Below are 138654 nucleotides of genomic sequence, written 5' to 3'. Positions count from 1 at the left end.
AAACTCAGACATGAGCTGGAAACAGGACATTATTTTAAGAAAATATAGTATAGGAATATACTCTTGGCTGTAAGAAAGGGGGGAATTGATGAACAGAATATTCTCATTAACAGAATAACAGAGTAGATAAGAATTTTCCTCTTTAGCTGAAATACTGGAATGAAGGGAGGGGGAGAGGAGTTGGCAGACAGCCTCTGCATAGATAAGGAATAGGAGGATTTTTCAGTGACTTACTTCTGTTAGTCCTAGACAAGATGGTTTTTGTATTAGATAATGGACACCTGGATGATATGTATACTTCTGCTATTCTTAGATAGATAATCTTTGTATAGATAGGAAGCATCTGGACTTTTCTGCAAAATATTGACATACCTCTGTCATGACAGACAGATAACTTTTTGTATAAAGGTTTGCCCCAAACTGTCTGAAGGTACACAGGTCTTTTGAAATGATTCTGCCTGTGTCCGGCGCTGAAATAGAAGCATAACACAAGAAACTTGCTGAGTCTCTTGTGTACCTTTCTCTAAGGCACTGCAGCAGGCTGCCCAGGGGCACTGGGGAGCTCTCCCTCTCTGCAGACACTCAAGGCCCCCCTGGAAGTGCTGCTGTGTGACCTGCCCCGGGGGACGCTGCTCTGGCAGAGGGGTCGGGCTGGGTGGTCTCCCAGGGTCCCTCCCCGTCCCCAGCCTCCTGTGATTCCTTTTCCCTCCCGGGGGGCATGAGAGCAGAGCCTGTTGTCCCAGAGCTGCCCTCCCCACCCCGAGCACAGCACCCAGGCCAAGAGGTAAGCAGGCACAGATGTTTATTGTGGCATACAGCAAGGTTACACAGTCTCTGTGGGAGCACAGGGGCTATTTCCTGCTGGCAAGTGTGGAACTGAGACACGCAGGAGGTCAAGACAACACAAGAAGATTGTAACCCCTCCAGCCCAGCCCTGCCGGCTTTCTCCCCGCCAGCTACAAGGTGTTTGCCTTCCTCTCTCGGTTGCAGACTGAACACAGCTCTCTCCGGCTCCAAGAAAGGCAAACCTGCCCCTGCAGCAGCCAAGGGGTCCCTGCCCAGGGCAGGGAGCTTTAAGGCTTGGACCAGCAATAGTGTGGCCAGCAGCAGTGGGGCAGGAACATCAAACCCTGGGTTTTGGGGCCTTGCTACCAAACAGACATTGAGGGGCTGAAGTATGCCCAGAGAGAGGCAAGCAAGCTGGGGAGGGTCTGGAGAGCAGGGCTGGGGAAGCAGCTGAGGGAGCTGGGGGTGTCCAGGCTGCAGAAGAGGCGGCTGAGGGAGACCTCACTGCTCTCTGCAGCTCCCTGAAGGGAGGTTGGAGCCAGGAGGGCACAGCCTCTGCTCCTTGGTGGCAAGGGACAGGAGCAGAGGCAATGGTTCCAAGCTGTGCCAGGGGAGGTTCAGGCTGGATGCTAGGAAAGATTTCTTCACTGAGAGGCTTCTCCAACACTGGAATGGTCTGCCCAGGGCAGTGGGGGAGTCCCCATCCCTGGGGGGGTTCAAGCAGCCTGTGGAGCTGGTGCTTAGGGCCAAGGTTTGATGTTGAGCCTGCAGTGCTGGGTGGAAGGTTGGACTGGATGAGCTTGGAGGTTCCTTCCAGCCAGATAGATTCTGTGACTCAGGAGAGCCAAAATGTCAAGCACACAGGGACCATGGCACAGCCATGGGGGCAAGATCTGAACAGCCTCTCCTGTGCTGAGGCACAGCCTGCCAGGCACACTCACTTACCCACTCTGTGTTCTGTGGTGCAGTGTGGGCTGATGTGATAACCACCAACTGCAGGCAGGCATCTGAGTAAGAAAGCAATGAGCTTCCAGGGGGAAAAGTGGCCAGCAGGTCAGGGAGGGGATGCTCCCCCTCTGCTCCACTCTGCTGAGACCACAGCTAGAGCTCTGGGTCCAGTTTTGGAGCCTCTGTGCCAGGCAGGATCTGGAGGTGCTGGAAGGTGTCCAGGGAAGGGCCAGGAGGAGGAGCAGAGGGCTGGAGCTGCTCTGCTGTGAACATAGATTGAAAGAGTTGGAGTTGTGCAGCCTGGAGAAGAGAAAGCTCCAAGACTTATCAGCATATTATCAGCTAATTTCAAGTGACTGCAACAAGCCCTGATCAGCACATGAGATCAAAGCCTATTAGTGGGCATGATGACAAGGAAGGCTTTAGTAGAATCACAGAGCTGTCAGGGCTGGAAGGAAGCTCAAGGCTCAGCCAGTCCCAACCCCCTGCCATGGGCAGGGACACCTCACACTGCAGCAGGTTGCTCACAGCCACCTCCAGCCTGGCTGCAAACACCTCCAGGCAGGAGGCTTCCACCACTTCCCTGGGCAACAACTTCTTCCTCACATCCAATCTCAACCTCCCCATTTCTAGTTTTGCTCCATCCCCCCCAGGCCTATCCCTCCCTGACACCCTCAGAAGTCCCTCCCCAGCTTTCTTGGAGCCCTCTTCAGGCACTGGAAGGCTGCAGTTAGGTCTCCTATCATTACCTGACACCCTCATGAGCCCCTTCATAAAGCCCCATCCTCCAGGCTGAAGAGCTGCCCAGCTCCTTCCTAACACCCAGGCTGAACCCACACACTGCTGGTTCTTCCCCTGGAGGTGTTCCAGCACTGTGTGGCCATGGTGCTGCTGGGCTGACTGCTGAACTCAGTGTTCCCTGGGAGAGCTTTCCCAGCCTCTGGGACTCTGTGATTGCCCCAGGCTTGGGGGGAAGCTGAGAGCTTGTGGAGGGTCAGTAGTGGTGAGCTGTGCCTGCCCTGGCTGTGCTGTACCTCCCTTGCACCACATACCTCCTCCTGAAGGGTCCAATGCCAGCCTCAGCAGAGCCTGGGGGAGCTCACTTACCTTTGGTGCCTGAGCCAGAGCCCAGGTCGGCTCTGGCCAGGTGGAGGCTGCTCTTCCTCAGGCCCTTGGCTCTCTGCTCCATCCTGCAGCCTGCTCAGCACGTTCTCAGCTAACTGGAAGTGCCTGCAGCAGCCCTTGGGATTTCCAAGGGGATCAGTGGGCATGATGAGAAGGAAGGCTTCTGTGAGCCTCTTCACAGAGCCCCATCCTCAGCAGCCAAGAGAGCACTCAGAGCAGCTCAGCCCCAGCAAGGAGCCCCAGCCAGCACCCGTGGAGGGGAGTGGGGGAGTCAGCAATGTTGGCCCTAACAACCGGGGGGCCAGCAGGCCCCCCGGCCTTTTGTCACCACCACCATCACCCAGGGTGCAGCAAAGGCACTCACCAGAGATGAGAGGAGGATCCTCAGCCCCGAGGGGCTCAGCTTAGGGCTGCTGCCCTGCCCGGGAGGCATTAAATAGGGGAGAGGGTGGGGAGGGCAAAGTGGCCGCCCCTGGGGTGGGAGGAGACTGAAACAGAGCCCAGGTCCCCTGGGTTGGAGAGGAACAAGGGGGAAATTGGGGTGGGAGGAGACTCAGCAGAGCCCAGGTGCCCTGGGTTGGAGGGGAACAAGGGGGAAATTGGGGTGGGAGGAGACTCAGCAGAGCCCAGGTGCCCTGGGTTGGAGGGGAACAAGGGGGAAATTGGGGTGGGAGGAGACTCAGCAGAGCCCAGGTGCCCTGGGTTGGAGGGGAACAAGGGGGAAATTGGGGTGGGAGGGGGGGCAAAGGGGCAGGGGGTGAAACCAGTGCTCTTGAGACAGAGTGGAGATTGAAATGACATTCAGGAGTGGATTGTTGCCGTGCAGTGATTGCTGGGTGCTTCATGTGGCTGCTCCCAGGCTGCTCCACTCCTCTTGGAGAGCAGAGAATTCATTGACAGCCCCAACAGGATCTTGAGAGGCCAATGATGAGTTCCATAACCAAACCCCACACAGCTTCTGCTCAGGAGGTGATTGGGTACAGCAGGATGAGGAAGGCTTCTTTGTACCAACTGCCTGCACGCTCTCAGGGCTGAGCCCTGCAGCCTGCCTTGTACAGAAGGTCTTCCCCTGGAGCAGACTGGACCTAAGCACCACAGACTTGGTGAACTGGAGTTTTGCTAGTGAATGTGTTTATTCTGAGTCCTACTGCCCTTCAGACAAGCCTTCTGGGAAGAGGCTTCTGGGTGCCAGCTGCTCTGAGTGCAGAGTGTGACAGCATGGAGCAGAGCAGCTGAGCTGTTGGGGTCACCTACTTCATGCTGATGTGCCCCACTGCTGAGGGCACCCATTGTGGTGCTGCTCAGAGGCTTGAGTGTGGAGAGAAGCTGCCCCTGCCTTGAGTGCCTGCTCTGGAACCTCACAGAGGAGATCTCAGTTCTATAGATGCTCAGCCCATGGTAGAGGGCAGAGTCTCTGTGCCTGTGGGGAAACAGGGATGGGAACTCTGCGCCCTCTTCCCTAGCCATGGCTTGGAGGGGTGACTTGCAAGCATTCAAACCATCTCCTGAAGTGAGCCCAAGTTGATCTGGCCAAGGAATGAACTGGGCCTCCAGGTTTTTATTGTGGCTGGAGGCTGTGGTCTCCATAGCAGAGCAGCTCCAGCCCTCTGCTCCTCCTCGTGGCCCTTCTCTGGGCACCTTCTAGTACCTCCAGATCCTTCCTGTGGTAGGGGCTCCAGAACTGGACATAGGAGCTTGCACAGGCAGTCTTCCCTCTGGCTCTCTGTGACTAGGTGCTTAATCTCCTCCAGAGCTCAGTGCTGGGGTCAGTTCTCTTTAATATCTTTATCAATGATAAAAAGTATTGAGGACATCCTCAGTGAGTTTGCAGGTGACACTAAACTGGGTGGGTGCTGATCTGGTTGAGGGTAGGAAGGCTCTGCAAAGGGATCTGGACAAGCTGGATCAATGGGCTGAGGTTAAGGAGATGAGGTTTAACAAGGCCAAGGGCTGGGTCCTGCACTTGGCTCACACTAACCCCATGCATCACTACAGCCTTGGGGCAGAGTGGCTGGAAACTGCCCAGCAGAGAAAGCCCTGGGGATGTTGACTAACAGCTGGTTGAACATGAGCCATCATGTGGCCAGCTGGCCAAGAAGGCCACCAGCATCCTGGCCTGGATCAGCAATGGTGTGGCCAGCAGGACCAGGGCGCTGAGCATGTCCCTGTGCTCAGCACTGGTGAGGCCACAACTCAAATACTGGGTTCAGTTTTGGGGCCCTTGCTGCAAGAAAGACATTGAGGGGATGGAGAGTGTCCAGAGAAGGGCAATGAAGCTGGTGAAGGGTCTGGAGCACCTGGGCTATGAGGAGCAGCTGAGGGAGCTGGGGTGGTTTAGTCTGGAGAAGAGGAGGCTGAGGGAGACCTCCTTGCTCTCCACAGCTCCCTGAAAAGAGGCTGCAGTGAGGTTGGGGTTGGTCTCTTCCCCCTAGTAATAAGTGAAAGATAGCAGGAGAGGAAATGGCCTGAAACTGTGGCAGGAGAGGTTCAGGTTGGATATTAGAGGAAAAGTCTTCCCTGAAGGGGCTCTCAAAGACTGGCACAGGCTGCCCAGGGAGGTGTTTGAATCCTCATCTCTGGAGATGTTTCAAAGAGGCAGAGATGTGCTGCTGAAGGCCATGGTTTAGCACCAGCCTTAATAGAGTTAGCTAAGGGCTGGACTGGATGATCTTAAAGGCACTTTCTGACTGAAATGATTCTCTGACTCTATAAATATCCTTTGGGAGTGCATCTGAGCTTCAGGAGTGAGGTGAGCTGTGGATAAGAACATAAACACCAGCAAAAGGCAAAGCTGAGGTAGGTGCTTTCCACTGCATCAAAGCCTTGTGCAGCAGCAGAAGCACATTTAGGAGATAAAGCCTGGAGCATAGAAGTGTTCCCAGTCAGGAGGCATTAAAAGCAGGGCAGGCTGTGTCTAAGCAGTGTCATTGGCATGTTGGTTTGAGGAGGAAACTGCCAGAAGCAGCCAGCCAGCTGTGCTCATGCTGGTTTGCTGCAGATTCTCTATCCACTGTCTGTTACCAGCATCCTGCTGTGCTGTCACTGCAGCCACAGAGTTCACACAGGATCCCAGGATGTCAGGGGCTGGAAGGGACCTCTGGAGATCTTCCAGTCCAACCCCCTGCCAGAGCAGGACCATAGAATCCAGCACAGGGCACACAGGAACACATCCAGATGGGGCTGGAAAGGCTCCAGAGAAGGAGACTCCACAACCTCTCTGGGCAGCCTGCTCCAGGGCTCTGGGACCCTCCCAGGGCAGAAGTTCCTCCTCCTGCTGAGCTGGAACCTCCTGTGCTGGAGTTTCCATCCATTGCCCCTTGGCCTATGCCAGGGTACAAGTGAGCAGAGCCTGTCCCCTCCCTCCTGACCCCCAGCCCTCAGCTATTGATAGACATTGATCAGATCCCTCTCAGGCTTCTCCTCTGCAGACTCAGCAGCCCCAGGGCTCTCAGCCTCTCCTCACAGGGCAGTGCTGCAGTCCCTTCAGCATCCTGGCAGCTCTCTGTTGGACTCTCTGCAGCAGATCCCTGTCCCTCTTGAGCTGGGCAGCCCAGAGCTGGATGCAGTATTCCAGGTGAGGTCTCAGCAGGGCAGAGCAGAGGGGGAGGAGAACCTCCCTGGCTCTGCTGGGCACACTCCTCTGAATGCAGCCCAGGATGCCCTTGGCCTTCTTGGCCCCCAGGGCACATTGCTGTCCCATGGAGGATTTGTTCTCCCCCAGCACTCCCAGGTCCTTCTCCTTGGGGCTGCTCTCCAGCAGATCACCTCCTAACCTGTCCTGCTGCAGTTTCTTCTGCCTGCCCAGGAGCAGGGCTCTGCAATTCTCCATGAGGCTCCTCTCTGCCCAGCTCTCAGCCTGCCCAGCTCTCACTGAATGGCCTCACAGCCTTCAGGCTGTCAGCCAAGCTTCCCAGTTTGGTATCATCAGCAAACCTGCTGAGCAGACTCTGTCTGTCCCCTCATCCATGTCATTGATGAAGATGTTGAGCAGGACTGGACCCAGCACCGATCTGCCAAGCAGAGCAGGTCAGAAGCCCAGGGACATCCAGGCCCTCCTGCGGGGCTCCCATAGAGGCCCTACTCGTGGCTCTGGCACGGTGCAGGTGTCCTCTGACAGCTGTTGTGCCTCTTGTTCCCTTTGGTGGCTTGCAGCTGAAGATGACAGCAGGAACTAAATGAGCCTGATTTAATTTGCACTCAGCTCAGTGGGGGATGTTATCAACACTGATTTACGGCATGCAGGAGCAGCACTGGAGGAACCCAGAAGGTTGATTGAGGGAGCGCAGGTCTTGCTTTTTTTCAGTGCTCTCTGAAAAACAGAGTCCCTGGCAGCCACAGGGATAGCCAGAGGAGCTGTGCCAGAGCAGAGCATCCTCAGCACAGCTATGCAGTGCATGAGAAGCTGAACATCAGCCAGCAATGGGCACTTGCACTCCAGAAAGCCAGTGGCAGCCTGGGCTGCATCACAAGAAGTGTGGCCAGAGATGGAAAGAGGGAATTCTGCCCCTCTGCCCTGCTCTGGTGAGACCTCATCTGGAGTGTGGGACCCCAACGCAAGAGGGACATGGAGCCGCTGGAGTGGGTCTAGAGGAGGGCCACAAAGATGATCAGAGGGCTGGAGCACATCTCCTGTGAAGACAGGGGAAAGAATGGGGGCTGTTCAGCCTAGAGAAGAGAAGGCTGTGAGCAGACCTTAGATCTGTGTTTAAATATCTGAAGGAGACCTAGAGGCAGGCTGGGGAGGGACTGTTCAGAAGGGGCTGTGGGGATAGGACCAGGGGCAATGGTTTGAATGTGGAGCAGTGCAGATTTAGGCTGGACACAGGAGGAAGTTCTGCACAACGAGAGTGGTGGAACACTGGAACAGGTTGCCCAGGGATGTGCTTGAGGCCCTGTCCCTGGAAGCATTCAAGATCAGACTGGATGTGGCCCTGGGCAGCCTGATCTAGTTAGAGATGTCCCTGCTGAGTGCAGGGGGGAGTTGGGCAAGATGACCTTTGAGGGTCCCTTCCAACCTGGTGCAGTCTGTGACAAGCTGTCAGTCGCAGCTGGGTTTGTGGCAGTGTGCAATCAGCTCAGCAAGAGCTGCTGGAGACTGAGGGTCTGCTGAATGTGGCTCTGGCACAGGCTGTGTGCCCCAACCTCAGCTCATTCCCATGTTGCAGGCGTTGCTCCTTAGCTCAGCTTCTGGACTTATTTACTTCACAGCTCCTTAATACAGAGCAATGTAATTGCAGGGAGATTATTTTGCTATTGATTACTGGATGCAGGAAGGAAGCAGAATCCATCCCTGCCATGAATCACTAAAGCATTTTGCAGCAATAAACTTTGTTGAGCCATGTGACTTGCTGTTACACAAGTGTAAAGAATGCTTTCCTGGAATGATTGTACCAAGCCCCCTACAATTCACATTTATCTGGCTCACAATAAAATGTGGGGGGTTTGGGGGGGATGGGGGGCAAGGGCACCTGCTCAGACACTGTGAGGCTTTCATATTGCTAGCAGAAGAACATTTCCTGGGCAGTTCTGAAGATGGATGACTCCTCATTTACAATCTGCATTGTGGGGGAAAAAAGGTCTACAAGGCTGCTGAAGGATGCATTGTTTGTAACTACACAGGTTCCAGAGATGCTGAGCTTTGCAGTGCTGCCCTGGCAGGGGAGCTGCACTGTGCCCTTGTGGCCAAGAAGGCCAATGGTATCCCAGAGTGGTTTAGAAGGACTATGGTGAGTAGGTCCAGAGAGGCTCTGCTCCCCCTCTGCTCTGCCCTGCTGAGGCCACATCTGGAATATTGTGTCCAGTTCTGGGCCCCTCAGTTCAAGAAGGACCTCAGGGAACTGCTTGAAAGAGTCCAGCACAGAGCCACAAAGATGCTGAAGGCAGTGGAACATCTCCCTGCTGAAGACAGGCTGAGGGAGCTGGGGCTCTACAGCTTGAAGCAGAGGAGCCTGAGGGGTGACCTCATTCATGTTGGTAAAGATGTGCAGGGCAGTGTCAGGAGGATGGAGCCAGGCTCTGCTCAGTGATGTCCAGTGACAGGACAAGGGGCAGTGGGTGCAAGCTGGAGCAGAGGAGGCTCCACAGGAACAGAAAGGAGCCTGGAGCAGGCTGCCCGGAGAGGTTGTGGAGTCTCCTTCTCTGGAGACATCCAAACCGTGCTTGGACATGTTCCTGTGTGCCCTGTGCTGGGTGACCTGCTCTGGCAGGGGGCTGGACTGGATGAGCTTTGGAGGTCCCTCCCAACCCCAAACATTCTGTGATTCTGTAAAAGGGAAGTGGAGCTCCAGCTGGAGATGTGTTGTTAATAAAGGTCCTCTTTGGAAAAGGCAGGTGCAGATAACAGGAGCATCAAATATTGGCTGGAGTGCAAAGAGGAGCTGGATGATGAGGTGTAGTGTGCCAGGTAGACTGAGATGAAATTGAAAGGAAGCAATCAACCTTTTGCAAACAAAATACTGAGCTGTAGCTTATTATAGAATCAGAGAATCCAGAGCAGGATCACCTAGGGCACGATCACCTAGGGCACGATCACCTAGGGCACAATCACCTAGGGCAGGTCATGGTGGGTTTTGTTGGTTTGTTTTCAATGTGGTTTTCCTTTCTTGCCCCTCCCTTCTCAAGGAGCAGCTCTCTGCAGCACAAAATGCTAAGGAGTGCCTCTTGCCTTTCCTTCCTGCTGTGTCTTACCCTGGATTAAGCCTGAGGAGCAGTATCACCAAGCCTGAAGTTCAATTTATCAGTGCGGTCAGGAGTGATTTGTTACACTGCCTGTTCTGGGGAAAGGAATGTCTCCATCGTGCTCCCTTCCAGTGCAGGCAGCCCTTTGTTTTGCTCAGATCAGCTATGTAATGTAGGAAGCTGACACTCCACAGATAAAAGGGGGAGAAAAAAAACAACCCTACAAAATCCTGACTAATTCTATCCAGCCTGCTGGCAGTGTCGGAGACTGATGCCGCTTGCAAAGCACCCACCTGGTGTTCTGGTGGCTGCAGATGCCAGGCAAGAGAAGTGCTCTCTGCCTGGGCTTATCCCTACTTGCTTTTTTGTTCACAGGATCACAGGATGTCAGGGGTTGGAAGGGACCCAAAGAGATCATCAAGTCCAACCCTTCTGCCAGAGCAGGACCACAGAATCCAGCACAGGGCACACAGGAACACATCCAGATGGGGCTGGAAAGGCTCCAGAGAAAGAGACTCCACAACCTCTCTGGGCAGCCTGCTCCAGGGCTCTGGGACCCTCCCAGTGCAGAAGTTCCTCCTCCTGCTGAGCTGGAACCTCCTGTGCTGGAGTTTCCATCCAGTGCCCCTTGGCCTATGCCAGGGTGCAAGTGAGCAGAGCCTGTCCCCTCCCTCCTGACCCCCAGCCCTCAGCTGGGTTGTTGTTGAAGTGGTAAAAGGTGGCATGGGAAATAACCCTTGGGTGACTCACACATCCCCTTTATCATCATTAATGTTGTAGCTGGGTGGCCAGGTTGGTCCTTGGAGCTCCAATTCACAGGAAGAGTCAGGCTGCAAGGAAAGTTATTGTATAAAATTTTCAGCTGTTTTGTGAGCCAGTGGGAGTGCACTCAGATACTGCTGCTGGGCAGGAAAGCTTCCATTCACTAGCAGAGGGAATGTCTGCTGAGAAAGCATGAGATTCAAAACCCAGCTTTCTCCTGAAGCACATTGTGACACAAGTTCTTTACCCTGAGGGTGGTGGACCACTGGAACTGGTTGCCCAGGGAGGCAGTTGAGGTCCCATCCCTGGAGATATCCAAGGTCAGGCTCAGCAAGGCTCTAAGCAACCTGATGGTGGAGGATGTCCCTGCTGACTGCAGAGGGTGTTCACAGAATCACAGAACTGTCGACTTTGGAAGAGACCTCAAGGCTCAGCCAGTCCCAACCCCCCTGCCATGGGCAGGGACACTTCACACTGCAGCAGCTCACAGCCACCTCCAGCCTGGCTGCAAACACCTCCAGGGATGAGGCTTCCACCACCTCCCTGGGCAACCTGTGCCAGGCTCTCACCACCCTCATGATAATGACCTTCGGAGGTCCCTTCCAACCCAAACCATTCCATGATTCTATAAAGGTGGGATCAGGTTTCCAGCTTCTCCAGGAGCAGATGTTTGTGTGCTGCTATGGAGAATCATATTTTTGTCAAGCCCCATTCATTATTAGTATTTGTTTCTAATAATCTTGTGTTACTCTCCTGTGGAGGGAAGGGTTAAGAGCTGGACACCCTGTGGAAACACGTGGAGCTCCCCCTGCTCCTGCAAACGTGGCTAGGAGGAGGATGTCGATAGCTGCTGCTCATTAAGTGAGACCAAGTGAAAGAGGTAGTTGCTCTGAAGCAGCTTTGTGGTTTTTTTCCTCAGGTAAAAGCAGGATTTCTTTCTCATAAACATGCTGCAGCTCGACATAAACCACTTACAGCTTGAGAGCAGCTCTGTGCTGCTGAGGAGCCAGAGCTCAGGAGTGAGAAATGGAGCTGTAAGCAATCCTGACCAGGGTGCTTTCAGCCTGGCTGCTGCTGGTGGCTGGGCTGCAGGAGCTTCCTGTCTCTGCAGCTCACACACAGTGCATCAGGTTGGATGGGACCCTTAAAGGTCAGGATGATCCCCCTGTGGTGAGCAGCAACACCTCCAACTAGATCAGGCTGCTCAGGGTCACATCCTTTTTGACCTTGAATGTCTTCAGGGACAGGGTCTCAGCTCAGCACTGAGCTTCCAGAGGAGTGGGGCTCCAGGGAGACTTAGTAATGGACTGCCAGTACCTGAGGGGGGCCTGCAAGACAGCCATGAACAGACCTCTACAAGAGCTTGTAGTGCCAGGATGAGAGGGAATGGATTGAAGCCTGAGGAGGGCAGATTGAGACTGGAGATGAGGAAGAAATTCTTTCCAGTGAGGGTGGGGAGAGACTGGCACAGGCTGCCCAGGGAGGTTGTGGATGCAGGAACACCTGGAGGTGTTCAAGACCATGTTGAATAACCTTGAGCAACCTGGGTTGGTGGGAGGTGTCCCTGCCCATGGTAGGGGCTTGGAACTGGATGATCTTTAAGGTCCTTTCCAACCTTCTATGATTCTGTGAATCCTTATGGCCAGCTCCTACCTGCACTGCACTCCCTGCCTTCTGCCAGGCAGAAATGTTAGCCTGATCACAGAATCACAGAAGATGAGAGGTTGGAAGGCACCTCCAGAGGTGATCCAGCCCAAACCCCAGCCAAAGCAGGATCACTTAGGGCAGTCTGCACAGGAATGCAGCCTGGCAGGGGTTGGGTCCCTGGGGCCTGTAGACAACTATGACTCCTGGCCTCTCACTGTTCATCAGGTAGATATGGACAGCAGGAATCACCTTGGACACCTCCAGAGTAGATTGATCTGAAGGAGCCACGACTTTGGAACAGCTGGGACAATCCTCACTGGCAGCTCAGTTTCCCCTGCAGCCCTGCACACGCTGTCACCTACGCAGAGCTCAGGAGCAAGGCTTGGATGTTCCACAGCTTCCAGCACCTGGATGGATAGTTTGCAGTATGCACAAGTTTCCAAGGGTTGAAACCACTGCTCTCTGGTTGCTCTTCTGGCAGAAATGTAATTGGATCACATGCAAAGAAAAGAAAAGGCAGAAAGAAGAAAGGGATACTCTGACAAACCAGCCCAGAGCTAAGCTGACAACCCACCAAGGGGGGTGAAGGAACAGGAAATCATTCATATGCTGCAAGAGAAATTGCTGAGGCCAAACTGGGAGGCTTGGCTGAGACAGATGAAGGCTGTGAGGCCATTCAGTGAGAGCTGGGCAGGCTGAGAGCTGGGCAGAGAGGAGCCTCATGGAGAAGTGCAGAGCCCTGCCCCTGGGCAGGCAGAAGAAACTGCAGCAGGACAGGTTAGGAGGTGATCTGCTGGAGAGCAGCCCCAAGGAGAAGGACCTGGGAGTGCTGGGGGAGAACAAATCCTCCATGGGACAGCAATGTGCCCTGGGGGCCAAGAAGGCCAAGGGCATCCTGGGCTGCATTCAGAGGAGTGTGCCCAGCAGAGCCAGGGAGGTTCTCCTCCCCCTCTGCTCTGCCCTGCTGAGACCTCACCTGGAATACTGCATCCAGCTCTGGGCTGCCCAGCTCAAGAGGGACAGGGATCTGCTGCAGAGAGTCCAACAGAGAGCTGCCAGGATGCTGAAGGGACTGCAGCACTGCCCTGTGAGGAGAGGCTGAGAGCCCTGGGGCTGCTGAGTCTGCAGAGGAGAAGGCTGAGAGGGGATCTGATCAATGTCTATCAATAGCTGAGGGCTGGGGGTCAGGAGGGAGGGGACAGGCTCTGCTCACTTGCACCCTGGCATAGGCCAAGGGGCAATGGATGGAAACTCCAGCACAGGAGGTTTCAGCTCAGCATGAGGAGGAACTTTTGCACTGGGAGGGTCCCAGAGCCCTGGAGCAGGCTGCCCAGAGAGGTTGTGGAGTCTCCTTCTCTGGAGCCTTTCCATCCCCATCTGGATGTGTTTCTGTGTGCCCTGTGCTGGAGTCTCTGCTCCTGCTCTGGCAGGGGATTGGACTGGAAGAGCTCCAGAGGTCCCTTCCAGCCCCTGACATCCTGGGATCCAGTCAAAGGAACTCCTTATTTCTGGTTCTAGTTTTGCTCTGGTTGGTTTGTTTTTTTGTGTGTTTGGGTTTTTTTGGGTTGGTTGGTTGGGGTTTTTGCTGTGGGGTTTTTTTCTCCCCATAATAATGGTGCACAAATACTTGTAAAGACAGAAAATCATAGGAGGAATTTGGTGGGAAGGTCATGCAGGGGCTGCAATTCCTCACCACTGCTCTTTAGATGACCTAAGCTGTTGCACCAAGTTTGAAGGGCACCAAAGAACTTCTATCAGCTCCTACCACCTGGAGCAGCTGAAGGGAGCTGGGGAACTCCACATCACTGCTGAATTAAGGTGCCAAAACCCTGAGCTGCAAACACAGCTGTCACTGGAGAGCTTACTGTGACAGGAAATCAAGGCCCTTTCCATTGTGGGGTTGGACATTCATCCTGTCTCAAGTTATTTAAAGCATCTTAGAGGCAACAGACCCTCAGGTGGCCCTCATTGTTGCATGCACATCACAGGTAGGAGCAGCTGAGAGTGACTTGGCATATAGGATCATGGAATGCTTTTGTGCTGGAAGTGACATTTAAAGGTCATCCAGTCCAACCTCTCCACAGCAAGCAGAGGCAACTTCCACTAGAACAGGCAGCTCAGAGCTCCCTCCAAGCAGATCTTGAGTATTTCCAGGGATGGGGCTTCCACCACCTCTCTGTGCCAGTGTTTCATCACCCTCTTTGCTTAAAATGCCTTCCTTGTAGCCAGTCTCAATGTCCCTCTTCCAGTTCCAAACTGTTACCTCCTCCTGCCACAGTACAGCACACTGAAAAGTCTATCCCCGTATCCCTTATAGCCCCCCTCAAGTACTTGAAAAGCCACAGTAAGGTCTGCCTAGAGCCTTCCCCAGGCTGAACAGCCCCAACTCTCTCAGCCTTTCCTTGTAGGAGAGGTGTTTCAGCCCTCTGATCATCAATGTGAGCTGGCAATGCTGCTGGCAGCCCAGCAAGTATGCTGGGCTGCATCAAAAGCAGTGTGGCCAGCAGGATGAGGGAGGGGTTCCTGCTCTGGTGAGAACCCACCCTGCAGTGTTGTGTCCAGCTCTGGGGCCCACAACACAAGAGGGATGTGGACCTTCTGGAAAAGTTCCAGAGGAGGCCACAAAGGTGATCAGAGGGCTGGCACAGCTCCCCTATAGGGACAGGTTGAGAGAGTTGGGGTTGTTCAGCCTGGAGAAGAGAAGACTCTGGGGAGACCTTACAGCAGCCTTCCAGTGCCTGAAGGAGGTGGCAGGAAAGCTGGGGAAGGACTTTTGACAAGGGCTAGGAGTGACAGGATGAGAGGGAGAGGATTTAATCTTGAAGAGGGCAGATTGAGACTGGAGTGGTGAGACACTGGCACAGGCTGCCCAGGGAGGCTGGGGATGCTCCCTCCCTGGGGGTGTTCAAGGCCAGACTGGATGTGGTTGTGAGCAACCTGGGCTGGTGTGAGGTGTCCCTGCCCATGGCAGGGGGCTGGAACTGGATGATCTTTAATGTCCCTTCCAACCTAAACCATTTTATGAGTCTATGGTCTTTGTGGCCCTTCTCTGGACCTGCTCCAACAGGTCCTTGTCCTTCTCATGTTTGCATCCCCAGGGTGGGATCTTACCAGAGTGGAGTAGAAGGGGTGAACCACCTCCCCCAGCCTGCTGGCCACACTGCTTTTGGGCAGCCCAGGATGTGATTAGCAATATAGAAAGAGCTGCCTCTAGTTAGCAGTCTCTGGAGGGTAAAGCCTAGTGAGAAGGTCTCCTGCTGGTTGGTAAAGCTGCTTGTCTAAGGGGCTGTGCTGGGTGCTTGTGCAGGAGCAGGGTCCAGGAGCTGAGCTGGCTCTTTTGCAGGGGTGAGTGGCAGGGTGAAGGTCCTGCTGTGTCAGCTAAGGCTGCCTTGCTGCTTTTTCTGTCAAGTCAGTGCTTCTCCCTTGCTGAATAACCCTGGGCTTGGGCTTGCTGCAGTGATGTTTGAGGCTGTCCTGATGTTAGGAGGTGGTTGCAAGGGAATCATAGAATCAGAGAGTGGTTTGGGTTGGAAAGGACCTTTAAAGGTCATCTAGTCCAACCCCCCTGCAGCCAGCAGGGACATTTTTCAGCCAGCTCAGGTTGCTCAGAGCCCCATGCAACCTAAACTGGAATGATTCCAGGGCTGAGGTTTCTACCACCTCTCTGAGCAACCTGTGCCAGTGTTTCACCACCCCCATTGTAAAACATGGAGCAACCTCTTCTGCACTGCTCAGCTACCAGTGGAAGTACTCCAAGGGTGAGCATGCCATGGGGTGATACAAAGGGTAGGAGGTAGGCATGCAGTATCTCCATCAGTAGCTTGGCTCTAGGGGGCTGCTGGGCTATGATAGCCTGCCCTGACATACCTCCATAATTGAGGGTACTCAAGCTGCTGCTGGACTGTGCAGGATGGAGCCAGCCTGGGATCTGAGCGCCTGCAAAGCAGGCTGGTGAGAAAAGCACAGCTACTCCTGCAAAGTTAAATGGGATAAAGCTGGGCAGGACACAGCGAGGGCAGGAGATCCACAGCTTGCTTGGGTTGGAAGGGACCCTCACAGGGCATCTTGCCCAACCCCCTGCACTCAGCAGGGACACCTCCAACTAAATCAGGCTGCCCAGGGTCACATCCAGTCTGATCTTGAGTGTCTCCAGGGACAGGGCCTCAAGCACAGTCCTGGGCAACCCATTCAGTATTTCACCACTCTCACTGTGCAGAACTTCTCCTGATGTCCAACCTAAATCTGCCCTGGTGGAGTGTTAGCTTTCATGTCTAGCTGAGTCCTAGGCCTTTAGACAAGACTTAATCTTTTCTGTAAACAAATAACACCCTCATTTACATGAATAATCTGCATTTCTTATGCAAATCACTTCCCTGCTGCTGTTTCTACCAAGAATAATATTCAGTGTAATTACCTCGTTTATTCAGTGGATCTATTTACACAGGGTAGCTCCCTGTCCATGAATGCTCTTCACCAGAGAGGCCCAAAGACCCACAGGGGAGCCCCAGCTGCCAGCCATGTGCTGCCCACTCAGAGCATTTGGGGACCTCTCAAGATGTCTTGGCAGGAGCAGAAGGATGTCAGGATCCTGGGCCAGAGCAATCCTCGCTATCAATACAGACCAGGGGATGAGCTGATAGAAAGCAGCCCTGAGGAAAAGGACTTGGGGGTGCTGGTGGATGAGAAGCTGGTCAGGAGCAGACAAGTGTGAGCCTGCAGCACAGAAGGCAATTCCCATCCTGGGCTGCATCCAAAGCAGCATTGCCAGCAGAGAGGTGATGCTGCCACTCTGCTCTGGGGAGCCCTCACCTGGAGCACTGTGCGCAGGTCGGGAGCCCTCAATACAGGAAGGACAGGGACCTGATGGAGCAGGTCCAGAGCAGGGCCACAAAGATGATCAGGGGGTTGGAGCACCTCTGCTATGAGGACAGGCTGAGGGAGCTGGGGGTGTTCAGCCTGGAGAAGAGAAAGCTCTGGGGAGACCTAATAGCAGCCTTCCAGTACCTGAAGGGGGCTACAGGAAGGATGGAGAGAGACTGTTTGCAAAGGCCTGCAGGGACAGGACAAGGGGCAATGGCTTCAAGGAAGAGGAGAGGAGAGGAGAGGAGAGGAGAGGAGAGGAGAGGAGAGGAGAGGAGAGGAGAGGAGAGGAGAGGAGAGGAGAGGAGAGGAGAGGAGAGGAGAGGAGAGGAGAGGAGAGGAGAGGAGAGGAGAGGAGAGGAGAGGAGAGGAGAGGAGAGGAGAGGAGAGGAGAGGAGAGGAGAGGAGAGGAGAGGAGAGGAGAGGAGAGGAGAGGAGAGGAGAGGAGAGGAGAGGAGAGGAGAGGAGAGGAGAGGAGAGGAGAGGAGAGGAGAGGAGAGGAGAGGAGAGGAGAGGAGAGGAGAGGAGAGGAGAGGAGAGGAGAGGAGAGGAGAGGAGAGGAGAGGAGAGGAGAGGAGAGGAGAGGAGAGGAGAGGAGAGGAGAGGAGAGGAGAGGAGAGGAGAGGAGAGGAGAGGAGAGGAGAGGAGAGGAGAGGAGAGGAGAGGAGAGGAGAGGAGAGGAGAGGAGAGGAGAGGAGAGGAGAGGAGAGGAGAGGAGAGGAGAGGAGAGGAGAGGAGAGGAGAGGAGAGGAGAGGAGAGGAGAGGAGAGGAGAGGAGAGGAGAGGAGAGGAGAGGAGAGGAGAGGAGAGGAGAGGAGAGGAGAGGAGAGGAGAGGAGAGGAGAGGAGAGGAGAGGAGAGGAGAGGAGAGGAGAGGAGAGGAGAGGAGAGGAGAGGAGAGGAGAGGAGAGGAGAGGAGAGGAGAGGAGAGGAGAGGAGAGGAGAGGAGAGGAGAGGAGAGGAGAGGAGAGGAGAGGAGAGGAGAGGAGAGGAGAGGAGAGGAGAGGAGAGGAGAGGAGAGGAGAGGAGAGGAGAGGAGAGGAGAGGAGAGGAGAGGAGAGGAGAGGAGAGGAGAGGAGAGGAGAGGAGAGGAGAGGAGAGGAGAGGAGAGGAGAGGAGCAGATTTAGCTTGGATATCAGGAAGAAGTTCTTCACTGTGAGGGTGGTGGAACACTGGAACAGGTTGCCCAGGGAGGTGGTTGGGGCTCCATCCCTGGAGATATTCCAGGTGAGGCTCAGTGAGGCCCTGGGCAACCTGATCCAGTTGGGGATGTCCTCCTGAGTGTGGGGAGGTTGGACTGGGCGACCTTTGGAAGTCTCTTCTGGCCTGGACCATTCTGTGATTCATTCCATTCTATCACCCTGCCTCCATGCAGGAGAGCAGCTGCTGCTGTTGGAAGGCAGCTCTGTCCTGCCTGCTAACAGCTTGCTGCTGGAGCCTAACCATAATGATGCAAGGCACTTGCAGTAGCAGCTTCCCTCTGGGTATAAGGCTATCTCAATGTTTTTTGTCTGTGTATGTGTGTTTAAGTTGGTAATTGCCATAGAGTTTGAAAATCTTCCAGGTTTTACCACTCTTAATTATGTTCTCATGAATATGCATTCTCTGCTCGTGTGCTCATTACTGCAAGGAGATCACAGCCCCAGGCACTGCCACAGCTCTTGCCTGCAATTATCTCCCCTGTGCAGAGTTGGGTGTGAAAGACATTGCCTGGGTGGGACAGCACAGGCTCCTGCACCCAGGTCAGGGCAGTCCTCACTATCAGTACAGGCTGAGGCATGATGAGATTGAGAGCTGCCCTGCAGAAGAGGATTTATAAGTACTGGTGGGTGAGAAGCTGTGCATGAGCCAGCAATGGGCACCGGCAGCCCAGAAGGCCAGTGGCAGCCTGGGCTGCATCAAAAACAGTGTGGCCAGAGATGGAGAGAGGAGATCCTGCCCCTCTGCTCTGGTGAGACCTAATCTGGAGTGCTGTGCCCAGCTCTGGGGCCCCCACACAAGAGGGACATGGACCTGTGGAGTGGATCTAGAGGACAGCCACCAAAATGATCAGAGCTCTGCAGCACCTCTCCTGTGGAGACAGGCTGAAAGAATTTGGGCCATCCAGCCTGGAGAAGAGGAGGCTCTGGGGAGACCTTAGAGCTACACTTCAATATCCAAAGACCTACGGGAAGGCTGGGGAGGGACTGTTCAGAAGGGCTTGTGGGGATATGATGAGGGGCAATGGTTTGAAACTGGAGCAGGGGACAGTTTGGTTGGACACCAGGAGGAAGTTCTGCACGGTGAGAACAGGCTGCCCAGGTCGAGGTTGAGGCTCTGTCCCTGCAGACATTTAAGTTCAGAATGGCCCTGGGTTGGGCAAGGTGACTTTTGAGGGTCCCTTCCAAGCTGATGACATGTGTGACTCTGTGGAGCACATCTTGGTGTCTGGAGCATACCTTGCTCTAAGATTAAATCAGATGCATTTCTTCCCTCACCTCTCACGCCCAGGTTGCTCCCACCTGGGACGTCCCCTGGCTTGCAGCACCAGCTCTGGAAATGTTTGTTCAGGGGAAGTTATTGCTGTGTCCTACTGGAAAACACTTCAGCTTTCTAGGACCCTGATTGCCTCTTTACCTGCTCTGTTTGCATCTATTGATCGCTCTGGTTCAACAAGGGCCTCTGGGACTAACAAATCCTATCAGGTTTGAATGCATTAATGAGGTGTTATGCAGGGAAGGGAAAAATACTGCTGCTGGGCTTCTCACTTGTTCTTGCTCAGTAGCAGCAAAACAAATGTGTGCAATTAAACATTACTTTGTTGTGGTGGTTTTTCTAAACAGCAGCCTTGAAATTTGGTCCTGCTAGTGGGGAACTCGAGCTGCTGCTTGGTGTTCTAAGCAGCAGCAATGGTTTGGTGAGGGGAAATCACAGGATCACAGGATGCCAGGGGTTGGAAGGGACCCAAAAATGAGATGTCAGGGAGCACAGTCAGGGTGGAATATCGTCCCCTTGCAGGCAGGCAGGGTTTGGAGCACCATGGGAGCTCACAGTGAATGCCATGAAAAGATTGCTGTGGAATGCAGAAACCTAGAATGGCTTAAGTTGGAAGGGACCTCAGAGATCATCTGCTCCAACCTCCCTGCCATGGCCAGGGACACCTCTCAACTAGACTCGGCTATCCAAGGCCTCATCCATCCTGGTCTTGAACACCTCCATGGAGGAGACATCCACAGCCTCCCTGGGCAACCTACTCCAGAGTCTCAGCTCCCTCCTGCTGAAGAACTTCTTCCTAAGATCCAGTCTAGCCCTGCTCTGCTTCATCTTCAAACCATTGCCCCCTGTCCTGTCTCCAGACACCCTCAGGAAAAGTCCTTCTGCAGCCTTCCTGCAGGATCCTTTCAGCTATTGCAAGGCAGCTCCAAGGTCCCCCTGGAGCCTTCTCCCCTCCAGGCTGCACACCCCCAGCTCCCTCAGCCTGTGCTCCCAGCAGAGCTGCTGCAACCCTTGGATCATCTCTGTGGCCTCCTCTGGACTCCCTCCAGCAGCTCTGTGTCCTTTTCATGCTGGGGACACCAGCCCTGGATGCAGTATTGGGGGTGGGATCTCATCAGAGCAGAATCAAGGGGCAGAATGGCCTCTCCCAGCCTGCTGACCTCACTGTTGGGAGCTCTTTTTGCACTCCCTGCACGCTTTCAGCTGCTTTTCCAGGAGAGGTGTGGTTAGCTGTTGGCCCCTCAGAGCTGCTGTGTGAGAGCAGGAGGATTGCCCTGCTCAGCTATAAATCACTTCAACCTTATGCTGGGAGAAGTACAGGGAAGAAATATCTGCTGCTAGACACTTCACCTAAATAATGGGATTGGAGGCTTAGCAGCGTAGGTGGCTTGTGGCTCACTCCCTTCAGGCTCTGGATCCCTCAGGAGAGGGGAGGGATCAACAGCCAAGAATCCTTTGCTGTGAAACATTTTTTTTTCCAGGGGAAAACTTCTCACCCAGCTGTGAAAAGGCTGCCTCCCACCAAAGGCCTGGTGCCACATTACATGTTGCCAGCTGTGCTAATAGCTGCCTGAGTCCCAGCTGGCATCAGGCCACGCTTTACATATCCATGAAGAACAGATCTGGCTCTGGAGGCCACTTAACACCTGCACACAAAGAGAGAGAGGCAGTCAAGGTGCTTGAAGGATGAGGCTTTACGTTGGGTGATGTGCTCTCTCACCCAGCACCTGGCTGCTTCTTTATCCCGTAGCCAGGTGGGGGTTGGTCTCTTCTCCCAGGCAGTCTGTGACAGAACAAGAGGACACAGTCTCAAGCTGTGCCAGGGGAGGTTTAGGTTGGGTGTTAGGAAGAAATTCTTCCCAGCAAGAGAGCTTGGCCATTGGGATGTGCTGCCCAGGGAGGTGGTGGAGTCCCCATCCCTGGAGGTGTTCAAAAAGAGCCTGGGTGAGGCCCTTGGTGCCATGGTTGAATTGATCAGATGGTGCTGGGTGACAGGTTGGGCTGGATGATCTCTGAGGTCTTTTCCAGCCTGGTTGATTCTGCATTGTGTCTACACTGATGTCTGCATTGAAGAGGGTGAGTGTTTGGGGGGTGGTCACAGAATCACAGAATGATAGGGGCTGGAAGGGACCTTGAAATACCATCCAGTCCAGCCCCCCTGCCAGAGCAGCATCAGCTAGAGCAGGCCACACAGGAACGCATCCAGGTGGGTCTTGAGTATCTCCAGAGAGGGAGACTCCACAGCCCCCTGGGCAGCCTGCTTCAGTGTCGTTCTGGAACTCTGGTCTCTGTCCAAACTGCAGCTATGGGCCTGAGGGTGTCTAAGGACAGAGTGCTGCAGCTGGCTGAAAGGGCTGACCTAGCACCTCCAGAGTAACAAAGGGGTTTATCCTGAATTCTGGCAGGGTTCTCTGCCTGCTTAAAGAGGCTTAGGGGGTGAGGGGGTGCACATGCATGCAGGACACAGGGATGCACTCCTGGGGAGGCAGCTGAGCATCTCTGCTTCTCCCTGTGGAGTTACAGCAGCACTGGGGTCCCCCAGGAGTGTGGGTGCAGGCTAGAGCTGTGCTGAGGACTGCAGGGTGTCCAGCACCTTACAGACTTAAGTGCTGCTGGTAAAGATTCAGCTGCCCTGTGCTATGTTTGCTGTGACTTGGCCCCCAAAGCCATCCACTGCCTTGTGTCTCAAATGCTCTTTTGTGGCTGTTAGCAGTGGCTCTGTTGGTTGCTGATGCAGTGACCTGGAGGTAGACAGCTTCTCCCTGGCCAAAACACTGGAAAAACGAGCTGTGGGATCCCTTATCCATGGGCTTCAGATACTAGAAGGCCACAATTAGGTCTCCTCAGAGCCTTCTCCTCCCTCAGTCTGTCTCCACAGCAGAGCAGCTCCAGCCCTCTGCTCCTCCTCGTGGCCCTTCTCTGAACACCTTCCAGCACCTCCAGATCCTTCCTGGCACAGGGGCTCCTATTCAAGACAATTAAACACAAGCTCCAGTGGGTGGCTATTTGATAGCAGTGGCTAAAGATGCCTGCTTTGTGGCAGGCAGGAATTCCCACCACCTTCCACCAGTGTGACAGTTTTAGGCTGATGCCTAGGAAATGTTCCACAGATCTTGAATAGAAGGTGATAGAATATCAACCAATTGCCACTGGATGGAAAGGGAAAAGAATGCTAAGGTCTAAATAATCCCACTGGCCTGCTGACTGACATAAAGCTCGCTGTATAAACTAACTTCTGCTCTTTTCTTGGCCCTTCACTCTAGCTGACACCAGCTGGTAGCTTCTGCTTGGCTGCTGCTGACCTTGGCTGCATTCTTCTTGTGCTTAAGTACTAAAAAGCTACTCTCTGCTCTTCTCTCTTGTCCCTGCTACAGAGGAAAAAGAGGTTGAGAGGGAGAAACTCTTGGGAATCCCCTGGTTTTGTCCAGGGGGGGTTCTTGTGTTGTTGATCAACTCCATGTAAACATGGAATGGTTTGTACATAGTCATTGCCTCCCATGCTTCTAGTTTGCAGTTGTGCTTGTAAGTACAGCTGCATTTGCTTCCAGCTGAGCTGCTCTGGCAGTTTTTATCCTGGGGGGTCATTTCAACCCACCACATCCAGGCTTGCTATGGAGATGTCTCTGTGTTTGACCCAGTGTGGAGGGAGCTCAGCACCCTCTCATCCATCCACTCCCTCACCAGCTAGGCTGAAGGTGGGAGCCTGACTTGTAGGACCTGCATCTGAATGCCTGGCTGTGTGCTGGTGCCTATCTACTCAGAGAACAGCTGCACAGGATCACAGGGTCACAGCATGTGAGGGGTTGGAAGGGCCCTCCAAAGGTCACTGAGTCCAACCCTCCTGCCAGAGCAGGACCATCTGGTCCCACAGAGGAGGGCGGCTTGAGCAGTGGTTTCTGTTTTCTGTTTCCACATCCATCACTAAATGCAGCAGCAGAAGGGAGCAATGGATTCCACCTCCCCTCCTGCAACAGCAGAGCTCTGGACAACCCAGACAGATGAGATTCCAGGGTGGGATTTCACCAGCAAAGCATGACACACGTTTCCTCTCCTCTCCCTCCCTGGACCTACACAGCCATCAGGAGTTGCCCTGCTACTGAACTCTGCCTTTTTGTTCCTGACAGCTTTGCCACTTCAAGCTCTTAATTGTGGAGATGGGAAATGTTTTTTGCAGGATACACAGTCCACAGCCTCCCAGGATGTCAGGGGGTGGAAGGGACCTCTGGAGACCATCAAGTCCAACCCCCTGCCAGAGCAGGACCATAGGATCCAGCACAGGTCACACAGGAACACATCCAGATGGGGCTGGAAAGGCTCCAGAGAAGGAGACTCCACAATCTCTCTGGGCAGCCTGCTCCAGGGCTCTGGGACCCTCCCAGGGCAGAAGTTCCTCCTTATGCTGAGCTGGAACCTCCTGTGCTGGAGTTTCCATCCATTGCCCCTTGTCCTATCCCAGGGAGCAAGTGAGCAGAGCCTGTCCCCTCCCTCTGCTCATCAAATCAGCTCCGTGCTCCTGCAGCTGATTTGATGAGAGCTTCAATTACCAAATGCTATCAAAGGAGCTCTCCTCTTCTTTTTTTTTTTTTTTCATTATTTCCCCCCTTTTTTATGCACAGCATTTCCTGACAGCTCAACCCTTTAATTAACTGGAGATGCCATGGTGGAAAGTTTCTGCTAGAGAAGAATGCTTATGGTTGAATTAAAAAGGAGCAAAAGCCCATCAGCTAAAGCACCACCAACCCTTTAGAGGTACTGACAGGAAAAAGATCTGCTGGCAGCTCCTCCATGTCCCTTTCTGACTGCAGCAGTAGCTGAGGAGGTGCAGAGTGATGCCATCAGCCATGTGGAAGGGGTGAGTGCTTCACAGCTTCATGTTTGACCCCCTGGTTTAGGCTGCAGATGTAGGACAAGCTACACTTCTGTTATCTCAGTGAGGGAAAGGAGGCAGCCAACGAGAAAGCTTTTACCTTTCCCAACACCTTGCCTCCTTTACCTTACAATTCTTCTGGTTATTAGGCCAGAGCTGTCTCTTAGCATCTGGGGTCTTCTCTGAGGGCACACAGGGAGAATGTTGATCAGCACAAGCCTGTGAACACAAGGAAAAACCTTTTCACTGTGAGGGTGGCAGAGCCCTGGAGCAGGCTGCCCAGAGAAGCTGTGGAGTCTCCTTCTCTGCAGACATTCCAACCCCACCTGGATGTGCTCCTGTGTGACCTGCCCTGGGTGATGCTGCTCTGGCAGGGGGTTGGACTGGATGAGCTTTTGAGATCCCTCCTAATCCCAGACACTGTGATTCTGTGACATTTTCATGTGTTTTTAAACTCCCATTACTGCTCAAAAACTAAGGCAGAGCTCATCTGCCACAGAAGTGTGGGATAATGTTCACAGTACCTTCAGCAGCCTTCATGGAAGCTGCTTTCTGAGATGGTGCTGGGAGGTGTCCAGAGAAGGGCCAGGAGGAGGAGCAGAAGGCTGGAGCTGCTCTGCTGTGAGCACAGACTGAGGGAGTTGGGGTTGTGCAGGCTGGAGAGAAGGCTCCCAGGAGACCTCATTGTGGCCTTCCAGGATCTGAAGGGGGCTCCAAGAAAGCTGGAGAGGGACTTTTGAGGGTGTCAGGGAGGGATAGGACTGGGGGGGATGGAACAAAACTAGAAGTGGGGAGATTCAGATTGGCTGTGAGGAAGAAGTTGTTCCCCATGAGGGTGGTGAGAGCCTGGCGCAGGTTGCCCAGGGAGGTGGTAGAAGCCTCCTGCCTGGAGGTGTTTGCAGCCAGGCTGGATGTGGCTGTGAGCAACCTGCTGCAGTGTGAGGTGTCCCTGCCCATGGCAGGGGGTTGGAGCTGGCTGAGCCTTGAGGTCACTTCCAAGCCTGGCAGTTCTATCATTCTATGGTAGGCTGCTGCCTGAGGTGGCAGAGAGTGCTCCCTGCGGCTCACAACACAGGGAGCTGTGTGGGATGGTAGCTGTGGCTGGGAACCACCAGCTCAGTACACTCTTGCATCCTTGCAGCAGCATGCCACAGGGCCAAGGCATGGTGGTGACAAGTGCCACAGAGCTGCTGGACCCCCATGACACAGCAACAACCTCTCCTTGGGCAAGCAACTTGCTGGCTTCTCCCCTCCTGCCCACACTGACTGGGTTAGGAATAGAGAATGGGACCTGGAGGCTTTTTGAGCAGCTGCAGCTCCAAAAAAGGGAATTTTTGTTCCATTATCACATAGAAACCTGGCAGAGTCACTGACATGACTGCATTCAGAGCACAGCTCCAGCCCTCGACAAGCAGTGAATGGTTTCTGAGTCAACCCTGGGGAGCAAGTGAGGGCTGTCAGAGTGGTGCCAGGGCCAGGGGCATGTGCTGGCTTGCTCCCCTGGAGGGCCTACAGCCAGCCTGGCACCTCGGCTGCTGGGTGGCAAGGGACAGCTGGGCTTCCTGCAAAACATGCCAATGCTCAGCACTTGCCAAGACAGCTATTTGGGAGCAGCTTGATGTGCTCTGCCTCCTCTCCTGGCCGTTCTCAGCGTGGTTAAATTCAGTGAGCGCAGCCCACCCTCTTCCAGGGCTGGGAGAGAGACTTCTCCATTAGCTTCTTTCCCCGAGCCTGGAGCAGGGCCCACGAGGGTACTGTTGAGCACTGAATGAAGTCCATCTCCCATGCTGAGCCTCTCAAGCCCTGATCTCTTCATCTTTGCCAGCAGGTTCTTTCTGATCTGTCTGCTACTGCAAGCAGCACCTCTTCATGGGGGAGCTGCACTGCCACAGACAGCAGCGAGCTGGGCTGCTCCAAACCCCTGTCTGTGTGCCAGATCCTCCTCTGCCAGGGGGGCTCTGTGTCCCACAAACCCTATTGCAGCCAGAACTTGGTGTTGGCGTTGCTCCACCCTGCAATTACCTGTGATGTTCAACTGAGACTCAAGCCTAGGAGCAGCCCTAGCAAAGACTGCACTTGTGCCTAGCTGGTTTGTAGACCTGCTGAGCTGAAATTCCCTTGAAATGTGCTTTAGAGATGCCCCTGAAAGAGTGAGGACATCTACTTTCCCCTAAGCTTCTGTGCTTAAAGGCAGGACCCTGAAGGGCCAGGACCTGAAGCTGCAGTTACAGAGTCCCATTTCCACCCAGAAATGCTGTCCTATTCTTGCTCTCATGAAACAATTGCTTCCCTCAGCTTTGCAAGCCCTGTGCCAGCAGATGCTAAATATCTGTTTCCTAGTCTGGTTTTCTGCCTCTGGCTGCACTGCTGCCTTTACACTTTGCTCCCTTGGAAACAGGTAGGATGTTATGGACCTCACTTGCCAAGCATCTGAGATTGGCAGGTGGAAAATTAGAAAAATGGGGAAGGTAAAGGTATCAATATCACAAGAGAGGATTGCTGCTCTTGCCATGGGTTTAGTGGAATTGCCAGTAGGATTTGTGCACAGATCTCTGGGAGTCTGTGGCTGCAAATAACTCTGAGCCTGCAGATTTGTGCTCTTGCTTTACTCTTGTGTGAAGAGCTGCTACCAGCACCTGCTTGATGCACCATCTTCAGCCTGGAGAAGAGGAGGATGTGGGGAGACCTTAGAGCCACAGATCTGCAGGGGACCTACAGGAAGGCTGGGGAGGGACTGTTCAGAAGGGTCTGTGGTGATAGGACAAGGGCCAATGGTTTGAAACTGGAGCAGGGGAGATTTAGTTTGGACATCAGGAGGAAGGTCTGCACAATGAGAATGGGGAAATACTGGAACAGGTTGCCCAGGGCTGTGCTTGAGGCCCTGTCCCTGCAGACATTCGAGATCAGACTGGATGTGTCCCTGGGCAACCTGATCTAGTTGGAGGGGTCCCTGCTGAGTGCAGGGGGCTTGGACAAGATGACTTCTGAAGGTCCCCTCCAACCCGATGCAACCCGTGAATCTGTCCCAGCATATGCACACACAGGCAGGAGGAACAGACTTCCTTGGAGATCATCTGTGTTGCCAGAGCTCCTCGAATCCCCTTTCTCACCACGGGACCCCCGCGCAGAGCAGCAGCGGGGCAAGGGCAGTGGCAGCAGGGAAGGGCCAGGCTGTGCGCCGCGGACTGCTGGTCAGGGCGCTGAGCGCTGCCAGTAGAGCTTTCCCTCAGCAGAGGGAGTCGTTTCTCAAGGTAAGGAGCGAGATAGCATCATCCCATCGCGGTTTTGTCAGCTCCCTCCTATTTATTACCCTGCCTGCAACCTCATTTGTGACGTATTTCCCTGGTATTTCTGTTTCCTCCTCTACGTTTTCTAACAACTCTGTGCCGAATGTCTGCCCTACAAACCCCACCAGGTTTTTAATCCAGCTCTGAATGGTAACACCACCCCCTCGGTGCCTTCATCCGGAAGAGCTCTTCCAGCCCAGCAGGGAAAGATCAGCACCCTTTGCAAACGTGTCAGGGGAGCGCCGCAGAGCCACAGCCAAGGTCACTTCGTCCCAGCCACGAAAGCACCAGCAGATATTTTCTGCTTTGTGGCAAGTTGATCTTCTTGGCCAGAAAGCATTTCTGCTCCACAGAGAGAGGAACAACCAGCCTGTGCCAGTCGCTAGGGGTGGGTGCAAGGGAAGAGCACAGCTGTAAGCCATGTGAAAGCCACCACTGCCGAAGGCTGCTCAGGGACTTGAGGAGAAAGCATAAAGCAACAGTGTGGGAAAGAGCAGCAACTGCAGGTCCTCTCTGAGTTGGGCAGAGACACATCACGGTGGCAAACCCAGTGCGTGGTGGCTTGACTGCCCCAAGCGAGGGGTTGAGGAAGGTTCTTGGCTTGAGCAACAATGCACAGCAGGGGAAGAGATGTTTCGGGGCTGACATGGGCTCTCCGTGTGATGCTGGGCTGCTGGTCCACCAGCGCACGAAGGGTTTTTAACTATCTTCCCACAGAGTTCTGCTCCCACAGTTGCAAAACCAAGTTCAACCTGAGCCTGCCTGCCGGACTTGGATTCCATCTTCCTTGCAAGGTGCTTCCAAGTCAGGTGGCTGTACAATAAAGAAGGGGAAATGTCCTTTTTTCTTTTTCTGTGGATGTTAATGACATTTTCACCAGGGCATCATTCCGTGAGCTGTGGGCCTGAGAAGTAGGGGTGGTGTTTAGGGGAGGAGGGCTTGCTGAGCCCCAGAGATAAATCAGAGGACGACAGAGGATGGAGATCACAAATGACAAATTAGGAAGCGACAGGAAACAACTGCAGGGAATAATGAAGCCAGGAGGAGCGTGTGGGAAATGCAATAGGAGAGGTTGTTTACAACATGCACATCGGGCTCCCCAGCATTTGACATCTTATCTCCAGTTCATTCCAGATGTCACTGGGATTCATGTTTTTATGGAGTTCTATAGTTTCAGCACTAACACGAATGACTCACATCTGCTCCAGCACTCCGCTTGCGCTCCAGCGTTTTCTGCAAGGGTTTGCTCAGCTGATGCAGCACTCATCAGGGGCAGGATCAGAAGGCAGGAGAGCAGGGATGGTCGGCTGAGGAAGCTGCTTTCTGGAGTCCGACCCTTGCTGAGTTTTATCTCCTTAGCCACGTCTGCAGTTCCCAGATGGGCTGCCTTGTGTGGGGCCAGCAGGGAACATCCCCCCAGGACGGGGCTGGCGGCGGAGCTGCTGACGGTAATGATGTGCCCAAAGCTGATGGTAATGATTTTATTTCCTAAGTGCTCCTGACAGCTCTGGAGACTTCGATCTTCTCTTCCAAATCCCGTAATTAAATTCCACCTACCTGAATTCCCCCCGCTGTTCCAATTGGATGAATTAATCTTCCCGTCATGTCTGAGCCTCCTCTTGCGCTCGGCGGAACGGTGGCCTCCCCTCGCCCCGGAGCCGGACGGGGAACGGGACCGTCCCGGGGTCCTCTTCGCCCGGTTCGGGGACCCCCGGGAAGCGTCTGGCCCCACGCACGGTGCGTGGGAGGGGACACGATGGGCTGCACCACGGGCTACACCCTCCCATCCCGGCCGATACGCTCGGAGCCCCTGTTCCCAGGGGGCCGCAGCGCCGGGGGCGCGGTGCGGTGCCCGGCGGAGCGGGCAGGGCAGCGGCACGGCCCCGAGGTGCCAGCCCGGCTGCCTGCGCCCAGCGCCTTCTCGCAGCTCCGGCTCCAGCCCCGCTCCGCCCGGCGCCTCCGCCTCCTCCTCCCCTCCCCTGCAGAGCACGCACAGCCCGGGACTCGCTCCGCCGGCTGCCAGGCGGGCGGGCCAGACCCCGCTGCCCGCCCAGCCCCGCTCCGCTCCTCCGGCCCGGGGGCGCTCGGCGCCCTCCCTGCCCCCTCCGGGGCGCTTCCTCCCCCCCCAGCCGCACTTTTCCCACCCTCCCGAGGATGAGGCCGCCGCGGCGGCTGGCGTTGCCGCTGCTGGGGCTGCTGTGGCTCGCCGCCCTCCTCCTCTTCTTCTTCTTCGGGGCTCGGAGGAAGTTGGAGGCGGTGGGGACCGAGGTGCGCCCGTCGGAGGTAAGAAGGGGTCGCGAGGGCGCCGGGGCCGCCCCGGCGGGAGGCGCGCAGGGCAGGTGTTACCGGCGCCGGTTACCGGGACGGCCGCTCCACCACGCTGCCCTTCAAGTTTCGCACCGGCTCCGTCCCCGTGGCTGGGGGACGGACCCTTCCTCACACCTCACTCTCCAGGTCGCGGTACCTCCGCTGGCACAGACAATCCCAGTAGTCGTGTGTCCCCACCCCCTCCCACCTTCCCCCTCGCCCCGGTTCACCGGGGGGCTGCAGCCGCCGTTGCTCCCCGAACCGCGGGTGCCGGCGCGGCTGTCAGGAGCCGGCGGTCAGCGCTCTGTCCCGCAGCCAGCCTGGAATGTCCCCAGCTTAGGGCGCTGGATCCCCGGGGATGGCGGGGGTCAGTGCTCTGTCCCGCAGCCAGCCTGGAACGTCCCCGAGGATGGCAGGGGCCAATGCTGTCCCGTTGACAGCCTGGAACGTCGCCGGGGATGGCAGGGGCCAGCGCTCTGTCCCTGGTTTAGGGCGTTGTGTCTCCGGAGCCACACCGGTGTACCCCGTGCCAGCCCAGAGCTTGTTTGCTGTCATGCCTGGGGACAGGCGGCCTGGCCCGGTGGCTCCTTTTGCCCGCGGGGGTCAGGCGGCGTTCCCGAGCTTTGTCGAACGAGAAGGGCTCGCTCCTGTCTCCCTGTTAAAACGGGAGGGGAACAGAAGGGGAGGGTGTTCGGGCGGCCCGTGGTTGGCGTCCGTGGGCCGGCAGAGCTGCAGGTTCATCAGCCGGTGTAGGTCGCTGGGCTTTTAGTTCCTGCTGGAGTATGAGGGCAAGGTGTGGGTCAGGCTGCTCAGCCTGGCTGGAAGAAGGAGAGCGTTTGCACCCGTGGTGTTTCTGTGTCGAGTTTGGCTCCCTGGAGTGTGTGGGAGCAACGAGAAGAGCATCCCCTGTGGCTCAGGGAGTAAGACCAAGAAGCTTCACTGCCCCATCGAAAAGCAGGGGAGCTGCAATCAGCTTCCTTTGAAGAAGGGTCTGGGTCCTCTCCAGGAGCTGAGAGTGGCCAGAGCTCAGCCAGGGGTTTAACTTCCCAGAGGAGACGAAGGAGGTGGTGCGCTGAGCCACGCTGTTGTGAGCCTGGAATAAATGACTTGGGACTACAGCCTGGGTCTGGAAGAACCTGCTGAGATCAAGGCTTACTGGGGGAGTGCTTGGCCCCTGGTTTGGCAGCAGTGGTGCCCAAGTGAGCGGCCCATGACGCATGCCCGTTGTACGTGTCGGCCAGGTCTGTGTCGAGGCTGATGTCTGTGTCACCTCTGCAGCTGAATTAATGACCTGACTGGGGGGAAAAAACCCAAAGTCAGAACTCATCAAACTGACTTTGATTTATCTTTTTTAACAGTCTCCTGAGGAGTTATTGGCTTTCCATGTGTTGTTTTTTGTTAAATAAAAATGAGTGAGTAGCTTTTTCTTCCCAGGCTTTCAGGAAGCTTTCAGTCCTAGCACAGAGGTAATGAATCTGTGCAATTCCAGGCCCCTGAAAAGAGCAATTAAATCTACATTTATTTATTCACTGAGGAGGACAATAATTCACTGAAAAAAGAGAGTTGAGAAGACAAGTGCTGCTTGCTAGCTTTTTGTTTTTGAGCCACAAGCACACTCCTGGTGTCAGGAGGTTTCTGTTGGAGCTGTTGCTCTTAACAACTGCCATGTTAAGACCTCCCCTCTTTGACATGAGCCCTGATGTTCTTGCAGTGAGCCTCTCCTCTCTTGTAGCTCTGGCTGCAGCCCAGTTTGCTGACATTTTGCAGCCCATCTTTTACTCCTGTTCAAGGCCCTGAGGTGCAGCTTTGCTGCTGCTGCTGCTGCTGCTTTTAGGGGCCAGGCTGGCTGAAGCCAGCTTCTCCTGTTGCAGAGAGATCAGGCCCTGAGTTCCGAGGCTGCAAGTGCCAAGTTGCCAGAACTCCAAGCACTTTGACTGCTAAAATTGCCTCTCCTGCATTGCCTCAGAATTTTCCATCAAAACAGTCTCATCCCCTCGAGGTCCACACAGTGCAGGCTCTTGTCTTTTTTTTTTAGTGCATTACCTTTTTTTGCCTCTGGAAGCCACTTTTGAGCAGTGTGAATGACAAGGCAGTTGTGAGCACAGGGACACGGTGTCACTTCAGTTAACCCATCTGAAAAGCTGCAGGGCTGAGGTGGGTATTAGAGGCAGGGATGCTGCTGGGCAGGGAGGAGCCTGGCAGTGTGTCCTGTCAATTCCCCTGCCAGTTAGAGCTCTCCTCTCAACTTCCTCAAGAAGCAAGGGGGAGGTTGCTAACAGCAGTGCAAACCCTGTTGCACAGCTACAGTGGAGAAGGGGAGCACACCCACATCGACCTCCTGGCAGCTCTTTCCAATGCCTTTTCTTAGAATCATAGAATTGTTAGGGCTGGAAGGGACCTCAAGGTTCAGCCAGCTCCAACCCCCTGCCATGGGCAGGGACACCTCGCACTGCAGCAGGTTGCTCACAGCCACATCCAGCCTGGCTGCAAACACCTCCAGGCATGAGGCTTCCACCACCTCCCTGGGCAACCTGTGCCAGTCTCTCACCACCCTCATGGGGAACAACTTCTTCCTAACATTCTTCTTTTAATCCAACCCTTCCTTCCCTCCCCTTCTGCTTTGCTCTGCCAAGCTGCATTTCCATGGCCATATGCACACCATATATCATGCCTCATATGGGTTTAACCTTGAGACCCTTCTAGTTAGGCTCCAGCTGGTAATGCCTCCTCCTGACCATGCTTGTCTCCTGGCAGGGCTCTCAGCATACATCTGATGCTGGAAGGCCACAGTGCCCGAGCTTGCTGGCTGGCTGTGACATGTTGGTGGCTTGCCAAGGGCCAGTGGCAGAGCTCCTGGAGCTGCTGCCTGTGGCTGCATGGAGGCAGGGCTTGCCTGGCCATTGCCTTTATTTTGGTCTGCATCCATCCTCGCTCTTTACTCCCAATCCTGTGCCAGATTCAGTACTCAGCTTCCCAAAGGAAGGCTTCTGATGTTTTGCCTGTAGCTGGAGAACCCTCTGTTGGGGTCATCAAGGTCTCCAAGGAGCAGGTGCTTGGCATGTAGGCTCTGCTGTGGTCTCTGAGTCCTGCTTGCTCCCAAAACATGCTGCTGGCTTGGCCTCCTGTGGCCCTGGCAGAGGCAGGTGTGTGGGGCAGGTCTGAGCCTCCCTGAGCTGCCTGTGCCCAAAGAGGTGGGGGCAGCCCTCTGTTGTGATTGACTTGGCTTCACCTCCTCTTTTTTTCCCTCCTGTTTTTTCTCTCTGATTCCACCTCTGTGGATCTCTCGCTGCTGCCTGGTGGCAGGCAAGCTTAGCAGGCCGTCTCTTGCCAGCTCTCCTCAATCCCTGTCACCTTCCCCTCCTCCTCCTCCTCATCCCTGCTGTTTGCAGCCCCTGGCAGTACATGCCAGGGCGGCCAGAGCAGGCTGAGGCTGGATTTTAGGGTGTGAGTCTCCCTCCTGGCTCTGGTGTGTAGAAACCTTGCAGGGCTGGCAGGGTGTGGAAGAGACTAACTTGCCCCATTCGGGACTATGGTGCTGTTCCTGGGATGACTTCCCCGCTCCCTCTGGTGCTGTTATTACTGCTGTCACTTTGGGTTTGGGTTTTCCCCCCTCCTTTCCAAAGGGCAGATCAAGCCCCATCAGTGCAGTGAGCAAGATTTGCCTTTCCTGGATTCCTGTAGCTGGGCTGAGGCGAGCAGCCCTGGTAGTGCTGGGGGCTCTGGCAGGGCATAGGACCTGTGGGACCGGCTGCCTGCCTGCTTAGCAGCCCTGGGTCAAGCCCACGGGAGAGTGAAGCCTGATGGATGAGGGTGTGTGGGGGTTATGGGTCAGCTGGGATTGCTCCCTGCCTCCTGCCTTCCCTGCCTTTGGGCAGAGGGTGTCGAAACACTTTGCAAGCGTTAATTAGCCGGAGCCTGTCTCCCTGCCCCGGCAGTTTTCTGGCTGGGTAAACTGGGACCTGGGGAGGTTAATTGAACTCTGTATCCTTCTGGCTCTGGCCGGCTCCAGAGGAATTGGAGTCGCTCAACCCTCTTGGAAGAAATCAGGTTGCCAACGATCCACCTGAAGTAAGGCAGGGAGGCGGCGCCGGGGCTTGGCATGCGCTGCTCACGGCCTCCTGCTGCTGCTGCCCGGCGACTCCCCTGCCTCCCTCTGCTTTGGGAAGGGAGACAACGTACAAATTAATAACTTAATTAGATTAAGAAATAATGAGAGGGACTGATACGCAGGATTAATTACAAGCAAGTTCCCAAACTGATCTGTGAGGAGTGTGTGTGGCCAGGGCTGCGGCGACGCTTGGCTGCCACGCCAGCTCCCTCGGCGCCACACCTGTGCCCTGCGCCAGGCTGCAGCTGTGTGGCCCTGAGAGGAAGCAAGAGAATAGACAACAGCCTCTTGGTTCACTGTGCCACCTCCACCTGGTGAAAAACTTTTTTGTTTTGAGGCTCCTGAAAACAATCTTTGCTTTGAACTGAAAAGGTCCTGCTCTGGCAGGGGGGTTGGCCTCAATGATCAGAGGTCCCTTCCAACCCCTAACATCCTGTGAGCCTGTGAGGCTCCTGGAAAAACCTTCTTTGCTGAGAGGCTGCTGAAAAACCTTCCTTGTTGCTTTGAGGCTCCTGTAAAACCTTCTTTGTTGCTTTTAGGCTCCTGTAAAACCTTCTTTGTTGCTTTGAGGGTCCTGGGGCACTGGAGCAGGCTGCCCAGAAAGGTGGTGGACTGGGACTTTCAAACCCCACCTGGAGGTGTTCCTGTGCAGCCTGCTCTAGCAGTGGGGCTGGACTAGATATTCTCTGGAGGTACCTTCCAAGCCTTTCCCATTCTATGATTCTGTGACCTGTGTTAGGCCAAAGTGAGAAGCTGGCTGTGTAGCAGAGCCCTGCAAGAGTGAGGGGCTGGCAGGAGAGGGATGCTGGGGACCAGCAGTGCGAGCATGAAGGTGCTGTATTGGGTTTGGGGGTGTTCTACATCCCTTCATCCCTTCCTGCACGCTGGCTTGCTCCTCCTGATGAATGTCTGAAGCAGGGCTGACAGCTCTGGAGGGAAAGCATGTCCGTCACAGGCTGGCTCGTGGGAGAAAAGCCAGAGAGGAAAAGTTCCTTTGAATAAAAACAGTGACCTGATCTACTTGACTTGTGCTGGAGCTGGCAGTGCAGCAGCTCCTCCCTGAGAAAGCTGAAATGCAGCTTGAGGGATGGCTCCTGGGAGATGATGTGAGAGGCTCAGTGACCTTGCTGCTTGGGTGTGTTGCACCAACCTGAGCTTCCTTCTGCATCATTGCCATCCAGAAAGCCTCAGCACCTGGAGCTCAGCTGACACTCTCCAGATATTACATTCCTGTTGGTTTTATAGCAGCAGAGCCACCTAACAGATTAAAATAACTGTCTGGAGAGGAGAAGACTGAGAGGGGATTGAATCAATGTCTGTCAATAGCTGAGGGATGGAGGTCAGGAGGGAGGGGACAGGCTCTGCTCACTTGCACCCTGGCATAGGCCAAGGGGCAATGGATGGAAACTCCAGCACAGGAGGTTCCAGGTCAGCATGAGGAGGAACTTCTGCCCTGTGAGGGTCCCAGAGCCCTGGAGCAGGCTGCCCAGAGAGGTTGTGGAGTCTCCTTCTCTGGAGCCTTTCCAGCCCCATCTGGATGTGTTCCTGTGTGACCTGTGCTGGATCCTATGGTCCTGCTCTGGCAGGGGGTTGGACTTGATGATCTCCAGAGGTCCCTTCCACCCCCTGACATCCTGGGAGGCTGTGGACTGTGTATCCTGCAAAAAACATTTCCCATCTCCACAATTAAGAGCTTGAAGTGGCAAAGCTGTCAGGAACAAAAAGGCAGAGTTCAGTAGCAGGGCAGCTCCTGATGGCTGTGTAGGTCCAGGGAGGGAGAGGAGAGGAAACATGTGTCATGCTTTGCTGGTGAAATCCCACCCTGGAATCTCATCTGTCTAGCTTGTCCAGAGCTTTGCTGGTGCAGGAGGTAGGGTGGAATCCAGCACCAGAACAAGAGGACACAGTCTCAAGCTGTGCCAGGGGATGTTTAAGCTGGAGGGGAGGAGAAAGTTCTTCCCAGAAAGAATAGTTGGCCATTGGGATGTGCTGCCCAGGGAGGTGATGGAGTCACCATCCCTGGAGGTGTTCAACAAAGGCTTGGATGTAGCACTTGAAGCCATGGTTTGGTTGTCAGGAGGGGTTAGGGATTAGGTGGCAGGTTGGACTTGATGATCTCTGAGGTCTGTTCCAGCCTGCTTGATTCTGTGATTCTATGCTCACTGCTCCTGGTGTGTTTAGTGGTGGATGTGGAAGTAGAGAACAGAAACCCATGCTCAAGCTGCCTTTGTCTGTGGGACCAGATGGGATGGGGCTGGTGCATCAGTGTTTCTCAGACACTCCCTTTCCTTCTGTGGGCTTGGGAAAGAGGTTTTCTCAGCATGGCCACCTCCTTGTACCTGCATCCTTGTGGAGCAGGAGTGAGGTGAGACGTCCTGCCCAAGTGAGTACCCAGCCACCTCTGCTACTGAAGCAAATGATGATCAGCTTGCCTTCTACAGCTCATTTAATTAATCTGCCTGCTGCATGTCCAGGCACTTGCTGAGATACCTGTGGAAGATAAAAAGTCAATGAAACCCCTGCTAATTTCTCACTGGTAATTGCAGTGAGTGAGTTTCCCCCCCATTACATTCTGGTAGAGCTCCCTGTTGCAGCTGTGATTGATGGGGGCATAAATATTGATTGAACAAGACCTGTTTGCTTTGTAAAGTGGTGAGCATCAGGGTGTCCAGATGCCTTTTCCTGGGGCTTTTAAAACAAGAGAAATGGCAGGGAAGAAAGGGGAGGATGCAAGGACCTTGCTGCTGTGCTGCTAACTTGCTAAGTCCATTTTTATGCAGCTGGTACTTGTCTTGTTGGCAGGAGGTGTTGAGCAGCAGGAGAATCAAAATACTTTTTAGTCTGGAGAGAAGACTGAGAGGGGATTTAATCAATGTCTATCAATAGCTGAGGGCTGGGGGTCAGGAGGGAGGGGACAGGCTCTGATCAGTTGCACCCTGGGATAGGACAAGGGGCAATGGATGGAAACTCCAGCACAGGAGATTCCACCTCACCATGGGGAGGAACTTCTGCCCTGGGAGGGTCCCAGAGCCCTGGAGCAAGCTGCCCAGAGAGGTTGTGGAGTCTCCTTCTCTGGAGCCTTTCCAGCCCCATCTGGATGTGTTCCTGTGTGCCCTGTGCTGGAGTCTCTGCTCCTGCTTTGGCAGGGGGTTGGACTTGATGATCTCCGGAGGTCCCTTCCACCCCCTGACATCCTGGGAGGCTGTGGTTATGCTTTGGAAGGACAGAAAGAGCAGGGAAAGGTCTTGCTGCTTTGCTCTGAAGGGGTGTTGAAGATGCTGATGCCTCTGGGTTGAGCTGAGCACAGGAGTGTCACAGTCTCTTGTAATCTACTTCTGGAAGGGTCCCTGTGGAGCATGCTGCCAGTGGGACTGAACTGGGCTGCAGTGTCCCTCAGCAGCTGATGTGGTGTGGTGGAATCCCCATGGTAGGTGACAAAGAGGGGCTGGAGCCTTTGCCTCTGCAGCTGGGGTTTTAGGAAGTTTCAGCTCTGGCTTGTGGCCTGGGCCCTTGGTGACCCTTTGGGGGTCCTACTTTTGAGCAGTGAGCTCTCTGAAATCAGCTCTGTGTCTGGACACCGAGGCATCCTAGGTACAGCATGTATGTTGTGAAGGGTTTCCATGCTTGAGAAAGGTGCTGAGTGTCTGGGGACAGGATGTTCTTTCCTGATCATCCTTCTGCACCTCAGTATCTGTGCAGAGAGCGAGTCGTTACTCAGAAGGCCAGGCTGTTCTGTCCTCTCTGCTCTTTCTTTCCATGGTAAGAGAACATAATCCTGATTGATTTTGATGTGCTTATGGCCCAGGGCCTGGCTTGGCTAGGTTTGCTTCCTCTTGCTCTGCCTGGGTATCTCTTGACCCTGGCTGTGCAATGTGATCTGTGCCTGCCCATGGGCAGGGGAACTAAACACTGGGTGGCTGCAGGGTAGGAACTATAAATGGCTGTGCCTAGGGGAAGATCTATGGAACATGTTGTGGTCTGGGACTACAGTCATATGAGGACAGACTGAGAGAGTTGGAGCTGTTCAGTCTGGAGAAGAGAAGGCTCCAAGGTGACCTAATTGTGGCCTTCCAGGATCTGAAGGGGGCTCCAAGAAAGCTGGGGAGGGACTTTTGAGGGTGTCAGGGAGGGATAGGACTGGGGGAGCAAAACTAGAAATGGGGAGATTAAGATTTGATCTTAGGAAGAAGTTGTTCCCCATGAGGGTGGTGAGAGCCTGGCACAGGCTGCCCAGGGAGGTGGTGGAAGCCTCCTGCCTGGAGGTGTTTGCAGCCAGGCTGGATGTGGCTGTGAGCAACCTGCTGTAGTGTGAGGTGTCCCTGCCCATGGCAGGGGGTTGGCACTGGCTGAGCCTTGAGGTCCCTTCCAGCAATGACAATTCTATGAGTCTTTCCCTCCTGAAGCTGAGAGGTTGGTTGTAGACAGAGAGATTGAGGCAGAGCATGGGTGCATGGTCTGCTGAGCTGCTGTGGTTTAGCAGGTGCCAGCTGGGTGAGCACAGGCACTGGAAGGACAGTGCTGGGGGAGGCAGATAACACCCCTGTGTAAACCCATAAGAACACAGGTGTAGCATTACTGAACTGGGGTGGGCAACCTCCAGATAGCTGAATCTGGAGTTTGAGCAGAGGTGGTGTGGGCTAAGTGCTTTTTTCTTAGCTCTGTGGACATGCATGAGCAGTGTGTGCAGCCTGTGGGATGCCAGTTTGGATCTTGTGGGTGCTCTGGGCTCCTCACTGGTGGAATCACAGAATCACAGAAATGTTCAGGTTGGAAAGACCCTCAGGATCACCAAGTCCAACCCACAGCCCTACTCTGCAAGGCTCACCCCTGAGCCATAGCCCCAAGCACCACATCCAAACCACCTTCAAACACAGCCAGGCTTGGGGACTCCACCACCTCCCTGGGCAGCACATTCCAGTCCCTGACCACTCTGGCTGGGAAAAACCTTTTCCTAATGTCCAGTCTAAAATGATGCAAGGGCTGGAGCACCTCTGCTATGAGGGCAGGCTGAGGGAGCTGGGGGTATTCAGCCTGGAGAAGAGAAGGCTCTGGGGAGACCTAATAGCAGCCTGCCAGTACCTGAAGCAGGCTACAGGAAGGATGGAGAGGGACTGTTTGCAAAGGCCTGCGGAGACAGGAGGAGAGGCAATGACTTCAAACTCCATTTAGACTGGATGTTAGGAACAAGTTCTTTACTTTGAGGGTGGTGGATCACTGGAACAGGTTGCCCAGGGAGGCAGCTGAGGCTCCATCCCTGGAGATATTCAAGGTGAGGCTGGAGAGGAAAAAGCAAGCTGTGGAGGAGCCATGGCAAAGCAAAAGCAACGTCCTGCAGCTGGGAGAGAGAAAGGCAGCTGGAACTGCTCCCTTTCCAGGAGGGCAGCCTAGCATTTGGTGCAGTAAAACCAATTATGGGGAATGTGTCTGCAGAGGAAGCAGAAGCAGGATCTGTTTAAGAAAGTCGTTTGTGTGAAGGAGTAATTATGTGGAGCCTAATGACAAAGGGTGCAGTGGATTGACTATTAATTGGGGCTGGGGACTGCTGGTGTTTCTTGCTGGCTTCCTCCTGTTTCAAGAAGGAAGGGGTGAAGAGGAGCAGATGATACGGGGTGTGGGGGGAGGGGAGAAGTTGCTCTCCATCCGTGTTTCCCCCATGCAATGTAAAAGCCTTTTTCCCACCCTTTCTCTCGCAGCGAAACCTTCAGATCTTGCCAGCAATGCTTAGCACAGTTGCTTACTAAGCTGCAATTAAATTGATTTCCCCCTCCCTCTTTCCCCTTTTTGCTTCCAAAATCGCAGCAGGAGTTGGTGTTAGGGGAAGAGCAAGCCAAGGAGGAGGTCGTGGGGCCCCATCTGAGTCAGTATTGCTCCCCTCTTCCTATGTATATTTCCGTAGGAGCAAGCAGGGTGCCTGGAGGGAGGTTTTCCCCCTATAGCTGCTGCTCTGGTGGGGGAGGGCAGCCCTAGATCTGGCTGGATCAGTCCAGAGAGTACCCAGAAAGGTGCCCACTGTGGGGTGGGTGTCCCAGGGGGGCTGGGGCTGTGGGGTGGCACAGGGGTGCTGGCAGAAGGCTGCAGCTGATTTCTGCTTGCCTGTGGGGAATGTTCAGTGGTGACAGGTTCAGCAGGAGTTCACTGCTTGCTTTGTGGAGGTGGAGTTAGCAGTATTAATAGTTTGTCTTCCATCTCTGCTGTTTGGAGACTCCTTTTGAGCCTTACTTAACCCTTGCTGCAGCCCCGAGGCGGCAGCAGCAGCAGCAGAGGTGTGGTTGACCCTCTGTGTGCCACAGAGAAGCGTTTTGGGAAGGGATACTCATGGAATCACAGAACTGTCAGGGCTGGAAGGGACCCCAAGGATCAGCCAGCTCCAACCCCTGCCATGGGCAGGGACACCTCATACTGCAGCAGGTTGCTCACAGCCACCTCCAGCCTGGCTGCAAACACCTCCAGGCAGGAGGCTTCCACCACCTCCCTGGGCAACCTGTGCCAGGCTCTCACCACCCTCATGGGGAAGAACTTCTTCCTAAGATCCAATCTCAGTCTCCCCACTTCTAGTTTTGCTCCATTCCCCCCAGTCCTATCCCTCCCTGACACTCTCAAAAGCTTTCTTGGAGCCCCCTTCAGATCCTGGAAGGCCACAATTAGGTCCTCGGATGATGTTCACTTCTCCACGGGGGGCAGTGGGCATGGAGCCTAACCCTAGCCAGAAGCCATACAGAGGCACTGGTGGTGGCCCCCTCGTGTGCCCCCTCCAGCCCCTGCTCGTCGAGATCAGTGATGATTCCCCGCGGAGCCGCTTGAGCTCCGGCGTCGGGAGGAGCAGGGGAGCTAATGGTTGCATCTCGTCCCGGGAAGGGCTGTGCCAGGGGAGAGCTGATCAGAAGCAAGAGAGCTTCGTGTTCAGGCCAGGCTGAAAGGCAAGGGGAAGACAGAGGATTATTAATACGATCTTGGAATAAAATTATTTTCCTCTCCCCCCCCCCCCCCCCCCCCCCCCCCCCCCGCCCCGTCCCTGTCTGGAGTGCGAGAGATGATTTGAGCTTTGTTTCCCGGCGGGGATGCCGCACAATGAAGCCTGATTGGGAAGCGATAGGAGGGAGAGCAGGGCGCAAAACCAGCCCCGCTCTGAGCTCACCTTCCCCTCTCTGAGCAATGTGCACACAGCCGAGGAGAGCCAGACGGACTCTGCCTTTGTTGCCCTTTCGCTTTTTGTTTTTCGTGGGGTTCTGCTGCTGCTTTGGGCTTGTTTCGTCCTGTGGGTTTTTTTTTTCTGTGGTTTTTTTTTGTGTGTGTGATTTTTTGGGTAGTTTTGGGTTTTTTTGTGGGTTTATTTTGTGTGTGTTTTTTTTGTGGTGGTTTTTTTTTTTGGTGTTTGTTGGGTTTTGGTAGGTTTTTTGTGGGTTTTTTTGGTGTGTTTGTTGGGTTTTGGTAGTTTTTTTGCGGGTTTTTTTTTGTGGTGTTTTATTTTTGGTGTGTGGTTATTTTTGTGTGTGGTGTTTTTGACTTTTTTTTTTCCCCTTGAGTGCTTTTATTTTTGTGGGGTTTTTTGGCGTGGATTTTTTTTAGGGTGTGTTTTTTTTTGTGGGGGTTTTACTTTTGTGGAGGTTTTTTTGTGGTTTTTTTTTTGTGTGTGAGTGTGTGTTTTTGTATGTGTGTGTGGTTATTTGTGTGTGGTTTTTTTTTAGTGTGTTTTTTTGTGGTTTTTTTTGGTGGGGGGTTTATTTTTGTGGGTTTTTTATGAGGTGGGTTTTTTTTTTTGGTGTGATTATGTGGGGTTTTTGGTTTTTTTTTTGGTGTTTTTCTTGCAGTTTTATTTTGGGGGGGTTATGGGTTTGGGGTTTTTTTTTGGTGTGTTTGTCTGTGGTGGTTTTTTTTGGTCCTTTTTTGGCATGGTGTTTTCTTTTTTTGTCTGATTTTCTTCCATGTTTTTCTTTTGTGTGATGTTTTAGTTGGGTTTTCAGTCTGGGCTTTTTTTGTGTGGGTTTTTTTTCCCCCCGATGTGTTTTTTTGTGTGTGGTTTTTTTTTTTTTTGATGTGTTTTTTTTCCTGGGTCTTTTTTGGGTGTTTTTTTTGTCATGATTTTTTTTTTGGGGGGGGTATTTTTTTGTGTTTGGTTTATTTTTTTATTTTTTTATTTTAATTTTGTGGGGTTATTTTGGGGTTTTTTTGTGGTTTTTTTTTTGTCTGTGGGGGGGTTTGTGTGGATTTTGCAGGGTTTTGGTGGTTTTATTTTGTGGGGTTTTTGTGATTTTTTTTTGGTGTGTGTTTTTTGTGGGGTTTGTCTGTTTTGGGGGGTTTTGGCGTTTTTATGTTGTGGGCTTTTTTGTGGGGGTTTTGTGAGGTTTTTTGGTGGTGTTTGTTGAGGTTTTTGGTGTGAGTTTTTTGGTGTGGGTTTTTTGGTGTGTGGGGGTGGTGGTTTTGGGGTTTTTTTGGTGTTTTTCTCAGTGGGTTTTGTGGCTTTCATTTTGTTGGGTTTTTTTTGGGGGGTGGTGTGGGTTTTGTTGTTGTTGTGCGGGTTTTTTGGAAGCCACTGAAGGCATAAGCCCAAAGGATGTCATTCTGGCCCAAGCCAGGAGAGCAAGCCTGCTTTGGCTTGGCTTTCTAAACAGCTTTGCCTGCACTTAGACACAGACCATTTCCTCCTCAAGGAGCACTGTGGCTGCCTGCCGCTTACAAGCACACCTCATAACCCATGATGGCTCAGACCCCCTCAGCCTGGCCTCAGCAGCCCCAGGCCGCAGGGAGCCCCTGCACACCTTGCCTGCCTGTGCACGGCGTTTTGAGTGGCTTGTCCTTAGGTGAGGTGGGGAAAAGCTGGGAGGGAGGAGATGCAGGTGTGAGCAGGCTCAGTTGCACCACCTTGGGTCAGTTCTTTTTACTAAACGTTGGGGTTTCTTTTTTTGGTCAATTTATTTTTCTTTAAAGAGGTTTTTTGTTGGTTTGGTTTGGTTCTGTTGTGTTCTGTTCTGTTTGCTTTGCTTTGGTTCTGTTCTGTTTTGTTTGCTTTGCTTTGCTTTGCTTTGCTTTGCTTTGGTTCTGTTCTGTTGTGTTGTGTTCTCCTCTGTTTGGTTTGCTTTGCTTTGGTTTGCTTTGGTTCTGTTCTGTTGTGTTCTGTTCTGTTTGGTTTGCTTTGCTTTGCTTTGGTTCTGTTCTGTTTTGTTTTGGTGTTCCCCCTCAAGTGAGGGTAATTTGCTCTACCCAATAGGCTGACCTGGGGCCTGCAGGATGGAATAATATCACAGAATGCCAGCTTGGAAGGGACCCCCCAAGAATCATCCAGTCCAACCTAAGTGATGGTGCAGTTGAAATGAGCTGTACCAGCAGCCTGTCAAGCTGAGTCTGAAAGCTGCCCAGTCTAGGGGAACCCACTGCTTCCCTTGGGAGATGATTCCAGTGTCCAACTGTTCTCCTGGGGAAACATTTCCTTCTGGAGTCCAATGGGAGCCTCCCCATCTCCCCTTGTCTTTCCTTGGGACTGCTTGTAAAAAGGGAGTCTCCATCCTCCTGGTAGTTTCCTCTCATCTCCTTTGAGACCTGCTTCAAGGGGTGTTTAGGATGCAGCCCCTTTGCACTGTGCCCTTGCCCAACTGAAATGCAAAGCTTGGGGTCTGGTTGGGGAAGGTGGCTGGCTTTGGGCAGGCAGGAGGGTGGCTTTGGGCAGTAAGGTGGGTGGGTGGCTTTGGGCAGGCAGAAGAGTGGCTGGCTTTGGGAAGAAGGGTTGGTGGCTTTGGGCAGGAGAGTGGATGGCTTTGGGAAGGGGGCTGGCTGGCTTTGGGCAGCAAGGAGGGTGGGTGTCTTTGGGGAGGTGGGTGTCTTTGGGAAGGCAGGAGGGTGGCTGGCTTTGGGCAGGCAGGAGGGTGGCTTTCCTAAGAGTGAGTAGTGGGAAGCCATGGGGGACTGCTGGAGCTGATGCTTGAGAGCCAAGCAGGGAGGGAAGCTGTGGTGTTACAGGTTCCTGCCTTCCAGCAAGAGCTGACGTGGACTGGGGGGCGGTGGTGGAGGGGGAGAATAGAGGGAAGAACCATGGCATTTAGAATGCCCATTGCATTTCCCTGGCACGATAACACACTGTAATTTGGAGAGAGAGAGACTCAAACATACATTAAGCAGCCATCTGCTCCTGTGGCTGGCATCAAAGTGGATGAGTATCTATGTAATGCTCAGAGTGAGGCTGGCTGCAGCGGGCAGGCTGCACACAGACAGAGTGCTGCTCCTGCTGTGAAAGAGCACTTCCAGCCTGCCCCCATCCTGGAGCACTGTGTCCAGCTCTGGAGCCCCTATCACAAGAAGAACCTGGAGGTGCTGGAAGGTGTCCAGAGAAGGGCCACAAGGATGAGCAGAGGGCTGGAGCTGCTCTGCTGTGAGCACAGACTGAGGGAGTTGGGGTTGTGCAGGCTGGAGAGGAGAAGGCTCCCAGGAGACCTAACTGTGGCCTTCCAGGATCTGCAGGGGGTCCAAGAAAGCTGGGGAGGGACTTTTGAGGGTGTCAGGGAGGGATAGGACTGGGGGGGATGGAGCACAACTAGAAGTGGGGAGATTGAGATTGGCTGTGAGGAAGAAGTTGTTCCCCATGAGGGTGGTGAGAGCCTGGCACAGGCTGCCCAGGGAGGTGGTGGAAGCCTCCTGCCTGGAGGTGTTTGCAGCCAGGCTGGAGGTGGCTGTGAGCAACCTGCTGCAGTGTGAGGTGTCCCTGCCCATGGCAGGGGGTTAGGATTGGATGATCCTTGGGGTCCCTTCCAGCCCTAACAGTTCTATGATCTCTACCTTAGGAGAGTTCTTTCTCCTAAGAGGAGGAAGAATCCCAACCACCCTGCATCCCTTGGCAGAGGGATGGCATGTGTCTAGGGAAGCTGTTAGCAGCAGTTCTGCTGTGAGGTTGAGATTCGAGAGAGCAGGAAGGAAAATCAATTTGCCCTTTTGGTAAGAGCTGAATGTAGTTATTTATTTAACCATCTAATTAAATACCCACAGAAATCCTGCTCTGGCTCTTTGAAGACCAGGGCTGAGGTTTTAAAGTGGAGTATGCTGTGGTCCCCATCACCACTTTAGCTCCTGTTAAGAGGGTGTAGCTTGAGTTCTGCCTGCTGCAGTGATGTGCAAGAGTATTTGCAGAGCTTGCTGGATGGCCTCTGCTGCCTTTTCAAGCAGCTATTTTTGGTCTCTTTTCTTACTGCTCCCTGCTGACCCAAAGCCCATAGATGGAAGGCAACACACTTCCATGGAAACCTTTCTGTTTTGCTGGACACAGGCAGCCAAGGGCTTCATGACCTGTTCAAGGCCAGGGTGGATGAGGCCTTGAGCAACCTGGGCTGGTGGGAGGTGTCCCTGCTGGGCTGGAACTAGGTGGTCTTCAGGGTCCTTTCCAACCTAAGCCATTCTATGCATCTGCAATAATTGTATTTGCACAGCTCTTGGATAAAAAAGGATGCACATCCCCCAGCCCTGCAGAGGTGATACATGAAGGATTTGGGTTAGGACTAGAATATGATGAGAAGATGAAGCCACCAAATAGCCTGAAATAAGCTGAGACTTCAGGTCTGCAGTCTTAGGAAGTGTCAGGTGTTGGTGCAAAATCAGCCTTTGCAAAGGCTTCTCACTTTGCCTGGTTTGGTGACATTCCCAGGGACACCTCACACTGCAGCAGGTTGCTCACAGCCACAACCAGCCTGGCTGCAAACACCTCCAGGCATGAGGCTTCCACCACCTCCCTGGGCAACCTGTGCCAGTCTCTCACCACCCTCATGGGGAAGAGTGAGACTCCAGGTGTGGTCTCAGCAGAGTGGAGTAGAGAGGGAACATGTTGGTGCTTGAGCTCAGTGGCTGCTGGGAGGTAAGTGTGGTCAGTCCTCCCCAACAGGCATAAGTGAAGTTGTGTGACACAGGATGGCTTTGCTCTTGGTGCTTGTATGCATCCTCCAGAGATCAGGCACTGCTGCTGGCCAAGTGCTGGCACTGGATGCATCCCAGAAGTGCAGAACACCTCTGCTTGCCCTTTAAGCAAACCCTTGTACAACTGCTGTTTAACCAGGCTGTGCTTGGACTGCAGGTCCAGAGCTGGGGCAGAAGCTGGTGTAGAGCCTGTTGCTGTAACTGGGCCAGCAGATGCAGGTCCAGCACAGGGGGTTTGTCCTGTCCTGTAGCTGGGAATGAGCTCATTAAACAAAAGTGTGCACCTTCTAATCTCAGTGATGCCTGCACAGGTGGGCACCTGTATTTGAGAGAAAAGCTTATTCTGCTTCAATTAATTTAGTGTCAACAGAAGCTGAATAATTCAAGGTGTGAATAAAAGGCCAGGTAGTTATTTCCCTTCCCTCTGGTGCAGAGGCTGCTCTGAGATAACCTGGGGGGGTGGGAGCACCTAGCAATCACAGAATTGTCAGGGCTGGAAGGGACCTCAAGGCTCAGCCAGTTCCAACCCCCTGCCATGGCCAGGGACACCTCACACTACAGCAGGTTGCTCACAGCCACATCCAGCCTGGCTGCAAACACCTCCAGGCAGGAGGCTTCTACCACCTCCCTGGGCAACCTGTGCCAGGCTCTCACCACCCTCATGGGCAACAACTTCTTCCTAAGGTCAAATCTTAATCTCCCCATTTCTAGTTTTGCTCCATCCCCCCCAGTCCTATCTCTCCCTGACACCCTCAAAAGTCCCTCCCCAGCTTTCTTGGAGCCCCCTGCAGATCCTGGAAGGCCACAATGAGGTCTCCTGGGAGCCTTCCCCTCTCCAGCCTGCACAACCCCAACTCCCTCAGTCTGTCCTCACAGCAGAGCAGCTCCAGCCCTCTGCTCATCCTTGTGGCCCTGCTCTGGACACCTTCCAGCACCTCCAGATCTTTGCTGGAACAGAGGCTCCAGAACTGGCCACAGAGCCCCAGCTGTGGTCTCAGCAGAGCAGAGCAGAGGGGAAGAATCCCCTCCCTGGCCTGCTGGCTCTGCTTCTCTTGGTGCAGCCCAGGATTGCCTTTCTGGACTGCAAGTGCAAGACATCAAAACCTCTGGCAAATTCCTCTCCTGCACCTGTGTCTGAGGCACTGGGAAAGGATTATCAGGGGAGGAAAAGAAATCCTGAGCTTGGCATGAGCATAGCTGTGCCTCAGAGCTAAAGAAGGATCATCCTTTTCAGGTCAGGCTTCAGTCCCTTCTCAAAGGAATATGATCCCAAGGCTTCTACACTTCAAAAGCTTGGAGTCATTTATTGGGTGAACATCCCTCTGAAAAGTTCCCTGTGACTGTGATGTAGAAAGGGCCAGTGACCTGCTGCAGCTGCTGTGCCTGTGACATGCAGCCACTGCTGGCCCACAGACCTGAAGCACTTTCTGGAAATAGGGGAGGGGGAGAAAAAAATGTAAGAATTGCTCTGCTTTATCTCTTGGATACAGTGATGATTGCTAGCTGTGCCTGCAGCCAGGGAGAGCAGCTTGAGCCTCGAGCTTGCATTCAGAGAGAGAGATGCTGGCTTCAGCCACACAGCTGAGGGGTTGACTTGAGGATCTTGAAGGTCTCTTCCAACCTGGTTAATTCTGTATTCTGCTGCTGCCCAAACTCCTGCTCATTCCAGGAGATCTGCAGGGGAAGAATTAATTGGTCTCAGTTGATATGTACCTGTAGAAACTCAAAATTGTTTGCCTACAGGATGGAGCAGGCAGGTTTCACCTGGGCTAACACTCACATTGGGCAGGGACTGGCTGGAGAGCAGCCCTGAAGAAAAGGATTCCGGGGTGCTGGGGATGAGAAGCTCAACAGGAGCCAGCAGTGAGCACTTGCAGCCCAGAGAGCAAATCTGCCCATCCTGGGCTGCAGCAAGTGAAGCAGAGCCAGCAGGTCAGGGAGGGGATTCTCCCCCTCTGCTCCACTCTGCTGAGATCACAGCTGGAGCTCTGGGTCCAGTTCTGGAGCCTCTGTGCCAGGCAGGATCTGGAGGTGCTGGAAGGTGCCCAGAGAAGGGCCACAAGGAGGAGCAGAGGGCTGGAGCTGCTCTGCTGTGAGGACAGACTGAGGGAGTTGGGGTTGTGCAGGCTGGAGAGGAGAAGGCTCTGAGGAGACCTCATTGTGGCCTTCCAGGATCTGCAGGGGGCTCCAAGAAAGCTGGGGAGGGACTTTTGAGGGTGTCAGGGAGGGATAGGACTGGGGGGGATGGAGCACAACTAGAAGTGGGGAGATTGAGATTGGATGTGAGGAAGAAGTTGTTCCCCATGAGGGTGGTGAGAGCCTGGCACAGGTTGCCCAGGGGGGTGGTGGAAGCCTCTTCCCTGGAGGTGTTTAATGCCAGGATGGCTGTGAGTAATCTGAGGTGTCCCTGCCCACAGCAGGGGGGTTGGAACTGGATGATCTTTGAGGTCCCTTCCAGCCCTGACATTTCCATGATTCAAAGCTCTCATCACTCCTCCCTTTCACTGTGCTGGAGAGCAGTAACAGGATGATAATTTAATATTGCTAACACAGCCCTTGCTGGGTTGATTGTGTGCTTCTTATTGAGGCAGCAAATAAGCTGTAACATGGATCCAAGCTAGAGGAGGGGAGATTGAAACTGGAGATGAGGAAGAAATTCTTTCCAGTGAGGGTGGTGAGAGCCTGGCACAGGCTGCCCAGGGAAGTGGTGGAAGCCTCCTGCCTGGAGGTGTTTGCAGCCAGGCTGGATGTGGTTGTGAGCAGCCTGCTGTAGTGTGAGGTGTCCCTGCCCATGCAGGGGGTTGGGACTGGCTGAGCCGTGAGGTCCCTTCCAGCCCTGACAGTTCTATGGTTCTATGCTTGCCTGCTTTTGCAGGACCTCGAATTCCCTACGGGGCCAGCCCTGACTGAAGGAGGCTTTAAAGCCACTGGGTTTGGCAGGCACCTGAGGCACACAGCTTTTGCTGCACGGGACTGGGTTTGCAGAGGGTTAGTGGGGATCCTGCCCTCGCTGTTCTGTAAGTGGTGCTGATTTGGGATGCTGCGAGGAGCGCAGCGGCGTTTTGACAGCCCAGCAGCGCGGCTCAGTGCCTTCCCCGCTGCCGCCTGCCTGCGCTCCTCGCAAGGAGCTCCAGCCTGCTGTCAGGGGCTGTTAAATGCCCTTAATGTGCCCGCTGCTGGAGCCAGCGCTGCTCCTCCTCAGGCTCTGCTGTCTGCTGTTGTTTGAACAGCACCACGCCGAGCGGCAAACCGCCCGTGCCGCGCTCAGCAGCCTGTGCAGCCCCTCCGGCCAGGGCATGCCGAGGCAGTGGTGATGCCTCCTGTTTGCCCACCTCCTTTGCTCCAGCTCTTTAAGCAATGACTTTGGGATTTTTTCCAAAGCAAAGAGAACACAAAGGGAAAGGTTCCAGAGCTGTGCAATGAGCCAGGGAAACAGATTCTTCCAGAGAGGTCGAGAGAACACAGGGCACAGGAGCTGTCTGCTCCTCAGTATCAGTCCAGGCTGGGGGATGGGGAGATGGAGAGGCAGCTCTGCAGGAAGGGACTTGGTGGGGGAGAAGCTGTGCATGAGGCAGCAATGGCACTGGCAGCCCAGAAGGCCAATGGCAGCCAAAAGCAGTGTGGCCAGAGATGGAGAGAAAGGATTCTGCCCCTCTGCTGTGGTGAGACCTCACCTGGAGTGCTGTGTCCAGCTTTGCCCCCCAAAATTAAGAGGGACATGGAGCTGCTGGAGCAGGTCCAGAGGAAGGTTACAAGGATGATCAGAGGGCTGGAGCACCTCTGCTGTGGAGACAGGCTGAAAGAATTGGGGCTGTTCAGCCTGGAGAAGAGAAGGCCCTGGGGAGACCTTAGAGCTACATTTCAGTATCTGAAGGGGAGCTACAGGCAGGCTGGGGAGAGACTGTTTAGGAGGGCTTGGGGTGGTGATGTGTGGAGGCTTATGGAGCAGAAGCCAGGAGCTGCTTACTATGAAGGAGCTGCAGCCTACCCCTGGGTGCTGGGGGCAAACTGCTCCTTAGGTGGTTCTCTGTGGATCAGTTTGGTGTTTGGGGAGTGTTTGTTTCCTACCATGCCTGGGTTTCCTTGGCTGCTTCCCTGTCAAAGCTTCATCCCTTGCATGCAGCCTCAGCCTCTGCAGTGGCCCCTTCAGCCTGTCAGGTATTTTAGGGAAAAGAGCCAAAAGCAGTTTCCTGGTGCCCTTGCTTCTCTGGTTTGGCTGCTTTCAGTCCCCCAAGGCTATGTCCTTTCTCCCCTGGCTGCTTCCCAGCTCATCCACAGGTATCACGAGTGGATGGCTTGGCTCAGAGTCATCCCAGTGCTGCTCATTTGACTCAGGAGGCCATGAAGCCTTGCATTTAGCTTGTGGGGCTGGGGGCTGTGGAAGGCCCACGTGGAGCTGGGAGAGGGATGCTAAGCCAAACATCTGTGTCTCTGGGGAGATCATAGAAGCACAGAATGGTCCAGGCCAGAAGGGACCTCCAGAGGTGATCCAGTCCAACTTCCCTGCACTCAGCAGGCACATCCCCAATGGGATCAGGCTGCCCAGGGCCTCGCTGAGCCTCACCTTGAATATCTCCAGGGAAGGAGCCTCAACCACCTCCCTGGGCAAGCTGTTGCAGTGTTCCACCACCCTCCCAGTGAAGAGCTTCTTCCTGACCTCCAATCTGAATCTGCTCTGCTGTGGCCGGAAGCTTTCCCAAGGCTGATTCCTGGAGGCAGCGCGGTGGCCTCAGCATCCCTCTCCTCTGCACCGGCGCTGCCAGGGGGAAGGCTGGCACCTGCCCAGCACAGCTCACTGCCCTGGCTTGCTTCCATGGGGTCTGGGTGAGAAGAGCCCTGACAGGGTGGCCATTAAGAAGCCTGTTGGGTAGTGGCTGCCCTGTCAGTTTCACTTAGGGAGAGCAGGGCAGCAGGGACGCCTGGCTGGGCACCAGCAGCAGCCTGGGCTTGGGCTTCCCTCAGCCTCCATTGATTGTTGTTTGTTGGAGCATTTCACACTGTTCATTAGGAGAAGGAGAGAGAGAGAGAGAAATGCTCCCAGAAATGCTCCTGCTGCAGCAGGTTTCTCCCCTGCCTGGTTAGGGAGAGGAGAAAAAGAAGAGATGGAGTTTGGGTCAAATCTATCTGGATGTTAGGAAGGTCTTTGTCATGAGGGTGGTGGAACACTGGAACAGGTTGCCCATGGAGGCCCTGTCCTTGGAGACACTCAAGGAGAGGCTTGATGGGGCTCTGAGCAGCCGGGTCTGGTTGAGGGTGTCCTTCCTTACTGTAGGGGAGGTGGGCTGGGAGTCTTAGAATGGCTCAGGGTGGAAGGGACCTCAGGGATCATCTGCTCCAACCTCCTCCCCATGAGCAGGGACACCTCTCAACTAGACTCAGCTGCTCAAGGCCTCATCCAGCCTGGCCTGAAACACCCCCAGGGAGGAGGCATCCACAGCCTATTCCAAAGTCTCCCCACCCTCATACTGAAGAGCTTCTTCCTCAGCTCCAGTCTAACCCTGCTCTGCCTCAGCTTCAAATCCTTCTTGCTCTCTCTGTAGACACCCTGATGAAAAGCCTTCTGCAGCCTTCCTGTGGGGTCTCTTCAGGTATTTGAAGGCAGCTTCTAAGGTCCCCCCAGAGAGGGAGTCCTCACATTCATGGAGCTGCTGAAATTAAGAGGTGCTGGTTTCATGATAGCTCCCAAAGGTCCCTTCCAGTGCCATGCATTCAATGATTCTCTGCTCCTAGGGGATTCAGCCTCTAACCTCCTGCCTTCCAGGAGCGACTGGCAGGACATCCGTCCACCTGCTCTGCCATCAGCCCATCCTTGCAGGCTTGCCACAATGAGGGAAGAGTGAAGAAAGTCTTGCTGGTGGTGCTCTTGGTTTGTGAGGTGATTTTCTGCCCTGTCCTTCCCTCTTGTCCTGCCAGATTCCCGTGGCCAGGTCTCTGTGCCTGGTGCTCTTGATGTTTTCATGCAGCTCATGCTGGATCCAGGCAGTAAATCAGCTTGGCAGTGCTGTGGAGATGAATGATGGCTGTGATGTGAACTGAGGGGAAGCAGATAAAAACAAACAAAAAACCACCAAAAACCCCAGCCCAGGGGAAAAAAGTACTAAAAAAGCTGGGAATCAACCAGCATGGCCAGCAAGAGATGGGCTGTGGAGGGGGATACCGACCTCACCCAGAGCCCCACTGCAATGTGGTGCCATCCCTGACTGCAGGTGCTGCCATGGGACCTGTTGGGGTAGGAAGAGGGGGTGGCCATGTGTGTAGAGCTGCCCTGGCACCCCACCTGCCCTGCCTCTTGCTCACCAACAGAGCAGCTAATGGATGGTGGAGATAAGGAAGAAAGTCAGGATCCATGGCATGGGCCTGATGAGAGGGCACCAAACCATAGAGGGGTGGAAGGGACCTCTAGAGATCATAGTACCCGATCTCCTGCCAGGGCAGCATCACCCAGGGCAGGTCACACAGGAACACATCCAGGTGCGTCTGGAAAGTCTCCAGAGGAGGCTCCACAGCCTCTCTGGGCAGCCTGCTCCAGGGCTCCAGCACCCTCACCTTTCTCCTCACGTTGAGGTGGCACCTCCTGTGTTCCAGCTTGCCCCTGATGTTCCTTGTCCTGTCATTGGGCACCCCCAAAAAGAGCCTGGCACCTTGCTCTTGACAGCCACCCCTCAGATACTTGCAGGCACTGCTCAGATCCCCCTCAGCTTTCTCTTATCAAGATTACACAGCCCCAGGCCTCTGTCTTTCTCCACAGGAGAGATGTTCAAGTCCCCCAGTCATCCTCACAGCTCTCTGTGGGACTCTCTCCAGCAGATGCCTGTCTCTCATGAGTGGAGCTGACCCACAAAGCAGCTTGCAGTCTTGCTGTCTACAGCTGTAGGGATGGTCTGAGCTGAGCTGCTGCTGTTCCAATGTCTCTGCAGCTCTTAAGGTTGCAACCTCTCCATTAGCTGCCTGCCTTAGCTAGGTTTCTTTTCTTTCCCTTCTGATTTTCAAGTTCTTTCCTGCTAGTGAGAAGCTGAAAGGCTGAAGTCTGGAGTGGTTTTTAGGGCCCTGGGCTGTGCTTTGGGGATGGAGCAGGGTATTGGAAGCATCTCCACTGGTGGGGAATTATCCACCCTGAGCTGAAAAGAGTCCCCCAGCAGCTTGTGGGGCACAACCCAGGTGTGGGGTGGCAGTGATTGACAGCCTCTGTCCCCTGGAGACAAGCTGCTGAGAGCAATGCTCTTGCTGTGGATGGAGATTTTGAGCCATGGGAGGATTTGATGGGGGTGGGGGGAGATGCTTTGGGAAATCAGCTGTTTAGCTAAGTGTAGTTACAGCCCCCCAAAGGAACTAAAACTTGCAGGAAACAAATCTGTCCTGTGGTCAGGCACTGGCACAGGCTGCCCAGGGAGGTGGTGGAGTCCCCATCCCTGCAGGTGTTCAAGGAACCTGTGGCCATGGCGCTTGGGGCCAGGGTTTAATGGCCATGGTGGTGCTGGGTCTGTGGTTGGAACTAGAGGGCTTCTTTAACCAGAACAGTTCTCTGAGTCTATTTTCTAAGCTGTCACAGCAGATGACAGTTCAGGAGCACATCCACTCCTTGAGCATGCTGCTGATTTGGCAGCATCTTGCTGGCACGAGTCCTGGGTTGGAAGAGATTAAGGGTGGATGATGGGCAGTGACCTGCAGGGTGGGAGAGAGGGATTTCACTGCTAGACCCTCCTCCTGCTGTCAGGCTGCTTCAGGCTCAAGCACATGATGGTTAGTACCAGGGGTCTGGAGCACAGCCCTGTGAGGAGAGGCTGAGGGAGCTGGGGTTGCTTAGCCTGGAGAAGAGGAGGCTCAGGGGAGACCTTCTTGCTCTCTCCACCTCCCTGAAGGGAGGTTGTAGCCAGGTGGGGGTTGGTCTCTTCTCCCAGGCACCCAGCACCAGAACAAGAGGACACAGTCTCAAGCTGTGCCAGGGGAAGTTTAGGCTGGAGGTGAGGAGAAAGTTCTTCCCAGAGAGAGCAACTGGCCACTGGGATGTGCTGGCCAGGGAGGTGGTGGAGTCCCCATCCCTGGAGGTGTTTCAGAAAAGCCTGGATGTGGCACTCACTGCCAAGGTCTGGTTGATTAGTTAGGGTTGGGTGATCAGTTGGACTTGATGATCTTGGAGGTCTCTTCCAGCCTGGTTGGTTGATTCTGTGATTTGACAGCTGTGTGGCCATCCTCAGGCACAGCTTTTATAAGAGGAGGGAGGAGAGATGGCTAAAAGAGAGTGTTAGGATTCAGGATGGTCTCTCCCTGGCCAAAGCCTGGGGAAAAGCCTCACTCCTGAGGCAGCTGTGTGTAGCCAGCCAGTGAGGGGAGGTTTCCATCTTCCTGGCAGTGTTGGAGGCAAGGTGTCTGGTTGGGCAGCTCAGGAATGATTTGTTGTCTGAGGCTGGCCACGGAGGAAGTACAATTGCTGTTGCAGCCCCATGCCCTTGAAAGTGAAATGTGAGGAAGGAGAGATGAAGAAAAGCCTCTGTGGCTGAAGGAGGAGGTGAGAGAGAGCAAGAGGGAATTCAATGCTGTGAGCCTGGCTGTCAGCCAGGATCTTCTGCCCTGTGCCTCGGGGTCTGTCATGACCAGGAGCACTTAGGAGCGACGATTCCTACAGCAGAGCTGCATCTTCCAGGAGATGCTGAGCTGCCACAGGCAAGATGAATTGTTGCAGATGTACAGAGGGCTTGGATGCTTCATCCCAGCTGATGTTCAGGCTAGTTGTAAGCCCTGTGGAGAGCATAGAGGATCTGCTGATGTGCTGGTGGCTTTCTGCCTCTGGGCTTTTCCTGGAGGGAGTCCCCTGACACCCTCCAATGTCCCTCCCCAGCTTTCTTGTAGCCCCCTGCAGATCCTGGAAGGCCACAATTAGGTCTCCTCAGAGCCTTCTTTTCTCCAGACTGCACAACCCCAATTCCCTCAGTCTGTCCTCATAGCAGAGCAGTTCCATCCCTCTGCCCATCCTCGTGGCCCTGCTCTGGACACCTTCCAGCACCTCCAGAGCCTTCCTGGCACAGAGGCTCCAGAACTGGACCCAGAGCTCCAGCTGTGGTCTCAGCAGAGTGGAGCAGAGGGGCAGAATCACCTCCCTGACCTGCTGGCTGTGCTTCTCTGATGCAGCCCAGGATGGGATTGGCTTTTTGGGCTGCAAGTGCACATTTGATAACTCCTTCCTCACTTCCATCCTTGGTTTCCCTGCTCTGAGATTGCATCAGGAGCATGGTGTGGCCAGCTTGCTCTCAGAGGTGAGAGTTGCTCTTTCAGGAGCCCCTGGGGTGAGGCACTTTCTTTTGAAGTGGACAAAACCACACCTTGCATCTAATGAAGGCTTAGAAAACTTGTTCCTGCAATCTTTATGCCAGCATAGAGATGCTCCTAAAAGAGCCCTCCTGTGAATGGGGGAGGGAGGAAGCCATTCATTTCAGTGTCTCTGCATTCAGGGATTGATTTTTACAGACTCCTATTAGTCTTGCAGCTAGTAAATGGCACAAAGGCTCTATTGCAAACCAGACAGTCTGGAGGTGGAGGGGTGGCCATCAAATACCATCCTACCTGTTGCTGCTCAGCTCTCCTTCCTCCTTGTTTCTGAGCACAGCCCAGGAATGCCAAGTGGATCTCTTTCCCCAGCTCTTTAGCCTGGAGAAGAGGAGGCTCAGGGGAGACCTCATTGCTCTCTACAACTACCTGAAAGGAGGTTGTAGCCAGGTGGGCAAACTTCTTGCTTCAGTCTGAATATAGGATCATAGAATTGTCAGTGCTGGAAGGGACCTCAAGGCTCAGCCAGCTCTGCCATGGGCAGAGACACCTCACACTGCAGCAGGTTGCTCACAGCCACCTCCAGCCTGGCTGCAAACACCTCCAGACAGGAGGCTTCCACCACCTTCCTGGGCAGCCTGTGCCAGACTCTCACCACCCTCCTGGGGAACAACTTCTTCCTCACAGCCAATCTCAATCTCCCCACTTCTAGTTCTGCTCCATCCCCCCCAGTCCTATCCCTCCCTGACACCCTCAAAAGTCCCTCCCCAGCTTTCTTGGAGCCCCCTTCATATACTGGAAGACCAAAATTCAGTCTCCTGGGAGCCTTCTCCAGACTGAACCACCTCAACTCTCAGCCTGTCCTCATAGCAGAGGATTCCAGCCCTCTGATCACCCTCATGGCTCTTCTCTGGCCAGGTGCCTGGGGTCCAAGATGAAGAGGGGCATGGCACAGTGAGCAGGGAACTCTGCTCAGGCATGGGCTTGTCAGTCTCCTGCTTGAGGAAAGTGAATCTGTGGTGCCTTACTGGACCATGTAGAAAAAACCCAACCACAATAACAGGAATGATGCACAGATATTTCTGTTCTCCTATATATAGGCTTGCTGTAGCTGAGAGGGAGCAGTTGTTGCCAAGATCAGTGCTGTAGCCTCAGATGCTGTGTGTTATTTAGGGAACTGATGCTGCTGGTTGTCAGCTTCCTGATCACAGGCACAGATATGTCTTAAAGTCATTTCTCCTCTTTCCTTCCCTGTGGGCTTGTGCAGGTCACCTCTGCACCCTGAGGCTGTCACTCCACAAGCAGAAAAGGACTTTTTTATTGGGGGGGTGGAGGGAGTGGAAGAAAGGAGGAAAATGTTATTAGAATCACAGAATTGTCAGGGCTGGAAGGGATCTCAAGGATCATCCACTCCCAACCCCCTGCCATGGGCAGGGACACCTCACACTGCAGCAGGTTGCTCACAGTCACCTCCAGCCTGGCTGCAAACACCTCCAGGCAGGAGGCTTCCACCACCTCCCTGGGCAACCTGTGCCAGGCTCTCACCACCCTCATGGGGAACAACTTCTTCCTCACATCCAATCTCAATCTCCCCACTTCTACTTTTGCTCCATCCCCCCCAGTTCTATCCCTCCCTGACACTCGGAAATGCCCCAGGAGAGCTTGGCTCTGAGTGTATCCTCTGCTTGGCTCTTGCCCTCCTGCTCACCTCCTTCACCTGCTGCATCTTGCAGGCTGTGGAAGGGAGAGAGCTGTTGTGGTGGTCAGAGATGCCACCCCAGGGCCCTGTGGCTCCCCAGCCCTGACAGGCACCTCCCAGCACAGCCCTGCCAGGAGGTTTTCCTGCTTTAATACTGGGGGAGTGGTTTGGGAGATGGAGGAGCACAGGGCTGTGTTAACGCCTGGGCAGCCTCAGGCTTCCCCACCACTCTGGGCAAGGAGCTCCCTGGCTCTGCTGGGGCCCCAGGGGAGTCTTGGTAAGCCAGGCCAGTGCTGAGCTCTGCAGTGGGGCAGGTGCTCTGAGCTTGCCCCGCTGCTCTGTGTCATTCAGGATGTGGTGGAGCAATGTTTAGGATGGGTTAGTGCCAGGGCACCTTTAAATTGAAGGGCTTGGCTCCTGGCAATTACAGGAGCTGTCTGGAAGGTCTGTAGCCTAAATTTCAGCCTGTCCCAAGAGGTTAGACTCTAGCCAAAGCTGGGATTATATTGATTTATTCATTTCAAGTTTGGATTGTGACATACCTAAAGAGCTGGGTAGAACTGGTAGCCTGGAGCAGAGGAGGCTGAGGGGAGAGCTTCTTGCTCTCTACAGCTCCATGAAGGGAGGCTGTAGCCAGGTGGGGGTTGGCCCCTTCTCCCAGGCACCCAGCACCAGCACCAGAGGACACAGTCTCAAGCTGTGCCGGGGGAGGTTTAGGCTGGAGGGGAAGAGAAAGTTCTTCCCAGCAAGAGAAATTGGCCACTGGGATGTGCTGCCCAGGGAGGTGGTGGAGTCCCCATCCCTGGAGGTGTTCAACAAAGGCTTGGATGTGGCACTTGGAGCCAGGGTTTGGTTGTCAGGAGGTGTGGGGGATTAGGTCACAGGTTGGACTTGTTGATCTCTGAGGTCTTTTCCAAGCTGCTTGATTCTGTGATTCTAACTGTTCCCATGCACCACAGCTCTGGGTTTGCCCAGTGTCTGGGCTGTAACAGCTTTATAGCTCATGCCCAGTGTATTGGCATCCCATGGAGACTTCCTGGGCTGCTGCAGGCAGCAGCAGTCTGGAGCCCTCAATAGAGGAGGGACATGGAGCTGATGGATTGGGTCCAGAGGAGGACCATGAACACGATCCAGGGGGTTGGAACAACCCTGCTACAAGGACAGGCTGAGGGAGCTGGGGGTGTTCAGCCTGGAGAAGAGAAGGCTCTGGGGACACCTAATAGCTGCCTGCCAGTACTGAAAGGGGCTCCAGGAAGGATGGAGAGAGACTGTTTGCAAAGGGTTGTGGTGATAGGACCAGGGGCAATGGCTTCAAACTAGAGCAGAGCAGATTGAGAGTGGATGTTAGGAACAGGGCTGTGGAACACTGGAACAGGTTGCCCAGGGAGGTGGCTGAGGCCCCATCCCTGGTGATACTCAAGGTGAGGCTCGACAGGGCTCTGGGCAACCTGATCTGGCTGAGGATGTCCCTGCTGACTGCAGAGGGGCTTGGACTGGATGAGTTTTGGAGGCCCCTTCCAACCCAGAGCACTCTGTGATCCTCTCCCTGCACTTCAGCTGCCCCATGAGCGTGAGGAGCAGTGATGGAGAGCCCTGGGTGAAGCTGTGCTGTGCCCTGGGGGCAGTGGCTAAGGGCAGCTCCCTTGCAGCAGCTGTGGGAGAAGCCTGTCCCAGGAGCATGGCCAAAGCTGCCTGGCCGCCTGCTTCCCGCGCTCTGGGCAAGGGCTGACAGCAGCTCGGTAGCTGCCAGGGGGAGGCTCTTCAGGGCAGGGCTGAAGCCCCACTCCTCTTGCCCTGTCATTCTTTCACTGAGGGTCTGTATTTAATGTCCTTGCTCTTCATGACTCAGCAGTGCATTCTTTTCCTGTTGGGAATATCTTTCCTCCCCTGCCCCTCAAATCTTTGTCTGTGGTGGCGGAGGGAAGGTTTTCAAGTGAGCCTCTCAGAGCCTGCCCAGAGAGGTCCTCATCTTTCTTCTGCCTTCTCCTCTGCCTGAGCTGGAGAGCTTGGTTGCTTGCTTCCCACTGCCCACCTGGGTTTGGGGTTCTTTTCCCCTTGCTGCTTCCAACACAGTGAAAAGGTTAAGTGCTCTAAATGCACATTGGGAAGGGAGGGAGGGGATAAAGAGCTTTAATTTCACAGACCCACAGAACATGAGGGGTTGGAAGGGATCCCCAGAGATCATCCAGTCCACCCCCCCTGCCAGAGCAGCAGCACCTACAGCAGGCTACAGAGGAACAGATCCAGGTGGGTTTGAGATGTCTCCAGAGACTCCACAAGCTCTCTGGGCAGCCTCTTCCAGTGTTTTGGGCACTGTCACAGTGGAAAGGTTTCTTTTGTTCCCTCCTTTGTGTTCACCTCTTTTTTGTCTCAGGCAGTAAGGGGCTGGTGGACTTAGCCTGGTGCTGAGCATTCCCATTTGGCATCTCTGGTGCTGGGCAGGGGGTGAGGGATGAGAGCAAGTGAGCCTGCTGGAGCTCAGCTGTGGAGCTGGAAGCAGCAGAAGCTCTGTCAAAGCCTCCTGGGGTTGCTTCCCATGTCAGCATGGAAGAGCATCTTGACCCCAGTGCTCTTCAGCAGCCTGCACTTGCACTTGAGAATGCTGAGGCATTGCTGCTGGTCTTTTTGCACTCACACTGAAGCAGTGAGACAGAGGACAGGACTGTTGAGCAGCCTCTCCTGGCTGGCTTGTGCTTGGCTTTTCCCATGCTGCTGGTGGACTGAGTGATGCTCAGGCAGCACAGCTGGCTGGGGCATGCTGGGCAGGTTGGTTGCACTGCCAATGAATAACAGAATGTTAGGGGCTGGAAGGGACCTCAAGGATCATCCAGTCCCAACCTTTTGCCATGGGCAGGGACACCTCACACTGCAGCAGATTGCTCACAGCCACCTCCAGCCTGGCAGCAAACACCTCCAGGCAGGAGGCTTCCACCACCTCCCTGGGCAACCTGTGCCAGGCTCTCACCACCCTCATGGGGAACAACTTCTTCCTCACATCCAATCCCAATCTCCCCACTTCTAGTTTTGCTCCATCCCCCCCAGTCCTATACATCCCTGACACCCTCAGCAGTCCCTCCCCGGCTTCCTTGTGGTGTTTTGCTTTGCTGTGCTTGGGAGTGGGCATTGTTTGTTTAGGTACTTATGGCTTCTAGAGACATGCAGAAATATTGACCAGATGCTGCCAGTGTGTTAGGGAGAAGGGGGCGGAGGGAAGGGAAGGCTGTGCTGTGTCTCTGGGCTGTGGCTTGGCAATGCTTTTGCAGCCAGCATCCTCCTGGCTGTGAGAGCTCCAGTGCTGGGTCCCTGGGTGGTGACAGGAGCTGAGGCCTCCAAAGCACAGATGCTGTGTGCTCCAGGTCCAGTCACACCTTTGATGGTTTGGTTTGTTTCCTTTCTCCCCCCACTGCCCCTCCCTTCTGTTTCCCTTTGGCATCTCTAAGCTCCCTGGCAAGCTGGAGGGGGTGATGGTGTTCTGCATCCCCACGCTGCTTTGCCTCCTCTCTCTGGGAAGGATAAAGCTGTCCCATAGAGGAAGCAGGGAGCTTTTCACAGAGCCACAGGAACATTCAGCTTGGAAAAGAGCCTCAGGACCACCCAGTCCAGCCCAGAGCCCTACTCTGCAAGGCTCTCCCCTGAACCAGAGCCCCAAGCACCACATCCAAAGCACCTTTAAGCACATCCAGGCTTGGGGACTCCACCACCTCCCTGGATGTGAGTGAAGGTGGTTTGGATGTGGTGCTTGGGGATATGGTTTAGGGTGACCCTTGTAGAGTAGGGCTGTGGGCTGGACTTGGTGGTCCTGAGGGTCTTTTCCAGCCTCAATGTTGATTCTGTGGTTCTGACCCACAGCCCTTCCTCCACAGACTTCTCTCTGTTCCAGCTCCCCACACCTTGCTGTGGTGCAGTTCCCACTAGCCAGGGCTGAGGGTTTTTATTGCTGCTACTGAGCTGAGATAGGAGAAGGCTGGGCTGACACACAGGCTCTGAATCATGCTGCTGTATCTCTGGTGCTGTCAGTCATGGTGCTTTCCAGGCCTGAGATCTCAGAAATGCATCCAGCAGCAGGTACCTGAGGATCAAAGGTTTAGATCAGTTCTTGCTGTCACAAATGTTCTGTATCTAATTCCTCCTTGAGCAGAGCTGGGGGAAGGATGGGCTGGCAGCTGGGGAGTACCTGCAATGCACCCTGGAGCACAGCTGCTTTAACCTGAGCTGCTTCTCCTTCTGCTTGCATCTTTAGGACCAGCTCCAGGTCATAGAACTTAGAATTAGAATTAACCAGATGGGAAGAGATCTTTGAGATCATCGAGTCCAACCTATCACCCAACACCATCTAATCAACTAAACCATGGCACCAAGCACCCCATCCAGGCTCTTCCTAAACACCTCCAGTGATGGTGATTCCACCACCTCCCTTTTGATGGTGATTGACCATCACAGAACCACAGAGCTGTCAGGGCTGGAAGGGACCTCAAGGCTCAGCCAGCTCCAACCCCCTGCCACGGGCAGGGACACCTCACACTACAGCAGGTTGCTCACAGCCACATCCAGCCTGGCTGCAAACACCTCCAGGCAGGAGGCTTCCACCACCTCCCTGGGCAACCTGTGCCAGGCTCTCACCAGTGTCTCCAGAGGTCAATTCCAACCCCTGTGATTCTGAGAGTGTTGTGTGCAGGTACCAGAGCAAGGGGAAGGGGAGCTTCACAGCCCTTAAATAAAGAAACTGGAGCTAAAATCCTCGTGGAGCAGAGCTGTGATTGAGGGCAGGTGGGAGCTGGGGCCTCTGTGTTTTGTGATGCATGGTTGGTGTCAGCACAAAGCTGGGGAAGGCAGCAGTAAGGTGGTGAAGCACTTTAAGCAAGTCCTTGAGGTGTTGGAACAGGGATTTCTGTGAGCTCTTCTGAAATACCTGGAGCCACTTCAGTTTGTCCTTAAAGGCTTGGGGGCTGTGCAGTTTGGGGCAGGAGGAGGGATGATAGAAAGGAGGTGTGGGATGTGACCCTTCCAGGATCTGTGCTGGTTTGCTGCTGAGGGATACCTGATGCACTGCAGAATGTGCTGCAAGATGGGGCTGGGGCCTCTGCTCCAGACACCCACAGCAAAGAGTGTGGTCGTGGTGCTCTGTTTGTCTTCCTCCTCTGTCTTGAGGATGAGGCCTTCAGGATGCAAAGCACTGTGTGCATGGGGTGAAGCCAAGCTGCTGGCATCTGGCACACTGTGTCCATTTCTGGAGCCCCTATTACAGGAAGGATCTGGAGGTGCTGGAAGGTGTCCAGAGAAGGGCCATGAGGATGAGCAGAGGGCTGGAGCTGCTCTGCTGTGAGGACAGATTGAGGGAGTTGGGGCTGTTCAGTCTGGAGAGGAGAAGGCTCCCAGGAGACCTCATTGTGGCCTTCCAGTGCCTGCAGAGGGCTCCAAGAAAGCTGGGGAGGGACTTTTGAGGGTGTCAGGGAGGGATGGAGTAAAACTAGAAATGGGTAGATTCAGATTGGATGTGAGGAAGAAGTTGTTCCCCATGAGGGTGGTGAGAGCCTGGCACAGGTTGCCCAGGGAGGTGATGGAAGCCTCCTGCCTGGAGGTGTTTGCAGCCAGGCTGGAGGTGGCTGTGAGCAACCTGCTGTGGTGTGAGGTGTCCCTGCCCATGGCAGGGGGTTGGGACTGGCTGATCCTTGGGGTCCCTTCCAACCCTGACACTTCTGTTATCAGGAGACCTACACCAAAGCACAGTGGAAGAATCTTTTACCTCGATGCTCCACCTGGGCTGCTTAGGGAGATGGAGAAGAGGATGGAAGCAGTGTGATGCTGCCCTGCTTCTTTCTCACCTGGGGCTGCTGACCCTCTTAGTGTAGGCACTGATGCCTGGGGCCAAGGAGGGCTGAACTCTGTCCTGTTTGAAGTGTCTAATCCTTTCAGCCGGCATTAGTGCCTCAGCCGGGAGCAGCTCTATAATTGAACCTCCTGCTTCGTAAATCTCATTTGTGTAATGCCTCGCTGCAGTTCCTCCCGAAGGAGCTCCCGCAGGGCTCCTGGGGCGTGCTGGACAGCACTCACACAGGCTCCAATCATCTCCAGCCACGGCAGGCAGAGTGCTGACCGAGGGTGGCTGGGCAGCAGCGTGCTGCACGGCATCTGACTGTCTGGAGTGCTCACTTGGAGGGGATGAGAGTCACCCCGGGAAGCTTTTGCTAGGCTAATGTGTTTCTTTATTATTATTTGTCCTCTTTCTTTCTTAATGCCTGAGTCCCAGGGAAGGCAGGAGCGAGCCTCAGCTGTGAGTGCTGGGTCAGGGATTACTTTGGAATGAGATTTTCCAGGGAGAGCTGGGCGTGGGGAGGGCCACGGTACAGAGGCTGCTGCCAGACCTCTTTGGGGTCACCACTGATACAGATACAGAATACAGAATCAACCAGGCTGGAAAAGACCTTGGAGATCATCCAGTGCAACCTGTCACCCAACACCATCTGATCAACTCAACCATGGCTCCAAGTGCCACATCCAAGCCTTTCTTGAACACCTCCAGGGATGGGGATTCCAACACCTCCCTGGGCAGCACATCCCCATGGCCAATCTCTCTTGCTGGGAAGAACTTTCTCCTCCCCTCCAGCCTAAACCTCCCCTGGCACAGCTTGAGACTGTGTCCTCTTGTTCTGGTGCTGGGTGCCTGGGAGAAGAGACCAACCCCCACCTGGCTACAACCTCCCTTCAGGGAGTTGTAGAGAGCAAGAAGGTCTCCCCTGAGCCTCCTCTTCTGCAGGCTAAGCAACCCCAGCTCCCTCAGCCTCTCCTTGTAGGGCACCTGCACAGCAAAACCTCTTCACCTGGGCAAAGCTTGGGGCTGCTCAGCAAACACCAAGAGCTCTGTTTTCAGAGTTGACTTAGGCTGGCAGTCAGGAGGAAGTTCTTTACCATAAGGGTGGTGGAACCCTGGAACAGGTTGCCCAGGGAAGTGGCTGTGGCTCCATCCTTGGAGATATTCAAGGTGAGGCTGGAGAGGGCTGTGAGCAGCCTGGTCTAATGCAGGGTGTCCCTGCTCTCTGCAGGAGAGTTGGCCTACATGACTTTGAGAGGTCTCCTCCAAACCAAACCATTCCATGGTTCTGCTGGCTATCAGGCTTGGGTTCGCTGTCTTCTGAAGGGGTGCCTCCGGTGCCAGCTGCAGGCAGTGCTCAGCAGCCCCGGAGGGAAACTGGCTTTGGGCTTTGGCAAAGGCTCAAGCGCTCTCCTTTAGAAGTGTCACGAGAGACAGGGAGCCAATCAGTCCACGTCTGACTCCTGCCACCCACTCCTTCTCTTCCTGGGCACCAGCGCAGGGCCTGCCCATGCCCGATCCCCCCGGCCCTGCTTGGCCCGGGCTTCTCACTGGAAATGCCCTGCCCCTGCCCAGCCACCTCACTGTGCCAAGGTCCCGGCTCAGTGCCCAGCCTGCTCCGTCCTCCCGTGCTGGGGCGGCGCAGGGGCTGCCTGTGGGTGCAGGCGGGAGGGGGCAGAGCGTCGCCGGAGCCGCCCCGGGTCGCTCCTTGCTCCTGCCGCTGCGGCGCTCCCTGCTGCGCCGTAAGCACACGATGATTATGCCATTAAAATGTCATCTGGCCAGAAATCCACATCAACGAGCATTAGCACTTGCCAGAAGATTGTGGGTTTTGCTGCTAATGACCCACTCTCCCTCTTCTTTTTGCTTTATTTCCCCTTTTTTTCCTTTTCCCTTTTTCTTTTTTCCCTTTTTTTCTGTTTTCTTATTTGTTTTTCCTTTTTACCCTCTATTTTTTTTCTTTTTTTCCTTTTCTGTTTTTTTTTCTTTTTCCTTCTTTTCCTTTTTCTTCCCCCCCCCTCCCTTCTGTTTTTAATATTATTGTTTCCCTTATTTTCCCTTTTATTTTGTTTCTGAGCCATGATTGAAGGGGCAGAAGATGAACAGGCTGCTAGAGCTGGGCCCAGGACAACCTCATGAGGTTCAATGGGGCCTCAATCACCTCCCTGGGCAACCTGTGCCAGGCTCTCACCACCCTCATGGGGAACAACTTCTTTCTCACAGCCAATCTCAATCTCCCCACTTCTAGTTGTGCTCCATCCCCCCCAGTCCTATCCCTCCCTGACACCCTCAAGAGTCCCTCCCCAGCTTTCTTGGAGCCCCCTGCAGATCCTGGAAGGCCACAATTAGGTCTCCTGGGAGCCTTCTCCTCTCCAGACTGAACAATCATGGTGCAGAACCTGTTCCTAACATCCAACCTAAATCTGCTCTTCTCCAGTTTTAAGCCATTGCCCTTTGTCCTGTGTGAGCTTCTCTCCACAGTGAGCTTTGTCTGTGTCTTTTTGCCTGGGGGGGACCCTCTGGCTGAACCCTCTGGGGCCCCCTCTCAATTTTGTGCTGGCAGGGGTTGCCCTTCCTTGCTCTGAGCAGTCAGCCACCCCTTGGATATCTTTTCTCCCCTCTCATTCTCTGGACTTGTTGAGCCTCTCCCATTCTGTTAAGCACTGGCTGTGTTTTCCATAATTAATCCCCATCATCAAACTGCAATGTTGAATGAGAAATTGCCTAATTCCAAGGGAAAAAATGAAAATTTATGACTAGTACATGAAAGAAAATGAATATGAAACCAGGGCAGATGAGCCCTGAAAAAGATAAATAGAAAGGCAAGTGGAGTATTGACTTGATCCCCTTTCCAGTGCAGGGTAATTTGGCTTCTGAAGTGAGTTAGATCATAATAAATTAAATCTGGATTCCTGCACATCAGTTATTAAGCTCCCCAGACAGGGCTCCTGGGTGAGGAAGAGCTGATAATACATAGTGGAAATACGACAATGAAGGCCTTACCTAGTAACCTGTGACTGATGTGCTGTCCCTGGGTGAGCAGAGGGATTGCTTCTTACTCTTTCATAGAATCACAGAATGTTAGGGGCTGGAAGGGACCTCAAGGATCAGCCAGTGCCAACCCCCCTGCCATGGGCAGGGACACCTCACACTGCAGCAGGTTGCTCACAGCCACCTCCAGCCTGGCTGCAAACACCTCCAGGCAGGAGGCTTCCACCACCTCTCTGGGCAACCTGTGCCAGGCTCTCACCACCCTCATGGGGAAGAACCAGGCGAGGAAAAATCCAGCCCTGTTCCTGCAGGCACCCCTGGGCTCTGTTGGCTTTTGGGGGCTGCTTGTGTCACTGGGACATCATGTGGCTGGAGATGTCCACCTTGGTCTTGCTACTGGTTCTGGACTGGACATTAGGAAGAAGTTTTCCCCAGCAAGAGTGGTCAGGCATTGGAATGTGCTGCCCAGGGAGGTGGTGGAGTCCCCAAGCCTGGGTGTGTTTAAAGGAGGTTTGGATGTGGTGCTTGGGGATATGGTTTAGGGGTGACCCTTGCAGAGTAGGGTTGTGGGCTGGACTTAGTGATCCGGAGGGTCTTTTCCAACCTGAATGATTCTGTGGTTCTCCCTCCCCCCTCTCCTCTGAACATGCCCTGCTGGGAGTGAGCAAAATCAATTATGGGATAACAAAAATCCCCTGTCTCAAAAGCTTCATCTTGCTCTATTAGCAGGCAAAATCGGCTCTGAGGTGGGGTGAACTGAGGAGGGGGGGGGGGGAGACAAAAAAAAGAAGAGAAGAAGAAGAAAAGATCAATGATGGGATGAGATCACAATTTCCTCCGGGCCGAGGTAGCCGCTGGCATCTCTCCATGCAGGCTGCGCTGCCCCAACGCCCAGATCCCATCGGCACCCTGCTGCTCAGGCCTCTCAAGCCCTCCGATGGCACCACGCTGCCAAAGGCGTGCTGGCACCCCTCTGGTGCCTGTTGGAGCTGCTGGGTTACCCCAAAATGCAGCTCCTCCATCCTTCCGTGGGCACATGCTTGCCCACTCCTTTCTCTGCAGTAGGGCTGGTTGGGATTTCGAGGTCTCTTCCAGCTGAGAGAGTTGGGGAAGCTCAGGCTGGAGGAGAGAAGGCTCCAGGGAGACCTTAGAGCAGCATTTCAGCATCCAAAGAGGACCTAGAGGAAGGCTGGGAGGGATTGTCTGGAATGGCTTGTAGCAGTAGGACAAAGAGGAATGGTTTGAAAGTAGAGGAGGGTAGGTTTAGTTTGGCCATCAGGAGGAGGCTCTGCACAGTGAGAGTGGTGAGATACTGGAACAGGGATGTGGTTGACATGAAGGCCAAACATGCTGTGGCCTTGAGCAGCCTGATCTAGGAGGTGTCCCTGCTGAGTACAGGGTGGGTTGGAGAAGAAGTCCTTTGAGGGTTCCTTCCAAGCCCATGCATTCTATGACTCTGTGGGTCTGTGAAGTCCTCGATGGGGGACCTGGCTGCAGCAAAGATGGAACACAATGCACTGGGAGGATTGCAGCCCCTTTCCCACACAATCCCATGGCTGGAGCTGGGCCTGGGACCAGAGTGGAAACATGGGACTGTGATTGTGCTGCTGCTCTCTGATGGCCCTTCCCTACCTGAAGGGTTGCAGGGGTGGTGGGATGTGGTGGAAAAAGACCGCTGGGTTTTGTCTGGAGAGAAATGAAGCTCCTAACAAGACCTCTATGCTTTTGTATGTCTGGAGGGTCTGCTGTTTGAGAGTGCGACCCACCAGAGACCTGAATTCCATAGGATCACAGAATGGTCTGGGTTGGAAGGGACCTCCAAAGGTCATCCAGCCCAACCCCCTCTGCAGCAGCAGGGACACCATCCACTGGATCAGGTTGTCCAGAGCCCCCTTGAGCCTCACTTTGAATGTCTCCATGGATGAGGCCCCAGCCACCTCCCTGGGTGTTCTAGTGTTCCACCACCCTCATAACAAACAGTTTGATCTCAAGCTGCTCATTTTAAGCTCAGACTGGCAGCCTTTCTTTGCCTTGCCAATTCAAGACCTCATAGAAACCCAGACCTTGAAGCTCCGACGAGGCTCCTTGTTAGGCTGCTCTTGCCACACTCAGTCCGTGCTGTGGAGCCCAACTGACCTCCAGGGGGGCTGGGGAGGACCTGCGGAGCGAGGCCAAACGTCCTCCGGTCTCTGTCGCTGCTAACAGGGCTGACTTTGTGTGCGCAGGGCTTGGAGCCGGCCTGGGAGGAGCTGTGGGACGAGTTTGAGGAGCGGCGGTACCTGAGCGCCCGGCGCTGGAGGGGCGGCGAGGACCCGTACCGGCTGCACGCCTTCAACCAGCGGGAGAGCGAGCGGACCCCCAGCGACCGCGCCCTGCGCGACACTCGACACCGCAGGTCGGCCTGCCCCGGGCTCCCTGGCCCTCCCCACCAGCTGCGCTGGCACGGAGGCACACCGACAGCGCTCGGGCTGGAGCAGAGCCTCACATCACCGAGGCCAACCGGCAGCCCTGCTCTGCAAGGCTCACCCCTGAGCCAGAGCCCCAAGCACCACATCCAGACCACCTTCACACACAGCCAGGCTTGGGGACTCCACCACCCCCCTGGGCAGCACATTCCAGTCCCTGACTTCTCTTGCTGGGAAAATGTTTCCTGATGTCCATCCTAAGCCTACCCAGTGGCAGCTTGAGGCTGTTCATTATGTGGGTGGATACTGTCACACAGAATCACAGAATCAAGCAGGCTGGAAAAGACCTCAGAGACCATCAAGTCCAACCTGTTACCTAACCCCTAACCCCTCCTGACGACAAAACCATGGCTCCAAGTGCCACATCCAAGCCTTTGTTGAACACTTCCAGGGACAGTGACTCCTCTACCTCCCTGGGCAGCACATCCCAGTGGCCAAATCCTCTTTCTGGGCAGAACTTCCTCCTCCCCTCCAGCCTAAACCTCCCCTGGCACAGCTTGAGACTGTGTCCTCTTGTTCTGGTGCTGGGTGCCAGGGAGAAGAGACCAACCCCCACCTGGCTACAACCTCCCTTCACGGAGTTGTAGAGAGCAAGAAGGTCTCCCCTGAGCCTCCTCTTCTGCAGGCTAAGCAACCCCAGCTCCCTCAGCCTCTTCTCACAGGGCTGTGCTCCAGACCTCTCACCTTCCTCTTCAGGGCTGTGGGTTTGGGATGCTAGGTGGGTCTGAGCCTGGGATTGTTCCTGCCTGAGTTGTGTTTTTAGGATTGAATCAAGTGCAATGTGCCCTGTGGCCAAGAATGCCAATGGGATCCTGGGGTGCATTAATAGGAGTGTGTCCAGCAGAGCCAGGGAGGTTCTCCACCCTCTCTACTCTGCCCTAATGAGACCTCACCTGGAATACTGCATCCAGCTCTGGGCTGCCCAGCTCAAGAGGGACAGGGATCTGCTGCAGAGAGTCCAACAGAGAGCTGCCAGGATGCTGAAGGGACTGCAGCACTGCCCTGTGAGGAGAGGCTGAGAGCCCTGGAGCTGCTTAGGCTGGAGAGGAGAAGGCAGTTTTCTTCCTTGTCCTTCTAGGACACAGTGTTTGCCTGGCCCCTGCCTGCACTCCCACACCCACAGCTGGTGCAAGCCTTTCCCAGGGAGCTGTACCTGGCATTCCATCCCAGCCCTATGGCAGCAGCTGGCCTCTACTTCCTGCTCCAGGCAGCCTTTTTGGGGGGATGTTGTCCTCTGATGAGAGCCCTCTGTGACAGGCCCCAGCCACAGTGCTTTGCTGCCCAGGCTTTACCTTGCTCCCAGGTCCAAGTAATTCAAAATTCCTGGCCTCTGACCTGCCTGAGTTACCCTTGCCACAGCCCCAAGAGCTGCACTTGGGCTGAAGTGCTGAGACAGCAGCAGCATCTCTCCAGCCCCACAGCAAGCAATGTGCTTATTTATTGATTTATTCTTCTAGCTCCTTTTCACAGCAAGGACCAGATGCTCCTTTCTCTGGAGAGAGGAGCTGCCAGCCCTGACAGAGGCCTGCTAGAGCGGAGCTGAGAGCGAGTTGCTATTCCTGGAGAGGCTGAGTGCCAGGGATGGGAACCATCTGCCCCTGTTGAAAGGGAAGAGCCACTCGCTGCCTCCCCCTCGCCATACCCCCTGCTGCCTGCTGGCAGCCACCTTGCTCCTGGGCAGGTGGGCAGGGCGCTGCGTGCTGCTGCCCAGGAGCAGTTGTCACTAGGGAGGAAGTGAGGGCAGGGCAGGGGGGAGGGGCTGGGGCTAAGTGCCTTTGCTTCTCCTTTCCTTGACGGGACTCTGATTGACCGAATGTGTCCGAGCAGGGCTGGGGGGAGGCACCATCAGCTGAGCAGGACTGTGGGCAGGGAGGAAATGGGGCTGCTGGGAGCTCTAGGGGAGGCAGGGGCTGATAGGGGAGGCTGGAGAAGAGAGAAGGGTCCAGGCATGGTGGTCTGCAGAGAGAGGAAGGCACAGAGTCTGCAGAACCCTTTCTGGAAGGAAATCCTTGCTGATGTTGCAGGTGTCCAGGGTGAAGAGTCCAGTTCTGGAGCCCCTATTGCAGGAAGGAGGTGCTGGAAGGTGTCCAGAGAAGGGCCACGAGGAGGAGCAGAGGGCTGGAGCTGCTCTGCTCTGAGGACAGACTGAGGGAGTTGGGGTTGTGCAGGCTGGAGAGGAGAAGACTCTGAGGAGACCTTATTGTGGCCTTCCAGGATCTGAAGGGGGGGTCCAGGAAATCTGGGGAGGGACTTTTGAGGGTGTCAGGGAGTGATAGGACTTGGGGGGGATGGAGCAAAACTAGAAATGGGGAGACCGAAATTGGATGTTAGGAAAAAGTTGTTCCCCATGAGGGTGGTGAGAGCCTGGCACAGGTTGCCCAGGGAGGTGGTGGAAGCCTCTTGCCTGGAGGTGTTTGCAGCCAGGCTGGAGGTGGCTGTGAGCAACCTGCTGCAGTGTGAGGTGTCCCTGCCCATGGCAGGATGCTCACCAGTACCTCCTAGTCCTAACCCTGGTGCCCATCAGGAGAATAGAATAGAATAGAATAGAATAGAATAGAATAGAATAGAATAGAATAGAATAGAATAGAATAGAATAGAATAGAATAGAATAGAATAGAATAAGCCAGGTTGGAAAAGACCTTGGAGATCCTCCAGTCCAACCTATCCCCCAACACCATCTAATCAATAAACCATGGCACCAAGAGCCTCATCCAGGCTCTTCCTAAACACCTCCACCACCTCCCTGGGCAGCACATCCCAGTGGCCAGTCTCTGTTGCTGTGTGAAATTTCTTCCTACCCTCCAGTACCTCCTAGAACTGCCCCTGGTGCCCACCAGTACCTCCTAATCCTCGCCCTGGCACCCAGGACTGTCACTCCTTGTAGCCTCTCTGAGTGGTGTTTGTTCACCAGGAGGGTTGCAGAATATTTCCTGGAGTTGCCTTTGCTGGTGCAGCCGAGCCTCTGGACTTGCCAACACCAGCTCAATGTGCAAAGCCTGGCAAAGGCTTGAGCAGCAAGCAGCTGCTTGCCAGAAGGCATGGAGAGGGCAGATGCTTTTGGTGAGACGTGGTGCTGACAGCCAGTTGCTTAGCAATGTTTGCTGGATTGGGTCTTGGTTTTAAATTGCAGCCAGTGGAATAGTTTCAGATGGAGAGGAATGGTGGTGCCCTGAGGAACTTGTCTGCAGCCCCTGCAGGGCTGTCAGCCTTGTGCTTGGCTTTAAGGTAGATTACAGCTGTGGAAATGCCACAGCTTCCATGGGCCAGAGCATGTCCCTCAGCCTGGAAGAGCTCACAGCTGGATTGTTGCTCCTGGTGACCTGCTGTTAACTGTGTAGCTGGTCATAAACTAAGCTCTTGGACCTATGGAGACAGACTGAGAGAGCTGGGGCTGTTCAGTCTGGAGAGGAGACGGCTCTGAGGAGACCTAATTGTGGCCTTCTGGTATCTGAAGGGGGCTCCAAGAAAGCTGGGGAGGGACTTTTGAGGGTGTCAGGGAGGGACAGGACTGGGGGGAATGGAGTGAAACTAGAAGTGGGGAGATTGAGATTGGCTGTGAGGAAGAAGTTATTCCCCAGGAGGGTGGTGAGAGCCTGGCACAGGTTGCCCAGGGAGGTGGTGGAAGCCTCCTGCCTGGAGGTGTTTGCAGCCAGGCTGGAGGTGGCTGTGAGCAACCTGCTGCAGTGTGAGGTGTCCCTGCCCATGGCAGGGGGTTGGAGCTGGATGATCTCATCTTCTACAGCTTCTACAACTCCCACTGGGAAACCACAGGAGCAGCATGGCAGGGAGTGAGTCAGTGCCAGGCATGTACAGACAGTGGGATTGGACTTGGTGTTTCCAGTATTGCTCAGTGGCTTGGAAAGCCGACAGGGAGGATGTGTCAGCCCCAGCCAGGAGGCTCTGTGGTGCTGGTGGTGGCTCCTGGATTGCTCCCAGCTGCAGCAGACAGCTGCACCAGAGGCCAGGGTTTGCCAGGTGATTGCTCCATGTGCTGCTTGGGCGATCTCTGGTGCTCCTTGGGCTGCAGTAGATGTTGCAGAGGCTGTGGTGGTGGCTGAGCTGGGACCACGAGCCATGGCCACCACCACCTGGAGCTGAGGGCTGTGATCACTGACAGCAGTGAAGCAGAGGAGGATTCTGATATGATTTCTTCCTTTAAGAGCAGAGGGACATCCAGGCAGGCAGCTTGCAAGAAAGTTTGTGCCCCTGTGTGGTAGTTGGGTTCTGGTTGGACTCAATGACCTTTCAGGTCTTTACCAACCCTGAAGATTCTTTGATTCTATGGCCTGCCCTAAGTGGTCCTGCATTGCAGGGGTGTTGGACCTGATGATCTCTGGAGGTCCCTTCCAGCCCTTAGCATTCTGTGCTTCTGTGCCTCCTGCAGGGTCTGAGTGGCTCTGTGCTCAGCTGAGTTAGTGATTGCATCCCAGGGGTGGCAAGCAGTCAAGTGCACCGAGAGTACTGTAATATCTTCTTGGAAGTGAGGAGTTGGAGAGCAGAACAGCAGATTCTGACAGCATTGCCTTTGGCTGTGCTTGTTATGATCCCCCTTGGACTTCTCACTTTGCCTTCCCATCCTTCAACTGGCTTGCCTGCTAGATGAAAGCCATTTTTGAGATTAATAGAGGTGAACGCCGAGTCTCAACAGCTGGGGATGGATTTTGCACCCTGTATACAGATTTATCTGGCTTCTTGAGAGGCCCCAGAGGAGGAACTTTGTGTCTGGAGAATGATGTGTGGAAAAGCCCACCTTGTTCCACAGGCAGGACTGAGGGTGGGCTCGGCTCTGCTCCACCATCCTCAGCAGTTCCTGAGCATTAGGCTTGCAGGAACTGGTGGGTACCCAGCAGGTGGCTTGAGTTCCAGGGAAGGTTTGCAGGCTGCCCAGAGAGGTTGTGGAGTCTCCTTCTCTGGAGGCATTTGAAGCCCACCTGGCTGTGTTCCTGTGTGCCCTGCCCTGGGTGATGCTGCTCTGGCAGGGGGGTTGGACCGGATGATGTCTGGAGGTCCTTTCCAACCCCTGACGTTCTGTGATGATGTTACCCAGGTGGAGCTCGAAGAGCTGAGAGCAGACCCAAACCTGGAGGCTTTTGTGGTGCTGCTGCCTTTCCCTTTGCTGACTCCATGTGTTTCTCAGCGTGGGCTCTGGATGGGAGCTCAGCTAGTCCCCTGCCAGGCGCAGCCCAGGCTGGCTCCTGGGGGATCCTGGTATTTTTAACAGTTGCTTACTCAGCCACTGTCTTCAGAGCTGCTGACTCTGGATGTGCTGTGCTGGAGACCAGGGCACGAACTGGGGCTGGGGGTGGGGTGTGCAGACGTGGTGTGCACTGGGGCAGAAGAGGGGTGGGACAGCAGTAAGTGGGGCATTTCTGAGCAGAGGTGCCCTGAGTGCTGTGGGGATGGGAATGGATGGAGCTGTGCACTCTGAGATGTGAAGGGGGGAGGCATAGAATCATAGAATTGTCAGGGTCCTTAAGGACCTCAAGGCTCAGCCAGTTCCAAGCCCCTGCCATGGGCAGGGGCACCTCACACTGCAGCAGGTTGATCACAGCCACCTCCAGCCTGGCTGCAAACACCTCCAGGCAGGAGGCTGCCACCACCTCCCTGGGCAACCTGTGCCAGGCTCTCACCACCCTCATGGGGAAGGATGAGGGCAGCTCTTGGGAAGGACCTGGAGAGGGAGCTGGAGTGTGTGAGGAGCTGATGGCACCATCCAGGCAGGAGGTTTGAATGCAGGAGGTTGTGTCACTGAGTGCCTGTTTCACTCATACTCTTCTTCCTTTTCCTGGAGGGCAAAGCTGGTTCTTGCCTGAAAGAGCTGTGCTAGGAGCCCGAGTTATGGCCCCTGTCTGCACAGCCAGCAGAAGCCATTCCTGAGCTTGAGTGTTCCTGGCTGAAAGGGGGCTGCAGGGCAAAAGGGACCTGTAGTGGACCCCACAGGAGCCTGGCTGCAGGCAGTGAGGTTAACTGTGGACTATTCCAGCAAGCACCGTGGTGCAACGTTAGATTTTTCTGCTACTGTGTTTCTCTTAGAGCCTTTGAATCATTTGTTAGTGCTGGGAGGGGAGAACCTCCCTTGACCTGCTGGACACACTCTTCTTAATGCACCCCAGGATGCCACTGACAACCTTGGCCTTTCAGCAGGACAGCCACTCCCCAGTCCTCCTGCAGAGGGTTGTTCCTTCCTAGAGGAGGGAGAAGAAGGAGAAGGAGAAAGAAGGAGAAGGAGAAGGAGAAAGAAGGAGAAGGAGAAGGAGGGGAAGGGGAAGGGGAAGGGGAAGGGGAAGGGGAAGGGGAAGGGGAAGGGGAAGGGGAAGGGGAAGGGGAAGGGGAAGGGGAAGGGGAAGGGGAAGGAGAAGGAGAAGGAGAAGGAGAAGGAGAAGGAGAAGGAGAAGGAGAAGGAGAAGGAGAAGGAGAAGGAGAAGGAGAAGGAGAAGGAGAAGGAGAAGGAGAAGGAGAAGGAGAAGGAGAAGGAGAAGGAGAAGGAGAAGGAGAAGGAGGAACCACTGGTTGACTGCACTGATAGCCCAGAGCTGAGATGCTGTCTGTCCATCACTGCCACCTCTCTCTCTCTCTCTCTCTCCACAGCCTTCAGTCTCTCTCTCAGACCTTTGGGGAGGGACAGAGCTGGTACTGCCAGGGCTAATGATTCCTGAGGACAGAAGATGTGATGAAATATTAACCTCTTCCAAAACCAGAGACCCACTCAATTAGCTGCACTCTGGTGACACATTCACCCAGAGAGACCAGACTGTTCCCCAGATACCTCTGTGAGCTGGTGATCTCTCTGCATGTCCCTGTCACCATGGGGGCTGGGGAGGGAGGGAGAGGTAGGAATTCAGTTACAGGCAGTGACCTGAAGACAGCCCTCTCCCTTTCAAGGTGAGCCCTGTCTGGGCACAAGCACTGCTGCTGTTCCAGCAGCCCAGAAGGCAACCATGTGCTGGACTGCATCAACAGAAGTGTGACCAGCAGGACAAGGGAGGTGATTCTGCCCCTCTGCTCTGCTTTGCTGAGACCCTGCCTGGAGTGCTGCATCCTGTTTTGGTGCCTCCAGCACAAGAAGGACACAGAGCTGTTGGAGCAGGTCCAGAGGAGGGCCATGAAGATGATCAGAGGGCTGGAGCATGTTCTGTGTGGGGACATGAGACAGCCTTTGGTGCTGCAGGGGGCTGGAAGAGATGGGCAGGCAGCTGAGGCTTTCCTCCCCTCACCTGGGGCTGTTCAGCCTGGAGAAGAGAAGGCTCCAGGGAGACCTTAGAGCAGCCCTCCAGTGCCTGAAGGGGACCTACGAGTAAGCTGGGGAGGGACTTTTTGCAGGGGCTTGTGGTGCTAGGATGATAATGTTGCCCACCTGACCCATACCAGAGGGCCTGCTGGAGACTTCCTGATGGCCATCACTTCATCACTAAGTGCTTCAGCAATTCCAAGGTGCCATTGATCACTCTATGCCAGAGCCATCCTCTGCCCGTGACTGCTCTAACATATTGATCCCTTGGTTTATAGCTGTTACCTGCCATTGATTACTTTGATAACTTGCTCCAAGTAATTCGGACTGAATGAAGCTGTTTGTTTAACTCCCCTGCCTGTCTCACTGCTCCTATTGACCCAGGATCTTAGTGTGGGCTGAAATCGAAGCCAGCTATTGGGAAGTGATGGAAGTAATTCTCTGAGGCTTGCTGCTATTGGTAATTAAGGGCCATGAGACAGTCCCTTCCATCAAGCTCTCGTTTGGCTGTGTTCAGCTGCCCTGTGCCTCACAGGTCTGTGCCATCAGCTGCAGCCAAAGGGTGACCACAGGCAGCCATGGAACCACAGAGCTGTCAGGGCTGGAAGGGACCTCAAGGCTCAGCCAGTCCCAACCCCCTGCCATGGGCAGGGACACCTCACACTGCAGCAGGCTGCTCACAGCCACCTCCAGCCTGGCTGCAAACACCTCCAGGCAGGAGGCTTCCACCACCTCCCTGGGCAGCCTGTGCCAGGCTCTCACCACCCTCACTGGAAAAAATTTCTTCCTCATCTCCAGTCTCAATCTGCCCTCCTGTCACTACAAGCCCTTGTCAAAAGTCCCTCCCCAGCTCTCTTACAGCCCCCTTCAGGCACTGGAGGGCTGCTCTAAGGACCCCCTGGAGCCTTCTCTTCTCCAGGCTGAGCAGCCCTAATTCTCTCAGATGTGGGAGGTGCTCCAGCCCTCTACACACCTTCATGGCCCTCCTCTGGACTCATTCTCCAGCTCTTATGCTGGGGCACCAGGACTGGACACAGAACTCCTGCTGAAAGCACTACAGATCCCTGCATGCTGAAAGTCTTTTTGAGCTCTCACAGCATGGGGCAGGGCTTGTGCTTCTGCAGTTAGGACTGAGGAGGTGGTGTGGGGAATGGGGACTGTTTCTCTGCTTTGATTTGCCACCCAGAGCCAGGGAGCTCTGGTCAGCAAGCATTCTCCTTAGTGAAGCTTTACATCTGTGGTTCTGACCATAAGAAGTGCAATTTTGGGTTTTCCTGGCACCTAAAGATCTTTAATAAAGGACTGGTGGCTTTTTTTAGGTGCTGAAGTGTGTCCAAAGAGAGCAACCAAGGTAGTGAAGGGCCTGGAAGATCTTGTGAGGAACCACTGAAAGAACTGGGGTTATTTAGTCTTCAGAAGAGGAGTCTGAGGGGAGACCTCATTGCTCTCTACAGCTACCTCAGAGGGTAGAATGAGGTGGGGGTTGGTCTCACATGCAGCAAGTGAGAGGATAAGAGGAAACAGCCTCTATTTGTGCCATGGAAGGGTCAGGTTGGAGATTAGGAACAGTTTCTTCACAGAAAAGCTTCTTAGATGTGGGAAGAGGCTGCCCGGGGGAGGTGGTGGAGTCCCCATCCCTGGAGGTGTTTAAGAGACCTAAGGATATGGTGCTGAGAAGGGAGGTTGTATCCAGGTGGGGGTTGGCCTCTTCTCCCAGGCACCCAGCACCAGAACAAGAAGACACAGTCTCAAGCTGTGCCAGGGGAGGTTTAGGCTGGAGGGGAGAAGAAAGTTCTTCCCAGCAAGAGAGATTGGCCATGGGGATGTGCTGCCCAGGGGGGTGGTGGAGTCACCATCCCTGGAGGTGTTTAGGAAGAGCCTGGATGAGGCACTTGGAGCCATGGATTAGTTGTCAGGAGGTGTTGGGTATTAGGTCATAGGTTGGACTTGATGACCTCTGAGGTCTTTTCCAGCCTGGTCAATTCTGTATTCTGAGGAAAATAGTTTAGTAATAGTGGCTTAGTGGTAGTGTTGGGGTTGCAAGCTCTAGAGGAGGGGTTGGACCTGATGTCTCAGAGGTCTCTTCCAAGCTCCCCAGCTGCATGACGCCAGGGAGGTGCAAGGTGCCAGCTTTGCTTGTCCTGTCAGCAGCTGAAAGCCTCTGCTGTCACCTCTGCTGTTCTGGCAAACCTGGCATCAGAAACGTGGCCACACTGTCACGTTCTGCTGAGCACACAGAGGGTTCTGGGCTTCCTCCCCTGGAGTTTTCCTACTTTTTTCCATTTCTGTTGGCTTCTTTTTGCTTCAGTTGTGAAGAAGGAGGTCCAGAAAGGAGGCAGCCCCTGAGTCTGTGTGCAGGGCCCTGGAAGCCTGAATGATTCATGAGCTGCTTTGAAGATCAAGACACACAATCTGCTGTGACTGGGTTTAAATGCAGCCATGCTATTCTCTCTTTGCTTTCCAGGAGCTTCTCTTCTCTTTTTCTTTTTTAATTCTCCTCTTCTTCTCCAAAGACAAAAAAACCAAACCAAAAATCCAAGGAATTTTTAATGAACTCTAACTGCATCCTCTCATCAGTTTGGAGCCTTGCAGGCAGCAGCACATCATGTGCACAGCAGATTATTTTTGCCTCCTTGCATTTCCCCCTTCCTTCAAATGTGGCTGTTTGATTAATTTTTTAGATATCTATCTTGCAGGGGAAAAAAGACAGAAAGAAAGAAAGGAGGAGAGAGACCTAAGAAGGCAGTGAGTTAGAGGAAATACTGATTGTGGAGCAGCCAAATATAGCACTGCTTCACCTGCCAGAAGGGTCCTTTCTGGTCAGCCCAAGCAGCCCTGTGAGGAGAGGCTGAGGGAGCTGGGGTTGCTTAGCCTGCAGAAGAGGAGGCTCAAGGGAGACCTTCTTGTTCTCTGCAACTCCCTGCAGGGAGTTTGTAGCCAGCTGGGGGTTGGTCTCTTCTCCCAGGCACCCAGCACCAGAACAAGAGGACACAGTCTCAAGCTGTGCCAGGGGAGGTTTAGGCTGGAGAGGAGGAGAAAATTCTTCCTAGAGAGAGCAATTGGCCACTGGGATGTGCTGCCCAGGGAGGTGGTGGAGTCCCCATCCCTGGAGGTGTTCCAAAAAGGCTTGGATGTGGCACTTGGAGCCAGCTTTGGTTGTCAGGAGGGGTTAGGGATTAGGAGATACGTTGGACTTGATGATCAGGCTAGATGTTAGGAAGAAGTTCTATACAGAGAGAGTGATTGCCCATTGGAATGGGCTGCCTGGGGAGGTGGTGGAGTCACCATCACTGGAGGTGTTCAGGAGAAGACTTGATGGGGTGCTTGGTGCCGTGGGTTAGTTGTTTGGGTGGTGTTGGATTGGTTGATGGGTTGGATGCGATGATCTTGAAGGTCTCTTCCAACCTGGTTTATTCTATGTATTCTATGTATCTCTGAGGTCTGTTCCAGCCTGGTTGATTCTGTGATTCTGTGGGAAAAAAACCCAAACCACCAACCAACCAACTAATGAAAAGCCCAAACCAAACACACAAACCCCCAAAGCAAACAAAACCCCAAAGAAAAACCCAACCCAACCCAAACCAAACCCCACAAGGAAACAAACAAACAAAAACCCCAACAGGAAACCCCCAGCAACCCTCAGCCTGCCTTTGGTTTCCTGACAGGGTGGTGGGTGCTGTTTTGGGGTTCCTTTCCTCCTGCTGGCAGCAGTGTGCCCTGCAGCATGCCCTCAGCAGCACAGCAGGAGCAGGCAGTGCCAGCCTGTGGGCTGATTCCTCTCCCCTTGCGCCGTGCTCGGGCTGCGTGCTGCAGCTGGCTCTCACCAGCAGGTACTGAACTGGGGTGACCCAGATGTAACTGTCGCACAGGATCGTTCTGGACATGCTGGGCTGAAGGCTTTTCCAGGCTGTGGCTTTCATTACCCCAGCCTAAGTGCCAAGTGCACTCCACTTGCAGTGAATGACTTTGCATGGAAATCTGCCTCCTGGGGAGCGGAGAGGTTTAGCTGCAGGCTGCGCTGGGGGAAGGCAGCAAAGGAAAGGCAGCAACTAGGGAAGCTCTGGGAGGGCTGCTCAAAAAGCATCCAGGGGTGAGGCTCTTGGCAAGGGCAGTCAGGATTTCACAGGGACCCCCAGAGGAGCCCTGGCAGATGCAGCAGCTCAGCCTAACCCTTTCCAGGCTGGTTTGGGGGGAGGTTTGTTTAGCCTGGTCACAGAGGTGAACTGAGGCTGGGGGTGCTGGGGAGGGTCCTCACTAACTCCATAGCATCAGCACAGGCATCCATAGAATGGTTTGGCTTGGAAGGGACCTCAAAGGTCATCTAGTTCCAAACCATGGGCAGAGACACCTCCCAGTAGACCAAGCTGCCTTAGTCATTTATCCCATCTTTGGGATGTGATGAGCCTCATAGGATCCCAGGATGTTAGGGGCTGGAAGGGACCTCTGGAGGTCATCCAGTCCAACCCCCTGCCAGAGCAGGAGCAGAGACTCCAGCACAGGGCACACAGGAACACATCCAGATGGGGCTGGAAAGGCTCCAGAGAAGGAGACTCTACAACCTCTCTGGGCAGCCTGCTCCAGGGCTCTGGGAGCCTCCCAGGGCAGAAGTTCCTCCTCCTGCTGAGCTGGAACCTCTTGTGCTGGAGTTTCCATCCATAGCCCCTTGGCCTATGCCAGGGTGCAAGTGAGCAGAGCCTGTCCCCTCCCTCCTGACCCCCAGCCCTCAGCTATTGATAGACATTGATCAGATCCCCTCTCAGGCTTCTCTTCTACAGACTAAGCAGCCCCAGAGCTCTCAGCCTCTCCTCACAGGGCAGTGCTGCAGTCCCTTCAGCATCCTGGTAGCTCTCTGTTGGACTCTCTGCAGCAGATCCCTGTCCCTCTTGAGCTGGGCAGCCAGAGCTGGATGCAAGATTCCAGGTGAGGTCTCATCAGGGCAGAGCAGAGGGGGAGGAGAACCTCCCTGGCTCTGCTGGGCACACTCCTCTGAATGCAGCCCAGGATCCCCTTGGCCTTCTTGGCCCCCAGGGCACATTGCTGTCCCATGGATGATTTGTTCTCCACTGTTGTTGAGAAGAACAGCAGTGAAATGGAAATCACTATTGGGTGTAAAAAGGAGGAGCCCTGGAGCAGGCTGCCCGGAGAGGTTGTGGAGTCTCCTTCTCTGGAGCCTTTCCAGCCCCATCTGGATGTGTTCCTGTGTGCCCTGTGCTGGAGTCTCTGCTCCTGCTCTGGCAGGGGGTTTGGACTTGAGGATCTTTGAAGCTGCCTTCCAGCTCCTAACATCCTGTGATCTCCTATGACCCCCCGAGGCTGCAGTTTCCACCAGCTGGCTGAGAGGTGAGCCAGCTCCTGGTGCTGAACTGTTTCCTTTTTCATTCTGCCTTACTGGCATCATCTGACTGCAGGGAGGAGTGGGATTTAACCCTCTCCAGCCAGCCTGCAGGAAGTGAAAGCCACAACAGTAACCACAGTCCCTGCCTGCTTCCTTCCCAGGAGGAAATGTTGCAGACTCTGTAATTACTCTGACCTTTAGCTGATGGCATTTGTGGCTCTGTAGAGCGATGCCAACATATTCCTGGCTCAGGAAAGCCAGACACACCTCTCACACCTCCGTGCTGCTCGTTCCAGGTCCCTCTCAGTCTCTGTGGTGGCTTAAGAGGACACAGCAGGGCCGGAGGGCACTTCCTGCCCAGCCTGAGCAGCTCTGCATCACAGCCACCGTGTCCCTTCCCAGCCACATGCCCCTCTGGTGTCCCTGCCCAGATGCTACTCTTCACATTCTCAAATGAAGCAAGGAGGAGGACTGAACAAACAAGCCATCTTTCAACCAACCATTAGTTTGCTTTCCCAAAGTTCTGGACCACTCCAGGTAAAACAAACGAGGGCAGGGATGGGGAGGAAGAAGCAAGGCAGAGTAGCCAAATGTTGCTGGTTTAGGCTAGCAGCACAGCGGGCAGCCCAAGTGCCTGGGGTTAATGCCTGCTTTTTAACGAAGTTTTCCAGCCTTGCTTCTTGGAATAGCATTTCTGGTCCCTTACAAAGTGACCTACATGAAAGACAAAAGGTTGCACAAGAGGCGAAACGATTCCAAAGACAAAGGACAAAGCCCTGCAGCTTGAGAGAGCTCACAGTGAATCAGTAGCTGCTGCCTCTCACCAAAACCCTTCCCAAATCCTGCCTCAACTTGACCACAGCAGATTTCTCACCACTACCCTGCTCTTCCAGCACTCTCACCAACACCCAAAATTCATCATTCAACTGTTTCTAATGCTAGGTCCCTCCTCAAAGCACACAAGAGTTGCACAGCCACCTCACATGCAGCACAAGACTCAGTGGCATTGCCCTGTGCACCACCACCCTCGTTCAGCAAAGCTCCACCTCAGGGCCTCCAAAGACAGAGGGGTTCTGAATTACCAAAGAGCCCTGGGGCATGCCCTGGGCTGCTCATCCAGGTCTCTGTGTCCCCCTGCATCATTCAGGAAGCAACTTTAGCTGAGCTTTCCTAAGCTGGTGTGAGGAGCAAGAGGCTGCTGCTGGGTACCTGTTTTCATAGGATCCCAGGATGTCAGGGGCTGGAAGGGACCTCTGAATGTCTTCCAGTCCAACCCCCTGCCAGAGCAGGAGCAGAGACTCCAGCACAGGGCACACAGGAACACATCCAGGTGGGGATGGAAAGGCTCCAGAGAAGGAGACTCCACAACCTCTCTGGGCAGCCTGCTCCAGGGCTCTGGGACCCTCCCAGGGCAGAAGTTCCTCCTCCTGCTGAGCTGGAACCTCCTGTGCTGGAGTTTCCATCCATTGCCCCTTGTCCTATCCCAGGGTGCAAGTGAGCAGAGCCTGTCCCCTCCCTCCTGACCCCCAGCCCCCAGCTATTGATAGACATTGATCAGATCCCCTCTCAGGCTTCTCCTCTGCAGACTCAGCAGCCCCAGGGCTTTCAGCCTCTCCTCACAGGGCAGTGCTGCAGTCCCTTCAGCATCCTGGTAGCCTCTGTTGGACTCTCCAGCAGGTCCCTGTCCCTCTTGAGCTGGGCAGCCCAGAGCTGGATGCAAGGTTCCAGGTGAGGTCTCAGCAGGGCAGAGCAGAGGGGGAGGAGAACCTCCCTGGCTCTGCTGGGCACACTCCTGTGTGGGAGTGGGGGAGAGGTGGCTTGGAATTGGCACTGCAGTGATGCTCTTAGCTCTGCCAGTGCCACCAGCCAGGTGGGTGTGACAGCATCTGGGCCCTTGCCTCAGCCCAAGAAAGGGACAAAACCTTCATCATGATAACCCAGTGCTGCTGGGGGGACACCAAAACCTCACAGCGCCAGTGAGGCATCATAGGACTTGCAGCTGCTTTTCTCCTTTCTTCCCTTGTCCTGTGGACACAGGGGATAGGGAGAGGAGGGGGGAAAGAGGAGGAAGCCTCTGGTAGCCCCTGGTTTTGTCCAGGGGGGGTTCTTGTGCTGTTTATGAATTGTAAATACATGTAAATATTGTATGTTTTGTACATATTCATTGCATCCCATGTTTCCACACTGTAGATGTGCTTGCAAATACAGCTGCATTTGCTTCCATCTGAGCTGCTCTGGCAGTTTTCTTTTGGGGATAGTCTCTCCAAAGCAGCTGGGGGGAGGGGGTAATTTCAACCCACCACCTGTCCAAAGGGTCCCACTCCCTGTTGGTGGGGGGAGGCTGGGTGTGCTGGCTGCCAAGCCAGGCTTAGAGAAAAGGCCTGTGAGTTGGGGGCCTCCTTTCTCAGCCTTTCTCAGCTGTTAATTTACAGCCAAGCTCTTCCTGCTGCTTTAGTCCTGCATGACTCAGTTGGCAGTTTGTGGGCTCCTTCAGGAAAGGTTCACACAGACACCCACTGTGGTGGTGTGCTTGGTTGGGCTTTGTTTGGTTCTTAGCAGAGGCTGGTGAACCAACTGATGATGGACTTCTGTGTTCCTGCAGTGAGGTCTCTCTTAGAACTGCAGTCCCTGAAAGGCCTTTTCCTCTTTCTCCCTCCCCCAGGTGCACGACTCTGCGCTATCGCCAGGACCTTCCACCAACCAGCGTCATCATCACCTTCCACAACGAGGCCAGGTCCACCTTGCTCAGGACCATTAGGAGGTAAGAGCTCCTGGTGTGCTGGGAATGCTCTTCCCTTAGAACAGAGTGGAGGGAGCAGAGGTTTTCCTGGGCAAAGGCAGAACCTGCCAGCAGCAGGGCTGGACCCTACTAGCTGTGGTCTCAAGTGGTTTCCAGGAGAAACTGGCATTAAGGTTGTACTTGGCAAAGACAGCAGCTGTGCTCCCACCAGGGTCTGCCATGGGGTGCTCTTGGGGAGGTCAGACAGAGTCTGGGGTAAGTTTTCTATCCAGCTGTGTATCAGTGCTGAGCTGTACCTCTGTTTTGCCCCAGTCCTCCCAGGCTGACAGCTCTTGACTGCAGAGTTCTGCTCTGGTAGTGCTGTGTGAGGCTCTCCCATCAAGGGAGCTTGGGTGTGCTCTGCTCTGTAGTACTGCATGTTCCACAGATCAGACAATCATAGAATGGGAGGGGTTGGAAGGGACCTCCAGAGATCATCCAGTCCAACCCCCCTGCCAGAGCAGCATCACATAAGGCAGGTCACACAGATGGGTCCTGAAAGTCTCCAGAGAAGGAGGCTCCACAGTCTCTCTGGGCAGCCTGCTCCGGGGCTCCAGCAGAGCAAAGAAGTTTTTCCTCATGTTGAGGTGGAACCTCCTGTGTTCCAGTTTGTGTCCATTGCTCCTTGTCCTATCAAAGGAAACCACTGCAAAGAGACTGGCAGCCTCTCCTTGACACCCACCCTTCAGATGTTTATAAACACCAATAACATCTCTTTCAGCCTTGTTTTCTCCAGGCTAACCAGCCTCAGGGCCCTCAGCCTGTCCTCATCAGACAGATGTTCCAGTCCCTTCATCACCCTCACAGCCCTCCCTTGGATACTCTCTATCCCTCCTGAACTGGGGAGCCCAGAGCAGGACACAACACACCAGCTGATGCCTCACCAGGGCAGAGTAGAGGGGGAGCAGAACCTCCCTTGACCTGTTGGCCACACTTTCTTAATGCACCCCAGGATACCCTTGGCCTTCTTGGCCACCGGGGCATGTTGCTCTCCCATGGGCAGCTTACTGTCCACCAGCACCCCAAGCTCCCTCTCCACGGAGCTACTCTTCAGCAAGCCAGCCCCTAACCTGTGTTGCATGGTGTTGTTCCTCCCCAGCTGCAGGACTCTGCACTTACTCTTGTTGAACCTCACTAAGTTCCCCTCTGCCCAGCTCTCAGCCTGCCCAGGTCTCATGCCCATGTAGTGATGCTTGTTGCCTGCTGCAAGCCTTAGTAGTTAAACCACAGCATCCCCAGGGACCCCCTCCCATTGTTGGTGCTGGTCAGAGTGGGGAGTCAGGCTGGCTGGGGGAGGTTTCAGCTGTGCCCTGTCCAGCCTCATGTCCTCACAGGGCTCCTCTCTGAAGCAGCATCCTTCCTGGAGTGAGGGCAGGAGTGCCACAAGTGAGTTTGACAGCCCTGAAATTGAACTCCTGCCTTGCTTTGTGGTTCCATGCCCAACCCCATCTCCTTTGCTTCACTCTTAATAATCTGTCCCAGCTTTCTCTCCAGGCTATGTGGATTCCAGCTGTGCACAGCACTGGCCCTTGGTACTGCATACCAGCTCCTTGGTCCTGAACTTTCTCTTCTACCTTTACAGTGCCTTGCATGGGTTTGCCATGCTGCAGACCCCTTTGTGACAGAGGGGGCCAGGCAAAGCCAAGTGAGGTCCTCTAGCACCTGAGATACAGGATGCTTATAGCCTGGACAGTGAAGGGACCATAGAATCATTGAATTGTGAGGGCTGGAAGGGAGCTCAAAGCTTAGCCAGTCCCAACCCCCTGCCATGGGCAGGGACACCTCACACTGCAGCAGGTTGCTCACAGCCACCTCCAGCCTGGCTGCAAACACCTCCAGGCAGGAGGCTTCCACCACCTCCCTGGGCAGCCTGTGCCAGGCTCTCACCACCCTCATGGGGAACAACTTCTTCCTCACATCCAATCTCAATCTCCCCACTTCTACTTGTGCTCCATCCCCCCCAGTCCTATCCCTCCCTGACACCCTCAAAAGTCCCTCCCCAGCTTTCTTGCAGCCCCCTTCAGACACTGGAAGGCCACAATTGGGTCTCCTGGGAGCATTCTCCTCTCCTGCCTGCACAACCCCAACTCCCTCAGTCTGTGCTCACAGCAGAGCAGCTCCAGCCCTCTGCTCCTCCTCCTGGCCCTTCTCTGGACACCTTCCAGCACCTCCAGATCCTGCCTGGCACAGAGGCTCCAGAACTGGGCACAGAGCTCCAGCTGTGGTCTCAGCAGAGCAGAGTAGAGGGGGAGAATCACCTCCCAGACATAATGGGCAGGAGGGATTTTGCTCTTCTTAGACTCCTCCTAGCTGCTGGAGGGTTTTAATGCTCAGTGAATGCTGAGGCTGAGCTGTGTTTCAGGCTCTGCTCATGCCTTGTGCATGGCTCTTGGGGAGGCTGGAAGTGCTCTGACTTGTGAAGCAGAGGCACCAACACGTGGCCTCTGCAGCAGCCCTTCCACAAGCCCTGTCAGCAGTGTTAGGGACAGTTTGGTAATGAATGATTTATGTTGTCAGAGCTCTTGAGAAGAGCTGCTGGACTGTGTCAGATCAGTTTAAAAGCTTGATGATCTTTGCACAGCATTATAACATTTGGGGGGGGGGGGGGGGTGGAAAGCTGAGTTAATCAAATGCCCAAATCCCTGTAAATGATCTGTAGAGGTCAGGAGAGGCTGAGGGACATGGGGTTGTTTGTCCTGGAGAAGTGTAGGCTGTGGAGAGGACCTCCTTGCTCTCTACAGCTGCCTGAAAGGAGGCTGGAGTGAGGCTGCTGTTGGTCTCTTCTCCCTAGTATCAGCTGATAGAAGGAGAGGAAATGGCCTGAAATTGTGCCAGGGGAGGCTTAGGCTGGAGATTAGGGAAAATGTCTTTGCTGCAAGGGTGGTCAGGGACTGGCACAGGCTGCCCAGGGGGGTGTGGAGTCCCCATGCCTGGAGGTGTTCAAGGGATGTGTGGGGCTGGCACTCTGGGACATTGGCCACGGTGGTCACAGGTTGGGGGCTGGACTGAGTGACCTTAGAGGTCTTCCCCAACCAAACCAATTCAGTGATTCTATCATTGTGTAACCAGGCTTGTGAATGCCTCCCAGTGCCTAGGTCACAGGGCATGGGTGTCCTGAGAAAGGGGAACAGAAGAGGGGAGAAGAGGCCAGGAAGGAGGAGCTCTTCACATTCTTTTTGCCTTCTCGACTGTGCAGACAGTGCAGACAAACTGCCACTGGCTGCTTGTTCAGCCACTCACTTTCTGAATCACCTTGGGCACATTTCTTATCCCTCCAGGGGCTGCTGCACATCTTTCAAGCTCCAGGGCTGGTGACAGTCCCCAAGAAGACAGGAATTGGATCTCATAGAATCACAGCAGGGTAGGGCTTGGCAGGGACCTCTGCAGATCTTCCAGTCCACCCCTGCTGCCAAAGCAGGGTCACAGGCTGGACTCAATGATCTCAGAGGTCTTTTCCAGCCTCAATAGTTCTGTGGTTCTGTGATCACCCAGAGCAGGTCACACAGGAGCACATCCAGGGGGGTCTTGGAAGTCTCCAGAGAAGGAGGCTCCACCACATCTGTGGGTTTGCATGAGTAAAGGCAAGGAGAGAAGGCAGGAGCAAAAGGAGAGAATAAACAATGCAGTGACATTAACAACAACAGCAAACCCACAGCGATTTCTTCTTTCCTCTTTTCCCTTCCTGTGCTGGCCTGGGCTTAGGAAGGGAATCCAGCTCATTGCCCAGCTCTAGCTGCCCAGCTCCTCCAGAGGGAGAGCTTAATGACGTCCCCAGGGCCTCCGCAGTCACTGGAGGGGAAGGAGCTGCAGATGTACTCCTCACCACCCGGGGCTGTGCAGGATGCTGGGGCTCTGTGCTTAGGGACAGCTACTCCACGGCTTGCTGATGAGAATATCATCCCCTTTCCCTTGCAGGCATCAGCATGCTCACCTGCCAAGGTGAGAGCAGTGCTGGGGAGACAGCTGTGCTTTGAGGGCTCGATGTGGTGTGGCATCCGTGCTGAGGTCTGCAGGGAGCAGGGCTGGGGGCATGCCCCGTGCCTGCAGCGTCCCCGGGAGCAGCATCGAGAGAAAGAGGGGAGGCAAGGCTGCAGGCAGCCTGGACTGAGCACCAGAGACCACCATGTGTGACCATGTCCAGCCAGGCCATGTGGGGAGCCTGGGGGGCTGGTCAGCACTGGTGCAGGCTGGGCAGGAGGGGCAGGGAGGGAGGCTGTGGTGGTGCTGGCAGCCTGGTGAGCAGAGGGTGAGACAGTGCTGTTTGCTCCACTGAGTGCTCTTGATTTATTTATTCCCAGCTTGCAGCTGGGGAGCTCAGAATAGGAATCAGGAAAACTTAATTATTTACCTCTTGCTGACAAACCAAAACACATCCTGTGGCAAAAGCCCTGATGTGAGTGCTACAAGCACCCACACCAAATATTTAGCTGATAAATTAGCAGGGAGAGTGTCATGGCTCTCATTCTTCTGTCCTGGTGAGTAAGGCAAGGGAGGCCCTGCAGAGCCAGCACCTTGCACCTTCCCCTCTTGCTGGGACCTTGGAGCTGCCAGACACATGAGCCAGGGAAAGGACAAAGCCACAGACCTGAGGAGATAGGGTGAGAGGGAATGGACTGAAGCTTGAGGAGGGCAGATTCAGACTGGAGATGAGGAAGAAATTCTTTCCAGTGGGGGTGGTGAGGACTGGCACAGGCTGCCCAGGGAGGCTGTGGATGCCCTCTCCATGGAGGTGTTCAAGGCCAGGCTGGATGAGACCTTGAGCAGCCTGGGCTGGTGTGAGGTGCCCCTGCCCATGGCAGGGGGTTGGAACTGGATGATCTTTAAGGTCCCTCCCAACCCAGACCATTCTATGGTTCTATGATTTGGCCAAGAAGGCCAAGGGCATCCTGGCCTGCAGCAGGAACAGTGTGGCCAGCAGGAGCAGGGAGGTCATTCTGCCCTGTGCTCAGCACTGGTCAGGCCACACCTTGAGTACTGTTCTGGGCTCCTCAATTTAAGAAGGACCTTGAGACACTTGAAGGTGTCCAGAGAAGGGCAACAAGGCTGGGGAGAGGTCTGCAACACAGCCCTGGGAGGAGAGGCTGAGGGAGCTGGGGTTGCTTAGCCTGCAGAAGAGGAGGCTCAGGGGAGACCTTCTTGCCCTCTGCAACTCCCTGCAGGGAGGTTGTAGCCAGGTGGGGGTTGGTGTCTTCTCCCAGGCACCCAGCACCAGAACAAGAGGACACAGTCTCAAGCTGTGCCAGGGGAAATTTAGGCTGGAGGTGAGGAGAAAGTTCTTCACTGAGGGAGTTGTTAGCCATTGGGCTGTGCTGCCCAGGGAGGTGGTGGAGTCACTGTCCCTGGAGGTGTTCAAGAAAGGCTTGGATGTGGCACTTGGAGCCATGGTTTGGTTGTCAGGAGGTGTTAGGTATTAGGTCATAGGTTGGACTTGATGATATCTGAGGTCTTTTCCAACCTGCTTGATTCTGTGATTCTTCCAGAAGAGGTTCCCTGGGGGGAATTCCTCCCAGGCATTGAGTTCCACTCTAAGCCCATTTCTGACCCCACAGCCCAGGGCAGTGGTTCTGGTACCTGCAAAAGCAGACTCAGTCCCTTTGTGCCCATCCAACCCAAGCTGTTGTAGGAGCAGCTTCTAACCCAAACTCTTGCACCACTCTGGGAGCCTCCTTCCTTAGGCAGTGGTGGCACCACGTAGAGCCTGGCCAGGAGCGAAGCCAGCCAGAGGACAGCAGCAGGGCCAAGGCAGGTGTGGCACAGAAGCTGTGTAGTGAGCACTCTGGAGGGTCTCTTTCTCTTGTTTTCATTTATTTTTCTGCCTGTTTGGGTTTTTTGCTTAAACCCAGGACTGGTTTTTGTTGGTTTGTTTGTTGGTGGTTCCCCGCCCCCCCCCCCCCCCTTAATTTGCTAATCATCCCTGGTGGTGACGGAGCACACAGCCCTCCGTGGGCTCTTTACCTTTTGATGTTCAGATGAGAGAACTCTTGAATTTCAAAGAGCTTGGTGGGGATTGGAAAGAATGAAATGTGAAAGCTTGCAGCCTAATCAAAGCTCATTATGATTATTCTTGGTGTGATCTCTCTCTTCCTCTGTAATTAGCCATTTGGGGTCGGTGAAGCAGTTCATTTTGGTGGGCAATTTTTCCCCCTCCCCTTGCTCTCAGTCTGATTTTCAACAGGGTGACCCTGGTCCCTTTCTGACTCTTTGTTACACCCCCAAAGGTGTTAGTTTTGGGTTATTTTTAATTTTTTCCCTCCTAACAAGCCCAAATATGTTGCCATGGAGAGAATTAATGAGCTTGTGAGCTCCTGAGGAACCCCACAGCCTCCTCTCTACAGCAGCTGGTGTGCTGGGTGATGACTGAAGACAAACCAACCCTTGGCCAGAAGAGCTGAGCTCCTCCCTGCAAACACTCTGTGTGTCCTGCATGTCAGGAGGACTTTAACATTGCTACTTCATAGACTTCTAGGTTTGTTTTTCACTTTTGAAAGGCCTCTGAAGATCATCCAGTCCAACTGTCAGCCCACCACCACCATGGCCATTAAACCATGGCTCAACATCCCACCCCCACAGGTCTCTTGAACTCCTCCAGGGATGGGGACTCCACCACCTCCCTGGGCAGCCTGTGCCAGTGCCTGGCCACCTTTGCAGAGAAGAAATTGTTGCTGGTATCCAACCTAAACTTCTCCTGGCACACTTCCAGGCCATCTATTTGGAGAGGAAATGGTTGGATCCAGTGCTTATCCCTGACAAGGTAGAGAGGAATCCTAACAGATCATTGAGGAGGATGAAAGGATCTTATGGTGAAAACATAAGGTGAGATCATCAGGGAATGGTTTAGGTTGGAAGAGACCTTAGAGATCATCTACTCCAACCTCCTTGCCTTGGGCAGGGGCACCTCTCAACTAGACTTGGTTGCCCAAGGCTTTATCCAACCTGGCCTTAAAGATCCCCAGGGAGGAGGCATCCACAGCCTCTCTGGGAAACCTATTCCAGAGTCTCACCACCCTCCTACTGAAGAACTTCTTCCTAAGATCCACTCTAGCCCTGCTTTCCCTCAGCTTCAAACCATTCTCCCTTACCCTGGCTCTAGACACCCTCATGAAAGGTCCCTCTGCAGCCTTCCTGCAGGATCCCTTCAGGCATTGGAAGGCAGCTCTAAGATCCCTGCCTGGAGTCTCCTCTTCTCCAGGCTGAACACCCCCAGCCCCCTCAGCCTGTCCTCCCAGCAGAAGTGCTCCAGCCCTTGCATCATCTTTGTGGCCCTCCCCTGGGCTCCCTCTAAGAGCTCTGTGTCCTCCTCCTGCTGGGCACACCAGAGCTGGATGCAGCGTCTGCTGAATCCATTGAAACAAAGACAAACCTCAGCATTACCTTCTCAGGCTAATTCAGCACAGCTCTGGTCCCATGGGGCTGAACTAAGCAGAAGCACTTCGTGGGCTGGAGGCAGGAGTTTCCACTTCAATATTAACAGGTCCTCCTGGAGATTTAAGGAAGAACATGTTGTGATCCCTGGCTCAGCAGGACTTGAAAGCTGTTTTGAGTTGTTCAGATGCTCCCATCACTGCACTCTATCTACCTAGGTTTGATTTCAGGGGGGAATAAAATGAATCTAAAAATAACAGAGAGAGTTCAAAGCACTCTGGTATTAATGGTTCTCCTGATTCTTCTTGTGTGAAAGCAAAACAGAAGGCCGTGCATGCACAGGGAAAAAGAAAGTATAGGGGGGAAAGAAAATCAAAGCTAAGGAAAGGCAAAAGGAACAGAAAAGCTGGCTTTAATTTGGTTTTTTAAGTGCTTTTATAGTCTCTCCTGCAATCATAGCATGGCTCAGGCTGGAAGAGACCTTACACATCACCTGCTCCACCCCCCCTGCTGTGGGCATGGATAGCCCTCCACTAGACTTGGCTACTCCAGGCTTCCTCCAGAATGGCCTTGAACACCCCCAGGGAGGAAGCATCCACAGCCTCCCTGGGCAGCCTGTGCCAGAGTCTCAGCTCCCTCCTGCTGAAGAACTTCTTCCTCAGATCCAGTCTAACGCTGCTCTGCCTCAGCTTCAAACCATTCCCCCCTGTCCTGGCTCTAGACACCCTCAGGAAAAGTCCTTCTGCAGCCTTCCTGCAGGATCCCTTCAGGTACTGGAAGGCAGCTCTGAGGTCCCTTTGGAGTCTTCTCCAGGCTGAACACCCCCAGCTCCTTCAGCCCCTCCTCACAGCAGAGCTGCTCCAGCCCTTGCATCATGTTTGTGGCCTCCCCTGGACTCACTCCAGCAGCTGTGTCCTTATGCTGGGGACACCAGAGCTGGAGACAGCAGAATTTGGTGGCTCTGTTTCACCTTCTCCCCGAGGAGTGCCATGGGGAGAGCTGTTTGTAAGCTCCTGTCTTTGGAGCATGGGTGCCTCGCTGTGTGGTTAACAGAGCACAGGCAGGAAAAGCCTTGAGGATGTCAGTTTGGTGTTGCTGAGGAGCTGATGCACTGGCTCTTGGCTGTGAGGGGAAGCAGGCTGGGGTCAGGGCACTGCAGCCTGTGCTGGCCATCTCCTTATGGCTGCATCAATAGCCTTGTGCCTGCCCAGTTCGAGGCCTGCTGATCACAGAATCACAGAGTGTGAGGGGTTGGAAGGGACCTGGAAAAATCACCCAGTCCAACCTCTCTGCCAGAGCAGCATCACCTAGGGCAGGCCAGGCAGGAATGCATCCAGGTGGGTTTTGAAAGTCTCCAGAGAAGGACACTCCATAAAACTCTCTGGGCAGCCTGTCCCAGGGCTCTGGCACCCTCACAGTGACAACATTTTGCCTGTGTCCATGTGGAATCTCCTCTGCTTCAGCTTGCATTGCCCCTTGTCCTGTTGTTGGGCATCACTGAGAACGAGCCTGACTCCTCTTGACAGTGAGGGTGGTGAGAGCCTGGCACAGGCTGCCCAGGGAGGTGATGGAAGCCTCCTGCCTGGAGGTGTTTGCAGCCAGGCTGGAGGTGGCTGTGAGCAACCTGCTGCAGTGTGAGGTGTCCCTGCCCATGGCAGGGGGTTGGAGCTGGCTGAGCCTTGAGCTCCCTTCCAGCCCTGACAGCTCTGTGACTGTATGAAAGAAAGTGGCTGAAGGCCCCTCCTCCTGCTGGGGCACAGAGAGCAGTTTAGCTGTGCTGTTCCCACCTGTCAAGTGCTTTCTAATTATGATTATTAATAGGCCTGTTGTTGTCATTTATTTGTTTTCAGTCCCCACGTGCAGGAGCTGAGCTCAGCAGCTTGCGGCAGCCCAGCGGCAGCAGAGCAGCCCCCTGCTCAGTGGAATGTTTAACAAGTGCTGATTGCCTGCAAACCTAGCCTGGGGAAACCTGCAGGAACGAGGCAGGCTTGTAGGAAAAAAAAGCCAAGAAAATAAATAACTAACCTGCTGGAGGGAGGAGAGGAGGCAGAAGGCAGCCAGGGGAACCTGAACGCCCGCTGCCTCCCCCCAGGAGTGCAATGCAGGGCTCAGCTCCACAGGGAGAAAGGCACAAAGGGACTGACTCTGCTTTTGCAGGTAGCAGAAGCACTGCCCTGGCCTGTAGGGTCAGAATGGACTCATAGTCATAGAATCACAGAACTGTCAGGGTTGGAAGGGACCCCAAGGCTCAGCCAGCTCCAACCCCCTGCCATGGGCAGGGACACCTCACACCACAGCAGGTTGCTCACAGCCACCTCCAGCCTGGCTGCAAACACCTCCAGGCAGGAGGCTGCCACCACCTCCCTGGGCAACCTGTGCCAGGCTCTCACCACCCTCATGGGGAACAACTTCTTCCTCACATCCAATCTCAATCTCCCCACTTCTAGTTTTGCTCCATCCCCCCCAGTCCTATCCCTCCCTGACACCCTCAAAAGTCCCTCCCCAGCTTTCTTGGAGCCCCCTGCAGACACTGAAAGGCCACAATGAGGTCTCCTGGGAGCCTTCTCCTCTCCAGCCTGCACAACCCCAACTCCCTCAGTATGTCCTCAGAGCAGAGCAGCTCCAGCCCTCTGCTCCTCCTCCTGGCCCTGCTCTGGCCACACTCCAGCATGCTTTGTGCAGGCTGCTGGCAAAGCTGTGCTGTCTAACCCTGCTTGGTGCCAGCCTGTAGTGGTACTGGGGGTGCTGCAGCAGTTTCTGCCTGTCAGGATTCCCACCTGAAGTGTTGCTTTTGGGGGGATTTCTCTTCCTCCCCACCTCAACCTGAACATGCAAAGCATCTGAAGTGAAGGGGGGAAATCTTCTCTTCTGCCAAGATCTTGCAAGTGGAGGAGGCAGAGAGAGTGTTTCCAGGACAAGTAATGAGTGAGAGTGCTTTTGAGGAGGAAAAAAAGAGGGGAAAAAGGGAGGTGGCAGCCTTGCCTACTTCAGTCTGAGATAAACCTCCTGTTTGCCAGGATTTCTGCTGGGGAAAACAAAGAGAAGGGGGGAAAAAGACTCACAGAAACAAGCTAAGAAACAAACAAAACCCCAACAATTCATAACCACACAAACCCTCCTCCAAACCAACCCCCAACCAACACAAACAGACCCCACCTGACACAGCAGGCATGGAGGGAGGATCCACTTCAAGCATCTGCCTTGTGGGGTCCTATTCTCCTTCCAAAATGACCCAGCTCCACTCTTTTCCCCCTGGATGGGCACAGGTACTCCAAACCCTCTCCTTGCTGGGGCAGGCTTGGAGCTTTCTCCTCAAGAAGGCTTCATCAGAGAAATGCTGAATGCTCCCAGGTGATACCAGGAGACTCCTCTGGGCTCCTGCCAGTGACCACCCAGGGATTCTACCTCCTCAGAGCCCTCTGGATTGGGGTTTGGAGCAAGGAGGTGGTTTTCCAGGCTGCCAGGCTTTGTGCCATGACTTGGGGGGCCTGAGACACAGGGAAACCTGCCAGGAAACACGGGGAGGGGGTATCAGAGGGTACCAGATTGTCAGCCCACAGGGAGGCTTGAAGGATTTTGATCTGCCAGCAGGGGGTTTGAAGGTGTTTTTTCCTCTAACCCTGGGGCTGCTTAGTCTGGAGAGGAGAAGACTGAGAGGGGATCTGATCAATGTCTATCAATAGCTGAGGGCTGGGGGTCAGGAGGGAGGGGACAGGCTCTGCTCACTTGCACCCTGGCATAGGACAAGGGGCAGTGGATGGAAACTCCAGCACAGGAGGTTCCAGCTCAGCAGGAGGAGGAACTTCTGCCCTGGGAGGGTCCCAGAGCCCTGGAGCAGGCTGCCCAGAGAGGTTGTGGAGTCTCCTTCTCTGGAGCCTTTCCATCCCCATCTGGATGTGTTCCTGTGTGCCCTGTGCTGGATTCTGTGGTCCTGCTCTGGCAGGGGGTTGGACTGGATGACCTCCAGAGGTCCCTTCCAGCCCCTGTGATCTGTTATCCTGTGATTGTAGCTTTCAGCCACACTGCTCAGTGTCTATCCACCCGGAGGGAGCTGTGACCCACAGCCTGCAGCCTTTTCTCTCTCATTGCCCTGGCAGCTCCCAGGCTGCCCTGATCCTCTCTGCAGCCAGCTCACAGATCAAAGCAGGGGTGGGTCTGGCCACAGCTGTGAGCTCGCTGGAGCTGGGGACGAGCTGGGTAATTTTCCCTGTGCTGGCCGTGCTGGTGGTGGGCACCATGTCATTAGCCCCAGGAGAGGGGAGGGGGTGGCAGCAGCTTTGTGCTGAGCCCTGTCAGGAAGCTCAGTGTGATGTGCAGCTTGCTGTAAGGCTGCAGAGTGCTGGCTTCTGGCTCTTACCCAGTGCATCCTGTCTGGAAATCCAAGCTTGGTCTTCTGCACTTTGGCAGGGACCAGGTGGTACACACACCCCTCAGGCTGTGCTGCCATCCAGTGAGAGCTGGACAGGCAAACCTCATGAAGGTCAATAAGGACAAGTGCAGGGCCCTGCATCTGGGGAGGAGTAACACCAGCACAGGTTGGGAGCTGCCCTGCTGGAGAGCAGCTTCGTGGAGAAAGACCTTGGAGTGCTGGTGGGCAGCAAGTTCTGCACGGGACAGCAATGTGCCCTGGTGGCCAAGAGAGCCAATGGTACCCTGGGGGGCATCAAGCAAAGTGTGGCCAGCAGGGCTGGGGAGGTTCTGCTCCTCCTCTGCTCTGCCCTGCTGAGACCACAGCTGCAACACTGAGTCCAGTTTTGGGCACCCCAGTTCAGGAGAGACAGAGACCTGCTGGAGAGAGTCCAACAGAGAGCCAGGAGGATGATTATGGGACTTGAAGAGAGACCAATGAAGAGAGACTGAGAGGCCTGGGGCTGTTTAATCTGGAGAGGAGAAGGCTGAGAGGGATCTGATCAATGCCTATCAATAGCTGAGGGGTGGGTGTCAAGGGGAGGGGGACAAGCTCTTTTGGGTGGTGCACAGTAGCAAGAGAAGGAACAACAGGTTCAAACTTGAGCATAGAAGGTTTCAGCTCAACATGAGGAGAAACTTCTTTCCTGTGAGGGTGCCAGAGCCCTGGAGCAGGCTGCCCAGAGAGGTTGTGGAGTCTCCTCCTCTGGAGCCTTCCCAGCCCCACCTGGATGCATTCCTGTGCAGCCTGCCCTGGGTGATGCTGCTCTGGCAGGGGGGTTGGACTGGATGCTCTCTGGAGGTCCCTTCCAAACCTGTAGTGTACTGTGGCAGTTCCTGGGCTGTTGGGCTGGCCAAGCAGTGTGAAGGCTCTCTCTCTGCCCTGCAGCACTGTGATGGTTCTCTCTGTGTCCTGCAGCGTGCTGAACCGCACCCCAGTGCACCTGGTCCGTGAAATCCTGCTGGTGGATGACTTCAGTGACGACCGTAAGTGACCTCTCTCTGTGGTGTAAGGCTGGGGGAGGCTGGGATGTGTGCAAGGGAGAAGGGAAGAGTCTGCCAGAGGGGAAGGGGAAACATCAAGGCCTATAGGTGTGGAGAGGCAAGCCTGCTGTGCTGAGCTCGCCTGGCTGTGTGGAGAATTCCACACTCCAAACCATCAGCCCTGACCTCCTGGGAATGATGCAAGAGAAGTGCTTGGCACATAACTTTCATGCCCACCAGACCCGAGTCCAACCTCCTGCCCAGCTGATGTGTGGAAGCCATGGTTTAGTTAGTCCTGAGGTCTTGGGTGACAGGGTGGACTTGATGATCCTTGAGGTCTTTTCCAACCTTATTGATTCCATGATTCCATGATCTGGCTCTCAGCTGCAGCTCTGGCTGGGCACCACTGGAACTGCACGGGGTAATGACAGCCTGGCCCTCCTGATGCATGCATGTGTTCTGCCTCTGCTTCTGATGTGGGCCAGCAGCTCTGAGAGAGGCTTTTTTCACCTGTGTAAAGAGGATCTCCTGCCTGGAGTGCCCCTTTCTGAGGGGCAGCACAAACAGTGCTGCCTGCTGCAGGCAGCCTGTGCCCCCCTGCCCTTCTCCTCCGGTTAACAGCCTGACTGGCGTGAAGTCAATTGCTCTGACCTCCAGCAGAAGTCAGCAGCTGAAGCCTGGAGGCTTCCCAGGGAGCCACCCCAGCTGAGGACCAGCTGAGGACCACCCCAGCTGTTGAGACTGAAGTGCTCCAAAAGACAGAGGCATAACAAGGATGATAAAATGCACCTAGCTGGAGGGATCTGTGACACATACATTTCAGGGAGCTGCAAAGTAGGGGGGGAAAGAGGAGGAAAAAAGGGGGAGGGGAAGAAAAAAAGGATGGGGAGGGAACAAAGGCAGAAAGGTTTAAAAGAGAGTCCAACCAAAGGATCTGTGCTTTGCTCTGGGATGTCCTTTGGGAGTCCTAAACAGGCACTAGGGACAGATTTCACAAGCCCCATTTTTGCCTCCCTGGGGCCACTGGAGCCAGGGGCAGAGGTTGCAGTGGTGATGGTGAGCTCTGGAGCACCTCCAGCACGTGGAGGCCAGGCTAGGTAGGGCTGGGGACCAGCAGAGCAGCTCTGGTGGAGGAAAGGACTGGAGATGCCCTGGTGTAGAGCAGTGGTGTCCCGAGGTGGGGGCAGGAAGCGCTTGGGTGTTTGGCTAACCAGACAAAGCTTTTGCCTGCCTGACAGGAGGGGTTTGTGTGAGTGCAGCTTCCCTGCCCCAGCACACCCCGTGGTGAGGGCTAGGAGGAGGAACCAGGGCTGAGTTTAAACTCCTCTGGTTCCAGGGGCGCCAGGGGGGAGGCTGTTTCCTGCCTGAGAGCAGCCCCTCAGCTACTCGAGATCAGCACTTCTCAGCTCTTACATCTCCTCTCCCATGATAGTCTGAGCCTCCTGGCATCTCCTCTGCATACATTTGCATAAAATGCATACATTTGCATAATACACACACGGGCTGGGTTCCCCCCCCCTGCTGCCCAGCCCAAGCCCTTGGTGCCTTCATCTTTGTGCCTGGTGGTGTCTCATTTCTCACCTCTGTCTGCCCTCTGCCCTTTGCTCACTGGGATGCAGTCACTCTGCAGGTGGCTTCCTGTTCTTCCCAGCCCATTCCCATCGTGGGTCTGCAGCCAGCCTCTGCCCCCTCAGCTGCCTTGGTGCCACAGAGCACAGCAGCTCCACAGCTGAGCTGGCAGGGGTGTGGGTAGGGTGAGAGCTCTCGTGGAGGAAAGCCCTTGGAGGTGTGGGGGGTGCAGAGGGGAGGTGCCTGGCATGGGGCACAGGCCCGTGTGTGTATAGTGCCAGGGAGGAAGGGGCAGAGAAGTGGTGAGAGGCACAAGGGGATTGCGGAGTGGGTAGGCAGCAGACCCAGCTCTTGCTGGGAGAAATTGGGCGGTGTTGGATTGGTTGATGGGTTGGACGCGATGATCTTGAAGGTCTCTTCCAACCTGGTTTATTCTATGAGGTCAGACTAGATGACCTTTGGAGGTCCCTTCTGGCCTAGACCTTTCTATGATTCTTTCTATGATTCTAAATGTGCCCTGAGGAGGGCTGCTGGGGCTGGAGACCACATCCCTGCAGAGACTCAAGGTCGGGCAGGACACGGCTCTGAGCAGCCTGACCTAGTGGAGGCTGTCCCTGCTCACTGCAGGGGGGTTGGACCGGATGACCTCTGGAGGTCCCTTCCAGCCCAAACCCTGCTGTGGTTCTGGAGGATCATCGACAGCGACTGCACGTGGGCTTGCAGGACCTCCCTAGCTCGGGTCTGGGAGGCTGTGAGGTCTTGCTGCTTCGTGGAGCTGCTGTCCTGGGCATGAGGAGCCCTGAGGTGCTCCATGGCATGGCCAACCCCTTCTCCTCACTCAGGGCTCGTAGGCCACCTTGGGAGGCCCCTGCCCCACCGCGCAGACACGCAGCAGCCTGTGTGCTGCTTTGCAGCTACCAGAAGTGGCCATCTGCATTCCTGTGCCAATACCCTGAGCCCAGCTACAGCTCTTCTGCTCTAGCTTTAGGCCACCCTCCAGCTGCTCCTGGTGTAAACCTGCCGGGGGGGCCGCTCCAGTTCCATGGAAACCGCTGCTCCGCCGGTCCCGGCTGCTGCCGTGCGAGCGGAGCGCTGCCTGCTGTGCCCGGCAGGGCCCCGACAAAGCCATTAGCCAGTCCACAACGGGTTCCAAATTTCCCCTGGGAGCCCTTCCTGCTGTGGGAGGCGGCACTGAGGGCTGCTGGGTGACGTGTCCTCCCTTTGTGTTTCTTCCAAGCCGATGACTGCCGCTTGCTGGGCAAGCTCCCCAAGGTGAAGTGCCTGCGGAACGGACGGCGAGAAGGTGAGAGCTGCCTGCCCGCCTCCCGGCTGGGGACTTCAGGGACGGCACACACCCAGGCAGTGGGCTAACAGGAAGGGCAGCAGCTCCTGGGCTTGGGGAACCCTGATAAAAGAAAACAGAAAACACCCAGCTGGAAGAAATCCTCACAGATCGACCTTCCACCCAGCACTGCAGGCTCAACATCAAACCTTGGCCCTAAGCACCAGCTCCACACACTGCTTGAACACCCCCAGGGATGGGGACGCCACCACTGCCCTGGGCAAACCATTCCAGTGTTGGAGAAGCCTCTCAGTGAAGAAATCTTTCCTAGCATCCAGCCTGAACCTCCCCTGGCACAGCTTGGAACCATTGCCTCTGCTCCTGCCTCTTGCCACCAAGGAGCAGAGGCTGTCCCCTCCTGGCTCCAACCTCCCTTCAGGGAGCTGCAGAGAGCAGTGAGGTCTCCCTCAGCCTCCTCTTCTGCAGCCTGAACACCCCCAGCTCCCTCAGCCCCTCCTTGTAGCCCAGGTGCTCCAGGTCCTTCTCCAGCTTTGTTGCCCTTCTCTGGATGTTCTCCATCACCTCAATGTCCTTCCTGGACTGAGGAGCCCAGAGCTGAACACAGCACTCCAGGTGTGGCCTCCCCAGTGCTGAGCACAGGGGCATGGTCACCTCCCTGTCCCTGCTGGCCACAGTGTTCCTAATCCAATATGATCTAGGGCTGGGATTTGAGGTGCATCCTGCCCTCTCTAGCTGCAAAGGAAGGGACTATTAAGATATCCATTGAGGCTCAGCTGTAGCTTATTAGCCAGAAAATTAGAGCAGGCAAAACAAAGCCCCAGGTCTTATTTTTGGAGATGTTTGCTCTAATGAAAGAGATGAGGTCTGCTCCTGCTGCTTCGGGGGGGCTGGGGGGAGGTGGGGTGGTTCTGGCTTATTTTAATTAGTTATATTTGAAAGCTGAAGAAGGAGGTTCAGGGTGTGCCCTGCTGGGCTGCTGCTGGAGGCATTTGTGGCTGTCCCCCTGTACTTGGCACTGGGGAGGTCACAGCCTGAGTACTGGGGTCAGTGTCTGGCCCCTCACTGCAAGAAAGGACACTGAGGGGCTGGAGAGTGTCCAGAGAAGGGCAGGGAAGCTGCTGCAGGGTCTGGAGAACAGGGCTGGGGGGGAGCAGCTGAGGGAGCTGGGGGTGTTTTGTCCGGAGAGGAGGAGGCTGAGGGAGACCTCATTGCTCTCTGGAGCGCCCTGAGAGGAGGCTGGAGCAAGGCTGGGCCACCCTTCTCCCAGGTAACAAGTAACAGGAGAAGAGGAAATGGCCTTAAGCTGTGCCAGGAGAGGCTGAGATGGGATATCATGAATCAGTGTTTAACCCATAATGGTTATCAGGCTCTGGAAGAGGCTGCCCAGGGAAGTGCTGGAATCACCATCCCTGGGAAGACTTCAAGGCCATGAAGGTGTGGTGCTGAAAGAACACAGTGTAGTGGTGAGCTGCTGGTGCTGGGTTAATGACTGGACTTGATCTTACAGGTCTCTTCCAGTCAGTGATTCTGTGATTTTCCCAGCTCCTCACAGCCTGGAGAGCTGCTTCCAAGTCCAACAAAGAAGTTTTTTCATGCTGAAAATTGAAGGCAGGAGCCCAGGACTCTGTCAGGCTGAGAACAGTGAGGGACACAGGGTTTGTCCATGGATTCTTCTGTAGATTTCACCTCCCCAAGTCTGCTGTTTAGGGTGGCACAGAATCCCAGAGCTGTCAGGGCTGGAAGGGACCTCAAGGCTCAGCCAGTCCCAACCCCCTGCCATGGGCAGGGACACCTCACACTGCAGCAGGTTGCTCACAGCCACCTCCAGCCTGGCTGCAAACACCTCCAGGCAGGAGGCTTCCATCACCTCCCTGGGCAACCTGTGCCAGGCTCTCACCACCCTCATGGGGAACAACTTCTTCCTCACATCCAATCTCAATCTCCCCACTTCTAGTTTTGCTCCATCCCCCCCAGTCCTATCCCTCCCTGACACCCTCAAAAGTCCCTCCCCAGCTTTCTTGCGGCCCCCTGCAGATCCTGGAAGGCCACAATGAGGTCTCCTGGGAGCCTTCTCCTCTCCAGCCTGCACAACCCCAACTCCCTCAGTCTGTGCTCACAGCAGAGCAGCTCCAGCCCTCTGCTCATCCTTGTGGCTCTTCTCTGGGCACCTTCCAGCACCTCCAGATCCTGCCTGGCACAGAGGCTCCAGAACTGGGCACAGAGCTCCAGCTGTGGTCTCAGCAGAGTGGAGCAGAGGTGGAGAATCTAGGCTGCAAGTGCTGACTGCTGGCTCCTGTTGAGCTTCTCCTCCCCCAACACCCCCAAATCCTCCTCTTCAGGCTGCTCCCAAGCCAGCCCCTGCCCAGCCTATAGCAGTGCCCAGAATTGCCCTGAGCCAGCTGCAGGACCTTGCCCTTGGTCTTGTTGACCCTCATGAGGTTGTCCTGGGCCCAGCTCTGCAGCATGTGCAGGTCCCCCTGGATGGATCCTTCCCTCCAGCTGTCTGCTGCACCACACAGCTTGGTGTCCTCAGCAACCCTGCTGAGGGTGCACTCAATGCAGCATCCCCAGTGGATGGAAGAGACATAACCTGTGTTAGCAGGAGAGTATGGGAAGTCTCCAGAGGTCTGCCACCTCCTTCTCAGCCTTTTCTCCTGTGTTGCTGGGGTGCATCTGTGCTCACCCCTAGCACTGCATGCACCTGGAGGTGTTGATGCCCTTAAATCAGTCAGGATTTGAAAATCCAGGCTGCAGGACTTGCCTCACTCAGCAGCTTCCTGAAGCTGTGTCCCCTGGGACCTGAGAAGCTTTGGGGAGGGCAGAGGAGGATCCAGGAGGCTGTGCCTACTCATGAGGGTTTAGAAGTTGAAGAGAGAAGGATGTAGAAACAACCTCAGTGCTGGAGGCAACCCCCAGATTGCTCCAGGCACCATTCTCCTGCCCCTCTCCCCCCTGCTCAGAGGCTGTTTGTTGGCCCTTTTCCTCTAGGGAGTTCTGAAATGAAGGTCATTGACCACCTTCATGGACCAGAGCTGTGTGCTCCCCCAGTGCTTCCCTCGCTCTTTGTCTGCCCCCAGCTCTCCTCATCCTAACACTTTTTCCCCTTCACTGAGCACTCTGCTCCCCTTGAGCAGCCTGCCTGGCCTCCTGTCTGCCAAACTGTCCTCCAGAGCTTGTTTGTGCTCTTGCCCTGCAGTTCAGTGGAGCATGGACTGCTGGCAGGAGCGTTGCAGAGCTGGCTGGCTCCTGTATAAATAGACACAGAGCATCTTTAAAAGCAGTGATCCTCTGTCAGGGAGTCCAGTGGCAAGCCCCTGTGTGCAGCTGTTCTCCATGACCTCCATCTCAGCTCAGCTTCCTCTCTCGCAAGCACATGCAGCACATCCATCTCCAGCTCTGAAGGACACTAAATTCACCAGCAGGGCCCTGATGAGCCAAGCAGGCTCTAAGGACCTTGAGAGCCGACCCTCTTTCCTTTGTGGGCAAGGTGTTCCTGCAGAGCTGCAGACCAGCAGTGCTTCCAGGCTGGGGGGAAGGATCTGGGGGGACCCTGGAGCAGGGCAAGGAAAGGGGGGACCCTGGAGCAGGGCAAGGAAAGGGGGGACCCTGGAGCAGGGCAAGGAAAGGGGGACAGCAAGGGAAAGTCATCCTGGTTCTGGCTTGCTGTGACCCCATCCTCAGCTCCCCTACCTCACATCTCCCTGGCTTTGGTCTGCATTAGATTCACTACCTGCAAGGGGCTGCAGGAGCATTTCAGGTCATGTTTTGCCCCAGAAGGTGACAGCAGAAATAATTGCACCAATTAAGGATTGGCATAAATGCCATAAATCATTAATCTAATTGGAGCCATTTCTGTGCTTTGGTGACCTCGGGAAACAGCTTGGTGTGCCTGGCAGTGCCGAGGGGGAGGAGGCACTGAGCCCAAGCTGTGTTCCAGCCCAAGGGGGTTGGGATGGGAGATGTGCCAGCGCAGGAGGCGCTGCTGCAGGAGCCCAAGGACGGTGCCCACCCTGCCGGGGGGCAGCTGATGCGATGTGTCCCTGAGCAGGGCTGATCCGGTCCCGCATCCGAGGGGCGGACGTGGCGCAAGCAGGAGTCCTGACCTTCCTGGACAGTCACTGCGAGGTGAACAAAGACTGGCTGCTGCCTCTGCTGCAGAGGATCCAGGAGGTGAGTGCTCCGAAGAGAGCAGGGCCCCCCCCCCAGGGGGCGTCTGGCTGGTGCCCACCTCAGAACACTGCGGCAGAGCCCTGCGGCAGGCTGCCGAGGGGCACTGGGGAGCTCTCCCTCTCTGCAGACACTCAAGGCCCCCCTGGAAGTGCTGCTGTGTGACCTGCCCCGGGGGACGCTGCTCTGGCAGAGGGGTCGGGCTGGGTGGTCTCCCAGGGTCCCTCCCCGATCCCAGCCCCCTGTGATTCCTTTTCCCTCCCGGGGGACATGAGAGCAGAGCCTGTTGTCCCAGAGCTGCCCTCCCCACCCTGAGCACAGCACCCAGGCCAAGAGGTAAGCAGGCACAGATGTTTATTGTGGCATACAGCAAGGTTACACAGTCTCTGTGGGAGCACAGGGGCTATTTCCTGCTGGCAAGCGTGGAACTGAGACACGCAGGAGGTTAAGACAACACAAGAAGATTGTAACCCCTCCAGCCCAGCCCTGCCGGCTTTCTCCCCGCCAGCTACAAGGTGTTTGCCTTCCTCTCTCGGTTGCAGACTGAACACAGCTCTCTCCGGCTCAAAGAAAGGCAAACTGCCCCTGCAGCAGCCAAGGGGTCCCTGCCCAGGGCAGGGAGCTTTAAGGCTTGGACCAGCAATAGTGTGGCCAGCAGCAGTGGGGCAGGAACATCAAACCCTGGGTTTTGGGGCCTTGCTACCAAACAGACATTGAGGGGCTGAAGTGTGCCCAGAGAGAGGCAAGCAAGCTGGGGAGGGTCTGGAGAGCAGGGCTGGGGAAGCAGCTGAGGGAGCTGGGGGTGCTCAGGCTGCAGAAGAGGAGGCTGAGGGAGACCTCACTGCTCTCTGCAGCTCCCTGAAGGGAGGTTGGAGCCAGGAGGGCACAGCCTCTGCTCCTTGGTGGCAAGGGACAGGAGCAGAGGCAATGGTTCCAAGCTGTGCCAGGGGAGGTTCAGGCTGGATGCTAGGAAAGATTTCTTCACTGAGAGGCTTCTCCAACACTGGAATGGTCTGCCCAGGGCAGTGGGGGAGTCCCCATCCCTGGGGGTGTTCAAGCAGTGTGTGGAGCTGGTGCTTAGGGCCAAGGTTTGATGTTGAGCCTGCAGTGCTGGGTGGAAGGTTGGACTGGATGAGCTTGGAGGTTCCTTCCAGCCAGATAGATTCTGTGACTCAGGAGAGCCAAAATGTCAAGCACACAGGGACCATGGCACAGCCATGGGGGCAAGATCTGAACAGCCTCTCCTGTGCTGAGGCACAACCTGCCAGGCACACTCACTTACCCACTCTGTGTTCTGTGGTGCTGGTGTGGGCTGATGTGATAACCACCAACTGCAGGCAGGCATCTGAGTAAGAAAGCAATGAGCTTCCAGGGGGAAAAGTGGCCAGCAGGTCAGGGAGGGGATGCTCCCCCTCTGCTCCACTCTGCTGAGACCACAGCTAGAGCTCTGGGTCCAGTTCTGGAGCCTCTGTGCCAGGCAGGATCTGGAGGTGCTGGAAGGTGTCCAGGGAAGGGCCAGGAGGAAGAGCAGAGGGCTGGAGCTGCTCTGCTGTGAACATAGATTGAAAGAGTTGGAGTTGTGCAGCCTGGAGAAAGCTCCACCACCCTCATGGGCAACAACTTCTTCCTCACATCCAATCTCAGTCTCCCCACTTCTAGTTCTGCTCCATCCCCCCCAGTCCTATCCCTCTCTGACACCCTCAGAAGTCCCTCCCCAGCTTTCTTGGAGCCCTCTTCAGGCACTGGAAGGCTGCAGTTAGGTCTCCTATCATTACCTGACACCCTCATGAGCCCCTTCATAAAGCCCCATCCTCCAGGCTGAAGAGCTGCCCAGCTCCTTCCTAACACCCAGGCTGAACCCACACACTGCTGGTTCTTCCCCTGGAGGTGTTCCAGCACTGTGTGGCCATGGTGCTGCTGGGCTGACTGCTGAACTCAGTGTTCCCTGGGAGAGCTTTCCCAGCCTCTGGGACTCTGTGATTGCCCCAGGCTTGGGGGGAAGCTGAGAGCTTGTGGAGGGTCAGTAGTGGTGAGCTGTGCCTGCCCTGGCTGTGCTGTACCTCCCTTGCACCACATACCTCCTCCTGAAGGGTCCAGTGCCAGCCTCAGCAGAGCCTGGGGGAGCTCACTTACCTTTGGTGCCTGAGCCAGAGTCCAGGTCTGCTCTGGCCAGGTGGAGGCTGCTCTTCCTCAGGCCCTTGGCTCTCTGCTCCATCCTGCAGCCTGCTCAGCAGGTTCTCAGCTAACTGGAAGTGGCTGCAGCAGCCCTTGGGAGTTCCAAGGGGATCAGTGGGCATGATGAGAAGGAAGGCTTCTGTGAGCCCCTTCACAGAGCCCCATCCTCAGCAGCCAAGAGAGCACTCAGAGCAGCTCAGCCCCAGCAAGGAGCCCCAACCAGCACCCGTGGAGGGGAGTGGGGGAGTCAGCAATGTTGGCCCTAACAACCGGGGGGCCAGCAGGCCCCCCGGCCTTTTGTCACCACCACCATCACCCAGGGTGCAGCAGAGGCACTCACCAGAGATGAGAGGAGGATCCTCAGCCCCGAGGGGCTCAGCTTAGGGCTGCTGCCCTGCCCGGGAGGCATTAAATAGGGGAGAGGGTGGGGAGGGCAAAGTGGCCACCCCTGGGGTGGGAGGAGACTGAAACAGAGTCCAGGTGCCCTGGGTTGGAGGGGAACAAGGGGGAAATTGGGGTGGGAGGAGACTCAGCAGAGCCCAGGTGCCCTGGGTTGGAGGGGAACACGGGGGAAATTGGGGTGGGAGGAGACTCAGCAGAGCCCAGGTGCCCTGGGTTGGAGGGGAACAAGGGGGAAATTGGGGTGGGAGGAGACTCAGCAGAGCCCAGGTGCCCTGGGTTGGAGGGGAACAAGGGGGAAATTGGGGTGGGAGGAGACTCAGCAGAGCCCAGGTGCCCTGGGTTGGAGGGGAACAAGGGGGAAATTGGGGTGGGAGGAGACTCAGCAGAGCCCAGGGGCCCTGGGTTGGAGGGGAACAAGGGGGAAATTGGGGTGGGAGGGGTGGCAAAGGGGCAGGGGGTGAAACCAGTGCTCTTGAGACAGAGTGGAGATTAAAATGACATTCAGGAGTGGATTGTTGCCGTGCAGTGATTGCTGGGTGCTTCATGTGGCTGCTCCCAGGCTGCTCCACTCCTCTTGGAGAGCAGAGAATTCATTGACAGCCCCAAGAGGATCTTGAGAGGCCAATGATGAGTTCCATAACCAAACCCCACACAGCTTCTGCTCAGGAGGTGATTGGGTACAGTCAGCACAGCTCCAGCAGGGGCAGGTCCTGCCTGGCAAACCTGGTGGCCTTCTGTGCCAAATCAATAGAAGAAGGCTGAGCAGCTGACCTCATTCCCATGGGCCTGAGCAAAGCCTTTGACACTGTCCCACACCACATCCTGGTCTCCAGCCTGCTGCAGGATGGCTTCCATGGAAGGACCATGCAGTGGATTCAGAGCTGGCCTGAGGGCCATACCCAGGGGCTGGCTGCCAAGGGGTCCATGTCCCAGTGGAGGCCCTCAGGGGTCAGTCCTGGGACCAGGCTTGTTCAGCATCTTTGTTGGTCTCAGGGACAGTGGCACTGAGTGCACCTTCAGCAGGGTTGCTGAGGACACCAAGCTGTGTGGTGCAGCAGACAGCTGGAGGGAAGGATCCATCCAGAGGGACCTGCACATGCTGCAGAGCTGGGCCCAGGACAACCTCATGAGGGTCAACAAGACCAAGGGCAAGGTCCTGCAGCTGGGTCAGGGCAATCCTGGGCACTGATGTAGGCTGGGCAGGGACTGGCTTGGGAGCAGCCCTGAAGAGGAGGATTTGGGGGTGCTGGGGGAGGAGAAGCTCAACAGGAGCCAGCAGTCAGCACTTGCAGCCTAGATTCTCCCCCTCTACTCTGCTGTGCTGAGACCACAGCTGGAGCTCTGGGTCCAGTTCTGGAGCCTCTGTGCCAGGAAGGATCTGGAGGTGCTGGAAGGTGTCCAGAGAAGGGCCACGAGGAGGAGCAGAGGGCTGGAGCTGCTCTGCTGTGAGGACAGACTGAGGGAGTTGGGGTTGTGCAGGCTGGAGAGGAGAAGGCTCCCAGGAGACCTCATTGTGGCCTTCCAGGATCTGCAGGGGGCTCCAAGAAAGCTGGGGAGGGACTTTTGAGGGTGTCAGGGAGGGATAGGACTAGGGGGAGTGGAGCAAAACTAGAAGTGGGGAGATTGAGATTGGATGTGAGGAAGAAGTTGTTCCCCATGAGGGTGGTGAGAGCCTGGCACAGGCTGCCCAGGGAGGTGGTGGAAGCCTCCTGCCTGGAGGTGTTTGCAGCCAGGCTGGAGGTGGCTGTGAGCAACCTGCTGCAGTGTGAGGTGTCCCTGCCCATGGCAGGGGGTTGGAGCTGGCTGAGCCTTGGGGTCCCTTCCAGCCCTGACAGCTCTGTGGTTCTGTGTAAAGTGACTGTGCTGGTCTTGCCCCGCCAGGAGCCAGGTGGGGTTGTCTCCTTGCCTGGGCGAGCAGGTGGGGGGTCGCAGATGCCTCCCGGGGCAGTGAGGCACTGCGTGGCCAGGGGCAGCGGGGACAGGGCAGCAGCTGGACAGCGCCGCAGCAGAGGTTTGAGCTGGGCTGCTGCAGAGGGCTCGGTGCTGATGATTTAAGGAGGTGACAGCTCCTTGAACGGGGCCGAATTTCATTTCATGCAAATTAAGTGCTAATAAATTGATTTAATGGGATTTCAATTCTGCTGATTTGGGGAACAGACAGTGACAGCCGCCCCGGGCGACTGCCCTCAGCAGGCAGGGTGCAGGCAGCCTCCCAGCCCCTTGGCGCTCCAGGCAGAGGGAGATGGGTCCTGCTGACCTGCTGGAACGGTGCAGGGATGAAGCCCTCGGCTCCAGTGTGCAGAAGAGCAGAGTTAGGTCAGAGGCCAGGAACAAGTTGTGCACCACGAAGGCAGTGGAACGCTGCAACAGGTTGCCCAGGGAGGTAGCCAGGGAGGTAGCTGAGGCCTCATCCTTGGGGATATGCAAGGTGAGGCTGGACAGGGCTCTGGGCAGCCTGATCTAGCTGAGGATGCCCCTGACCCCTGCAGGGGAAGTTGGATTAAATGACCTCTGGAGGTCCTTTCCAACCCAAACCATTCTGTTGTTCTAGGGGTCTGTCCTCCTCTGCTTCTCCCATCCTCTCCCATCCTCTCCCATCCTCTCCCATCCTCTCCCATCCTCTCCCATCCTCTCCCATCCTCTCCCCCTCTCCCATCCTCTCCCCCTTTCCGTCTCCCCCTCTCCTTCTGTGCCATGGTCCTTTCTTGTTGCTGTGCCTCGTCCCCCCACCCTTGCTACACCCCTGGCTCCTGAGTGCTCCCACTCATCACTCAGTCATTTTAAAGCTGGTGAATTTTGTGGCAGCAAGGGCAAGCTGAGCTGGTGGGCCATGGAGGGACCTGCTTGCCTGGTGCTCATGGTGCCCTCATCCAAGGCATTCTGGTTTTCACACCTGCCTCCCTGCCAGGTGGAGCTCTGGCAGGAGCAGGGAACTCATTCTGCCCTGTGCTCAGCGCTGGTTAGGCCACACCTTGAGCCAGAGAATCAATGAGGTTGGAAAAGACCTCAAAGATCATCAAGTCCAACCTGTCACCCAAGACCTCAGGACTACTAGACCATGGCACCAAGTGCCACATCCAATCCCCTGTGTCCTGTGTCCAGTTCTGGGCTCCTCAGTCTAAGAAGGACATTGAGACTCTTGAAGGTGTCCAGAGAAGGGCAACAAAGCTGGGGAGGGGTCTGGGGGACAGCCCTGCGAGGAGAGGCTGAGGGAGCTGGGGTTGCTTAGCCTGCAGAAGAGGAGGCTCAGGGGAGACCTTCTTGCTCTCTGCAACTCTCTGAAGGGAGGTTGTAGCCAGGTGGGGGTTGGTCTCTTCTCCCAGGCACCCAGCAGCAGAACAAGAGGACATAGTTTCAAGCTGTGCCAGGGGAGGGTTAGGCTGGAGGTGAGGAGAAAGTTCTTCCCTGAGAGAGAGATTGGCCACTGGGATGTGCTGCCCAGGGAGGTGGTGGAGTCCCCATCCCTGGAGGTGTTCAAGAAGAGCCTGGAAGAGGCACTGGGTGCCATGGTTAGATGGTCAGATGGTGCTGGGTGACAGGTTGGACTGGATGATCTCCAAGGGCTTTTCCAGCCTGGTCAGCTGTGTGGCTCTGTGAGAAGGGCAGTGGTGGCAGCAGGAAGGGGCAGGCAGAGCTGCTGTGCAGCTCCAGGGCTGTGCCCCACGGTCAGTGCCCATGGGGGGGATGTAGATGCCAGGTGTGATGCTGCTGCAGGAGTTTCCCTGCACCATGGGCTGAATGTAGCATCAAATGTAGGTCACCTCCAGGAACTCCTTTTTGTTTTGCTCTTCTGGGCTCAGGCTCTCTGCAGCTGGAAGTAGGGCAGGCTGCAGGCTTGCACTGCTGCTGCTAGTGCTGCTCCTGCCCTGCCCAGCCCTACAGCGCAGGCCGGGAGGGAGCCTTGCTATGAGGAGCACTGGGGGCTCCCAAAGCAACTGAAGTCCTGCTGGGCTGCTTTGCAGCTCCTCGAAAAGCTGCTGGGTGAGGGCCTCGGGGATGCTTGGCTTCCTCCTCCTCTCCATCAGGGTTAAGATATCGATCAGCCAAGGGTACGAAATGTTACTGCTGCCACCTTCAGGCTGTGCTTCAGAGGAGGCTTCCCTGTCCCACCGCCCCCAGGAGCATTGGCTGCCCGGGAAAACCATTTCCTCACCAGGCTGCTCCCAGGAGCTGTCAGCTCTGAGCCATTTCAACTGAAGCTTCAAGCAAAGGAGGAGCAAGTGTCTCTTCCCACCACCAGCCAGCCCAGATATTGCTGTCTCTTATTCTCATGGGCAGAGCAGCTCTTCCTTCAGCCTCCCAAGGTGAAAAATGCTGGGCCCTGTATGTGCCACAATGCCACCCCCATGGGCACAGGTGAAGGTGCCCCTTGAGCACCACTTTGAACTTCCTCCCCTTCTGCCCTGCTCTGGTGAGACCACACCTGGAGTCCTGTGCCCAGCTCTGGGCTCCCCAGGTGCAGAGGGACAGGGAGCTCCTGGAGAGAGTCCAACAGAGGCTTAGGAGGATGATGAAGGGACTGGAACATCTGTGTGATGAGGAAGGGTTGAGGGATCTGAGGCTGCTCAGTCTGGAGAAGAGGAGGCTGCGAGGGGTGTGATCAACATCTGTACCTCTCTGCAGGGTGGGTGTCAGGAAGGATGTGGCAGTCTCTCTTCACTGCTGTCCTGTGAGAGGACAGGCAGCCATGGACACAGCCTGGAACACAGGGAGCTCCACCTCAACAGGAGGGAAAACTTCTTTGCTGTGCTTGTGCTGCAGCCCTGCAGCAGGCTGCCAGAGAGCCTGTGGAGCCTCCTTCTCTGCAGACTTCCAGGAGCCACCTGGATGTGTTCCTGTGTGACCTGCCCTGGGTGGTGCTGCTTTGGCAGGGGGGGTGGAACTGGATGATCTTCAGAGGCCCCTTTCAACCCCTACCATTCTATGATTCCCCAGCAGAGGGTGGCAGCCCTCCCCGTGCCCACGCTTGCTGTGGTCAGTGCATGCCAGCATGTGGGCTAGGGAGCAAGCAGGACCAGAAAGTCTAAGGGCAAGTCAAGGGATGTGGGGAGAAGAGGGAGGTTCTAGGGGGTCTTGGGCCTCTGGGAGTTGCTTAGCCTGGAGAAGAGAGGCTCAGGGGAGACCTTCTTGCTCTCTACAGCTACCTGAAGGGAGGTTGTAGCCAGGTGGGGGTTGGTCTTTTCTCCCAGGCAACCAGTGCCAGAACAAGAGGACACAGCCTCAAGCTGTGCCAGGGGAGGTTTAGGCTGGAGGGGAGGAGAAAGTTCTTCCCAGAGAGAGAGATTGGCCACTGGGATGTGCTGCCCAGGGAGGTGGTGGAATCCCCATCCCTGGAGGTGTTTAAGAAGAGCCTGGATGAGGCACTTGGAGCCATGGTTGAGTTGATTAGGTGGTGCTGGGTGACAGGTTGGACTCAACTACCTCCAAGGTCTTTTCCAACCTGGTTAATTCTGTGTTCTGTACAGCAGCTCAGTAAGCTTGCCCTAAAATTGGGTTTGCAGATGGCAGTGGGATGAACCAGTGGAAGGTGACCTCCCGGACCCAGCTCAAGCATCTCCCTCAGTCTGATGCTCTCTTTGGACAAGGGGAGGCAGATAAGGGGCAGCCTGTGCCTCTTGCCTTGCTTGTGGCTGCTGTGGTGACAGAGGAGCTATTGTGGCCCTTGTTGGCCATTACAAGGTCATGATGGAGAGGTTGGGAGACAAGCTGCAGTCAAGGTGCTATAATAATCATGAGATGTCTCCAGTGCCTTCAGGAGGAGTTTCAGAGTTGCCTCCTGTTGATTTTAGTTCCATAACTGGGTCTGTCTGGAGAAACACAATCTCAGGTGTTTGAGATCTTCACCTGAAAGAGGATTGAGGGTTTGGGTGGTGTTAATGTGCCCTGGCAAGGGAGGTATAAAAGCCCAGAGAGGTGAACCTGGTGCTCCTCCCAGAGCAAAGCACAGCAGCAGTGCTGTGCTCTTGAGCTTGCTGGGCTCTTCTGTTGAGGGTCAGAGAGACCTTCATGAAAGCTAAGGATCAATGTCCCCCTGGCATGGCAGGGAGAAGGCTGCAGTGCTGCTAGCACACTGCAGGACTCATAGAATAGTTTTGGCTTAAGACCTTTAAGATCATCAACTCCTACCGCTCTCTGGCTCTGCCAAGGCTGCTGCTGAACCATGGCCCTCAGCACCACAGCTCTGTCTCTCTGAAACACCTCCAGGGATGGGGAGTCAGCCAGCTCCCTGGGAAGCCCTTGCAGTGAAGATGTTTCTTCTAATACAGGCTTCAGTTGGGATAGTTTCCAGCCTCACCTTCATGGCAGCCACCTCAAGACTGCTAGCTGCTAGAAGTAAGCTCCTGTGCCTGGTGGGGCTGCCACAACAAACACAGAGAGGAGGGGAAGGAGATTTCCTTGCAAGAGGTTGTGCTGTGCAGTGAGCAGGGGGTGTGGAGCCAAAAGAGGAGGTGAGTGTGGGCTGCTTCGAAGGACTCCCCAGTCAGATGCTTGAGGAGAAAGTTGTAAATGGCTGAGAGTAGAAGCCTCGTGCCTGGAGGTGTTTGCAGCCAGGCTGGAGGTGGCTGTGAGCAACCTGCTGTGGTGTGAGGTGTCCCTGCCCATGGCAGGGGGTTGGGACGGGCTGAGCCTTGAGGTCCCTTCCAACCCGAACAGTTCTATGATTCCATTCCCTGCAGTGTGCAGCAGGCAGACCAGAGGGATGCTCTGCTTAAAACCTTTCCCCTACCCTGGGGCAGATGCAGACTGCCTGGGGTGCGGAGCTGCGGCAGTCTGAGGGGCACTGCAGCAGCTGCTCTGCTGGGTTCGGAAGGCTCATCCCGCTAGGACGTGCCTGGAGCTCCTCCACGCCTTCAGCTTGTCATGGAAATGCCAAGCCTTTGTCGTGCTCAAGGGAGCTCTGCTCCAGCTCCCAGCTCGGCTCCTCTGGTTGCTCCTCCTACAGCTGCATTTGAATACTCCTTTGTTAGGACTGACTTCTAAACCCTGAGTCTTCTGCGGCCCCCTGCGTGCGCTCGGACTGCTTCCCTTTGCCGGCTGTGAGACACGGTTTGATCGGGGGAGGGGAGAAGCTTCGAGCTTGAGTTATAATTGGAGTTTGGGGGTTTTGAAGGGGAAAAGGCAGATAAGAGAGCAGTCAAAGCTGCTGGAGTCTCTTCCTCCTGCAGCACTTTTCCTTCTTAACTCTCTGTATGATCTCTTTGCCCGTACCAAGATGTTAATTAAATCGCCACCAAGATAGCCAAGAGAATGCAGATGAGTCATTGTTTAACCCTCTCACACCTTGGACAAAATTGCAGTTGTGTCCCAGAGGTCTGAACACCTGGAGTGCTGCATCCAGCTCTGGAGCCCCCAACACAGCAAGGACGTGGACCTGAGGGAGCAGGGCCAGAGCAGGGCCATGACAATGATCAGCTGGCTGGAAGCCTCTGCTGTGAGGACAGGCTGAGGGAGCTGGGGGTGTTCAGCCTGGAGAAGAGAAGGCTCCAGGGACACCTAAGAGCAGCCTGCCAGTACCTGAGTGGGCTACAGGAAGGCTGCAGAGGGACTGTTTGCAAAGGCCTGCAGGGACAGGACCAGGGGCAATGGTTTGAAATGAGAGCAGAGCAGACTGAGATTGGATGTGAGGAAGAAGTTCTGCACCATGAGGGTGGTGGAGCACTGAAGCAGATTGCACAGAGGAGTATTTTGAGGCCCCATCCCTGGAGATACTCAAGGTCAGGCTCAAAAAGGCTCTGAGCAACCTGATGTAGTGGAGGATGCTCCTGCTGACTGCAGAGGGGGTTGGATTAGGTGACCTTTGGAGGTCCCTTCCAACCCAGACCATTCTCTATGTGTGTGACTGACTGGCTGGCTGTGGGGGTTGGTCTCTTCTCCCTAATGTCAGGTGAGAAGAGGAGAGGAAATGGCCTGAAATTGTGCCAGGAGAGGTTTTGTTTGGAGATTAGGAAAAGTGTCTTTGCTGCAGGAGTGGTCAGGCACTGGCACAGACTGCCCTGGGAGGTGGTGGAGTCCCCATCCCTGGAGGGGTTCCAGAAACCTGTGGCCGTGGCACCTGGGGACAGGGTTCAATGGCCATGGTGGGGTTGGGTCGATAGCTGGAGTTAATGATCTTGGAGGTCTCCTCCAGCAACACAGCTCTGTGATTCTGAAACCCAGTGAGAAGTATTTAGGAGAGGGGGAAGGGGAACATGTCAGTGAATGGATGGAGGGCAGCCCGAGCTTTGTGTCCAGCCCAGTGCTGAGCACATGCACAGCCTGTGGAGGGAGAGACTGGGGGTGAAGCCAAAGCTGGTGAGATGCTGCCTCAGCAGCCTGTTCCTCCTGCCCAGGAGAGATGGAGCCTGCCTTCCCAGGCTCCCAGCACTGTCTCTGCCACTTGGTGCTGCTGCTGTTGATTCCTCGCTTGGATTGATGGCTTCACGAGGTGGAGGTGGTGATGGACACTGGTCCATGACATGAGGAGAGCCTGAGGGAGCTGGGTCCCTTTAGCTTGGAGAGGAGGAGCCTGAGAGGGGACCTCATTCATGCTGATAAAGCTGTGCAGGGGCAGTGCCCAGAGGCTGGAGCCAGGCTCTGCTGGGGGATGCCCAATGCCAGCACAAGGGGCAGCGGTGGAAGCTGAGGCAGAGGAAGTGCCATGGGAACAGGAGGAAAGGTTTTTTCCCTGTGAGGGTGACAGAGCCCTGGAGCAGGCTGCCCAGGGGGGCTGTGGAGGGTCCCTCTCTGGAGATATTCAAGACCTGCCTGGATGAGTTCCTGTGTGACCTGCTCTAGGAGACCCTGCTCTGGACTGGGTGATCTCTCAAGGTCCCTTCCAGCCCCCAACATTCTGTGATTGTGGGATCACCCCCAAACCCTCACCCTCTCCAGTGTGCTCCTGTAGCTGGCATTTTGCTATTTGTCCCAAAGATTTCCAGCCACTTGGTGTCTCCAGGAGTTCAGAGCAGCCCCTGAGCAGCGTGAGCAGCAGGGTCTGAAGTCCTGGCTCATTTCTCTTCTGCTTTCCAGGATCCCACCCGAGTGGTCAGCCCCATTATTGACATCATCAACCTGGACACTTTTGCCTACGTGGCAGCTTCATCAGACCTCAGAGGGGGTAAGTGCAAGCCACAGGTGCCTGGAGGGTGTCCATCCTGTGGGTGGCGCTGCAGCGGCACCGGGAGCTGTGTCTCCTGCTCTCTCGCACGGCGCACACAGGCAGCGCTGCCTGCTCCCCGCCGGGTGCTTTCAGGCTGTTTCAGAGGCGGGTGAGCCTGGCCTGGGCAATGCTGCTTGCTGCAGTGGATGGAGGCAGTCAAGCAGCAAGGAAGGGTCACGGTGAAGCCACCCTTGGCAGCATTGAAAGCTGGGCTGCTGACAGGAGGAGATGGAGGATGCCACTGTGGCCCTTATTAGCATGCCTGTGCGATGTGGAGCAGGCAGCAGCCACGAGTGTGCCTGTCCCTGTGCACAGGGGGACAGAGAGAGGCTGCAGCAGCAGCTTGCACCCTGACTTTTCCTGCCTTTGGAGTGTTTGACCTTGCCATTGTCATGCAATGTGCTGTTCCTGGTCCCTAGGCAGTAGGACAATGTTAGTCATTAGACCATAGAGTCACAGAACTGTTTCAGTTGGAAGGGGCCTCAGGGCTCAGCCAGCTCCAACCCCCTGCCACGGGCAGGGAGACCTCACACTGCAGCAGGTTGCTCACAGCCACCTCCAGCCTGGCTGCAAACACCTCCAGGCAGGAGGCTTCCACCACCTCCCTGGGCAGCCTGTGCCAGGCTCTCACCACCCTCCTGGGGAACAACTTCTTCCTCACAGCCAATCTCAATCTCCCCACTTCTAGCTTTGCTCCATGCCCCCCAGTCCTATCCCTCCCTGACACCCTCAGAAGTCCCTCCCCAGCTTTCTTGGAGCCCCCTGCAGATCCTGGAAGGCCACAATGAAGTCTCCTGGGAGCCTTCTCCTCTCCAGCCTGCACAACCCCAACTCCCTCAGTCTGTGCTCACAGCAGAGCAGCTCCAGCCCTCTGCTCCTCCTCGTGGCCCTGCTCTGGACACCTTCCAGCCTCTCCAGGTCCTGCCTGGCACAGAGGCTCCAGAACTGGACCCAGAGCTCCAGCTGTGGTCTCAGCAGAGCAGAGTAGAGGGGGAGAATTACCTCCCTGACCTGCTGGCTGTGCTATTCTTCTCCCAAACCCTGCATCTCCAAGGCTTCTCGTTTGAAAGTGGGGGAAATACTCCATCAAGCATGCCCTCTGCAGCCCATACTGCCTCCTCATGCACAGCCATTCCTGATTTCCCCATGGTAACTCTCTCCTTTGCTTTCAGGTTTTGACTGGAGCCTGCATTTCAAGTGGGAACAGCTCTCCCCAGAGCAGAAAGTCAAACGACTGGATCCCACCGAGCCCATTAAGTAAGTCAGGAGGAAGGAGGCACTCCTGAAACACAGGCTGTGACAGGCATCCCAGCTGACCTCAGCTGTGTCACCATGCACATGGCAGTGGGATATCCCCTCCAGGACAGCTCTGAGCCGATGCCTGTGCTCAGCACCTGCCTGGCCTGAGTTTTGCAGTGCAGCTTCACCTCCCAGCACTGAAGGCTGAGGGTGCTACAAAGACAGAAGGGGAGTGTGTAGGGTTAGAATCATGGAACTGTCAGGGCTGGCAGGGACCTCAGGGCTCAGCCAGTCCCAACCCCTGCCATGGGCAGGGACACCTCACACTGCAGCAGGTTGCTCACAGCCACCTCCAGCCTGGCTGCAAACACCTCCAGGCAGGAGGCTTCTACCACCTCCCTGGGCAACCTGTGCCAGGCTCTCACCACCCTCATGGGGAACAACTTCTTCCTCACATCCAATCTCAATCTCCCCACTTCTAGTTGTGCTCCATCCCCCCCAGTCCTATCCCTCCCTGACACCCTCAAAAGTCCCTCCCCAGCTTTCTTGGAGCCCCCTGCAGATCCTGGAAGGCCACAATGAGGTCTCCTGGGAGCCTTCTCCTCTCAAGCCTGCACAGCCCCAGCTCTCTGTCTGTCTCCATAGCAGAGGAGCTGTTTTGGGAGTGCTAAGGAGAGTGAATCTGCTTGGGGGGAAAGCTCAGTGCTCCAGCCTGGTGCTCCTCTCAGCTGTCCAATGAAGGCAGCATTCTCAGCCCCCTGGACACGAAGGTGGAGCCTGGTGCAGCCTTGCCAGGTCAGCGCTGACCTCCCAGAGCGTGCTCTGGAGGCTCATCAGGAACTCAAGATGCACAGAGAGATAACAAAACTGAGCAGGGGAGATGCCAGCTGTCCTCGTGCTGTGGGAGGGAAGGAGTCCTTCCTTCTGCTGAAAAAGCCTCCCCTGGCAGCCAGCCTGGCGCTGGTGTCTGCCTCCCTGCCCGGCTGGGGGCGCCGTGCTGCGGGGGGCTCCAGCTGTCGGGGGGAGCTCTCAGGGGAGCAGACTCCTGCTGCTCCTTGGGGTGCTGCTCTCAACAGAGCTCCTGGCTGGCTTTCCAAGGGCACACCTTGTATCACACAACCACACAATGCTACAGGTTGGAAGGGACCTCCAGAGGGCATCTGGTCCAAGCCCCTGCCACAAGCAGCATCACCCAGGGTAGTCCTCACAGGAAAGCATCCAGGCGGGGCTGGAAAGGCTCCAGGGAAGGAGACTCCACAGCCCCCCTGGGCAGCCTGCTCCAGGGCTCTGGGACCCTCACTGCAGAGAAGTTTCTCCTCATGCTGAGCTGAAACCTTCTCTGTTCAGGTTTGTCTCCATTGTTCCTTGGCTTACAACTGTGCACACCAAAAAGATCTTGGCCCCCTCCTCTCACCCCCCACCCCTCCTGGGTGTTCTTACCACAGAACTCATCACAGAACCAACCAAGTCCAACCTATCACCCAACAGCTCCTGACAGCCAAACCATGGCTCCAAGTGCCACATCCAAGCCCCTCTTGAACACCTCCAGGGATGGGGACTCCACCACCTCCCTGGGCAGCACATCCCAGTGGCCAGTCTCTCTTGCTGGGAAGAACTTTCTCCTAACCTCCAGCTTAAACTTCCCCTGGCACAGCTTGAGACTGTGTCTTCTTGTTCTGGTGCTGGGTGCCTGGGAGAAGAGACCAACCCCCACCTGGCTACAACCTCCCTTCAGGGAGTTGTGGAGAGCAAGAAGGTCTCCCCTGAGCCTCCTCTTCTGCAGGCTAAGCAACCCCAGCTCCCTCAGCCTCTCCTCACAGGGCTGTGCTCCAGACCCTTCCCCAGCTTTGTTGCCCTTCTCTGGACACATTCCAGCAGCTCAACATCTTTCCTAACCTGAGGAGCCCAGAACTGGACACGGGACTCAAGGTGTGGCCTAAGCAGTGCTGAGCACAGGGCAGGATGACTTCCCTGCTCCTGCTGGCCACACTGTTCCTGCTGCAGGCCAGGATGCCCTTGGTCCTCTTGGCCACCTGGGCACACTGCAGGCTCCTGTTCAGCTGCTGTCCACCACTACCCCCAGGTCTCTTTCTGCCAGGCTGCTCTCAGCCACTCTGTCCCCAGCCTGTAGCACTGCCTGGGGTTGCTATGGCCAAAGTCAGAAGCATGTTCTGCCATGTAGGGCACCGTGGGAGCCAGCCTGGGCACAGCAGCCACCCCAGCTCCTCCCAAGCCCACACTGAGGCATCTACCCTGTCTGCAAGTGAATGGGGATGGGGCTTGTGCCAGCAAGTCTCCTCTAGCTACCCCCTGGGCCTGCCTTCCCCTCCTCCACCGGCTTCCTCTGCCTGCTTGTCGTGGCTGATCTGCAGGGTGCACGGTAACTGCCTTCGGAAATCCCCATCACACAGCCAGCCATGGCTTTAACAGGCCCTGCTGAACTGGCTCTGCCTTCCCCTCCCCGGCGGAGCGGTCTCTTAATGGGGCTGGCTGCAGGCAAAGAGCCCTTCTGAGTGACCAACCCCCCCGAGCGCTGAGTGCCTTTGTGATGCCGAAGCCTACAATCAGCGCTGCGAACCTGGGGCTCGGAGGAGCTGTGCATTAGCCTGGTCATTCAGTGCCGGCAATTCGGTGACTGACAGCAACAGAACCCCCGAGGCAAGCCGAGAGAAAGGCTCCGATGCTTTGCAGTTGAGAGGTGCGGTGTCCTCCCCCGGTGAGCAGGAGGCGCAGAGCTGCCCTCCTTGGAGCTGCCCTCCTTGGAGCTGCCCAGGGCACACAAGACAGAGAGGACTTTACCCCAAAAGGGGTAAAATAAAACCATTCCCAAAGAACTGGAGGTGAAAGGCAAAATACTGCAGCAGGCTGCCGAGGGGCTTGGGGAGTCTCCCCCCCGGAGGCATCCAGGACCTGCACAGCAAGAAATCAGTTTGCAGCCAGGGCTGCAGGAGGCTGTAGGCTCCCCCACAAACCGAGAGGGGCAACAGCTGTCATGCTGGGAGCAGAGAGGAGGGAGAGAGAGGGAGAATGTCTCTGGAGACATTCAGGAGCTGCTGATGATACCAAACTGGGAGGCTTGGCTGACAGCCTGAAGGCTGTGAGGCCATTCAGTGAGAGCTGGGCAGGCTGAGAGCTGGGCAGAGAGGAGCCTCATGGAGAAGTGCAGAGCCCTGCCCCTGGGCAGGCAGAAGAAACTGCAGCAGGACAGGTTAGGAGGTGATCTGCTGGAGAGCAGCCCCAAGGAGAAGGACCTGGGAGTGCTGGGGGAGAACAAATCCTCCATGGGCCAGCAATGTGCCCTGGGGGCCAAGAAGGCCAAGGGGATCCTGGGCTGCATTCAGAGGAGTGTGCCCAGCAGAGCCAGGGAGGTTCTCCTCCCCCTCTGCTCTGCCCTGCTGAGACCTCACCTGGAATACTGCATCCAGCTCTGGGCTGCCCAGCTCAAGAGGGACAGGGATCTGCTGCAGAGAGTCCAACAGAGAGCTGCCAGGATGCTGAAGGGACTGAGCACTGCCCTGTGAGGAGAGGCTGAGAGCCCTGGGGCTGCTTAGTCTGCAGAGGAGAAGCCTGAGAGGGATCTGATCAATGTCTATCAATAGCTGAGGGCTGGGGGTCAGGAGGGAGGGGACAGGCTCTGCTCACTTGCACCCTGGCATAGGCCAAGGGGCAATGGATGGAAACTGCAGCACAGGAGGTTCCAGCTCAGCATGAGGAGGAACTTCTGCCCTGGGAGGCTCCCAGAGCCCTGGAGCAGGCTGCCCAGAGAGGTTGTGGAGTCTCCTTCTCTGGAGCCTTTCCAGCCCCATCTGGATGTGTTCCTGTGTGCCCTGTGCTGGATTCTGTGGTCCTGCTCTGGCAGGGGGTTGGACTGGAAGATCTCCAGAGGTCCCTTCCAGCCCCTGACCCCTGTCCTGCAATAACACAAACTGCAGTACCCTGTGCCTCCCCCTGGGCTGTCTAGTCCCTGGAGGACTTTTCCCCTCTCTGGTAGGCACCCAGCCCTCAGCCTGTGACAACAGGTCACGTCCTGACAGTGGGAGAGGAGGCCAAGGGAAGAGCTGCTTGTGTGCATGCAAGTGCTGCAGCAGTGTCTGAGTGTTGCCTCTCCCCTCCCTGCAGGACTCCCATCATTGCTGGGGGGCTCTTTGTGATGGACAAGGCCTGGTTCAACCACCTGGGGAAGTACGACAGTGCCATGGACATCTGGGGTGGGGAGAACTTTGGTGAGTGCCTCCTGTGCCCCTCCTCATGCCTGCCTGTGTTGGCTTCTCTTCCTGAGCCCTGCCAGCTGGGTACAGGCTCACTCTGGGCTGGGCTCCCTCCCTGACATTCCAGCTCATGGCCTCAAGTGAGCAAGGAACCCAACCATCAGGAGTCACAGAGTGCTCTGGGCTGGCAGGGGCCTCCAAAGCTCCTCCAGCCCAAGCCCCTCTGCAGCAGGCAGGGACATCCTCCACTGGAGCAGGCTGCCCTGGTGAGCCTCCCCTTGAACACCTCCAGGGCTGGGGCCTCAGTCACTTCCCTGGGCAGCCTGTTCCACTCCCCTTTCCCAAATGGATGAAGGGCAGTGAGCAGTTGCTGGCACCTGGGTGTCCCTGCCCCCCCTGCTGCTGTGACTGTCCCTAGGGAAATACCCTAACCCACGGAGTTTTCAGCTGTGGTGCTCCCCACAGATGAGAGAACATGCCCCCCTCCTCCCCCATCCCTTCCCATCTTCTTTGTCTCATTAACATTGCTGTCATTAACATTCTCATTAGAGATGCTGTCTGATGAGAGCAGTTCAAAGCCAGGAGCTGAGCCCCCAGGGCCTCCTTGGATCTGCAGAGTGCCTGAGACAGCAGCTCCCTGGCAGGCTGCAGGCAGGTGACAAAGAGTGATGGCTGCTGCTGCACTCTGCCTGGCTGCACCACAGGAGCAGAGAAATGGCTGGGGAGAGACCTGAGATCTTTAGCCACCCACCTAGCACCACCACAGACACTGAACCACTCCCAGAGTGCCATGTCCAGAGGTTTCTTGCACACCTCCAGGGGTGGTGGGACACCTGATGTCCCCATTGGGGCTGGCAGAGTGGTCCCCTCTCTGGGACACCCTCCTGATGTCCCCAGCAGGGCTGGCAACGTGGTCCTCTCTCTGGGACACCCTCCTGATGTCCCCATTGGGGCTGGCAGCGTGGTCCTCTCTCTGGGACACCCTCCTGATGTCCCCATTGGGGCTGGCAGTGTGGTCCCCTCTCTGGGACACCCTCCTGATGTCCCCATTGGGGCTGGCAGTGTGGTCCCCTCTCTGGGACACCCTCCTGATGTCCCCATTGGGGCTGGCAGCGTGGTCCCCTCTCTGGGACACCCTCCTGATGTCCCCATTGGGGCTGGCAGCGTGGTCCTCTCTCTGGGACACCCTCCTGATGTCCCCATTGGGGCTGGCAGTGTGGTCCCCTCTCTGGGACACCCTCCTGATGTCCCCATTGGGGCTGGCAGCGTGGTCCCCTCTCTGGGACACCCTCCTGATGTCCCCATTGGGGCTGGCAGCGTGGTCCTCTCTCTGGGACACCCTCCTGATGTCCCCATTGGGGCTGGCAGCGTGGTCCCCTCTCTGGGACACCCTCCTGATGTCCCCATTGGGGCTGGCAGCGTGGTCCTCTCTCTGGGACACCCTCCTGATGTCCCCATTGGGGCTGGCAGCGTGGTCCCCTCTCTGGGACACCCTCCTGATGTCCCCATTGGGGCTGGCAGCGTGGTCCCCTCTCTGGGACACCCTCCTGATGTCCCCATTGGGGCTGGCAGCGTGGCCAGCAGGGTGACAGAGGCAAAGGAGAGCAGCAGCCAGGCGTGAGGGGAGCTGAGCACAGCAGCTCAGAGCGGCCACATCCTGCCCTCATCTCCTTTCCCGGGGGCTGTGATTGAGGCTGCTCCCAACACAGCCCCAGAGGGTGGCCCCAGGGGGTGGCCCCAGGGCACCTTTGGGTAATGCCCAGCGCTGGGCAGCGTGAGGAGGCTCCAGCTGCTGCAGCAGCTCCTGCCTGTAAGCACAGCTGGGAAGGGCAGGGGATCTCTGCAAACAAATCCTTCTGCTCCCCACTCTGCTCTCTGCCCCCAGCCTTTGCTGGCCCCCTCTGGGGGATGGGCTCAGGGCTTCTGGGAGTGCTCCACCCCTCCAGGCCATACTTTTCCAGCCTGGTGGCCAGGATGTCATTCTCCTTTGCCCCTTGAAGCTGTTGAGTTGTTTGCAGAGGGATTGCAGCTGGAGGTGGAGGAGGAGGACTTCTGTCCATCCTACCCAGCTGGACCAGACCTCACAGCTCATCAAGTCCAACCTGTCACCTAATCCCTAACCCCTCCTGACAACCAAACCATGGTTCCAAGTGCCACATCCAAGCCTTTCTTGAGCACCTCCAGGGATGGGGACTCCACCACCTCCCTGGGCAGCACATCCCAGTGGCCAATTGCTCTCTCTGGGAAGAACTTTCTCCTCCCCTCCAGCCTAAACCTCCCCTGGCACAGCTTGAGACTGTGTCCTCTTGTTCTGGTGCTGGGTGCCTGGGAGAAGAGACCAACCCCCTCCTGGCTCCAACCTCCCTTCAGGGAGTTGTGGAGAGCAGTGAGGTCTCCCCTTCCCACCACAGGTCCTTGCTTTGCCAGCATCCAACTTAGGGACAAGCAGCGGCTGTGCTGGCTCATGTGAGGGCACTGCCAGGAGCAGGAGGTGACAGTGAGGACAGGAGGCCTCTCTGGACTCCTGTAGTTAAGGATGGGGGAGGGGGAAGAGTGAAAAGGCATTTGCCCTCCTGGAGTAAATGTATGCTGTGTGTAGCTGTGTGCTGAGCAGATGGGCAGCCTGAGGGATGGGGAGAGACTGTTCACAAAGGCCTGCAGCCACAGGATGGGAGGCAGTGGCTTCAAACCAGAGCAGAGCAGATCTAGATTGATGTGAGGAACAAGTTCTGCACCAGGAGGGTGGTGGAGCCCTGGGACAGGCTGCCCAGGGAGGTGGTTGGGGCCCCATCCCTGGAGATACTCAAGGTGAGGCTGGACAGGGCTGTGGGCAGCCTGCTCTGGTGGAGGATGCTCCTGCTGACTGCAGATGAGCTTTGGAGGCCCCTTCCAGCCCAGCCCATTCTAGGAGCCTATGGAAAGAGGATGTGGAAAGCCACTGCAGAGGCCTTTTCTTTCTAATGCCAGGGCTTGTCCCTGCTGGCTCTGCCTGAGCATGGCTTTCTGACACTAGAGCTGCAGACCCACAGCTTCACAAGCAGTAGGACCAGCTGGACCCTTTGGATCAGACATTCTGCTCCCCTGCCCTGCCTTGCCAGCTAGGCTTTCCCCAGCTCCCTGCCACAGCCCCAGCACTCCCAATGGCCCTTGTGCCACGGGCTCACTTGTCCTCCAGAAGGGGCCCATCAGCCACCCAGAGAGCAGCTTGGGGCTCCCTGCACTGCCAGCTTAGCCAGATGCTCTGGCAGACAATCCTTCCCACCTCTGGCCTTTGCCTGAGCAAAGGTGCTGGCACTCAGGACCCGCAGCGTGTGCCCGGCAGGGGCAGCTCGCTCCGTTGTCAGCCAGGCGATGGATGCAGAGCTCTCTGCTCACTCTGGAGAACCAGAATGGCAGGTGCAGCCAGTGACACACAGAGCCCCTGGCCCCTCCTGGGGAGCCTGACACCCTTGTAGAGAGGAGTGCCTCTGGAACAGGCAGTGCAGAAGCAATGCTGGGAGCAGCAAAGTGGCAGGAGGACTCTGTGCTGTAAGCAGGGCTGCAGGGAAAGGGACCCTGCCCACCTCTGGCCACTGTGCTGGCACCTGCTGTGCTGTAGGCAGGTTTCAAGTGCACTGACTTCAAACAGATCACAAGCAGCTTTGAAATGAGCTTTTAAGGCACTTGTGCCTGCTGGGAATTGATTTCCCCCAGTTTCATGTGGCAGAGGATGTGAAGCGAGAGGTACGGAGAGCCAGGAGGATGCTCAGGGGCCTTGAGCATCTCCCCTGTGAGGAGAGGCTGAGAGCCCTGGGGCTGTTGAGTCTGGAGGAGAGAAGGCTGAGAGGGATCTGATCAGTGGCTATCAATAGCTGAGGGGTGGGTGTCAAGGGGAGGGGGACAAGCTCTTTTGGGTGGTGCACAGTAGCAAGAGAAGGAACAACAGGTTCAAACTTGAGCATAGAAGGTTTCAGCTCAACATGGGGAAAAGCTTCTCTACAGTGAGGGTCCCAGAGCCCTGGAGCAGGCTGCCCAGGGGGGTTGTGGAGTCTCCTTCTCTGGAGCCTTCCCAGCCCCCCCTGGATGCATTCCTGTGCAGCCTGCCCTGGGTGATGCTGCTCTGGCAGGGGGGTTGGACTGGGTGATCTCTGGAGGTCCCTTCCAAGCTCTCCTGTGCTGTGACCCTGTGACACACCCCAGGATCCATCCTGCTGCAGGGCAGAGGCACCAAGTGCTGAGGCTGCTCTCCTTGCAGAGATCTCTTTCCGTGTGTGGATGTGTGGAGGCAGCCTGGAGATCGTCCCCTGCAGCCGCGTGGGCCACGTCTTCAGGAAGAAGCATCCCTACGGCTTCCCAGAGGGCAATGCCAACACCTACATCAAGTAGGTGCTCTCTGCTTGCCTGCTTCTCCTGAGGGGGACAGGGCTTCGTGGGGAGGGAGGCAGGGAGGAGCAATGCCAACACCTACATCAAGTAGGTGCTCTCTGCTTGCCTGCTTCTCCTGAGGGGGACAGGGCTTCGGGGGGGAGGGAGGGAGGGAGGAGCAGAGGAAGGGAAAGGTTGGTTGGGAAACATTCTTGGGCAGGAATCTCCTGAGCCAAAGCAAATGCATTGGATGTGAGGAAGAAGTTGCTCCCCAGGAGGGTGGTAAGAGCCTGGCACAGGCTGCCCAGGGAGGTGGTGGAAGCCTCCTGCCTGGAGGTGTTTGCAGCCAGGCTGGAGGTGGCTGTGAGCAACCTGCTGTAGTGTGAGGTGTCCCTGCCCATGGCAGGGGGTTGGAACTGGATGATCTTCAAGGTCCCTTCCAACTCTAAGCCATTCTATGACTCAACCTGTGGAAAACTGTCCTAGGCATCAGCCTCAAAGTGCCAGGAGAGAGCTGCCCCAGAGGCTGCCCCATGGTCAGCTGTCTGCCCTTGGCCCCCCAGGAACACCAAGCGCACGGCAGAGGTCTGGATGGATGAGTTCAAGCAGTACTACTACGCAGCTCGGCCAGCAGCCCAAGGGAGGCCTTGTGGCAAGTAAGTGGCTTCCTCTGCTGCCCTGTGCCCTGCCTGCTGCCAAGGGTCTTCATCAGGCCGTCCCCTGCTGTGGCAGAGTCACTGAATGGGCTGGGCTGGGAGGGGTCCCTCCAAAGGAGCAGATTTAGGTTGGATGCTAGGAACAAGTTCTGCACCAGGAGGGTGGTGGAGCACTGGAGCAGGCTGCCCAGGGAGGTGGTTGGGGCCCCATGCCTGGGGATACTCAAGGTGAGGCTGGACAGGGCTCTGGGCAGCCTGCTCTGGCTGAGGATGTCCCTGCTGGCTGTGAGGGGGGTGGACTGGGTGAGCTTTGGAGGATTGTGTGACCCCCAGTGGAAATGTTACCCTGGTTAATGCAACAAAGAACCACTGCACTGTGTGATCAGCTCCTGCTGACCTAAAGGTGTGTTGAGGTGCTCTTGGGAATCAAAGCCCTGGGTGATCTGGTAACTCCTAACAGCAGGTATTGGTCTCCTCATGTACTGATGGGGTAAGCTGATGCATGCAGGAGACAGCACACAGGGCTTTTGCTAACAGCTGTTAAATAACTGCATTTTTCCATGAGGCTTTGAGCAGCCTGGGCTGGTGGGAGGTGTCCCTGCCCATGGCAGGGGGTTGCAGCTAGATGATCTTTAAGCATCCCTGCCAATCCAAGCCATTCAATGAGCCCTCATGGCTTCCCCCTCTGCTCAGGGCAGCAGCCCTGAGAGCCTCTGCAGGCTGCCACACACTCCACAGCCCTCTCTGGTCACAGAAAGTGACTCCTTGTTTACCCCCAGCCACTGCACCCACTATGCTCCATGGCCAAGTGGCAAGATGCCACCTTCCTGTTTCACCAAGTGAGATCTGCAGCCAGAGATCCAAATGGCAGAATCACAGAGTGTCAGAGCTGGGAGGGACCTCCAGAGCTCACCCAGCCCAGCCCCCTGCCAGGGCAGCATCACCCAGGGCAGGCTGCACAGGAATGCCTCCAGGTGGGCTTGGAAAGGCTCCAGGGAAGGAGACTGCACAGTCCCTCTGGGCAGCCTGCTCCAGGGCTCTGCCACCCCCACAGAGGAGAAGTTTCTCCTCATGCTGAGCTGAAGCCTTCTACTGTCAAGTTTGCATCCCTGATCTCCCAGGCTCATGCAGCAGACAGCAGAGCACAGAGCTGCTGCTGCTCTTGCATTTGCTGTCTGTGCAAGCTGCCTGCTGGGTGTCTCTCAGCCTCCCTTTGTGCTCTTGCCTTCCTGCCTTCCATCATTTCTCTGTGGCTGTTTTCTCCCCACAGCATCCAGAGCAGAGTGGAGCTGCGGAAGAGGTTGAAGTGCCACAGCTTCAAGTGGTACCTGGAGAACGTCTACCCCGAGCTTCGGTATGGCTGCTGCCACCTCCCCCTGTCTCTAGCAGGGTACCCCCATCCCTCCTGCACCCCAGAGCTGCCCTCTGCACCTCCACCCGCCCCAGCAGCACACTCACTCCTGCCTTGGGCTTTCCTGGAGGGGCACAGTGACCTTTGTGCTGGTGTTACAGAGTCACAGAGCTGTCAGGGCTGGAAGGGAGCTCAGGGCTCAGCCAGTCCCAACCCCCTGCCATGGGCAGGGACACCTCACACTGCAGCAGGTTGCTCACAGCCACAGCCAGCCTGGCTGCAAACACCTCCAGGCAGGAGGCTGCCACCACCCCCCTGGGCAGCCTGTGCCAGGCTCTCACCACCCTCCTGGGGAGAAGTTTTCAACTGCTAGAAGAGGCAGCCAGCCACCTCTGAGTGCTGCTGGCAGCATCCCTCTCCATGCGCTGCTCTCAGAGGTTCAGTGTTCTGGCAGCTCTTGCCCCCCTCATTTTCTGAAGGGGAAATGGTGTGACTGCTCCCTCCCTACTCCCCACTGAGCCTCCCTTGGGGTACCTCACATGCCTGGGGGAGTGGGGATCACAGGATGTCAGGGGTTGGGAGGGACCTCTGGAGCTCTTCCAGTCCAACCCCCTGCCAGAGCAGGAGCAGAGACTCCAGCACAGGGCACACAGGAACACATCCAGATGGGGCTGGAAAGGCTCCAGAGAAGGAGATTCCACAACCTCTCTGGGCAGCCTGCTCCAGGGCTCTGGGAGCCTCCCGGGGCAGAAGTTCCTCCCCATGCTGATGCAGATTTCATGCTGTTCCCACAGGATTCCTGAGGAATCTCTCTACCAGACTGGGATTATCAGGCAGAGGCAGAGCTGCCTGGAGTCACACAGATCTGAAGGCCAAGAGTTCCCCATCCTGAGCTTAAGTCCTTGCATCAGCAGCAAAGGCACAGCAGCAACAGCACAGGTAAGCTGTGTGCCTGCCTCCAGGATGGGCTCTGGGGCAGGTGCCAGATTTCCTAGGTTTGCTAAGGCTCTGGTAGAGGATTATCCATTCTGCCAGCCCCTTTCCTAAGGCAGCAGGAAATTAAACCCTGGTAAGTCCTCCTGACCTCCATGGAAGTCCTGGGCAGCAGCCCCAGCCCAGAGTGGATGGGTCTGGGGTTGCTTAGCCTGGGGAAGAGGAGGCTCAGGGGAGACCTTCTTGCTCTCCACAACTCTCTGAAGGGAGGTTGTAGCCAGGTGGGGGTTGGTCTCTTCTCCCAGGCACCCAGCACCAGAACAAGAGGACACAGTCTCAAGCTGTGCCAGGGGAGGTTTAGGCTGGAGGGGAGGAGAAAGTTCTTCCCAGCAAGAGAGATTGGCCACTGGGATGTGCTGCCCAGGGAGGTGGTGGAGTCCCCATCCCTGGAGGTGCTCAACAAAGGCTTGAATGAGGCACTTGGAGCCATGGTTTGGTTGTCAGGAGGGGTTAGGCATTAGGTGGCAGGTTGGACTTGATGAGCTGTGAGGTCTGTTCCAGCCTGGTTGATTCTATTCTGTTCTCTCTGGGCAGCCTGCCCTGGGGCTCCAGCACCCTCACAGGAAAGAAGGTTTTTCTCCTCCTCTTGAGATGGAGTTTCCTGTGACTGAGTTTGCATCCATTTCCCCTTGCCCTGTCCCTGGGTACCACTGGCCAGAGCCTGGCTCCATCCTCCTGACAGCCACCCTGCAGAGATTTGCAGGCACTGATCAGATCCCCCCTCAGCCTTCTCTTCCCCACACTAGGCAGCCCCAGGGCTCTCAGCCTTTCCTGCAGTCCCTTCACCATCCTCACAGCTCTCCATGGAACTGCCTCCCATAGTTCCCTGTCCCTCTGGACCTGTTTCTCACGTTCTGCAGGGTCAGCTCTGCTGAAGGAAGCACAAAACAGAGTTCCAGTGGCAGTGGCAGCTTGCAATGAATTGGATGGGGGGGAAAGAACAAAACCAAGAGAAACCCAACCAAAAACCCTCAAACCACTGAGGAAATACCAATGGGGAAATGCTGCTGCAAGGGGGTGTCAGGAAATGAAATGGCTTTGGCCTTTGTGAAGTGAGCAGCTGGAGATGTGGAGCTTGAGCAGCAGAGATGTCCTGGCAGCAAGTGGGACTGTTCCATTCCCTTCAAGCACATCCTGCCCTGGCATCTGTGTGCAGGAGGAAGCCTGTGGATATCCTCATGCCATGAAACTTCCCATGCTGACTGCAGCAGTTTGCAGCAGGTCAACCCTGGATGGCAGCTCCATTTCTTGGGCACACCCAGGACTAGCTCTGGCAGTGGGGAAGGAGAGAACTGTGTTCAGCTCTGGGCTGCCCAGCTCAAGAGGGACAGGGACAGAGTCCAACAGAGAGCTGCCAGGATGCTGAAGGGACTGCAGCACTGCCCTGTGAGGAGAGGCTGAGAGCCCTGGGGCTGCTTAGTCTGCAGAGGAGAAGGCTGAGAGGGGATCTGATCAATGTCTATCAATAGCTGAGGGCTGGGGGTCAGGAGGGAGGGGACAGGCTCTGCTCACTTGCACCCTGGCATAGGCCAAGGGGCTATGGATGGAAACTCCAGCACAGGAGGTTCCAGCTCAGCATGAGGAGGAACTTCTGCCCTGGGAGGGTCCCAGAGCCCTGGAGCAGGCTGCCCAGAGAGGTTGTGGAGTCTCCTTCTCTGGAGCCTTTCCATCCCCATCTGGATGTGTTCCTGTGTGCCCTGTGCTGGAGTCTCTGCTCCTGCTCTGGCAGGGGGTTGGACTTGATGGTCTCTTTGGGTCCCTTCCTACCCCTGACATCCTGTGAGCTGTGATCCTGTGCAGAAGAGCACAGAAAAGCACTACAGACAGATTGCTGAACAGGTAACACTCAGTGTGCAGGCAGCAAGAGAGGAAATCAGATCCCTTTTGTCTTCCTCTCCCTTGCAGGGATGGTTCCCTGCTCCTTGCAGCCATGGAGGATGTTGCAGATGAAAGCAGGGATTGAAACTTCCAGTGGGGAGAGAAACTTGGATTTTAATCACACAATAGTTACAAGCCCACTTGAGAATGGCTTGGAGGGGTTATAGACAGCAGGACTGTGCAAGATAGACAGAACAAGAGGACACAGTCTCAAGCTGTGCCAGGGCAGGTTCAGGCTGGATGTTAGGAAGAAGTTGTCCCCAGCAAGAGAGATTGGCCACTGGGATGTGCTGTCCAGGGAGGTGGTGGAGTCCCCATCCCTGGAGGTGTTCAGGAAGAGCCTGGATGAGGCACTTGGTGCCAGGGTTGAGTTGCTCAGATGGTGCTGGGTGACAGGTTGGACTGGATGGTCTCTGAGATCTTTTCCAGCCTGGCTGATTCTGTACAGCTTCTGTAAGAGGGTGCAGCAGTGCTGGGTGCTGCTTGGTTTGGTATCCAGTGCACCAGAACAGAGCAATAACCTTCACTTTCAACATGCTGGAGTCACATCTCATTCACCTAAGCTTCATGGGTTGAAAGACAGCCTGGGCTGAATCCAAGCCATCCAGATCCTTCCCTGCCAGCCTGCTCTTCAGACAGTGGCTGGCAGAGCTCTGCCTGCAGTGCTGCCCATCTCCAGGGCACAGCAGGCTCTGGCCTTGCAGCTGCCTGGCTGCCATTGCTTTGGGGTGGTTTGTCCTCCCCTCTCCTTGTGCAGGCCATGCACGGTGGCAGTCTGCCTGATGCAGTGCTGAGGCTGACCCTAGCTGGGGTCTGGCAGGAGCTGAGCTTGCTTTGGAGAGCATTTAGCACTCACCCAAACTGACCTGACAGTGTCCTTCCTGAGCCCTTCAGGGGCTCCCCAGGGAGGCTGTGGAGTCTCTTTCTCTGAGACAGCAATGTGCCCTTGGGGCCAGGAGAGCCCATGGGCTCCTGGGGTGCATCAAGCAAAGTGTGCCCAGAGAGGCTGTGGAGGCTCCTTCCCTGGAGGCTTTCCAAGCCACCTGGATGCACTCCTGTGCAGCCTGCTCTAGGTGAGCCTGCTTTAGCAGGGGCTGGGACTAGGTGATCTCTGGAGGTCCCTTCCACCCCCCAGCATTCAGTGATTCCTTCCCCCACAAGCTGTCACTCTTCACAGGCATGCCCTGCCCTGGCTGCAGGAGCTGAGCTGCAGGGCAGAGAGAGTGACTGGCAGCAGTGCCACCTCTGCACCCAGGCTACTGTGGGCAGCTTTTGTCCTTTGCTTTCCCTCTCCTGAGATGTGTTTAAGTGCTGCTTGCACCCCAGGGCCTTTCCTTGAGTGAAGCACTCGAGTGTCCTTAGGTGACCCACGCAGTCAGGCGCCTTGGGAGGTCCTTCCCTGGGATTTCAAACAGATAACTGAGAGCTGAGGTTGCTGCTGGCTTCTTCAGAAACACTTTCCTCTAGCTCCTACCCCAGCCTTAGGGCATGGCTGACCTCTTCCCAGCAGAGCTGGGCTGCCATGGGGCTGGCTCCTTGCTAGGCTGAGGGGCTCCTTCCTCCTCCTGCCAGCCAGGCTGTGCCGATCCAAAGGTCCTGTTTGAAAGCAGTGGCCTCAGCTCACAGTGATGCTGAGCAGCAGTGACAGGTGCCTGCTCAGATGATGCTGAAGCCTTGTAGAAAGCAGTCACAGGGCTCAGAGAGGAGTTGCTGCTGGCTGAGGGCTTTGGAGGAAGGGGACTGAGGGTTGTGGTGTGCAGCTGGGAGCTCTGCTCCCCTAGTCCACCCTCTTCCTCCTTGCTCCACCACCACCACTTCATCTTTGTCTTTGAAAGGGCAGAGATCTTGACCTCAGTTGCATAGGATCACAGAATGCTCTGGGTTGGAAGGGGCCTCCAAAGCTCACCCAGTCCAAGCCCTCTGCACTCAGCAGGGACATCCTCAGCCAGATCAGGCTGCCCAGAGCCCTGTCCAGCCTCACCTTGAATGTCTCCAGGGATGGAGCCTCAGCACCTCCCTGGGCAGCCTGTGCCAGTGTTCCACCACCCTCCTGGTGCAGAACTTGTTGCTAATACCCAACCTTACTCTGCTCTGCTCCAGTTGGAGGTCATTGCCCTCACCCTGTCACTGCAGGCCTTTGCAAACAGTCTCTCTCCATCTCCCTCACCTTGTCTGCTTGTTTTCCCTGGGAGTGGGGGTCAGCTCTAGACCCTGCTGGCATCTCCTCAGGCCAGCCTGCAACTCTGAAGCCATTTTAACTCCTTGAAGGGCTCTCTTGGCAGCACCCTGGGCTTGCCCTGTCTACCACAGCCCTTGGGTGTGCTGAGTTCTGCTGCTGTTCTGCTGTGCTGGCTGTGTGAGTGCTCAGCGTGCTGGGGCTTAGCAGACAGAGTAGTTAGTCATGGAGGGGTGGGGGGAAGGGATTTCTAATCCCAGCTGATACAAAGAAAGGCAGAGATGGGCTAAGATGCAAATGTTCATGGTCCTTTGCCTGCCCCTGAGCTCCAAGCCTTGCAGAGATTCTGTGATGGTCAGGGTTCTGCACAGCCCCCAGAATGTCTTCATTGGCTGCATAAGTCTCCCTGGCTTTCATCTAGGACTGAGAAGAGACAAGATGTGATTAGGACTGGGTGAAACATCTCCAGCAGGCCTGGCTCTCAGCAGGAGCCACTCTGGCACAATAGGAGAGCCATGTGAGAATCTGTCCTGCTAGACAGGAATGGCAGCAGGGCAGCCTGGGGGTGAGAGAGGAGGATCCAATGGCAGCTCTGAAGGCCTCACTTATGATCAACAACAGTGCAGGAGTGGGCACCACTTCTACCTTGCCTACCTGGGAGGGTGGTGGAACACTGGAACAGGTTGCCCAGGAGGGTGGCTGGGGCCCTGTGCCTGGAGATACTCAAGGGGAGGCTCTGCAGGGCTCTGGGCAGCCTGATCTAGTTGGGGATGTCCCTGTTGAGTGCAGAGGGGCTTGGACTGGATGAGCTTTGGAGGCCACTTCCAACCCAGACCACTCTGTGATGCTGTGACCCCCTGGTGCTTTGCTGAGGGAGAGGATGGTCCTGCCTTGAGAGGAGGTGACTGCTGGCAAGGCTTGAATGGAACCTGGCCTGGCATAACAAAGCATGGGGAGCTTCTGGAAGGAGCAGTGCTCCATGAGCACTTCAGTGAAGCAGCAGGTTCAGAGGCCAAAGCAAAAAAGGAAGAAAGAAAGAATGAATAGGAAGCAGCCAGGATCTGAGTGAGTTGGGAGATTGCACATGCACATGGCATCCAACTAGAGCAGAGCAGATTTAGACTGGATGCTAGGAGCAGGTTCTTGATCATGAGGGTGGTGGAGCACTGGAACAGGCAGGCAGCTGAGGCCCCATCCCTGGAGATACTCAAGGGGAGGCTGGACAGGGCTCTGGGCAGCCTGATCTAGCTGAGGATGTCCCTGCTGACTGCAGGGGGCTTGGACTGGATGAGCTTTGGAGGCCCCTTCCAACCCAGACCACTCTGTGATGCTGTGACTTACCAATCTGAGGAGCCTCATGGGTGCAGCTCCAGCCCTGTCCTGAGCTAAAATGAGGAACAATCGGTTAAAAATGTGAAGCAGGTTTTCCAAGCAGCTTATAGCAGCCTGGGCACCAAGAACAGGGGTTGGAGCCTGCCCCTTAGGGCTTGGCTCTTCACAGATCCAGGATTAACTTGGCCCCTGGTAGCCCAGGCTGGTGGTTTCCACAGCAGCTGTGACAGCATGCTTGGATGGGAAGCTTGGAAGGTGATCACTGTAGCAGCCAGGTAAGCTCTGCTCCCCCTGACCAAGAAGAAGCAGATGCCAGAAGGCCTTTAGGAGCAAGCCATGGCTTTGAAAAAGAATGCATGTGATGGCTGAAATCCTGGGCAGCTCTCACTGAGAAGCCTGTGGGCAAGCTGTTCAGAGAGCTAGGCTTGACTGGCATCAGCTGCTGGGGAGCAGCAGGAGGCTAAGTGCAGGGTGTGAGGATCTCAGTGAGAATCATAGAGTCAGAATAGTCAAGGCTGGAAGGGAGCTCAAGGCTCAGCCAGCTCCAACCCCCTGCCATGGGCAGGGACACCTCACACTGCAGCAGGTTGCTCACAGCCACCTCCAGCCTGGCTGCAAACACCTCCAGGCAGGAGGCTTCCACCACCTCCCTGGGCAGCCTGTGCCAGGCTCTCACCACCCTCCTGGGGAACAACTTCTTCCTCACATCCAATCTCAATCTCCCCACTTCTACTTTTGCTCCATGCCCCCCAGTCCTATCCCTCCCTGACACCCTCAGAAGTCCCTCCCCAGCTTTCTTGGAACCCCCTGCAGATCCTGGAAGGCCACAATTAGGTCTCCTGGGAGCCTTCTCCTCTCCAGCCTGCACAACCCCAACTCCCTCAGTCTGTGCTCACAGCAGAGCAGCTCCAGCCCTCTGCTCCTCCTCGTGGCCCTTCTCTGGGCACCTTCCAGCACCCCCAGATCATTCTTGGCACAGAGGCTCCAGAACTGGACCCAGAGCTCCAGCTGTGGTCTCAGCAGAGTGGAGCAGAGGGGGAGAATCCCCTCCCTGACCTGCTGGCTCTGCTTCTCTTGCTGCAGCCCAGGATGGGATTTGCTCTCTGGGCTGCAAGTGCTGACTGCTGGCTCCTGTTGAGCTTCTCATCCCCAGCAGCCTCAAGGCCTTTTCCTCAGGGCTGCTCTCCAGCCAGTCCCTGCCCAGCCCATAGCAGTGCCTGGGATTCCTTGTGGAGCTGGGTGTGCTGTGCAAGCCTGTGCTTTCCCTCCCAGGTGCCTCAGAACCTGAGGGAGGTGGGTTTGTAATCCCAGGCATTCAAATGCCTGTAGCTGTCTGCTTTGAAGTTGAGGAGAGAAAACTGCTGTCAGTGACAAACACTGAGGGGATGAAAGCCCTGCTCCAATAACTGATGTTTAGTGGAACCCAAAGGCTCCACCGGTCACAGCCGGGGGGAGTGTGGTGGGTTGAAAATTCCCCACCCCCCAAACACGAAACTGGCAGCCCAGCCCAGCTGGGAGCAAAGGAAGCTGTGTTTGCAAGCAAGCCTCCCACCTGCGAGGAAATGCAGTGGCTGTACACAAAACACACACCAAATATCCACAGGCATTTACAACTGATACACGGCACAAGGACCTCCCCTGGGGAGCTGCTAATAGCTCCCCCCCCTGCCCCCACTCCTTACCCCCCCGGGCACAAAGGGACAAGAGGAAAGGGCCCAGAGTTGTTTTGTCAGCCACAACAAAGAGCAGAGCCAAGGTCAAGCAGAAGCCATTCAGTGTCTCCCAGAGCAGGGAAACTGAACACAGAGAGCAGCTGTTTACCAAACTCCTCTCCTGGTAGCTCTCTGTCCCAGGGGTTGCTCAGACCTCAGCACTGTTCTCCTTCTTCAGCCCCTGTGGTGATCTGTTTACATTCTACAGACTTCCTGCTCAAGGTCTGGGGGAAATGTAGAGGTGCAGTCCAAGCCTGCCCCAGGGAGCTGCTGGTGCCCAGCTGGGAGCTCAGGACAGCCATTCCTCACTTGCCCCTCCAGCACTCAGAAGGGTTGCAGGCTCCCAGGTGCACCTCTTAGCCTTCCCTGTTCCAGAGCCAGCCCAAATGCCACAGGTTTGAGCACTGCTATCCCTGCCCTTGCCAGCACCCCTGCTGCCTCCACTCCTGCCAGGGCTCTGCTTCCTGCCCAGCTCAGCTCTGCACTGCTCCTTCCTTTCAGTGCAGCTGTCCCAGATCCCATGGCCTGTACCCTCTCATTTCCCTTGGCTCCCCAGACCTGCTGCAGAAGCTCTCCTGCCCCTGGCCATGCTGTCTCCAGTGTGGTCCTTTCTCTCTGCTAGTGAAGCCCTGCTCCAGTCCTGCTCAGCTGCCCTGCCAGGGCTTAGCAACCTGCTCTCCATTGCCTCTCACTGCTGCAGTCCTGATGCCTATCCCAGAGCCATTCCACAGCAGAGCTTTGCACCCAGGCTAGAGGCCCTCAGACATCCTTTCCACTTTCTGATGTTAAAGTTAGAGCTCACACCAGGCTCTAGCAAGAAACTTGCTCCAGAAATCACTCTGCAGGGTTGTGTAAAAGCATGATGTGTGCTTTCCCTGTAAGCCAAACCACTCTCTCCTGCTTGTGCACACACACAACAGCAGGGAAACACAGGATCAGACCCTGGGAAGGTGCCTGTGGGTGAGATCACAGACCCCAGGGTGTTAAGGGTTGGAAGGGACCTCTGGAGCTCTTCCAGTCCAACCCCCTGCCAGAGCAGGAGCAGAGACTCCAGCACAGGGCACACAGGAACACATCCAGATGGGGCTGGAAAGGCTCCAGAGAAGGAGACTCCACAACCTCTCTGGGCAGCCTGCTCCAGGGCTCTGGGACCCTCCCAGGGCAGAAGTTCCTCCTCCTGCTGAGCTGGAACCTCCTGTGCTGCAGTTTCCATCCATTGCCCCTTGGCCTATGCCAGGGTGCAAGTGAGCAGAGCCTGTCCCCTCCCTCCTGACCCCCAGCCCTCAGCTATTGATAGACATTGATCAGATCCCTCTCAGCCTTCTCCTCTGCAGACTCAGCAGCCCCAGGGCTCTCAGCCTCTCCTCACAGGGCAATGCTGCAGTCCCTTCAGCATCCTGGTAGCCTCTGTTGGACTCTGCAGCAGATCCCTGTCCCTCTTGAGCTGGGCAGCCCAGAGCTGGATGCAAGATTCCAGGTGAGGTCTCAGCAGGGCAGAGCAGAGGGGGAGGAGAACCTCCCTGGCTCTGCTGGGCACACTCCTCTGAATGCAGCCCAGGATCCCCTTGGCCTTCTTGGCCCCCAGGGCACATTGCTGGCTCATGGATGATTTGTTCTCCCCCAGCACTCCCAGGTCCTTCTCCTTGGGGCTGCTCTCCATCCTTGCTCTCCCAGCTCTCTGCTGTCTCTCTTCCTCTTTGCAGGAGTGGACATACACGTACAACCACCAGGTCCGGCAGCAGCAGCTGTGCTTGTCTGTGCACACCCTGTTCCCCGGCTCCCAGGTGCTGCTGGCACCTTGCAAAGAAGCTGACAGCAAGCAGGTGAGCCCTTGGATTCACCTCCACCTTCTGTGGTGTCCCCTCTGCTTCAGCATGGGCTGACTGCACATCAAATCAAACAGGCTGCCCAGGGAGGTGGTGGAAGCCTCCTGCCTGGAGGTGTTTGCAGCCAGGCTGGAGGTGGCTGTGAGCAACCTGCTGCAGTGTGAGGTGTCCCTGCCCATGGCAGGGGGTTGGAGCTGGCTGAGCCTTGGGGTCCCTTCCAACCCTAACAATGTTCTGAGTCTATAAATCTCCTGTGTTCTCTGATCTGATGCCTTTGGGAAGCAGAGGCTGCCTGGGAGCACAGCCCCTGGCCTTGCAGCCCTTTGCCTCTGAAATGAGAGTGTTGATAAGGATGTCTATTAGCAGGGGTGCTGAGCTGGGCACTTAACTGCAGAAGTCAAACCCAACCTGGCAATTTAATTCACAGGGGCTGCCAGTCAGCCAGCAGATGCTAGCACTTCCCTGCAGTTAATCATCAGGCTGGCATTTGAACCACTGACCTGGGGAAAAGCTGTTAGCAAGATATTCTCTTCCTGAAGCAGGCAGAGGCTGAGCTTCCCTGAGTGTGCTCCCGATGGAAGAGATGCTCAGCATATGCTCTGCCCAGTGTGGGCCTGGGGAGCCTGTGCTGCACAGCATCAGGCTGCAGAGCCTTGGTGACCACTGTCCTCTTGATGCTGGAACAGTACATTAAAAGCATGATCACAGGATTGGAAGGGACCCAAAGAGAGCATCAAGTCCAACCCCCTGCCAGAGCAGGAGCAGAGAATCCAGCACTGGGCACACAGGAACACATCCAGATGGGGATGGAAAGGCTCCAGAGAAGGAGACTCCACAACCTCTCTGGGCAGCCTGCTCCAGGGCTCTGGGAGCCTCCCAGGGCAGAAGTTCCTCCTCATGCTGAGCTGGAACCTCCTGTGCTGGAGTTTCCATCCATTGCCCCTTGGCCTATGCCAGGGTGCAAGTGAGCAGAGCCTGTCCCCTCCCTCCTGACCCCCAGCCCTCAGCTATTGATAGACATTGATCAGATCCCCTCTCAGGCTTCTCCTCTGCAGACTCAGCAGCCCCAGGGCTCTCAGCCTCTCCTCACAGGGCAGTGCTGCAGTCCCTTCAGCTACCTGGCAGCTCTCTGTTGGACTCTCTGCAGCAGATCCCTGTCCCTCTTGAGCTGGGCAGCCCAGAGCTGGATGCAAGATTCCAGGAGGGGCCTCAGAGCAGAGGGGGAGGAGACCCTCCCTGGCTCTGCTGGGCTCTCTGCCTGCCTGGAGTTGGTTCACCTCTGTTCCTCTTGTGTCTCCTCAGCGCTGGGGCAAGGCTGGGTCACGCATTGAGCACGTAGCTTCCCGCTTCTGTTTGGACACTGAGACAGCTGGGGACACGAACGAGAGTGCTAAAGAGCTTGTCATCAACCCCTGTGAGAGCACAGCCCTGAGCCAGCGCTGGGACATGCTGATGTCATGACTCCTGCAGGACTTCCCCGGTGGAGGACGGCACTGAGGTGCTGCTGCCTGCAGCCCAGATGCACCAGAGGGAGCTCCACACCACTGGGAGCTTTGTGTACTGTGGGACAGGAGGGGAGCCCTTGGAATAACACCCAGGACCTGGTGCTCCAGGCTGAGCAATGGATGTTGCCTGCAGCTGGCATTGGGCTGGTGGTGGTCAGACATACAAAGAGAAGGGATGGCAAAAAACCCAACCCAAACTGGAAGTGTTTTAGAGGGATGCCAGGGCTCCCGAGGGGCCCTGCAGAAGCTCAGTGTGCACAGTGTTGTTTCATCTCTGTGGAAACACAGGGTGGAAGAGCCTTGGAGAAGAAAAGGAGGCTTAGACTCAGCAAGGGAAGCTTTTGAGGGGTGAGGCAGGTCCTCAAGGAGGGATGTTCCAAGGGATGCTAAGCAACATCACCTGGGGCCAAGTGGAAAGCACCAGACTGTCTTTGCCCTTTCCCTTGCTGTAGATGAGTTTGTCTTCCACAAGCAGCAGGAGTGGAGCCCTGTGCACATCTGAGCTTGTATCTGATCCACCTACACCTTTGTGTACACTGGAGCAGGGCAGGCGCTCCTGGCTGTGGCCAGGACCAAAGCAGCAGGCACTGGGGGGAGCCCTGCTCTGTGCTGCCTGCACG

General features: G+C 55.6%; 1 protein-coding gene across 1 annotated transcript; it reads left to right on the top strand.

Annotated features, from left to right (window-relative positions):
• Positions 1–29246: 29246 nt before the first annotated feature.
• GALNT14 (polypeptide N-acetylgalactosaminyltransferase 14) lies at positions 29247–138161 on the top strand. The gene is made up of 15 exons (XM_054171279.1): positions 29247–29718; positions 67725–67894; positions 83190–83288; positions 95995–96062; positions 98866–98931; positions 102980–103101; positions 114685–114772; positions 115987–116071; positions 120173–120276; positions 124496–124622; positions 125169–125261; positions 126532–126615; positions 127407–127551; positions 136407–136526; positions 137832–138161. Exons 1-15 carry the CDS (start codon positions 29590–29592, stop codon positions 137988–137990), a joined length of 1659 nt encoding a protein of 552 aa, XP_054027254.1. The 5' UTR covers positions 29247–29589; the 3' UTR covers positions 137991–138161.
• The last annotated feature ends 493 nt before the right edge of the window (positions 138162–138654 follow it).

Source organism: Dryobates pubescens, chromosome 2 (genome assembly GCF_014839835.1).
Source record: "Dryobates pubescens isolate bDryPub1 chromosome 2, bDryPub1.pri, whole genome shotgun sequence".
NCBI lineage: Eukaryota > Metazoa > Chordata > Aves > Piciformes > Picidae > Dryobates > Dryobates pubescens.
Note: the sequence above shows the minus strand (reverse complement) of the source record. Positions and strands in the feature narration are given on the sequence as shown.

Bases quoted from the DNA above. Each gene is read 5' to 3' on its own strand.
- GALNT14 (XM_054171279.1), top strand. From the start codon at position 29,590: ATGAGGCCGCCGCGGCGGCTGGCGTTGCCGCTGCTGGGGCTGCTGTGG. The intron at 103,102-114,684 runs GTGAGTGCTCCG...TCTGCTTTCCAG, and splicing joins TGCTGCAGAGGATCCAGGAG to GATCCCACCCGAGTGGTCAG. The intron at 136,527-137,831 runs GTGAGCCCTTGG...GTGTCTCCTCAG, and splicing joins AAGAAGCTGACAGCAAGCAG to CGCTGGGGCAAGGCTGGGTC.